Source organism: Nycticebus coucang, chromosome 5 (genome assembly GCF_027406575.1).
Source record: "Nycticebus coucang isolate mNycCou1 chromosome 5, mNycCou1.pri, whole genome shotgun sequence".
In the NCBI taxonomy this organism is placed as follows: domain Eukaryota; kingdom Metazoa; phylum Chordata; class Mammalia; order Primates; family Lorisidae; genus Nycticebus; species Nycticebus coucang.
This window is the reverse complement of record NC_069784.1, coordinates 39,719,221-39,852,434: the sequence shown is the minus strand read 5'-3', so window position 1 is coordinate 39,852,434 and position 133,214 is coordinate 39,719,221. Positions and strand designations below refer to the sequence as shown.

Genomic DNA, 133,214 nt, shown 5'->3' with positions numbered 1-133,214 from the left:
TAATTAATTAATTAAAAAAAAAAGCACCACGTGAGTTGTAACTATCTTAATGTATTTACTTATTTATTTTAGCTAAGCCCTGAAACCTTTCATTAGTTAATTTAGTTTCTGACAATAGCTTCCTCAATATCATCACGCAGTTCTTTGTCCCTTAAAACCATGCGTTAAAAATGTTATTCCACTGAAAATCTCTCCTGTTTAAATATCAAAATGTGATGTGTGTCAGAATGCCACAAAACATCTTGTGAGGATAAAATAAAATCAAGATGGAAGCTGAGTTAGAGATGACCTGATTCCCCACCTCAGGAATGACCCAGAGTCACACAGCCCTGCTGCTCAGTGACTCATTGGTATTAGAATTGAAATCCCGAGTAAATGACCACAAGGAGAAAAACAGGAGAGGCATGAGGGATCCTGGGTGGGGAAGAGCACAGTGACACTCAGCCCTGATTGATGGTGGGTCACCAAGCAGAGAGTGAGAGGCTAAGAGACCATCAGCCGGCTAGTGGTCACTGAGTAGTGAGGTCAAAGTAGCAGAGCCCATAGATGTGACCTTTGGAAAGGGCTGGAGGAGGGCCCAGAGGTGAGACCTCCCTGCAAAAGCGTCTGGGAGGCCGTGATCAAAGCAAAAAAATCAAGTTTCCTATTTTCATGCTAGTAATTAGCTGCCAATGAATTATAAATACTTGGATTTTGTCTTCCAGATAAAAACACCACCTTCCAGGTAGGGCTGCTGATGACACAGGCTCTTCCAATTCCCAGATGAGACCTAGACTCAGCCAAAGTGTTTCCACTTCAACCATCACCCTTCAGCAGCAGCAGCCAGGTGTCGGGCATGTGTGGACACTGGTGTCCTAGGCCTAGGAGCTCTTGGTGGGGTCTGTGCGCCAAGTAGACCTGTATTCGGGGGGAGGAGGCCTGGAGCAGATACACACTCCCCAACACTCAGAAATTCCAGGCAGAATGAAGACGTGGAGAAATAAAACAATCATCCGAGCACAGAAGGCAAAGCCCCTGGCAACTGGCTTTCTATGAGTGGAGTGGTGAGGCCTGGAGGCCAGGGCTGCTGTGGCCCACACGGACCAGCATTGTCCAGCACTTTCTGGACACCATGAGGCCTTGAAGCTGGGGTCCAAGGATGGAGAAGTTATAGGCATTGGGAAGTCAGTGGGCTTCTGGAAACTGGCTATTTCAATGGATTCTCTTTTTATCAGATTCCCCTTGCAGCATCTCCTCCATGTGCTTTGAACGTCCCTCATTGTGGCCCCACAGTGTCACAATTGTGGGTCAGCTCAATAACCTTCCCAAGGCTGGCAATCATTTGGGGTGTTCTCTGTCCCTGGCCTGAAATTCTGCTCTTGTCCACCTCCAAACAGGATCGGATACAGAGGGGTAAGTTCACTGAGCCCTTATACATAAAGCACACCAATCCTGAGCCCACAGGACTTGTTTGTGCCCCACAATTATAAGAAGTCCACACCCAGATCCTCCTCACCCACATGCCTTTTCCCCAAGGCCTGTGTGGCGGCTGCACACAGCTGCCTGCTTCTGGTTCAGGGCTGTCATGGGCTGATGGATTTCAGGGATGAGCATGATGACGCTGGTCTCATTATTGGCCAGCGTGATGGTCATAAGGCATATGGTCAGGCAGACAGCCACAAGGATGTCGTCAACCTCTGCCTGCCCATTCATCTTGGACCCCAGACATAGATGACCACGGCTACTCGTTCTTTCACCAGGTGTTCCTGGATCGAATCTTGTTCTACCGCACAAGTAATAAAGTGGGCTTTGGCCCCGTTCACTAGGCTATGATGCTTACCCACATCACCCTTTAAGGTTTGGTTTTCATGGAAGTGTTTCACCACAGAATGGATTACTAAATTATTTGACTTCATGCTCCCTAAGTAAAGATTAGAGTGCCGTAGCATCACAGCTCACAGCAACCTCCAACTCTTCTGCTTAAGTGATTCTCTTGCCTCAGCCTCCCAAGTAGCTGGGACTACAGGTGCCCACCACAACTCCCGGATATTTTCTTGTTGCAGTTGTCATTATTGTTTAGGTGGCCCGAGCTGGGTTTGAACCTGCCAGCCTCCGTGTATGTGGCTGGTGCCGTAACCACTGTGCTACGGGCACTGAGCCTGAAAATTATTTCTTTTTTTTTTTGTAGAGACAGAGTTTCACTTTATTGCCCTCGGTAGAGTGCCGTGGCATCACACAGCTCACAGCAACCTCCAACTCTTGGGCTTAGGCGATTCTCCTGCCTCAGCCTCCCGAGTAGCTGGGACTACAGGCGCCCGCCACAACACCCGGCTATTTTTTTGTTGCAGTTTGGCCGGGGCTGGGTTTGAACCCGCCACCCTCGGTATATGGGGCCGGCGCCCTACTCACTGAGCCACAGGCACCGCCCTGAAGATTATTTCTTGAGATTTTCCACCTATCATCTTCTCAAGGCTTTCCTGAGCTGCATTTATAATATCCTCGGCCTTTCTAGTAGGTTCCAGAGGAGAAGGGAAGCTAGAGCCATCTGTCTTGCTTCCCATTCATCAAGACAGGAGAGTGAAAGGATGGTGGAATAATATGCTTAAGATCAAGCTGCAGGATAAAGACTGCTGGGACTTCCCCAGGCTTCCCTCTTGGCTTTAGTCGTGGCCCGGATAACTTCTGGCTCCGGGGAAGCGGTCACATTATACTTCATATAAACTTTCCCTCTGGCAGGCTCTTTTCTTGGCGTCCCTTGGCGAATTCCTACTTCGCACCATGGCTACCTCCATCCCACCCAGTGGTGCTCCAGCTGCTGGCCTACCTGCCCGCAGCTATTGCCCAGACCTTCCCTGTGAGCCAAGCCCAGCTGCGGGTCTGATGTATTCCTTATTTACTTACCATTCTATTCCATAGATACCCTTCCATATTAGGACTATATCCATTTAATACAGCGGTTCTCAACCTGTGGGTCACGACCCACAGGAACTGTATTAAAGGGCCGCGGCATTAGGAAGGTTGAGAAAACTACAGACCAATATCTCTGGTGAACCTAGACACACTGATTTAATACTTAGGAAAAAAGTTTAAAAAAATTTTTTTAAAGAAACAAGACAAATGAATAAGTTCTCGTCTATTCCTCCCCCCACTTACAGAGGGGCTGTAAAAATTTCCCCTTTTGTCTGTTTTCACACAGGTCTCCCATGGACAGTCTACCAGCCAAATGCCATGTTTACCTAGAGGCTTGGGGCTACCTGAACTATTTGTGCTTTTCTGAAAGGACAGAAATGCTCTAATCTCTCTAGAAATCTCCACAGTTGTGAACTACCTAGAGGTCTTATTTGATAGAATGTGTCCCATTTTTGGTGTAGCTATAAAACAAGAAGAAAAAGTGGTGGTGCAGCTGTAGGAAAAGATGAACATTTGTTGCATCAATCACTAAAAATGTGTCAACAGGAAAGAACAGTTTTAACAACTATGATAAGATAGTGAGACTACAAAAGTCAGTTATCGCTGAGAATAACATGACTATCATCTGCATTTTAGATTCAGGAGCAAAACACAATTATATCCAACCCACAGACCAGCAACTGCTACCAGGAAGTGTCTCTTATGCGGTGTTTGCAGAATCCTTGTCATTTAAGTTCCATCCTTTAAAAAATAAATGACTAGGATATCATTATACCAAACCCAGAAAAAGAAATTATAAGGAGAGAAAACTACAGACCAATATCTCTGGTGAACCTAGACACAAAAATCCTCAACAGAATATTAGAAAATCAAATCCAACAATATATTTTAAACAAGAATAAAACCCCATGCCCAAGTGGGGTTTATCCGGTGAATGCAAAGGCTTATTCCATATTCGACAATGAATATGTAACCCCCATATTTGTCATTTGAAGAAAAAAAACCCACAGCAATACATGTATACAAAGCATTTGACTTTTACTGTTAATGTGATTCATTAATAAAAAAAGCATTTGAAAAATTTGACATCTTATTTGTGATTTTAAAAATGAAATAAAAGGTATGCAGTTTGGAAAAGAAGATATAAAACTGTCTCTGTTCACATATGACATTGTTTATGTAGAAAAGTCCAAAGGTCTCACATACAGGCACACACACACACACACACACACACACAACTGAATGTATTAAGGTTGTAGGAGGTAAGGTCAACATGTGAAAATTACTCATATTTCTATATACTAGCAATAAAAATTTGAAACCAAAATTCAAAAAACCAATAGCATTGATTTTTATTTTATATAAATAATTTATATAAATCTCTTAAAAATGACCCAGGATCTGTATACTGAAAAGTACAAAACATTGAAGAGAGAAATTAAAGAAGACTTAAATAAATTGAAAGTCATACCATTATCAGGGTTTGAAAAACTCCATAAGAGTATAAATTCTCTTCTCTATAAATTGATAAATTTAACTGAATGCTAATCAAAACTCTAATAGGTTGTGGTAGACATAGACAAGCTGATTCTAGAGTTTAGAGAGAAAGGCAAAAGAACTAGAATAGCTAAAACAATTCTGAAGAAAAAGAATAAAGTTGGATGAATCACACTACCTGATTTTAAGAGTCACTACAAAGCTACAGTAATCAGAACATTATGGTCTTAAGAAACAGAAGAAACACTAGATCAATGAAACAGAATAGTATGAAAATAGACACACACAAACATGGCTAATTTATGTTTTACAAAGGTGCAAAGACAATTCACAAGAGAAAGGATAGTCTTTTTAAAAAAATTGTGTTGGAACAATTGGACATCCATATGTGGAAAAACAAACCTCAATCTAAACCTTACGAAATTTAATTCAGAATAGATCATGGATTTAAATGTAAAACATATAGCTACAAAACTTTTAGAAAAAAACAGGAGACAATCTTAATGACCTGGAATTGGGCAAAAAGTTCTAAGACATGATAAGAAAAGCATGACCCATCTAGGAAAAATATGGATACACTGGACTTTATCAAAATTTAAAAAACTGCTGTAAAATACACAATTAAGAGGAATGAAAAGCTACAGACTGGAAGAAAATATTTGCAAATCACATAAAAACATAAGGACTTGAATGGAAATATGTAAAGAACTCTTAAAACTTGGCAATGAGAAAGTAAACACCCCAGTCAAAAAAATGAGTAAAAGATTTAGACACTTTACCAAAAAGGATATACAAAGCAATAAGAATGTCCAGTATCATTAGCCATTAGGAATACAAATTAAAACTTCTGTAAGATACCACGACGCATGTTAGAATGGCTACAGTGAAAATATTGGCAATACAAAGTACTTGGATCCTTTCCTACCCTGGGACTCTCATACATTGCTAGTGGGAATGCAAAATGGTACAGCCACTCTGGAAAAGTCTGACAATTTCTTGTAAAATGAAACATAAATTACCGTATGACCCAGCAATTGCACTGATAGGTAATTGCCCCAGAGAAATAAAACTAGATGTTCATATAAAAACCTGTACAAGAATATTTATAGCAGGTCTGTTCATGATTGCCAAAAATTGAAACAATCCAAATGTCTTTCAACGAGTTAAATGGATAAACTGTAGTTCATCCACAGAATGCATTAAAAAGGAATAAACTATTGATATGTGGAATAACTTTGATGAATCTCAAAGGCATGCTGAGTGAAAGAAGCCAGTCTTAAAAAGTTGCAAACTATGTGATTCCACTTATGTGACATTCTTCAGTAATGAAGACCAGATCAGTGTTTGGCAAGGGTTAGAGGTAGGGAGAAGGAGTGTGATTACAAATAGATGGTATGAGGGAGCTTTGGGAGTGATGGAACTATTCTACAGCCTGATTATGGCAGTAGTCACACAAATCTACACCTGTGTTAAAAGTTTATCATCCTCCCCGCCCCCCACAGGTCAATTTAACTTTACATTAAATATTTTAAAAATAGACTACTTTTTAAAGTAGTTTTAGGTTCACAGGGATTTATCATATACCCACTACCCCCACACAGGCATAGCCTCCCCACCATGAACATCCCTCACCAGGGTGGTAGGTTTGTTCCAACCGATGAAACCTACATTAGCACAGCACCCACAGACCAGTTTTCATTAAGGTGCATGCAGGGTGTGTATTGTGTAGGTTTTCACAAATGTGCAGTGACACGTATTCACCGTTACAGTACCATACGGAGTAGTTTCATTGCCCTAAAAATCCTCTGTGCTTTGCCAATTCATCACTCCCACCCCCATGACCCTTGGCAGCCACAGATCATTTTTTTGTCTCCATTATTTTGCCTTTTCCAGAATGTCACATAAGTATGTAGCCTTTCTAGATTTCCTTCCTTCCTTCCTTCCTTCCTTCCTTCCTTCCTTCCTTCCTTCCTTCCTTCCTTCCTTCCTTCCTTCCTTCCTTCCTTCTTTCCTTCCTTCCTTTCTTCTTTACAGAGTTTCACTATGTCACCCTTGGTAGAGTGCCGTGGTATCACAGTTCACAGCATCCTTAAACTCTTGGGCTCAAGCAATTCTCTTGCTTCCCAAGTAGCTGGGACTACAGGTGCCTGCCACAATGCCCGGCTATTTTTGTTGCAGTTGTCATTGTTGGTTAGCTGGCCCGAGCTAAGTTCGAATCTGCCAAGGTTGGTGTATGTGGCTGGCGCCATAACCATTGTGCTACGGGCACCAAGCCGGCTCACTTTATTTAGAAATAGGCACTTAAGAGTCCCCTAGATCAGTGATTTTTCAGCTAGGGTGCTGCGACACACTGGTGGCTGTGACAGGATCTTAGGTGTGTCATGAAAATTTTAAAGATAATTAATTAAATTATTTTTTAAAAATACTCTTTTTTTTTTAATCACCATAATTTAAGTGAGCTGCGGGAAGTTGACCTATAGGTTCAAGTGTGCAGTGAGATAAAAAAGGCTGAAAAACACTGCTCTGTATCTTTTCATGGCTTGATAGCTCATTTCTTTTTAGCACTGAATAATATTCCATTGTTCAGACGTGCCACATTTTATCCATTCATCTAAGTATATCGTGGCATCCAGATTTTGGCAACTCTGAATAAAGCTTCTATAAACATTCGTGTGTGGGTTTTGGTGTGGATATGTTTTTCAATCCTTTGCATAAATACCAAGGAGCACAATTGCTGGATCATATGGTAAGAGTTTGTTTAGTTTTGTAAAAAAAAAAACCCTAACTATCTTCTGAAGTGCCTGTACCATTTCGCATTCGCACAAGCAATGAATGAGGGCTCCTCCTGATCCACATCCTCCCCGGTGTTTGGTGTTGTCTATTTTCTGGATTTTGGCTATTCTAGAGAGTGTATAGTAATCTCACTACTGTTTTAGTCTGAACTTCCCTCATGACATGTAACATTGGGCATTTTTTATATGCTTATTTGCCATCTATATATCTTCTTTGATGAAAAGACTATACAGGTCTTTGGCCTATTCTAAAAATTAGGTTGTTTTCTTTCTTTTTTTTTTTTTTTTTGCAGATTTTGGCTGGGGCTGGGTTTGAACCCGCCACCTCCAGCATATGGGACCGGCGCCCTACTCCTTGAGCCACAGGCGCCGCCCTAGGTTGTTTTCTTATTCTGTTTTAAATTTTTTTTTGTATATTTTATTCTATTTTATTTATTTATATAGAGTCTCACTTTGTTGCCCTTGCTACCAAGTTGTGGCATCACAGCTCACAGCAACCTCAAACTCTTGGGCTCAAGCGATCTTGCTTCAGTTTTTCATTTTTAGTAGAGATGAGGTCTCACTCTTGGTCAAGCTCGTCTCGTACTTGTGAGCTCAAGCGATCCTCCTGCCTCAGCCTCCCATAGTGCTAGATTACAGGTGTGAGCCACTACGCCCAGCATTTTTGTATATTTTGGATAGCATTTCTTTATCAAATCTGTCATTTGCAAATATTTTTTCCTAGTGTGTGACTTATTTTCTTATGCTCTTTTTTTCTGATTTTTTATTGTGGTAAAATACACATAATATACATTTATTGCCTTAACCATTTTTTTTTTTTTTTTTTTTTGTAGAGACAGAGTCTCACTTTATCACCCTTGGTAGAGTGCCGTGGCGTCACACAGCTCACAGCAACCTCCAACTCCTAGGCTTAGGTGATTCTCTTGCCTCAGCCTCCCAAGTAGCTGGGATTACAGGCGCCCGCCACAACGCCCGGCTATTTTTTTGTTGCAGTTTGGCCGGGGCCGGGTTTGAACCCACCACCCTCGGCATGTGGGGCCGGCGCCCTACCCGCTGAGCCACAGGCGCCGCCCTGCCTTAACCATTTTTAATGTACAATTCAGTGGTATTAAATACATTCATAATACATTCAAATACATTATGAATGTATTTAATACATTGTATTTAATTTAATTTAATTGTATTTAAATACAATGTATTTAATACATCCATCACCATAATGCTTCATCTTGCAAAAACTGAATCACTATACCCATTAAACAATAACTCCCCATGTTCCCCTTCCCCACCCTTTTCCAGCCATGATTCTATTTTCTGTCTCTATGAGTTCAACTATTCTAATTACCATTATATATATATTCACAGTGTTTGTCTCTCTGTAACTGGCTTATTTCACTTAGCATAATATCTTCAAAGTTCATTTATGTTGTAGCATATGCCAGAATGTCCTTCCTTTTAAAAACTGAATAATATTCCATTTTATGGCTATCCCACATTTTGCTTATCCATTTGTCTGTTGATGGATACATGGGTTGCACCTTAGCCCACTTAGTGTTGCTATAAAGGACTACCTGAGGCTGGATACTTTATTAAAAAAAAAAAAAAAGAGGTTTATTTGTCTCTTGGTTCTGTAGACTGTATGAGAAGCATGGTACCAGCATCTGAATTTGGTGAGGGTCTCAAACTGTCTCCACTCGTGGCAGAAGGTGAAAGGACACTGGTGTGTGCGGCGATCACATGGTGAGAGCGTGGAAGCAAGAGCAAGGGAGGTTCTAGGCTCCTTTTAACAACCTGCTCTTGGGGAAACTAATAGAGTGGAGCTCATTACCTTGAGGATGACACAAAGCCATCAGTTAGCCATCAGCCATGACCTAAACGTGTCCCACTAGGCCTCACATCCAACATTGTGGATCAAATTTCAACATGAAGCTTAGAGGCTCAAATATCCAAATGATATCAGGTTGCTAAAGGTAAGGAACAGAGTGTAAGGAATAATACAATTTTTTTTTGGGGGGGGGTTTAAATACAGAGTCTCACTCTGTTGTCCCAGGATAGAGTGCCCTGGCATCACAGCTCATAGCAAACTCAAACTCCTGGTCTCAAGTGATCCTCTTGCCTCAGCTTCCTGAGTAGCTGATAGGTTCCTGCTACAATTCCCAGCTAGCTTTTCTATTTTTATTAGAAAAGGGGTCTTGCTCTTGCTTAGGCTGGTCTCAAACTCCAGAATTCAAGCAATCCATCCACCTGGGCCTCCCAGAGTATTAGGATTACAGGCATAACCCATTGTGTCCAGCCAATACAATTTTTCTAAATGTTTGCAAGATAGCTCTACTTGGTTACTGTTGACACATCCAAGTCAACATATTCAGAATCACTTTAATTTACCTTGCCTCCTCTGTCCTTGACTGTTGGAATGGTGCCACCTTTTTGTCAGTCGCCTATGCTTAAAACGTTGGGTCATCTTTGAGCACTCTCTATATTCAAAAGTTTGTCAGTTGCCTTGTCATGTCTATTACACAGCCACAATTTAGCTGTATGACCATTTTTCCTTCTCCTTTCCTCCCCTAGTGAATCATCACTTGTCATTTCCCTACCTTAAGAGTCAGCTTTGGAGTCAGATGAATCTGAGATGAAATCTTACCTTTGCCATTTATAGCTGTTGACCTTGGTTAAAATAAACTTAACTTTGAACCTCAGGCATTGCTGTAGTTTAAATATTTGTCTCCTCCAAACCTCGTGTTGAAACTTAATATTCAATGGCACAGTATTAAAGAGGTAGAACCTTTAAGAGGTAATTGGATAATGAAAACTCTACCCTCATAGATCGATTAATCTATTCATGGGTTAATGAATTAAAGGGTTAATAGATGGTGGGCAGCAATGGCTCAGGCCTGTAATTCTATCACTGTAAGACAGGAGGATCCCTTGAGCTCAGGAGTTTGATTCCAGTCTGAGACCCCATCTCTACTAAAAATAGAAAAATTAGCTAGATATTGTGAAGGGCACCTGTACTCCTAGCCAATATGGAGGCTGAGGAGTAACTGAGATAATGCCAGGAAGGCTATGTTAACCATTGTGATGAAAATGTGTCAAATGGTCTATGAAGCGAGTATATGATGCCCCATGATCATATCAACATATACAGTTATGATTTAATAAAAATAAATAAATAAATAAATAAAAAGAAACCAAGAGTTTGAGGATGCTGTCAGCTAGGCTGACACCATAGCACTCTAGCCTGGACAACAGAGTGAGACTCTGTCTCAAAAAAGGGGGTGTGTGTGTTAATGGATTAATAGGCTATTGTGGTGGAACTGGTAGCTTTATAAGAAGAGAAAGAGTCTCCTGAGACTAGCACATTAGCACAGTCCACCCCTTTGCATGTGACACCCTGCACTGTGGGAAGACTCTGTAGGGAGTCCCCCTAGCAAAAAGACTCCCACCAGATGACCTAGGACTTCTCAGCCTCCATAATTATAAAAAATAGGCTCAGCACCCATAACGCAGTGGTTACAGCGCCAGCCACATACACCGTGGGTGGCGGGTTTGAACCCAGCCTGGGCCAAGGAAACAACTGCAACAACAACAACAACAAAAAATAGTCAGGCATTGTAGTGGGCACCTGTAGTCCAAGCTATTTTGGGTGGCTGAGGCAAGAGAATCACTTAAGCCCAAGAGTTGGAGGTTGCTGTGAGCTGTGATGCCATGGCACTCTGCCGAGGGTAACAGCTTGAGACTCTGTCTCAAAAAAATTTTCTTTTCTTTAGAAATTACCTACTTTTCAGATATTCTGTTATAAATAAAACAAAACAGACTAACACAGGCATCATCTGCAAAACTGAGGTAATAATACTACTCAACGTATAGGGTGATTTGTGAGAACTGGAAAACACCATCGACCAGGCCCTGAATCTTAACCACATTGTCTATCACTTTTCATTAAATGAGGCAATGTATGTAATGATTTTGGTGCTGGGTGCATAGTAAGCACTCAATCATTGCTGGCTGCTTCGTATAATCATTCTTTATTACAGTCCAATTTAGGCACTACTGGCAAATGAGTTTTCATAATGAGCACTTTTGTTTATGTCCATCATTTGCTCAAGATCCTTCTTTGATTCCTGCTTGCCTGTTGAAATAAATCCAAATTCCTTTGCCAAATGTTTAAAGCTCTACTTGATCAGTTTCCTCCTTCTTTTCAGGTTTTACCTCCTGAATTTCACTACTCACTGTATCCTGTACCCACCCCATGGTTTTCTCTCGTTGTTCAGACCGTTCCCTCTCCCTGGAATGCCCTTCCTCCTCCAATTTTTCTCAGGAAATACTTACTGAGTAAATACATGGTGTCCTCCAGAAAAGCTCTCGTAAAGAAGCCAGTTCCCATCCCTGCCATATGCCCCTCTTGTGGTGGAGACCTACAGGGCTGATTATGTTGTTTCCGGAAAACTCTATGCTGGAGAGGAGTTTGAAGAAGCCACACCCTCACCACAGTTCCCCAACCCCTCTCAAATACTGATGCCACATAATATTGATGCCAAGAGGTGGCATAGCTAAACTCCTCTTGTTCAAATTAACCTCTCAATTCAAGGCATATGTATTTTTTTTTCTTTTTCTTTTTTTTTTTTTTTTTATTGTTGGGGATTCATTGAGGGTACAATAAGCCAGCTACACTGATTGCAATTGTTAGGTAAAGTCCCTCTTGCAATCATGTCTTGCCCCCATAAAGTGTGACACATACTAAGGCCCCACCCCCCTCCCTCCATCCCTCTTTCTGCTTCCCCCCCCATAACCTTAATTGTCATTAATTGTCCTCATATCAAGATTGAGTACATAGGATTCATGCTTCTCCATTCTTGTGATGCTTTACTAAGAATAATGTCTTCCACTTCCATCCAGGTTAATATGAAGGATGTAAAGTCTCCATTTTTTTTAATGGCTGAATAGTATTCCATGGTATACATATACCACAGCTTGTTAATCCATTCCTGGGTTGGTGGGCATTTAGGCTGTTTCCACATTTTGGCGATTGTAAATTGAGCTGCAATAAACAGTCTAGTACAAGTGTCCTTATGATAAAAGGATTTCTTTCCTTCTGCGTAGATGCCCAGTAATGGGATTGCAGGATCGAATAGGAGGTCTAGGTTGAGTGCTTTGAGGTTTCTCCATACTTCCTTCCAGAAAGGTTGTACTAGTTTGCAGTCCCACCAGCAGTGTAAAAGTGTTCCCTTCTCTCCACATCCACGCCAGCATCTGCAGTTTTGAGATTTTGTGATGTGGGCCATTCTCACTGGGGTTAGATGATATCTCAGGGATGTTTTGATTTGCATTTCTCTAATATATAGAGATGATGAACATTTTTTCATGTGTTTGTTAGCCATTTGTCTATTGTCTTTAGAGAAAGTTCTATTCATGTCTCTTGCCCATTGATATAAGGGATTGTTGGCTTTTTTCATGTGGATTAATTTGAGTTCTCTATAGATCCTGGTTATCAAGCTTTTGTCTGATTGAAAATATGCAAATATCTTTTCCCATTGTGTGGGTTGTCTCTTTGCTTTGGTTATTGTCTCCTTAGCTGTACAGAAGCTTTTCAGTTTAATGAAGTCCCATTTGTTTACTTTTGTTGTTGTTGCAATTGCCATGGCAGTCTTCTTCATGAAGTCTTCCCCCAGGCCAATATCTTCCAGTGTTTTTCCTATGCTTTCTTGGAGGATTTTTATTGTTTCATGCCTTAAATTTAAGTCCTTTATCCATCTTGAATCAATTTTTGTGAGTGGGGAAAGGTGTGGGTCCAGTTTCAGTCTTTTACATGTAGACATCCAATTCTCCCAACACCATTTATTGAATAGGGAGTCTTTCCCCCAAGGTAAGTTCTTGTTTGCTTTATCGAAGATTAGGTGGTTGTAAGATGTTAGTTCATTTCTTGGTGTTCAATTCGATTCCAAGTGTCTATGTCTCTGTTTTTGTGCCAGTACCATGCTGTCTTGAGCACTATGGCTTTGTAGTACAGACTAAAATCTGGTATGCTGATGCCCCCAGCTTTATTTTTGTTACTAAGAACTGCCTTAGCTATACAGGGTTTTTTCCAGTTCCATACAAAATGCAGAATCATTTTTTCCAAATCTTGAAAGTATGATGTAGGTACTTTGATAGGAATGGCATTGAATAGGTAGATTGCTTTGGGAAGCATAGACATTTTAACAATGTTGATTCTTCCCATCCATGAGCATGGTATGTTCTTCCATTTGTTAATATCCTCTGCTATTTCCTTTCTGAGGAGTTCATAGTTTTCTTTATAGAGGTCCTTCACCTCCTTCGTTAGGTATATTCCTAGGTATTTCATTTTCTTTGAAACTGTGGTGAAGGGAGTTGTGTCCTTAATTAGCTTCTCATCTTGACTGTTATTGGTGTATACAAAGGCTACTGACTTGTGGACATTGATTTTATATCCTGAAACATTACTGTATTTTTTGATGACTTCTAGGAGTCTTGTGGTTGAGTCTTTGGGGTTCTCTAAGTATAAGATCATGTCGTCAGCAAAGAGGGAGAGTTTGACCTCCTCTGCTCCCATTTGGATTCCCTTTATTTCCTTGTCTTGCCTAATTGTATTGGCTAGAACTTCCAGCACTATGTTGAATAGTAAAGGTGACAGAGGACAACCTTGTCTGGTTCCAGTTCTAAGAGGAAAAGCTTTCAGTTTTATTCCATTCAGTAAAATATTGGCTGTGGGTTTGTCATGGATAGCTTCAATCAGTTTTAGAAATGTGCCACCTATGCCTATACTCTTCAGTGTTCTAATTAGAAAAGGATGCTGGATTTTATCAAATGCTTTTTCTGCATCTATTGAGAGGATCATGTGATCTTTATTTTTGCCTCTGTTAATATGGTGGATAACGTTTATGGACTTGCGTATGTTAAACCAGCCTTGCATCCCTGGGATGAAGCCTACTTGATCATGATGAATGACTTTTTTGATGATAAGCTGTAATCTATTGGCTAGGATTTTGTTGAGAATTTTTCCATCTATATTCATGAGTGAGATTGGTCTGAAATTCTCCTTTTTGTTTGGGTCTTTTCCTGGTTTTGGTATCAGGGTGATGTTTGCTTCATAGAATGTGTTGGGGAAGATTCCTTCTTCCTCAGTTTTTTGGAATAATTTCTGCAGTACAGGAATAAGCTCTTCCTTGAAGGTTTGATAGAATTCTGGAGTGAAGCCATCTGGACCAGGGCATTTTTTAGTTGGAAGCTTTTTTATTGTTTCTTTGATCTCAGTGCTTGAAATTGGTCTGTTTAGGAGGTCTATTTCTTCCTGGCTAAGTCTAGGGAGAGGGTGTGATTCCAAATATCGATCCATTTCCTTCACATTGTCAAATTTCTGGGCATAGAGTTTCTGGTAGTATTCAGAGATGATCTCTTGTATCTCTGTGGGATCAGTTGTTATTTCCCCTTTATCGTTTCTGATTGAGGTTACTAGAGATTTTACTTTTCTATTTCTAGTTAGTCTGGCCAATGGTTTATCTATTTTATTTATTTTTTTCAAAAAACCAACTCCTTGTTTCATTAATTTTCTGAATGATTCTTTTGTTTTCAATTTCATTGATCTCTGATTTGATTTTGGATATTTCTTTTCTTCTACTGAGTTTAGGCTTAGATTATTCTTCTTTTTCCAATTCCATAAGATCTCTTGTGAGATTGTTGATGTGCTCTCTTTCTGTTTTTCGAGTGTAGGCATCTAAAGTGATGAATTTTCCTCTCAAAACTGCTTTTGCAGTATCCCACAGGTTTTGGTAGCTTGTGTCTTCATTGTTGTTATGCTCAAGGAAGTTAATGATTTCCTGTTTTATTTCTTCCTGCACCCATCTGTTATTCAACAGAAGATTGTTTAATTTCTATGCCTTTGGGTGGGGTCAAGCATTTTTGTTAGAGTTGAGTTCCACCTTTAGTGCCTTATGGTCTGAGAAGATACAAGGTAAAATTGCAATTCTTTTGATTCTGTTGATATTTGTTTTGTGTCCCAGGATATGATCAATTTTGGAGAATGTTCCATGGGGTGATGAGAAGAATGTATATTCTTTATCTTTGGGGTGGAGTGTTCTATATGCGTCTATCAAGCATAGTTGTTCTAGGGTCTCATTTAAATCTCTTATATCTTTGTTTAATTTCTGTTTAGAGGATCTGTCCAGCTCTGTAAGAGGTGTGTTAAAGTCCCCTGTTATTATGGTATTATCAGATATCATATTGCTCAGACTGAGTAAGGTCTGCTTCAAGAATCTGGGAACATTTAAATTGGGTGCATAAATATTTAGAATTGAAATGTCTTCTTGTTGTAGTTTTCCCTTGACCAATATAAAGTGACCATCTTTGTCTTTTTTGACTTTAGTTGCTTTAAATCCACATGTATCTGAAAATAAGATTGCAACTCCTCTTTTCTTCTGAATTCCATTTGCCTGAAAAATTGTCTTCCAACCCTTGACTCGGAGCTTTAATTTGTCTTTTGAAGCCAGGTGTGTTTCTTGCAGACAGCAAATGGATGGCTTGTGTTTTTTAATCCAGTCAGCCAATCTATGTCTCTTCAGTGGGGAATTCAAGCCATTAACATTTATGGAGATAATTGATAAGTGTGGTAGTATTCTATTCATCTTATTTGGTGAGAGTCCATTGCTTAGTTTTATCTTTTGCATCAGTGTGGAGGTTAGGTTCTGTCCTTTGATTTCTGAGTTCTTACTTTGCTGCTGATACATTGTGGTGGTCAGTGTGCAGAACAGGTTGAAGTATTTCCTGTAGAGCTGGTCTTGTTGTGGCGAATTTTCTCAATGTTTGTATATCCGTAAATGATTTGATTTCTCCGTCAATTTTGAAGCTTAGCTTAGCAGGGTACAGAATTCTGGGCTGAAAATTGTTCTGTTTAAGTAGATTAAAGGTAGATGACCATTGTCTTCTTGCTTGGAAAGTTTCATTAGAGAAGTCTGCGGTCACTCTGATGGATTTGCCCCTGTAGGTCAACTGGCGCTTACTCCTGGCAGCTTGCAGAATCTTTTCTTTTGTCTTGACTTTGGACAGGTTCATCACAATGTGTCTTGGAGAAGCTCGGTTAGAGTTGAGGCGACCTGGGGTCCGATATCCCTCTGAAAGCAATGTGTCAGAATCTTTGGTGATGTTTGGGAAATTTTCTTTTATAATATTCTCTAGTATGGCTTCCATTCCTCTGGGGCATTCTTCTTCCCCTTCTGGAATTCCTATAACTCGTATGTTGGAACGCTTCATAAAGTCCCATAATTCTGACAGTGAATGTTCTGCTTTCTCTCTCTTCTTTTCTGCCTCTTTTACTATCTGAGTTATCTCAAAAACTTTGTCTTCTACCTCTGAAATTCTTTCTTCTGCATGGTCTAACCTGTTGCTGATACTTTCCATTGCATCTTTAAGTTCCCTGATTGACTGTTTCATTTCCTTCAGCTCTGCTATATCCTTTTTATATTCTTCATATCGTTCATCTCTGATTTGATTCTGTTTTTGGATTTCCTTTTGGTTATTTTCCACTTTATTAGCAGTTTCCTTCATTGTTTCCATCATTTCTTTCATTGTTTTCAACATGTGTATTCTAAATTCCCTTTCTGTCATTCCTAACATTTCTGTATAGGTGGAATCCTCTGCAGTAGCTACCTCATGGTCCCTTGGCGGGGTTGTTCTGGACTGGTTCTTCATGTTGCCTGGAGTTTTCTGCTGATTCTTCCTCATGAGTGATTTCTTTTATCTGTTTCCTTGCCCTAATTTTCCTTTCACTTCCTCTTGCTCTTTAAGTTCTTGTGCCTGTGGACTAAGGGTTACAGGACCAGAAGGGTGAAAAGGTTGAAGAGCAAAAAAGGGATGAAAGAAAAGAGGACCGAGTGATAAGAAAAAAAAGAAAGATAGAGAAAGGAGAGGGGGTGGGTAAAAGGAATATTGACAAAAAGAAGAGAGGCACAGAAAGAGGGAGACAGGGCAATATAGGTGTACAGTAGGGTACTTTGACACAACCTTAAAAAACCCCACCTTCTGGGGGTGCCCAGTTGGGTGGTTCCCTTGAGGTCAGCAGCTCTTTGCTAACCTGATCAGACACAGTACCCCACCTCCACCAAGTAGAGAGGAAAGACAACAATGCTATAAATCAAACCAAAACAAGCAAACAGAAGACTTTACGGGGATAAAATTGGGTGAAAAACCAAATGATAGCGGTAGAAACACTAGCAAAAATGAAGTTGTAGTTATTAAAAAAGGCAGCAATGGGAAATTATAATTAAACTAGAAAAATTGAGAAAGAAAAAGGGATCTGTATGGAAAAGATTGAAATTAAAAAACAAAAGAACATCAACAACGTCAAAATAAACAAACAAACAAAAAACAACCAAACAAGAAAAAAAGAAAAAAATACACAACCAAAAACAAAGCAGTTTGTATATGTTATTGAATATTGTCTGGGCAACACGTGGTCTTCTGGGGTATAAGATGTTAGTCACAGTTCTGATACGACTGGAGGCTGCTGATTTCTCAAACCCCAGCAGGTAGACACCCTAAATCTCTCTTCAGCCCACTTAAAAGGCACTTTGAACTTGTAAACTTGCTGAGCAGAAGCTTTCCCAGCCTTCTCGCTGGAATCGCTGCTGAAGTGGCTATCCACTTACCCAGTGTGCCAAAACCAGTCTCACTCTGCCCCTGAGGGTTAGGGCTGCAAGGCGGCTCAGACCCCACCCTTAGGCTACTTGGTTGCTGGGTTACCGGCTCCCACCCGTTTCTAGCTCTGGGACCCTGAGGGCGGAGCTTGCTGGGGCAGATCACTGACAATGGTTCTGTGTGACTCACTGCCAAACACTATTAGCTCCGTCTGGCTCAGTGGCTCAGACTGGGGCCCTAGACAATAGCCAAAGTTCTCCGCACTCCCGCTCAGGCCTTCCCCAAGGCAGTTCAACTCAGTGCCAAGTCCAAGGACATCAAAACAGTTCACAGGTAAGGCCTTTCTGGTTTGCAGTCTCGCTGCTACTGAACTTACAGTTGCGGGCGGGTTTAGACGGATTGAACACACGCGACCACTTGCCGGTTTTCCACTGTTTTAGTCCTCCTCTTGGGGTCCAGAAGTCTCTCGCTGACTCCCTGTATCCTCATAGGAGTGATGATAGGCAGTTCCTACCAGCCAGAGATGCCTGGAGTCCTATCTCCCCAGACTCACGGTGCCCAGATGCAAGGAAGCTGTTACTCGGCTGCCATCTTGCTCCGCCTCCCCAGGCATATGTATTGAATAATTGCTAAGAGCTCTGCAACTTGCTGCAAACCATGGGGGTCAGAGCACATTTAAGACCATCTGGCCTGGCTTGGCACCTGTAGCTCAGCGGCTAGGGCACTGGCCACATACACTGGGGCTGACGGGTTTGAACCCAGCCCAGGCCTGCCAAACAACAATGACAACAACAACAACAAAAAAAAAATAGCCAGGCATTGTGGTGGGCACCTGTAGTCCCAGCTATTCAGGAGGCTGAGACAAGAGCATCGCTTACGCCCAAGAGTTTGAGGTTGCTGTGAGCTGTGACACCACAGCACTCTACCAAGGGCAACATAGTGAGACTCTGTCTCAAAAAAAAAAAAAAAAAATCTGGCTGGAGGAGGGAAGAATTGTGCAACATTGACAAATAAGGCGTGGGAATTCAGAATTGGGTTCTAAATTTGTTCTCTTGTTGAACAGAAGTCTTTGACCAGGATGACCAGGATGACCAGGATGAGCCTGTGCACTGGAGAAGGGGTTAAAGAGGCTGCAACTAGTCGAAGCTTTGCAGCAGCCCTGCCTGGGATGCATCTCTGGGTCCACAAGCTTGGAGAATGTATGGTATGCTAAGGCAAACATCTGATGTGGGCTAGGGAAATACAAACCAATGAAATTATTTATTTATGTGATAAGGCAGGCCCAGGGCAGTCCCGTAAAAGGCAGCTGCTTCCTTAAAACCACTGTAACTTTCTGCTGCTAAAGGTATGCGTGTGGGCAAAGGTTTTTTCCACAAGGACCAACTCCCATGCCCAGTGTAGTCCATCGGACTAGCACAAGCTCAGTCACTTGAAACGCTAAAACATCTGTAATGACAGTAAGAGAAATAAACACAGGGAGAGGATGAGCCGGCACATGAAGCCTTGAATTTTACTCAGTATCTCAGTCCAGCTCACCTTACTGTCTAGGCTCTGATAGGTCCCTACTCTGGGTTTTATTCCCAGAATGTCCTAGGTTCACAGTTATTCAGAATAAGGTACATGGTAAGCCTGTAGCACAGGCTTTGAAATCGATGGATTTGGGTTTGAACCCAGCTCAAACACTTAGTAACTCTGTGACCTTAGAATCACGAGTTGTGCTCAGAGTTTCAGTCTCCTCACTTTGACCATTGGGGGGTGATGCTTCTGATGTTGAAGTTTGTTGTAGAATTAATGAAGTGATATGTGTGGAGGGCCTGGCACAGTAGGTGCTCAATATTTGATGGTTATAATCACTATGGTAATTACTAGGGGTTCCCCCACACTCTGGTTCATGCCCTAACTATCTCCTCCAAAACCACCCAAACTCTAAATCGAACAGCTCTCTCTTTCTCTGTATTCATCTTAAACCTCCTTTTTTTGTTTTTATTGCTTTAAAATTATTATTTTTTATTTTTTTGTTGTAAATTGACAATTGACAATTTATAATTGCATATGCTTACAGGGTACAAAATGATGTTACGATTTTTTTATTAAGTCATTTGTACATAGATCATAAATACATTTATGCCATTATGGGATTCAAGGTGTTGGTGTTCATCTTACAGCTCTTAATAACAATAAATGTAAGTAATGGTAATAGGCACAGCACAGGAACGATCATGGCAGTGATCTGTAGAGGGACTTGCCACCTCCTGTCTCTAGTCCTAACCATTCCTGGTTTACAGCACAGGAAACTGGAGCTCAGAGAAGAGAAGGGACTTGCCCAAAGGAGCAGAGCTGGAACTAGAACTCAGGCCTTCTCCCTCAAAGCATATGCTCTTTTTCTTTAACCACCTCTTCTCCTCTGGGAAGGGAAGTCTCTCTTTTCTGGACACAATGACCAGATATACTAGCTATCCCTTAACAATTTTCAGATCTGTTCTGATAGTCTGCCTCTGTCACGGCAATTCTTTTCATTCATTCCCTCTGCAAATGCTTACTGAGTGTATCTTTTCTTATCCATCCCTGTCTTATTGTTTTGGGGTTTTTTTTGGCACTTTAATACCTTTGAGGATATCCCATAGACCATGCCAAGTAAAAATAGCACATCTAAAACTACATTTCTATTTTACCACATTCTCTTGGGAAAGAAGCTCTAATTCAAACCATAATACATCAGAATTGGGCAATGTCTCCATAATCAGCAATATCCTAGCGAAATGAAGAAGATGAGACTTTGACCATAATATTACAAAATGAATTATTGATTATATTTTAACTGCCTGTTTTTTGACCACTGTTACCCTCTATAGCATTGACAATGGTACAGGACAAATTCCACCTAACAATTACACTACTCTCCCCCCACACATCATATGTTGGACCTGTTAAAATGTCATACTCACCAAGTGAAAGCATGTTCAGTAAGAAGTCCTCCAAAGTAAGTCAGTTTAATATATGATAAAGCTGGCCTTTTACATCAGGGATAACTGTGTGGCTATTTGGGAAAAATATAAAATAAGACCCTAACTATATGTCTTTACACTAAACTGAAACTCACATGAATCAAATATTTAAACTTTGAAAAATGAAATCCCAGAAGCACTAGAAGAAAACATAGGTTCTTGTTTTGGTTTATTTGCTTTTTTCATAATCTCAGAGGAGGAAAGGGCTGAAGCCATCATCGATAAATTCAGTCACATAAAAGTCAAACATTTCTGCAAGGCTAAACAGAAAACAAACAAACATAAATGCTTAAATTCAAATAACAAACTGCAGGAGAGGGGATAGCTGAAGCTTATAATACAGCAAAAGGATGATTGTATATGTATTACTACAATTGCGTATGCTTCTATCTGTATTTATATCTATCATTCCCTCCAGAGTTGCTGGCATCCACCTGCCCTCCCAGGACCTTAGTGTCTGCTGAATAGAGTGCTATGGCCACTGCCCTCATTGCCTTATCCCCGACATCACTGCCTGTCTTATCTTCTCCCAGGATGAAGGCTGGGTTGTACTATGGCCAAATCTGGGAGAGATGATGCTCTCTTCTTTTGGATTCAGATGCAACCTATGCCATCGGACATGGGACCATCAGCTGTGTTTGGTGAGACGATCCAGACTGCAGGGTAACTAATGCCCTGTGGGGCAAATGTCGAGCTATGAGAGACTGTAGGTGGGAGGGGACTAACAGATAAAAAGCTCTCCTCCCGGTTCCCACCACCCTCATACCTGACCGTCACGTAGCTTGTTTCCTGGTGAAGCTACGGTCAGTTTAATAACATGCCTCCGTGTTTTTTGCTTTCCTTCCTTTTCAGCCTCCATTCTATTTTCCCCTTCACTCTTGCTGTCTGGGGACTGTGCTCCTCCAATAAGACGTTAGCATATGAGCTTTGCTTCAGCCTCTGTTTCCCAGGGAAATACTATAAGACAATATGAAAAAGACTGCCAACCAAATAAAAAACTGGGCAGATATGAATAGTTTACCCAAAAGGAACTATACAATGTTCGTGACTTTGAAAGCATGAAAAAAAAATCCAATTTCATCATAGTAAGAAACACAAAATAAAATTATAGTAGCATGTAGGTTTTTACTTGTCAAATTGAATAGATAACATGCTGTGTCAGCAAGGGTGTGGAAAAACAGATACTGTCCTTGCTGGTGTAAATATACATTGATATAACTTCTATGGTAATTAATATAGCAAAATCTTTAAAAATTAAAAAATGTGCATACTCTTTAGTCCAGCTTTTATGCTCATTATTTATGAAAAGACTGGCAATAATCTAGTGCCCATCAATTAAAGACTGGCTCTGAAAACTGTGGTACAATCATACATGGACATTTATGCAGCTATTCAAAAAAAAAAAGAGTTTTTTTTTTTTTTTTGAGACAGAGTCTCACTATGTGACCCTCGGTAGAGTGCTGTGGCGTCACAGCCCTCAGCAACCTCAAACTCCTGGGTTTAAGTGATTCCTTTGCCTCAGCCTCCCAAGTAGCTGGGACTGCAGACGCCTACCACAATGCCGGCTAAAATAAAGAGATTTTTTAAACATGTGCTGATATGTAAAGATCTGCAATTTATATTAAGTAAAAATATCCCTAGAAATACACATAGGAAACTGATAATAGCAATTGTCTCTAGGATTGGGCAGACTTACTTTGTGTCTTTTATATCTTGTGAACTTGGTACCATGGATTATTATCTATTTTTTATCAACTTTATTAAGAAATGATTTATATATAGTTAGATCACATCCATTTAAAATGTGCAATGCAATGCGTTTTAAAAACCATATGCACTTATGAAACTACCACCACAGTCAGGACACAGAACACTGATAACATCCCCAAAAGATTCCTCCTGCCCTTTGCTGTCCATCTCTCTCTCAGCCCTGGCCCCTGGCAACCACTGGTCTTCTTGCTGTCATCGGAGATTAGTTTACATTTTATATACATGGAATCATACGGTATGTATTTTTTCTATCTGACCTTTGCACTCTGTATAACGATTTTGAGATTCATTTGTGTTGTTATGTGTATCCATAGTTCATTCCTGAATGGTGTTCTATTATATGTATTTATAGATTTGGACTACATGAACAAGTCTGTTACGAGCATTTATGTGTAAGTACTGTACTTCAATAGAAATGTTTTGTGGAAACACTTGGGAGTGGAATGTGGCTAGATTGTATGATAGGTGCATGTTAACTTTTGAAAACTTGCCAATTTTCCAAAGTTATTGTAGCATTTTCCATTCCCACCTATAAGAATCCCAGTTGTCCCAATCTTGCCAATACCTGCCACGGTTGGCCTTTTTAATTTTATAGTCAATGTGTATTTAACTAGTTTTAAAGATACATTTAAAATAAGAACATAAATAAATAGATAATTACTTGTAGCCTCTGCCCCCAAGTCTGTAAATAATTCTACAAAAAAAGTTGAGTGTTGAAATTTTGAGAAGGGAGGTATATGAGTTTTCTATTGCCAGTTACAAATTACCTCCAAATTAGCTGCTTAAAACAACAACCCTTTTTTATCTCATGGTATCTGTGGATCAGGACTCCTGGTGTGGCTTTGCTGGATGCTCTGCTCAGCCTTACAAGGCAGCAATCAAGATTTCCTCCAGGCTACATTCTTTTAGGGAGCTCAGGTCCTTGTCCAGCTCATGCGGCTGTTAGCAGAATTCAGTGTCTGCTGTTATAAAACCAGGGTGCCAATTTTCTCATGACTGTCATCTGGAGCCTGCTTGCAGCTTCTGGAGGTCACCCCAATTTCCTGGCATGGGACTCTCACAACTTCAAGACTAGCAAGAGAATCTCATTCGTATGAAAGTGTGGGTGATTATATATCGGTTTCATAATAGTACTGAGTACATTGGATACTTTTTCTTCCATTCTTGAGATACTTTACTAAGAAGAATATGTTTCAGCTCCGTCCATATAGACATAAAGATGTAAAGTCTCCATCTTTTTTATGGCTGCATAAAATTACATGGTGATTTAATAAAAAAAAAAATTTTTTTTAAAAAGAGAATCTCTCTCTAGTCCCCAAAGACAGAGTCTCATATAATGTAACATACCATAATTCATTATCAATAACCATATGTCAATCTATCCCATCATCTTTGTCATTTCTCTATTGGATAGACACCAGTAACAGATCCTGCCCATTCTCAAAGAGAACAAGGCTGTGGCTCTTTGAAGAGTAATCCTAGGGGGTGTCTTCCACAGGCAGCACACTGTGTCAAACTTGGGCAGTAGTTCCTGAATTTGAATGTATATAAGAATCACCTGGGGGGACCTGTTAATAGTTATGATTCCTGGGCCCTATCCCCTCAGTAAGGCTGAGGCGGGCCCAGGAATTTGTTTTGAGAGCCAGTAGTTAATATCTCAGATGTGTCTGAGGCAGGTAGTCCCCAGGACACAGGCAGAAACACTGTCAAGGAGGTTACTTCAGGGCTTTGAAGAGGTGCACTCTTGGACCTGAGCTTGCCTTTTGCCAATAAGCAAACAAGATTTACCAATACCATCTTCTCTTCTTGAAGACCAAAGGAGAGGGCAAGATACTATTTATCAACAGACTCCTATAAAGGCAAAGTCCACGGCACGGGACACAGAAGTCTAAGAGGCAGAAAACCCTCTAGGAGAAAGTGATCCACTAGCATATAGTCAAAGGCGAGGTAAATGAAGCGAAGTAAAACCAGCCGGTACGGTGATGCTTAGGAAAGTTCAAATTATGGGTCTACCACTTATTGACAAGTCACAAACTTCCCTGAACCTCAAAGTCTGCAAAATGAGGATAATACCCAGTTACCAGGTTTGTTATCCTATATAAATGAGACATTGGAGGCAAAAACAAATAGGCCTAGCTTCAAATATCTGTCAAATCCTATCTAAAAAACTACCAGCGTCTCAAAAAGAACTCAAGATTGTCGAAATATTCTGTCACAGAGTTAATGCTGTTCCTCCATAGAGACCAGTTAAAGAAGACAGGAAAATTAAAAATGATGCAATAAAGATAAATGTTAAGTGACAGTGAAAGATCACATAAGTATACAAACATCACTGATTCTATATGTCAAGGAGGTAACTTCCTTATAAGGAAAAAGTAAGTTTAAGGACTAAGTTAAAAAAAAGAAATATAACTTTTCATTACCTATAAAAACAATAATCAAAACCACAAGACTTTTTTTAACAAGACTAGAACAATGGGTGAATCCTAAGTTCTCTCATGAATATATAAAAAACATGGCATTGGGCGGCGCCTGTGGCTCAGTCGGTAAGGCGCCAGCCCCATATACTGAGGGTGGCGGGTGCAAACCCGGCCCCGGCTGAACTGCAACCAAAAAATAGCTGGGCGTTGTGGCGGGTGCCTATAGTCCCAGCTACTCGGGAGGCTGAGGCAAGAGAATCTCTTAAGCCCAGGAGTTGGAGGTTGCTGTGAGCTGTGTGATGCCATGGCACTCTACCCGAGGGCCATAAAGTGAGATTCTGTCTCTACAAAAAACAAACAAACAAAAAAAAACATGGTATCAAATAAAGTAGATTTTATAAATTACAAATATGAAAGGTGGTATCATACATTGAACAATGAATGTTTAATAATTCTCAAGTTTTAGGTTCCAAATAATGTAATAATAAAAGCTGTTCAAAATTAAAGAGAAAAATGAGAATATAATTGCATTCAGACTTCTTGGCACTTCATTAGCTAATTTTCGTTTTCAAAAGAGAGAAAATGGGGAAACTTAAATCGTGAATTTCAAAAGAAAAGCAATTTTAGGCAAATAGTTTTATTTTTAATAGTTGTTCAAAACACAGCCAAGAAAGTTTAATATTTATTCCTCATTAAATCTTTGCAATTCAATGTGGAGATTTTTATTCTCAAATGGGAAGAGCAATGTACTTATTCTGAAGAACCAGTGTCACAGTTAATGGAGATGTATGACAGATCTTCTCCTCAAAAATAGAACAGAAGGTTCACCCACGGCCCTTTTTTTGCAATGGTATTAGAAATGTTGGCAATAACTGTTTGGGAAAGACATAAAAATATAAGGATAAAAAATACTATTCCAATTGACATAATTATATACCTGAATGTTCCAAGAATAGCATCCCCTAAATTACTATAAATAATAAATGAGTTCAGCAAAGATTGTGCCAAAAGAAACCTACATAGAACAATTTCATTTCTATCTGTCAGTGAAATATAGCTGCACATTAATAAAAACATAAAATAAAAAAAGATTCCATTCACGACCACGAACCAAAAATAATTTGCTTGAGGGTTTTCCTTAAGCCACAAGATTTATTCCAAGAAAATTATTAAACCATGGCAGGAAAAATAAAAGAGGATGTGAAAAAATGGACAGATACACCAGATCATTACTGGAAAAAAAAATCCAATAAATATGCTTCAAAGTTAATAGATTTCATGCAGTACTAGTTTAAGGCCTTACAGAATAATTATAGAAGCAGAATAGTTGATAGCAGTCTTACAAAATAAGACAAAACAGGAAAAAGTTAGGACTCTGTCACAAGATTTAAAATGTGTTATAGAAAACACATTAATCCCATGATCATATCAATGTACACAGCTATGATTTAATAAAAAAAGAAAAAAGAAAGAAAACACATTAATCCAAACTTTTCTCTGCACCACAGCCAGAGTGGCCCCCATAAATTAAGCCAGACCCTGTCTTTTCTTTGTGCAAAACCATCCAAAGGCTCTGATCTCCCTCTAAGTCAGCGGTTCTCAACCTGTGGGTCACGACCCCTTTGTAATGATGAAAATACATTGCGGCATTAGGAAGGTTGAGAACCACTGCTCTAAGTAAACACCACAGTCCTTACAATGCACAAGCTGCCCTTGAAAGAGCTGCCCCACCCTTCTCTGTCTGATTACCTCTGTTCTGTCCCTCACTCATTCTGCTGCAGCTGCCTGGGCCTCTTGCTATACCTTGACCACATTAGGTACCTTGCTGGTCTTGGAACTTGATGTTTCTCTGTGCTCTTGGTTCTGTCTACCTGGAATCTCCCTCTCCCCCCGTATTTGCATGCTCATCCTCCACCTCCCTCAGGGTTGGCTCAAATGGCGTCTTCTCAGGCAGATCCTCCTTAAACTTCCCAGTGAAATGTTCAATGTTTTACCCCCATGCCAGGCTCCTTGCCACTCTTTCTTACCTTAGTTATTATTTTTCCATCTGTTATCTATTTTTTAAGTTGTCTCCTCCACTATCAGAATGATAGCTCTATAAGGGTGGGGTTGTTTGTTTTGTTCACAGCTGTACCCTTAGCACCTATAACAGTGCCTGGCAGATACTAAGTGTTGAATGAATAAATAAAATAGAACCTACATTTCCAATAGTTGTTCTATTTTATAAACTTAATTTACAACAAAGCAGAAACACCACAACAATGAAGAAAGAGTCACTGCTTGCTAATTGCTTGGGTAATGGATAATACAAAGGAATTTAACATCTTAGAGGAATACATCACATCATTTTTAATAACACATTTCAGATGGATTAGAGTAAAACCTATACTAGTAGCATTTTTTATTTTTTAATTTTATTTATTGATTTGAAGACAGAGTCTGACTCTGTCACTATGGGTAGAATGTCATGGTGTCATAGCTCACAGCAGCCTCAAACTATTGGGCTTAAGCAATCCTCTTACCTCAGTCTCCCAAGTAACTGTAACTACAGGCATCCGCTGGCTAATTTTCTAAATTTAGTATAGGAGTGGTTTTGCTCTTGCTTAGGCTGGTCTCCTGACCCCGAGTGATCCACCCTCCTCGGCCTCCCAAAGTGCTAGGATCATAGGTGTGAGCCACTGTGCCTGGCCAATGATATTTTTTTTAATGTTTATTTCACATTTGAAAAGATCATAGATGCCTAAGAAATAAAAAAATTATTAAGGACAAAAGAGAGATATAAATATATAAAGATTATTTTGATATTTACAATAGTTACATATAAAATAAAGCTGTAGAAATAAAAGATGCGTGAAAAAATATAATTCTTAGAAGCTTATCCCCAAACAGGAAAGAAGTGATGATACAAATATATAGTTTGTGTCTGGATTCCCCTCTGTGAGTTGCCAAAGGGGATGACTAGTCTATGCCCAAATAAAAAGGAAGAACAATCATCACGTAGAAAAATATGAAGCCTTGAAAGCAAAAAAGAGAAGCGTATTTAAACAATTGCGATGTATCATTTTAGAACTATCCCACTAGTCAGAATCGAATAAAAATGATAACCCCTTTGTTAACAGAACTATGGGGAAACAGGTCCTTATTCATATGTTTCTGGTGCCAATATGAGTTTGTGCAATCTCTCAAACAGACAGTCAAACGATACGTATCAAATACCATAAAAGTGTTCATATCTTTTGGACTGTTTATTCCACTTAGGAAACTTATCTACAAGGAAGAAAATAAGCCAAAAATCAAGCAAACAACAACAACAAAAAAATCAATCTGTTTAGAAAAGTCAAAAGATGGAAATGATCCAAGCACCAAATAATAGAGAAAGTTCTAAGCAAACTTTCTATAATAATATGTTGGACCATTAAAAATGATAATGTAGGGACTTTTCTTTTACCATGAAGGAATTTAATGCTAACACAGGAGAGTTGCCGTCTGAGATGTTGAATTTGACGTGTGAACTTTCTGTAACAAAACCAAGAAAGGTCACCCTTGGAATTCGAATTTTAATCTCTGGAACAATGCACTGTCCAGAACTTGTTGTACAAGGTGAAGAATTGCCTTACACAGGTTATGCCAACTCTCCAGACCGAAAAATCTGTGAAACTTCCTGGTGAGTCTTAAGGCTTGAAGTTAGGATTTAATTTCACATAATGGACACTATTCACTCTGCCTCATGGACACAGTTGTCCTGTAATAAGTGGAAGAGAGGAGGATACCCAGGTAGCAGCAAAAGTTTCAGGAGCTGAGCTCTGGACTCGAGACAGTGGCTCATGCCTGTAGTCCCAGTACTTGGGAGGCCAAGGCAGGTGGATTACCTGAGCTCACAGGTTTGAGGCCAGCCTGAGACAGAGTGAGACCCCGTCTCTAAAAAAATAGCTGGGTGTTGTGGCGGGTGCCTATAGTCCCAACCACTTAGAAGGGTGAAGCAAGAGGATCACTTGAACCCAAGAGCTTGAGGCTGCTGTGAGGTAAGACGCCATGGCACTCTACCAAGGGTGACCAAGTGAGACTCTGTCTAAAAAAAAAAAAAAAAGAAGCTGATCCCTGCCTCTTCAGGGCCTGTGGAGGAAACAATAAGCCATCTCAGGGACTATAAGTTCCTGGAAACCAGAGAACTTCACAGGGAATACTGGGCCAGCGAGATGCCCTCAGTGGCTGCAGGAGTGGCAGAACTTGGGGTGGGAAATGCCAGAGAAAGAGTGCTAGGGAAGTGTTAGGGAATCTTGTCTGGACTCAGCGCCTTCTGCATAGGCTACAAGATGCATAAAAACCCTACATAAGACATAGGGGAAGATGGAGAGCAGCTACAATTTATTTATCCAACTCATAATCCAGGTAAATGGGAAGATGAGCTATTTGCCAGACTGCCTGACTTTGAATTCTAACTCTACCATTCATTAGCCATGTGACTTAGAGCAAGTCACTTAAGTTTGCTGTGGCTCAGTTTCCCCCTGGAAAAATGCAGCATGACAAGAGCGCCTCCCTCTTAGAGGTGCTCTGAGTGTTAGATGCAACAAAGCAGTAGAAGCCCCTGCATTGGAACTCTCCCTGTTAGCGCTTGTCATTATTATGCACCCAGGGTATCTTGCCCACGCAGCCAAGAGCCTAGGAGATCAGCCTAGAGAATCAGAAAAGGCTGACTCAGGTCAGAGCATCAGAAATTTTAAGCCAAGAGTTACTGAACCCATTGAGATTTCACATGGACTCATTTGTTGTTGTTGTTGATGATACTGATTTAGAAGGAGGAAGAAGGAAAAACTTCCAGGCGTTCATACTGGGGAAGCTGGGTTTGTACAAGGAGGTTGGATACTCTCAGCCTTTAAGCCCTACATGGGCTGCCAGACAGGCTCTCCCCTCGCAGGAGGCTGTCTGATGATCAGCCTGAGACCCTGGCTGGAGGCAGTTCCCCTTGAATTGTTTCTAGTAAGGCAGGACTGATCCCGTACACAGTCATGGGACCACTGGGCACTAGACCAGGCAGACCCCACTCGTGTGAGAGGCAGATCTAGGAACACATCCAAGAATTTAGGAAACAGATTTTTTTCCTTCCTGCTGATAGCCTGCCCATTGGGTGAGAGTGAGTTGTGCCAGAATTAAATCCTGATGCATGTACATTGTAATTAAAATTTTGACTGACTGGAAAGCTCTGGCACCCCCGCACCAGCGGCCGCCAACCTGCTCATCTCCAGCCACTGCCGCTGGGACACCTCGATGCTGAAGAGCAGAGTTCCAGAGGAAGTCTGAGGAAGACATAACCTTGTGCCTGACTGACCACCAATCTCTGGCCTTGTTAACCTCTCAGGGTCTGAGACGCTGACCTTCTCTGCTCAGCTAAAGGTTCTGAGGATTCCACTTTCTCTCATTCCACCCAGCTGAGTAAACCTAGGGTGTTGTTACACCTTGGAAAAGTGAGGACAGGCAGTCAAGGCACAGCCAGAGCAAGAGCCCTCAAGTCCCAAACAGGAGTGAATCTGGAACCATCAGGGAACATGAGTGAATTTTGGCACAAACTGGGCTGCTGCGTGGTGGGGAACCCCAGCCGCAGAAGAAGAGAAGACGAATTGACCAGACCATGACTGAAGAACCAATGAATTTTGTCCACCTGACTCACATTGGTTCTGGGGAGATGGGAGCTAGAGATGGACTTGTGATGACAGGTGCAGTTCAGGAGCAGATGAGGTCCAGGGGAAACCGAGACAAGCCTTGGAGCAATTCTAGGGATTTGTAGCTCCAACAGAAAATGGTTTTGATGTCTTGAAGCTCCCAGTCTTTGTCCAGCCTAGATGAAATGCCGCCCTCACCAGATGCCTCCTAGAACCAGTGACCCAAGGGCCCCTCTTTGTCCCTATCAGCCTAACAGTGCCTCAGAAGGCTTAGGGGGCTGGACTCCCCCTACTCCCTCTGGCTGTATCCCCTCCTAGAGATGGGGTTGAGGCAGCAGGACTGACCCAGTGACTACTAGTTGGCCAGAGATGCTCAGCTGAAGTCCTGGACACCTCAGACCTAAAATAGGAGTTCTTTGGGAACCTGGAATGAGTTCCCTTCTCCTGAATGATGGTCTGAGTTCCCCTTGTTTTTAACCTGGAACTCTTAAATAGGGTAGGTAGGCGAGATAACCAAAGCTGATGCCAGCTTTGCCAAGAAACTCTCTCTCTCCCTGCCTTTCTCTTTCCTTTGGGAATGGATTAAAGCAGATGTTGGGGGTGAGGGGCGACTGCTGCCTAGTCTACTTTTTAGATTTCAGAACTTAAGCTCATAGCCCTTCAGTCTGGCTGCCAATATCAGGGTATTTGTCTACTTAGGCCTCTAATCCTGTATTTCTGTGGTATTACTAGCTTCCTAGCAACTTTGAGTTAATTAAAAATTTGAGTTCTCTTAATTACTTCCATTTCCTTCTACTGCTATTCCTTCTGCCTTGAACCCCATCCCTGTTAGGAACCTGATTGTTTCCCACTGAGTAAGAGTTAACCCGCTGACATTCCATTTATGTCTTGGGGGACCTGGTCTGCCTTCTGCCACCCTCCCTGATGGCCCAGGCAATAGGAGAAAGAGGGGGAAACCCAGAATGCAACAAAACTAGGTTATATTTCAAGGTAGACTTCTGACGGTGAGGACAGGAGGGACGGTGAGATACGTGAGTTGAAAATGGTCACTTTTAAGTTTAAGGATCTTATGACCCTTACAGCATGGGAACAGGGAGAGGCTGTAGGTTTCCCATTCCAGATACTTGTGACATTTTTGGATGTATAATTCTATGTCATAAAGTGCTGTTTTGTGCATTATAGCCAACCCGAGTAACGACAACCAAAAATGTCTCCAGATGTTACCAAATGTCACTTAAGGGCAAAATCACCTCCAGTTGAGACTCATAGCTCTAGAATCGAATATATATTTCTCTTAAGTGATTTCTAGCCCACGTCCTATCTTTGTCCCATTATTCATCTTAAACCTGAACCAGGGATAAATTAGGACCCCATGTAAATTAGGCTCAATAGGGCTGCCCATCATTTCCAAATAATTCTTTATTCAGCGTGTTGTTTGTGCTTGTATGGTGCCATGTCTTTGTGATGGACGTGTACTATACTTCTCCATTCTTGTCCCCTTGAGGAGGGGTTCCTGCCGTGAACAGGGTAGGATTGGGGAAAGGGGAGAGAAAAACGGTAGAGACACCTCAGCTTATCCTCCTTGAGATAAGTTCTATTTCTGTGTCCTAGCTCTAAAACCAGATACCAATAAGACTCAGGGAGTTTTGTCTGAAAACCAGGTCCCACTGCCCACGTGGCTGGAAAGTCTACTGTAGATGGGAAAGCAACATAGGAGCAGGAGGAAAGTCTGTAAGCACTTTCACTTTTCTCAGGTGTTTTTATTCTGGTCCTTTCATTGCAGGGTAAAATTAGGAAGGCAGAATAAGAGAAGGGAGCTTAGGCGGCGCCTGTGGCTCAGGGAGTAGGGTGCCAGTCCCATATGCCGTAGGTGGCGGGTTCAAACCCAGCCCTGGCCAAAAAAAAAAAGACAGGGGAGCTCTTGCTCAGAGATGGGGCTGTGGGGTCTCCCAGCTCTGCAGCCGGAAGCTTATGTTTTATGGTAGTGGGGTCGGGAATGTCGGAACTGGTTTCCACTCTGCTGATCCACCATCCATCTGGTTTGCTCCTACCTGGAGAACAGTGGCTGAGGTTCTAAGTTTTTTAGGTTTCAGTGCATTTTCTACACTTTTCCAAGATTGGTTGTAGAATTATATTCCCAATTTACTCTCAGTTTTAGTCAAGCTAGTCGCTATGATCAGCAACCCGAGTGTTAGTTAACAGGGCAGAGTGGAAAGGTTGCCGACTCCTGGAATCTTTGGTCACCATGATCTTCAGCCTCATTCTAATACCTATTGTTTGGACCTGGTCTTCTGTTTAATTTTTGGTGCTTTAGCTACTTTCTCTGATGTGTATGCTGTCATCACTTTAAAAATAAAGTGATGGGAATGGGTTTGAGAGTCTTAATTTGTATCAAAAAACGGTTGGCTTTTAAATACATTTTTCAAATAAAAACATTTAAGCAAAAAAAATTTTTTTTGACTGAGGCCAGCAGATGGGCAGACACTGAGTGAAGGGGGCTGGAAGAGAGGAAGAAAACTCTCAGAGGCTGCAGGGGTGGCAGGCCTTGGGGGTGGGAAAGGCCTGTCTCTAGGGCAGTGGTTCTCAACCTTCCTAATGCCTCTAGCCTTTAATACAGTTCCTGTGGGTTGCAACCCACAGGTTGAGAACCGCTGCTCTAGGCATTTTAAGGAAGCTTTTCTGGGCCACGTATTCTGTAACTTTTACCTTTATGTCACCAACAGAATTTTGCTAAAGGCTGATATTTATGGCTAGGCATAGTGGCTCACACCTGTAATCCTAGCACTTTGGCATGCCTACATGGGAGGATTGCTTGAGGCCTAGAGTTCAAGACCAGTCTGAGCAGCACAGCAAGACCCTCATATCCACAGGGAGAAAAAATATATAGAAAAATTAGGTGGGCGTGGTGGTGCGCACCTGTAGTCCCAGCTACTTGGAAGGCTGAGGCATGAGGATTGCTTGAGCCCAGAAGTTTAAGGTTGCTGTAAGCTGTAATGATATCACTGCCATGGACAACAGAGTAAGACTTTGTCTCAAAAAAAGAAAAGACTGAAATTTAATTTACAGCTTTTTTTTTTTTTAAGTTAGTTTTAGATTTCTTTGGAATATTGTACTGGGATGGCCCGTAAGGCAGAGGCAATAGAAATCCATATATAAGGGATGGCTTATTTGTATAGTAATTATGAATTAGGAACCTACTGTATGTGACGAGCCATGATAGGAGGTGAGACTATGGAGTTAGTAGATTAGCTATAGACCTGTCCTCGTGTTGTTCACAGTCTACTGGAGATGCACACAAATACATAAATAAAAGGTAAATTGTAAGTGTAGTGAAAATTGTGATAGGCTGAGTTTGTCTCCCAAAGGTATCCAGATCCTACCTCTTGTAATCTGTGAATGTCATTAATGTCTTCCCCATGGTGTAACCACAGGCGTCCTTATGAAAGGAAGACCAAAGGAGCTTTGACCACAGACAGAAAAGTGATGTGACTATGGAAGCAGCAACGGGAGTGGCGTGCTTGGAGGAAGAGGGCACACACCCAGGAATACAGGAGGCCTCTAGAAGTTGAAGAAGGTCAAGGAAACAGATTCCCCTTCAGAGCCTCTGGAAGGAAGCAGCCCTGCTTACACCTTGACTTTGGTGCATTGACACTGATTTCAGACGTTGGACCTCCAGCTGTAAGAGAATAAATCTGTGTTGTTTTAAGCCAGTAAGTTTGTGGTAACTTATTACAGCAGCGACAGGAAATGAGTTTAGTGCAATATGAGGCGTGGGCTAGAATGGGTGCCCTGACAATCGCCCTACTGACAGGCAGTGCATACGGGCATCAGACGGGAATTCACAGAGGCGAAGAGGCGATACCACTGACTCTTTCACTCTTGCAGTTGGCAAGGATTGTTAAGGACACCTTTTTTTTTTTTGAGGATATAAAAATGTAGGTTTATTTTATATTAGAGAAAGGAAAGAGTGGGAGGAAGAGATGAGAAAGAGAGAAGGGAGCAGAGAGAGGGGCGTGAGAGAAGGACAGGTGCAGGGAGAGAGAAAAGGAGGAAGAGAATGGCGGCGCACCGAAGGAAGGAAGAAGGCCAGCCTGTTAAGGCCATCTCATCTAGCACCTGCAGTGGGGAGAAGTGGAGGGCTTGTCCGGAGTCATGGACATTCATTAATTGAGCAAATGTTTACTGGACGTCTTCCCTGAACCAGCTCCTGTGTTAGTTTAGATGAAGCTATGAAAATGATGAAGGGAGAGTTCATGCCCTCAAAGAACTGATGGTACAAGTGGGGCGACTTGACACAAAAGTGAATTGTTATCACTTGGGACCTGTTATTTACCCTCTTTGGCCTCAGGTCCTCCTGGGTAAATAATAAGAGATATTTCACCCGATGCTATAAAGACAAAGTGATAAATGTATGCATAATTGTCACCTATAAAGCATTATAAAAATAAAAGGTATTATTGTAATTAGGTCTAAGAAAAATAAGACAAGAAAAATGAATAGCTTCAAGGCATATGAGAAAGAGATAAATGGCACATTAGAAGTTCGGGTGGAATGAAGAGATGAACTGTCAGCTAGGGCAATCAGGAAAGCTTTCTAGAGCGCTGATTCTTCAGCAGGTTGTGGTGGGACAGGAAACAGAGGTCTCAAGTGAAAAGAGGAGGAAGAACAGTGCAAGATGTGGATGTGAGTGGCTGGAGAGGAGGTTAAACGGTAGGTTGTGCCCCAACTATGGAGGGGTTACCTGCACTGACCTTGAGTCTGTGGATGATGAGGAATGACAGTGGTGTGGAGGTTGGCACCTTCACAAGGCTGAATCCCAGCCTTTCCATAAGCCCTTCCCAATCCTCAGATTACTCCCTTGGCTTCCCTGCCTCCACCACCTCGCCCAGCTCCCCGCGGAGGTGTCCAGAGCAGAACCCAGGTTGTGTGGCTCCAATCAGAGCTCCTTCCCCCGTCAGTGCTGTTTCAACACTGATGCACAGAGTTAGGAGATGGACCTCACTTGCCTGCCTTTTTTTTTAAGAAATGCTGTTCAATCTCCCATAAAGCATTTTATAGGGAAAAAAATGCTGTTCAAGTAAAAAAAAAAAAGAGAGAGAGAGAAAGAGAAAATTGCTCATTGTCAAACCGTGCAAAGGATGAAGAGAATAGTCTCCAGGAGAGATGATGTGTCATTGAAAGCCAAAAAGCCAAATGCTGTTTAAAGTATGTTCTATTTGGAACGCGGCTGATATTCGCATATCAAATTACATGGTGTTGAAAATTCGGTGGAGAATGTTTGCACTGCAACAAAAGCCCTGGTTTGGTTCCTGGTTTAAAAAAAGAGAGAGAGAAATAATTGGTCTGGAAGTTGTATCTGTTTTCTCTTTCTGTTTTTCTTTCAGCTCCTCAGAGGTCAGCTGGGTATGTTCTGTATGCCTGTCTGTGGCTGGGTGGCAGGATTTATGAATGGAGTTCCAGTCTAGTGAGGAAGAGATATCAGACAAAATTCCATCAGCATTTGAACTTTTAAACCAAAGAGTTACAACTTTTCAGGGAGGTCCTAAAGCCCATTTTAAATCTCCTCTGTGTATTCCTCATTATTTGCTAGAAGGACTCTTTCTGACTCTCTTGCTCCTTTTCCTGTCTCTGTCTCTCCCTCCCCCATCCCTTTTCCTCTAGACAAAGATGGTCTTTTATTGCATACCTCCCAGGACAGTCAAGATTTCAAATATTTTGGCTCACAATCCTTACGTAAGAATGTACTAGAAATGCAAATATTTTGACAACCAAGCAATAGCTTCTGCAATACCTCTGTATCCCTCAAATAATAAAAACAGCGAATTGGCTTGGCGCCTGTGGCTCAAGCGGCTAAGGCGCCAGCCACGTACACCTGAGCTAGAGGGTTTGAATCCATCCAGGTCTGCCAAACGCCTGGCAACCAAAAAATAGCTGGGTGTTGCAGCAATGACGGCTGCAACCAAAAAATAGCCGGCGTTGTGGCGGGTGCCTGTAGTCCCAGCTACTTGGGAGGCAGAGGCAGGAGAATCGCTTTAGCCCAGGAGTTGGAGGTTGCTGTGAGCTGTGATGCCACAGCACTCTACCCAGGGTGACAGCTTGAGGCTCTGTCTCAAAAAATAAAATAAAATAAATAAAAACAGCAAACATTTGCCTAATGCTGTTTCCCACTTTAGAGGTAAATATTATACTATTATTATTCCCAGTTTACATATGATAAAACTGAGGCTCAGAGAGGTTAAATGATTTTTCCAGAGTCATCTTGATCAGATCTTGGAGCCCAGAAAATATAGTCCCCAAAGAAACCAAAGAAAGTGGTTTCTTTCCTCCAGGCCTTGTCTGAAAGCTTTGTACATGTACTCACAAAATGTATATGTTGGCTCGGCACCTGTAGCTCAGCAGTCAGGGCGATAGCCACATACACCAGGGCTGGCAGGTTAGAACCGGCCTGGGCCCGCCAAACAACAATGACAACTACAACCAAAAAATAGCCGGGCATTGTGGTGGGCGCCTATAGTCCCAGTTACTTGGGAGGCTGAGGCAAGAGAATCGTGTGAGTCCAAGAGTTTGAAGTTGCTGTGAGCTGTGACACCACGGCACTCTACCAAGGGCAACATAGTGACACTCTGTCTCAAAAAAAAAAAAAAAAGTAAAAATAAAAGAGTAAAAAGTTATCTACAAAAGAGTGTAATGACATGGGAAAATGTTCATGATTATAACATTAAGTAAGAAAATCAGTACAAAACTGTACATATTTAGGGTGGCCATAAAATTCGTGTACAATTTAAAATAGCGTAGAGGAGGACATATGGCAGAAGGAGGGAGGGCATGAGGCGGGATCACCTAACGTGCACCTTGTGAGGGTGTACAACACGTCTCCTGGGCGAGGGGCTCCTCTACCAATGGAACTTTACCCTGGAAATGAGAACAATGTTACCTGAAAATAGTACCTTCATATTAATTTGAATTAAAAAAATACCAAATTATTTATATAAGAAAATGAAAAAAATAAAAGAGGGTGCAATTAGTGTACAATTTACAGACACCCTGAATATTATGATATCAACTGTATAAAAAATAAACAATTCTGGAAGGAAATACAACAGAATTCTGACAGTGGTTAGCTCTGAATGGTGAGGGTAAGAGTGAGTTTCATATTCTTACACTTTTCTGTATTTTCCTATTTGTCTATAATCAGCTCATGCTAACTTTATAGAAAGGAAACCATTTAAATAAATCATCCACTTAAAGGAAAACAAGAAGACCATGGAAAAGACCAGTTGACTGAAGATTTACCATAGTGACCTGTGGTCTCCCCAAGAGCTGAGCTGCTTGGGTGGAATTTGTGTATGTGATAGCGTTGCTGCAATCAGATAGTGTGTATGTGAGGATGTATTTAATGAGTACTTATGAATGAGGGAACAAAAAATGTCTCTCCTCATTACAACTTAAATGGTCGATGGATTTTGGAGAAAATTGGTTCCAGAAAAGATGAGAGTGTCGGAGTTGGAAAGGAGCCTCAGAGGTCCTAAAATCCAGTTTCCTTTTCTTGTGGATCAATATTTGATGCCTACTTTGTTCAGGATGTTGCACTAGGTTCATATAGATCAGCAAGGAAAAGCAGGTTAAGATCAGAAATGGCAATCTATGTCTTCCTCTGACCAGGTCAAACCTGTAGTCTGGCCCTGCTGTCCTGGCAGGGGGACCCTCAGGCATGCCTCCCATGGTGAGCTGCTCCACAGGTCCAGCCCTACTGGTGGTACTTGTGATTGTCCCATTGTCTTTGCTGCAGAAAGGATCATGCCTTTGTGGTCATGTGGGTGAGGTCTCGTGGTAAGTGATTTGGAAGAGGGCACAGGACAGTGAGACTAGGCTTTTGGAAGACTCAAGTTCACTGGCCAGGCCAGCTGAGCCAAGCAGTCTGCTCTCCTGGACTTTCTGATGAACTATTCTCCACTCTTGCCAGGCCCCTGTGACCAGCAGACCAGCTTTTGTGACCAAAATGATTATTCAGATTGATCAAATAACCAGTGACCAACCAGTAACTGACTAGCAATTTGTTCTGTGGTCACACTGTTTTGTATTTTAGATCTATCAGCAAGGCAATATTTTGTGGTCCTGTGGATGGACTTCAGAAAAATCGCAGAACATGTCAGAAATAGAAGTTTTGGCAGGGCAAGGTGGCTCACGCTTGTAATCTTAACACTCTGGGAGGCCAAGATGGGTGTATTGCTTGAGCTCAGGAGTTTGAGACCAGCCTAAGCAAAGTCAGATCCTTATCTCTGCTAAAAATAGAAAAAACTAGCCGGGCATTGTGGTGGGCACCTGTAGTCCCAGCTTTGGGAGGCAGAGGCAAGAGGATGGCTTGAACCTGAGAGTTTGAGGTTGTCATGAGCTATGATGTCAGCACTCTACCTAGGGCGACAGAGTGAAACTCTGTCTAAAAAAAAAAAAGAAAGAAAGAAATAGAGGTTTTATAAAAGCAATATAAACATATTATTAAGATTGCAAAATACATAAAGAATTTTTTAAATCACCCATAATTCTAACTGCCCTAGTAATAGCTTCCCTTAACACAACTGTTTTTCCTTTCAATTAATGATTCTTTCTAATCTTTTCTCAATGTGTAAATGCATATATTTGGGACACTTTATGTATTTTTGATTCCTATTTATTTGACACTATATGATAAGCATTTCCCCATATCAATCAATATTCTTTGAAAACTGATCGTTTTCTATGGAATAGAATAGAGAACCTAGAGATGAACCCAGCCACATATCACCATTTGATCTTTGATAAACCAAACAGGAACATGCGCTGGGGAAAAGAATCCCTATTTAGTAAATGGTGCTGGGAGAACTGGTTAGCCACATGTAGAAGACTAAAACTGGATGCACACCTCTCTCCATTGACAAAAATTGACTCTCGCTGGATAAAAGATTTAAATTGCAGCCTCAAATGTCAATAATTACTTCATTATTACATGAAATAATAAAAATTCTGGAAAAGAGTGTGGGGAAAACGCTTGAGAAAATTGGCCTGGGAAAAGATTTTATGAAGAAGACCCCTTGGCAATTGCAGCAACACCAAAAATAAATCAATGAGATATGATCAAGCTAAAAAGCTTCTGCACAGCTAAGGGTACTGTAACTAAAGCAAACAGACAGTCATCAGAATGGGAGAAGATATTTGCATGCTATAAATCTGACAAAGGAGTGATAACTAGAATCTATAGAGAACTCCGATTATTCAACAAGACAAGAGTCAACAACCCCATTTATAAGTGGGCAAGAGACTTGAAGAGAATTTCTGAAGGTGGCAGATGAACAGTCAACAAACACATGGGAAAAAGCTCTTCATCCCTAATCATCAGAGAAATGCAAATCAAAACTACTCTGAGATATCACCTAATTCCAGTGAGATTAGCTACGTCATAAAATCCCAAATCTGCAGATGCTGACATGGATGTGCAGAGAAGGGAACATTTTTGTACTACTGGAGGGACTGAAAACTAATACAACCTCTGTGAAAAGAAGTATAGAGATCTCAATGAACTAAAAGTGGACCTTCCATTTGACCCTGTAATTCCATTACTAGGCATCTACCCAGAGGAAAAAAAATCTTTTTACCCAAGAACATTTGCACTAGAATGTTTATCACAGCTCAATTCACAATTGCCAAGATGTGGAATCAACCCAAGTGCCCATCAGCCCATGAATGGATTAAGAAACTGGTATATGTATACCATAGAGTACTATTTGGTCATAAGAAAAGCTGGAGACTTCACATCTTTTGTATTTACCTGGATGGAGCTGAAACACATTCTTCTTAGTAAAGTATCACAAGAATGGGGGAAAACGTATCCAATATACTCAATACTAATATGAAACCTACCTATAAACAACTGCATGCCCACATGAAAAAAAAAAAAAACCCACAAGTATAGTCTAGTGAGGGGGAGGGGACAGGAGAAAGAGGACAAGGGACAGGAGGGAGGGTGATTGGTGAGATCTCATCTTACGTGCACAGCATGAGGGTGTTCAGCACTCCCCCTGGGTGAAGGGCTCAACTACAACTTGAGCTTTACCTTAGAAATGAAAACACTGTAACCTAAACATTTGTATTCTCATAGCAATCTGAAATAAAAAATTAAAAAACGAAAAAGAAAACTGATCAGTATGATTGCATAAATTCCACTAGAGTGATGAACTGTCATTACGTAACTATTCTCCTCGTATCAGACATTTAAGCTATTTCCAAGGTTAAAAGATAAAAATGTCATGAGGAAAAAACGAGAAAACCAGTCCTATATACCCCCTGATCGAAGTATACAACAGCAGCTATGAAGTATTCTTGTCAAAAAATAGAATGAGAATCTGATTAAGTCTCTAGATCTAACTCCCATTTTGCAGGAAATACTTGTGACAAGGGAACACGTCGATGACACTTTGAGGCTGCAATCAGCAAAATCCAGATTCTGGGAACTTGTACAGGACAAATGAACCAGTTTTTCCAGCAGATAAACTGGTGGGAGAAAGAGACGAGGGAAGAGGAACCGATGTGCAAAAAGAGGCTTAGGAACATATCAACGAATTGCAATGTATGAGTGATATTTGGGTCCATAATCCAACAAACTCTTAAAAAATACTTGAGACGATGACAGAAGTTGAAACGCTAACTGAGATCCTTGATGACATTAAGACGTTATTAACATTTTCAAAAGTGATAAGAGGATTGTGGATATGTTTTCAAAAATGTATCTTTATCATTTAAGGATACATACTGAAATTTTTATTATACCTTTGAAAGGGTATATGTGGAATTTGCTTCCACATAATGGGGAAGAGGCTGGGGACATAGTGTGGGGAATAGATGGGTCAGGATTGGCTGTAATTGTTGAAGCTGAGTTTTGAGTACATGGGGTTTCGTTTTGCTATCTCTTTAGTTTGGTACATGTTTGCTATTGTGCATAATTGAAAGTTAGGAAAAGAAATAAAGGACAAGTAAACCAACATCTCTGAGGGCGTGTGCTGAGCTGAGCTCTGGAGGAAAGAACCCTGAGTAAAATAGACATCATTTTAGTCCCAGCTCTCACAGCTGTGTGTCATTGGTCTGCTCACCTAACCTCTCTGAGCCTCAGAGCCCTCAATTCTAAAAGTGATTATATAAACCCTGCCTCCCAAGGTGGTTGTGAGGAGGAAACATAATACAGTACTATCTGGGAAAGTGCTCAAAAATTAAAGAACACTACATATATTTTTTTTCTTCAGTTTTTGGCCGGGGCTGGGTTTGAACCCACCACCTCTGGTTTATGGGGCTGGTGCCCTACTCCTTTGAGCCACAGGAGCTGCTCTAGATATTTCCTTTTAAAATATGTGTAGCACGTAGTGTAGAGGGACAAGGAGGATGTATGTATATGTCCCTCCTCATCGAGAAGTTAATACTCCCCATTTTCCCCTGACTGCCAGAGAGGGAGAGTTTCATAGAAAAATACTATGGTGTACCATTTAAATGCCCTTGCATTTTTTTTATTAGATGTATTTTGAGTTGTTTTCCTCATGGTTTTCCTAGTGGTTTCCCTGGAGAATATCATTAACATCTCAGCTGATAACAATCTAGTTCAAATTAATGCCAACTTAATTTTGATGGTACACAAAAACTTGGCTCCTATTTGGTTCTGTTCCTCCCTCTCCCCTATGCTGCTACTATCACAAGTCACATCCTTATATAACTGTTGCTAATTAACCTAGATTTACAATTATTACTTTATGAATCTGAAAAATAAAATACAATCAGTCCTTATCTTAAACATTGTTATTGTTATTAAATCTTAAGCCTCTTTAATTTTGTGAAGGTAAAAAGCAGAAACCAAATAAACACATGTACATGTATAGAGAAAATTAAAAAATAATAAAATAAAAATAAAATAAAATCGGTCATTCCTTCCTTCCTGGTTCGTCTTGCACTTTTGTGATATGGGGCAGAGCCTCGGACCCGTCAGCACCTTCTGAGGATCCTAGAACCACCTCCATGATGGAAAAGGACCAGGAGCTGGAGAGAAAATTCTCTGGATTGAAGGCCTCAATGGCTGAAGGTAAGAGGAAGACGGCCCTGGAAATGGTCCAGTCAGCTAGAACAGGTAGACACTGGGTGACATTTGTAGCGCAAGACAAGCACCATACCCTAGGGAATTCTCTGTGTTACATGACCACAAAGAACCCAGAAGCGGAATTGTGGTTACACTGCAACCCATCCTTTAGAGAGCAACATTAATTTTTACATCAGACTTGAGGTGCTCTTCCAGCTGTGAAGCCTTTCGGAGAGGCCTGAACGAGCTCATGAATGTCTGCCGACATGTGCTCGACAAGTCTAAGGCCAACGTAAAGGACACTAAGGACCAAAAAGCAAGCAGAAACAAATCTACAGTCTAGGTCCTTATGCAGTGTACAAAGAGGACTGTCCTCTCCAGGCAATTCTCCGCCCGATCGTGCAGGAATTAGAAGTGTGTGATCACAGCATGCTCTGTCCTTCAGAAAGGTGTGGTTCTAGATATCGACCCATTATAGGTGTTGGAATCCCTGTAAGAAACTCCATATTCTAATAAATTCACTCTTTTGTTTAAAAAAAAAAAGGAAAAGTACATTTATGCTGTCTTTAATATTTACCTGGATAGTTACCGTTACTGGGGTTCTTTGTTTCTTTACGCAAATTCAAGTTACTCTGTTGTATTTTCATTGCAGCCTGCTTAGTGACAAACTCTCTCAGCTTTTGTTGATTTGGCAGTATCTTAGTTCCACTTTCATTTTTGAAGGATAGTTTTGCTGCATTTAGAATTTTTTTTTTTGGAGACAGGGTCTTTCTCTGTCACACAGGGGAGAGCAACTTGGTGTCATCATAACTCATTGCAACCTCAAATTCCCGGGCTTGATCAAGCCTCCTGCCTCAGTCTTATGAGTAGCTGAGACTACTGGCATCACCACCCAGGCCTGGCAGATTTTTTTTATTTTTAGTAGAGACAGGGTCTTGCTCTTACTCAGGCTAATCTCAAACTCCTGACCTCAAGAGATCCTCCTGCCTCGGCCTCCCAAACTGCTAGGATTACAGGTGTGTGCCACCATGCTTGGCCTGGAATTCTTGAGTGACCGTTCTTTTTTTTCTTATAGCCTCTCTGGCTTTCTGAAGAAAAATCAGCTGTTAATTTTATTGAGAATTCTTTGCACTAGATAAGTCACTTTTGCTGCTTTCAACAGTCTTTGTCTTTCAAAAGTTTGTGTGTCTAGGTGTGATCTCTTGAAGTTTATCCTACTTAGAGTATGTTGTGTTTCTTAGATGTGTAGATTAACATTTCTCACCAAATTTGGAAAATTTTCGAACATAATTTTCTCAAATATTCTCTTCACTGCTTTCTCGCTCTCTTCTCCTCCTTGGACTCCCATTTTACGTAGGTTGGTATGCTTAATGGTGTCCCACAGGTCTCTGTGGCTCTCTTCACGTCTCTTCATTCTTCATTGTTTCCGTTCCTCACACTGGATAATTTCAATCTATTTACCTTCAAGTTCACTGACGCCTTCTTCTGGCTATTCAATTCTGCTTTTGAACCTCTCTAGCGAAAATTCTCACTTCAGTTATTATACTTTTCAATTCCAGAATTTCTATTTGGTTCTCTCTCTCTCTCTTTTAAATAATTTCTCCTTAGAAGGGTACAGGTGAAACTTACTAAATGTAGAATATAAATGTCTGAACACAATAACTAAGAAAATGCCATGAAGGCTATGTTAACCAGTTCGATGAAAATATATAAAACCAGCACATTGTACCCCATGATTGCATTATTGTACACAGCTATGATTTAATAAAAAAATAATAATTTCTCACCTTTATTGATAGCCTCTATTTGGTGAGACACCATTCTCATATTTTCTTTTGGTTCTTTAGACATGTTTTCCTTTAGACTTTGAATTTAAAATACCTGATTTAGAGTCTTTGTCTAGTAAAACCAATGTCTGGGGTCCCTCAAAACTAAGTTTACTCTTTTCTATTCTTGTATCTTTTATGTGCCTTGTAAATTTTTTGATGTTGAAAAATGAAATATTTAAAATAATATAACATGGCAGCTCTGGAAATCAGACTTCTTTTTTTTTTTTTTTGAGACAGAGTGTCACTTTGTTGCTCTTGGTAAAGTGCTGTGGCATCACAGCTCACAGAAACCTCAAACTCTTGGGCTTAAGCAGTTCTCTTGCCTCAGCCTCCCAAGCAGCTGGGTCTACAGGTGCCTGACATAACGCCCAGCTATTTTTAGAGATGAGGTCCGGCTCTTGCTCAGGCTGGTCTCGAACCTGCAAGCTCAGGCAATCCACCCACCCTGGCCTCCCAGAGTGCTAAGATTACAGGCATAAGCCACCATGCTCAGCCGGAAATCAGATTTCTAAGCCCTCCCCAGGATTTGCCGTTGTTGTTGCTGTAAAACAATATTCAGGACTTGGGCCAAATTATCTTCAAGTCTAAAGCTCTTTGGGAGAGTACATAGATAATCATAGAGGGCTTCCTGCAGGTGGGCACAGAGCTCATTTCAGGATGACCAACATGGATTGAGCACCCCATAGTGTACTCTAATAATGAGGCCTCTTTGAGGCTCCCCCAAATATCACAGGTACCGCAAGGGCTGTGCTTCCACCTCTGAGGCTCTCCTGCCCCCAGACTTTGGCTTTTCTTCCTAGAATCACTAGAGCACATTAAGCCTGCAGATATCACACGCAGTGGTCTTTGTCCAGCCTTTCCCATCCAACCCCAGCCCAGGCGTGGACAGCCTCCCCTGGAGATCTGGCTGGGTGTAGGGAAGAAAAATAATAGCCTTTTCATTCAAGAAGGTCATGATCAAGTAAAATAAGAATGATGCCAAAGCCTGTTGTAGTTGAAGTGATCAGTGCCCAGATGTCACCTGGGCCAATAATTAACCAGGGACTTGGAAGGTGTCCAAAGGGAGAGTGGGGAGAAAACACATGGCTCACAGAGGACCTTAGCCAAAGGAAACTTGAGGGAGGGGCTAGAGGTCAAGGGAGGCCCTTCCCGGAGGCCCTTCCCAGAGGCCCAGGCAGTGGGCACAACACCCACCGGTCCCTCTTCCTTTGATAGTGAATTTAGACTTAGCAGCAAAGCTGTGAGAACAGGGGTCTGTCACAGGCATCTCTTGCCCAGGTCCAGACTACATAGTCCTTTTGAAGGGAAGAAGAAGGAGGATGCTAGGGTCCTGGGAACCGTCAAAGTCCGCCAGGCTGGCACAAGCCGTCTGTTTGTGCAAGAACCATCTGTTAAATGCCTGCTAGAGTGTGATGTTGTGACAGAGTGTGGTTCTTGAAAACAGTCAGACCTGGCTTCAAATCCAGGCTTTGCTACTTACCAGCTGCTGTGACCTCATCCATGTTATTAAATTTCTCTAAGTCTTAGTCTCTACATCTGTAGAAGGGGATATTAGCACCTAGCTCATAGGGCTGCTGTAGATGGAATGAGATTTCATTCTTATAGCGTGCCTCACACATACCAGGTAATTTGTAAATAGCTTCCCATTCAATCTTGTTGGCAGCCTTGGATAAGGAGGAGGAACAGACTGTGCCTCACTGCTTGTCACCCTTCTGTGGCCTTCTCTGCCTTAACCTTTCTGCATCCCTGGGTCAAGTCCCTGTTGTGTATTTTCCTACCTCTATTAACACTTTATGACTAGGTATGTATTTGTGTAATTATTGACCTGATGTCTGTCTCCTTCATTGTCTTCAGTATCTAGTAATTAATGGAAAAATACACGAGTGAACAAGGACGAAGCTCTGGATTTCATGGACCTCACTAGGTACACACACATGAAGAGACTAAACACAGGGTGGCCAGAGGCAGGTGTCCAGGACCTCAGAGCAGGACTCCTTTGTACCAGAGAGGATGGAGTTCAACCTTGGATTCTGCCCCAGCCCTCCTCCAGGAATTCACCCACCAACATTCCAACCCGGCCTCCTCTACCACCCCAATCCATAACCTCTTCTGACTCACAGTCACCCAGTTGTGAAGCTGAGTCAGTGTAAACTTTAGACAGTGCCAGAGGGAGCAAGCCATGGGCTTTCCTGTGGTCCCACACCAGATTCTCGGTCACACAGCCATAGCCTCTGCAGGGGGAGGGAGTGAGCTCTCTGTGGTCCAAAGGCTTTACCCTGGGGCTTTCCAGGCTGATGTGGCTCACCTTGCTCCTTCAGCAGTCTTAGCATCCAAGGTAGCAGGACCAGTCACCCTCCTCCCCCTCCTAGAAACTGAAGAGGGAAACCAAAGGAGGAAAGTGCTGCTTTGGCAGAGGGGACCTTTGCTGGGCCTTTCCTCTTGCAAACATGGCCTCTTCTCCCCAGGGCTGCCTGCTCACAGCCCGCCTCAAATGACTTTATGTCTTGTTCAAGGGGTCTTAGGATGCTCACCCAAGGCCTGCCCAGACTCCAGTATTTCAACCAACTCCTTCCTTGCCACAGCCCGCAGTCTGCATGAGGTTAACCTCAGGCTTCTAACTGGTTGCCTCTGATTCACTTTCCTGCCTCTGGCCGGATAGTGGTTTGGGGTTTGTCTGGATCCTTCTGCTTATATACTCCAAGCCAGCGTTCCTGACCCTGCCTGCTAACCGGCACCCAAAGCACCCAGGGCCACTTTCCACTCCAGTCCCCTACCTGGGCTCTCCCTTCAGCCAGAAATCCTTGAGCTACCAGAGATTGGAATCCTCCTTCCTGCAGCGAGCACTCAGCTCTGCCACCTTCTGCTGAGAACAGCCAGGCCCCGGCAGCACTGCAGAGGGGAGCTGGGCAGTCAGACCGGCTGGCGGGGGCTGCGTCAGAACACTCTTTATTTGGGAGCAGAACTTTGGAGCTCACAGGTGCTTTGGGGTTTATCACTTCATTTGAACTTCTGTCCAGGTATAGCTTGTTTGAAATTGTAAACTAGTTCTACAAATGAGGAGAAATCGGAGACTCAGGAAAGTTACTTAACCAAGGTGGAACAATAAGAGGCGATAAGAGATTCAATTCAACGTTCATTGTAGCTCAGTTCACAACTGCTAAGATGTGGGATCAACCCAAGTGCCCATCAACTCATGAATGGATTAATAAACTGTGGTATATGTATACCATGGAATAATACTATTTAGCTTTATAAAAAGATGGAAACTTTACATCTTTTGTATTAACCTAGATAGAGCTGGAGAACACTCTCTTTAGTAAAGTACCACAGAATGGAAAAGCAAGTATCCAAAATTAGTAATACTAATCCATACTAGTATTAAATACTAATCCATACTAGTATTAGTACTCAATACTAATATGAAACCAATAGATAAACAATTACACACCTACAAGAGGAAAACACAATTAAATTCAAGGGGTGAAGAGGATGAAGAGAAAGGGGAGGGGGGGAAGGGGACCGGTGTGCTCTCACCTGATGGGCCAATGTAAGGGTATATGGCACACCCCCTGGGGAAGGGCTTAACTACATCTGGAATTTTACCTAATAAATGCAAGCAGCGTAACCTAATCATTTGTACCCTCATATTAATCTGAAATTAAAAAATAAAATAAAGTCTACAGGTGACACTTCAAAACAAAACAAAACAAAAAACAACAAGAAAGAGAGATTCAAGCCAAGAACCTAAGTTCTCTTGCTCTGGATGCAAAGTGAACATTGCTCTATGGCAGTGTTTTTCACCTTTCATATCTCACGGCACACTTGACCTGTAGTTAAACTTCCCCAGCACACTTAAATTATGTTGATCAAAAAAAAAAAAAAAAGTAAAAAAGGAATATGCTTACTGTGCTTTGAACTTCTTTTGAAAATAATTTAATTAATGATCTTTAAAAGTATTTGCAGCATACCTAAGATCCTCTCTCTCATGGCTACCAATTGACTGCTGCATATAGGTATGATGCTTCCTCAACAGCCTCGACAGCATATGAGGCTTAGGAAAAGGCCTGCTGAGATTCTCCTGGAGCTTCTGGAAAGGCAGGTTTACCGGGCAAGGGCCTTGGTGTTTTTGTTTTGTTTTGTTTTGCTTTGGCTCCCTCATCTTTAGATTCTTCCTTAAAAGCTTTAAAATATACATTCTGTTCACCATAATCCAGTGATCAGATGACGTCCTAAGCTCACCCCATCTACATCAGAAGCCAGGGAGACCCTCTGCCAAAAACACTTCCTCTGCTTGGCCACTGAACTATAGTTATTAGGTATTCATTCCATTGGCGAATACCGGTAAGGTCCCCAGAAAAGGCCCTCATTAAATCTGGTCAGAATTTGCATTGTCGTGCTTCTGTTCATGCTTTCAGTGTTGATCTTTTGAGACACAATTATTGAGCACCTACTGTGTACCAGATACCTCGGGCACTGGGAAGTAAGGAGGGATATAGCACAGTCCATGGTCTGGTGGGACCGACAAACAAATAAACAGGCTCTAAGGATGGAGGACAAAGGAACTAAGGCTGGGTGAGTCTCAGGGGCCTGTACCAGGCTGGGAAGGCTTTTCAGAAAAGGAGACTTTTTATCCATTTGGGCCAGGAAAAATGCAATGTAATTTAAGTTTCTTTAAAATCTTTTCTGAGGAGCTTTTGATAGAAGGGGAAGAGCTCACTTAAGGGAAATGACGAGGGACAGAATGGTAGCAGTCTAAGGGCACAGAAAGGGATGGCTGAGACACCTGAGCACTTAGTTCCTGGCCAAGTTTGTTTAGTGCCAGTCCTGGCTCTGTAACTTTGGTCCCCTAAGTCCCAGGGGACTTTTGGGGGACTTTTGGGCAGTGCTATCCAGTAGAATTTCCTCAGTGGTGCAAATGTTGGATTCCTACGCTGTCCAACATGGTGGTACAAGCCTTTGAAATGTGGCTAGTACATTTGAGGGACTGAATGTTTGCTTTTGTTACATTTTATTAATTTCAACTTAAATAGCCACCCTATCTGACAGTCTCCAGGAGCTTCTTACCCTGGATCCCATTTGAATCACTAGAGATGTCTTTTAAAAATTCCGATGCCTGGTGCCTGAGCCTTCAGATTTTGATTTTGTTAATCTAGGGTAGGGCTCAGGAATCAGTTTCTTTCTTTTCTTTCCTTTCCTTCCTTTCTCTCTCTCTCTCTTTCTTTCTTTTTTCAACAACCATGTGATTCTCAGGTAAGCCAGGGCTGGGAACCATGGGTCCAAAACATTGTCCGCCACACCCTCAGGGATAGGGAGGCCGCTCTTGCCATAGCTTTGCCCAGAATGTGTGTTTTGGGTTAGCTGGGCCTTTACTTGCTCCAGCCTGCCCTAACAGGTCTCTCCCCATGGAAAGCCACATCCTTGGGGCTTCCTCTCCATGTCCATGTCCAGTAGGAAGGTCAGGCCCTAAGGCCCTCACACGGACTACTGACTCCCACTGCTTGTCCTGCCCACTTCCAGGCCTAGAGACGGCACTTGTTCACCTTACAGCCCTGCCTTAGTCCAATTCCCTCTGCCCTGGACAGCAAGGTTCAGCAGTCAAGACGCCTCATCTCATCCTTGCAGGCCTCTCACCTTGGACAGAGCCCAACCAGCCATTTTCCCAGGCTGGGCGGAGCAGGGGCCAGTGGCCAGGCCTGAGGTTTGGCTGCTTTCTACCCAGTTTCCTCCTAAACAGATATGCAGATGAATGTGTTTGGGACAGCGATAATACAGGAGGTTTTGCTAACGAGACTGAAACTTGGAGAGAACCCTCCTTCCCCAGTCTCCGGGATAAAGCTTTCTGTGCTGGGGCTTAACCAGACTGCTGCCCCAACCCCTTTTGCCACCCACACCCAAAAGCAACTCTGCCCAGGAGTCACATGGCAGTTTATGCACTTCTTTTATTATTAAATATATAAGCAGCTTCCTATTTTTTAAATAGATATTTAAATGACTTTATATAAAATAATTCACCATTTCCAAGTATAAAAACAAAATCTCACAGTACGTGAGCCAATACTCTTTCTCAGCTTCCTCAGAGAACAGAAGGGCTTCCTGTGCAGGTAGCCTGGGGAGACATCCAGAGGTGGCTCTGGGGCTCCCCCTGCTCTGATGTCACCAAGTGCCCACAAAGAAGTTCTGCAATGGGTTGGCTTTGCTTTTTTGACCTGTAAAATACTATATGTTTAGGGGAGAAGGGTTGGGGAGGAATGCCTTTTTTTTGGTTTTGTTTTTCCTTCCATTTTCAAATATATGTTCTCTAGCATCAAATAGAGTCTGTGACTAGAAGGACTAGCTCCACATCAAAATCTCCACTGCCCTTTCCTCAGCTGCCAGCATCAGGACAGGACAGATGGGGCCAGTGGACCCTCACTTCTTGGGCTGGAGGTGAAAAGGTCATGGGCCCAGAGACCAGGTAAGGCAGAGTGTCTCAGTGGAGGGCACAGGGTGGCAGGAGAGGAGGGACACAGCAGCAGAAAGGGACAAGGGGCAACTGACAGCCCTGTCACCCATTGCTCAGGCTTCAGAGCAATTGGAAGGAAGCCAAAGCCTGGACCTCTTGGCCCCTCTCCAGGCCCCTCTCCCTGGCCTGGTCAGACGTGGTAGCAGTGGGAAGCCAGGGGGGTGAGATGTGGAAGGTATCATTGCCAACTGGGGTCAGGGAGAAAGAAGGGTGAGAAGATGGGAGCTGGGCACCACGCAGATGGGCTCCTGACAGGAACAACCTGCTCAGCCCTAGGACCTGCTGGCAGCAGGGAAAGGAGACTGGGTTGCGGGTTCTGGGGACTCAGACACTTCCCAACCTTAGGGGCATACCCATATTTCAAAGACCCATTTTCAGTCAGAGCTCACCCTGCAGCTTCCTGCCCTGCCCTTCCCCCACCATGTCCCCCACTAGTACGTCCCTCGCGGGAAGTGCAGGATGCAGAAACCTGGGCACACAACACAGCCTAAAGACCGGCTCTGGCTGGCAGCCCGGGAAGTTCTCCCACCCCACTCCACCCCGGGGAGTCAAAGGGCAGGTCAGGAGAAGGTCAAGGCTGAGGGCTTCCTCAGCTGCCGGGTGAGGCCAGCTCAGTGCCGGAAGCTAGAGAGAGGCTGGAGGGTAAGTGGACGGACGAATGCTTGCTCCCAGCATGGACGGGGCAGGCCGTTCAGCAGGCAGGTTCAGTGTTCACAGTGCAATGGCTTCCTTCATGAGGGGAGCCTCTCCCTGGCCTCTTGGAGAAGCTCTGGCTGGAGGGATACAGGGTGGAGGCCAGGGTTTGGTCCTCTTCTTGGCATCATGGGCAGGTCAGGCAGGTCCAGCCTCCCCTTTACTCCAGGCAACTGGCAGAGAGCACTGAGGTGAGCAGAGGGTGTAGACCTCCTTCTGGCTGTCAGTGCAGACCGAGGCCCAGAGGCCTCCTCTTCTCGTTTCTCGGGCTGCATGCCTTTACAGGAAATCAGGCTGACGCCGTCCCACCCTGAGAATCTCAGGCTCCTCCCTCTGGAGACAGGTCCCTGCTTGTCCACACCGGGATCCTGTGGCACCAGGTGGGCCCTCTGGCACAGGGCTCTTCCACTCCTCAACGCCCACCCTGCTCTCTGACGTGCCCAGGTGCTGATGTGGAGGGGAGTGAGAGGCGGTGTAGCCCCTGAGGGGAGAGGATCCTGAGCTGGACTTGCCAGACTTTCTAAAGCACATGGGGGCCTCCAGGGCCCACAATAAATAGTGGCAGTGTGGAGGGCAGCCTCCGGCCCTCTCTCAGTCTGTCGAGGGTCTGAGGGTGGAGGCAGAGTGACCCGCCTGGCTGCTCTGGTCCAGTCCTGGCAGCAGGAGCTCTGGTGGTAGGCAGACCACATTCCAGGAGGATGGTGGGGGAGGGGTAGTTGTGAACACCCCCATAATGTCTCCTCCCATGGAGAGACTGTCCTGTGTGCCCAGCTGTAGGGGAGAGAAGGAAAGGCTGTCAGCTGAGTGGGAGTGCAGTGAGTGTCACTGAGGACACAGGCCTGGGAGGTGAGTGTTCCTGTGGGCTGCTGCAACACTGCAGGCAGCACTTCCTCCCATCCCTTCCCTTGCCTTCCCAGCCACCCAGACACCGCAGAGGGACCAAGAGGTTTCCCTGGCACCAGTCCAAGCCTCTGGCCAGACTGGCCTCACCTCCCCCCTCCTCCTAGGTAACGAGGGACCTCAGCAGGAGGTAATGGGGGATATCTTGACGGTCTGAGCAGGGGTTGTTGCTCAAGCAGAGGGATCTGACAAGGAGGGAAGGGGACACTTGAGTGTCCTTTAGACCCTGCCCCAGGCAAGGCCATCTCACTGGAGTGATTCTTGCTAACCCTAGCAAAGAAGAATTTTTCATTTCCACCTTCACACCACTCATCAGAGAGGGTCATCACAGAAGAGATAATTGAAGAGGAAGAACTTGGACTGGGGAGGAAAAGTCTAGAGGCAGTACTGGGACAAGGAAACTCCCACCCTGCCATTTGGCATGCTAATCCCAAAGCAACCCGGCCTCCTCCTGGATGGGCCAAAAGACTTGCCTCCTGCATTATCCATGGGAGTCAGGGCCCTGCCCTCTACCCCCACCCTATCCTTGTCCCCTTGCCCAGCATCCTCAGGACGCTTTGTTCCCAGAGCAGAAATCCCCTGGACTCCATCCAATGGTTTGACTTTGGCCCCTGTGTGGGGCCTCCCTCCCTAACATCCATAGGCCCTACTGGCAAAGGCTGTCATGGGTCAGGAGGGAAGATGGGACCACAACCTCTGGCTCCCAGCCCGTTCCCATGCTCTGGAGGGGAAAGAAGGGGAACCATGAACTGGACACTAGCCATTCTGGGTACAGCCAGGCCACAGTTCCTGCCAGGGCCCAGGAGGGAAGAAAGAGCAAGTGGGCAAGTTCTAGCCTACTGCTCCTATCTCTTAGTTCCTTGGGGTCGCCATGCTGGTGTCTGAGTTTCCTGTGGCTCTGAGTCCTCTCAGTCTTGACCTCTGGATGGCCCTCTCTCCTTTCTCTCATCAGAGCAGCAATCAGTCTAAGGGCTATCGCTCAGTCTCTCAGGAGCTCATGGTGCCTGGCTTAGGGACCACATTAGGGCTGGACCCACTGGGTCAAGTGGGTCTGGATGTAACCCCCTCTCTAAGTAGACTCTTGAGGGGAGGAAGAGGAAACCTCAGGATGGGCCTGAGAACAAGCAAGCATGGAAAGGAGAGTGGGAGAGCAGAGGGATGGGGCAGAGAGATGCCAAGACCATGGTAGTGGGTGGGGACCTGATGACCAGGGGGAGGGTGGAGTAGCACTGAGCCACTGTTCCTGAGGGGGACTGGGCCATTTTACCACCCTGCCAATGACCCAGCTGACTCATTAGCCCATCTTAGCCCGCCCTACAACAAGGAGGACTCCATGATTCCAGATGTGTTCTTACTGTTCTTTCCTAAATAGGTTGCCCTGGTTTTGAGCATTTGCCAGATCCTTCCCCCTCTCTGGGAGGAGCCCAGACCTGTCACTTCACACATGGGAAGTCCCTAAGGCACTTGTCTGAATTTGGTAAGGGGTGTGACTGGGAACTTAAATGGATCACCCCAGTTAGTTGGCCAACCAGTCAATCGGCAAATCAGGCAGGCAACCTGCCAGCTAGTCAATTAGCCAATCAGCTCACCAATTAACAACTAGCCAATTAGGCAGTTACCAGCTAGTTGATTTGTTAGAGTCTAACAAATAGCTGGTTGGCCGGTCAACAGCTGGTTGATTAATTAGCTGGTTAACTGGTCAGCCAGAGGCTGGTCAGTTAGAGACGGCAGCCAGGGTCATTTGGTGAGTCAGCCTTGAAGCTAGTTAGTCAACATTTATTTAATTTTTGGCAAGTAGGTGGAGAGGCCCTCTCTGTAGTAGAACGCAGGATGAAAAAAGTAAAGCAAAAAAGTGGGAGACAGTCCCTGCCCTCAAGGGGCTTACAGTCTGCTTAGGGGTGTGGAATGTACATGTACATATAAAATAAGATTTCAAAATATATGAAAACAACATCCAAATAAGTGCGAATCAATATAGTATTAACCAAATACAAAAGAGCAGAGGGGTATGAACTAAAGGAACAGCAATGGGGAAGGCCTCCTCGTGGACTGATTGCAGGCTTGTACAGGAGGGAGGAAGGTATGGGCCAGCTGGGGTGAGGAGTAATAAGGGTCACATCTGTCAACAGCATGGGCAAGGACAACAGAAAGACACTACTCAGTGTGCAGGAGACACGGTTGGAAGGACTATGAGGATTTAAACAACTTCAGTAGGCTCTAGGAAAGGGCAGAACCCAACAAGGTTGAGTTTCACAAGGTAGATATAAACTCCTGCACTTTGGTTAAAAAAGTTAAGTTGTCCAAGTATAGGACAGAGAAGGTCTGGCTTTACAGGGGTTTATGGGAAATGGAACTAGGGATTTTAACAGACCACAAGCTCAACATATGACAACAATATGATGCGATTGTTAAAAAAACTAATGCAATCTCTCAATCTGCACGAATAGAAGAATACTGTCCAGATCAAGGAAGGTAACAGTCCCACTGTACTCTGAGCTGGTCAGACAACATCTGGAGTACTGTGTCCAGGGCTGGGCGCCACATTTTCAGAGGGACATTGACAAACGAGTGTGTCCAGGATGGTGAGGGGTCTGAAAACCATATCATATAAGGAATGTTTGAGGGACTTGGCCACACTTAGCTTAGAGAATTCTTAAAGGGGACATGGACAACTGCCTTTAAATATCTAAGGGCTGTCCTGAGACTAGGAGGGAGGATCAGCATGGAAGGGGCAGGGAGGCCAGTTTTTCCTCACATGAGGGAGGCCTTTCTCCCAGCATCACCTGCAGATGGCATGGGTTGTGGCTAGACAGGGAGCTGGCCTAGAGTTGTGAGAATGTGACAGGAAGCTGGCTGGCTCCCTGTAGGGGACATAGCGGCGGCGGGGTGTCGGGTGGGGGTGGGATTTTAGGGTGAGACATTGGACCAAAGGACCTCTGAGACCCCTTCCAAGAATAAGATTCTGTAGCATCAGGAGTCTGCAAAGCAGGGAGGCAGAAATTACCCTTGGTGGGGAGCAAATGAGGGAGCAATCTGGCAAGCAGCGGTTGCTGAGGGCCTTGGAAGCCAAGCTAAGAATGTTGGGTTTAGAGAGTCAGCAGAGCTACCGAGAATTCTCCAGGAGGTTTAAGACCTTATAAAAGCCATACTTTATCTGAGGAAGAGGATTTTGATTGCTGTGGGATTAAAGGTGGCAGCAAGACAAGAAACCCAGTGCAGAGGTAGTAATTCCTGGCCTCGGCTGGGGCAGAGGGAATGAAGGATGGGGGAGGCCTGAGGACCCAGGAAGGAGAGGGCTGGCTGGCTGGACCTGCTGATGCATGGATGGGGAGCAGGAGGGGAGGGAGTCAAGTGTGGGGGCTTCAGGGGAGGTGGTGTCACCAACAGGTGGGGTGATTGGAAAAGGGTATAGCTCATTTTAAGGGGTAGAGAGAGATCAAAATCAGACTTACCTTAGAATTCCCTCTATACAGGCAGTTCCACTTGTCTGTCCTCATCCTGGGTCAGGGGACTGCAAGCAGAGCACAGAACCCACATCACATGTCAGCAGAAGCAGGGGAGGGAGGGATCGCCTAAGTTCACCCCCAAGCCCTGCAAATATTCCAGCCGTCTCAGGTTGAGAAGACCCACAAGAGCCTAACTCTAGGAAGATCTCAGGAAAAGGCCCAGATACCTAGGAAAGAAGAGAGGCCCTTTCTCCTTTCCAGCCCCATTTTCTCAGAGCAAGTGGGAAAAAACACCCCCCAGTCAATCTAAAAGGGAAAGAGATCCCAAGCCAGGCCCCAGGGCCTCCCAGAGCCTCACCCTGAGCTCTCACCTGCCCTCTGGCTGCTCCAAGGGAGAATCTACTGTCTGAGGCTCTTGATGGTTCTGGGGACAAGAAAGAACAGCTCACTGAGGGGAGGAGAGAGGACAGTGGCCCCCATCCCTGGGCGGAGCTGCCTCCGGTATTAATGAGAAAGGCGCAAGAGACCTCCCCGTCCCAGCTACCCAGAAGTGGGGATCAACCAGAGGCCTGGGGGAGATTTGTGAGGCCCCTCTACCGGCCATGCCCCTCCGCTCCCCGGGTTCCATGCAGCCTGTCCCCTGAGCTGTCTCCTGCAGGCCTTCATACCCCAGGCTCCACAGAGCCCCCAGCATATGCCCCTGCCCTGACCTATTCACACGGCATCACTCTCCTCTTCTGTCTCCCTCCCAATTGGCTGTCTTCCTACTGTCAACCCAAGAATATTCTATTTTTTTTTTTTGAGACAGAGTCTCACTATGTTGCCCTTGGTAGAGTGCTGTGGTATCACAGCTCATGGCAACCTCAAACTCTTGAGCTTAAGCAATTCTCTTGCCTTGGCCTCCCAAGTAACTGGGACTACAGGCGCCCACCACAACACCCAGCTATTTTTTGTTGCAGTTGTCGTTTTAGCTGGCCTGGGCTGGGTTCGAACTCACCACCCTCAGTATATGTGGCTAGTGCTGTAACCACTATGTACGGGCACCCAGCCAGCCCAAGAATATTCTCTCCCACTCTCTTCTGCTCCTGCCCTTCCCAGTGATCTCACAGCCATCTGATTTCTGAAGCAACTCTCCATTTCAGCTTCCCACCCACTGGCTCAGGCTGTTCCTCTCTTGCAGCATCTGAAGAACCCAGGCCAAGCCCCAGTGGTCATCCAACCCGCACCCTGCCAGGCTCTGCCCCTGCCAGCTGCCTTCTGCTCCCTCACTGGGCTCTTCTTACCCGCCGCCTCCGCCTGTAGAACAGGAGGCCACCGACAGCCAGCAAAACCAGGATGATGCTGGGCACCAGCAGGCGGAAGGCAAACCCGCGGAGTTGGGGGCTGGAGGATCCCACGGGCTGCCTCTCACTGCCTGTGTCAGTCAAAGGAACGGAGTTAAAACGGGCCAGGGGCCAGGCCGCCCTCTCACTTGCTCCTCCTCCTTCCAGCTCTGTGGGGCTCCTCCGGTCCCTGGTGCTCCTCCTGCCCTCCAGGCCCCCATGGGGAAGCACACTGTCCCCAAAGTGGGTTCCAGGAAGCCTTGGCTGAGAAGGGAGCATGGAGAGGCTGCTGAGGCCTTGGTGTCGCAGAGATGAGGTCCTGGGGGATCTCAGTTCCTCTGGGTTTTCAGGTAGGGCAGATGAACCATCTGTCTTCTCAGGGGTGTGATTCCAGGCCCAGGTGTGCCTCACAGGGCTCGCTTTGGGCAAGGTGGTACCATCTACACCTGCCGGCTGTTGGTCCTTGGTGGATGCAGGGAGTGGAGAAGGTGCTGAGAGGTCGCTGGGTCTGGCAGTCTCTGCCTGAACGCTGTGCCCTTCTGGCCTAGAGGCGGGAGGACCCTCACCATCCTCTCCAGAAGCCTCTTCTAGGGCCCAGTTAAGGCCCAGCACAGAGTCAAGAATGTCTTCTGTTCCAGAGGTGGAGGTCCCGACAGAGGGCTGAGACTGTGGTGGATCACCAGAGGTGCTGTCCTGGACGCCTGGGGTCTCTGGCAACTCAAGGCTCTGACAGGTGCTCCTGGGTGGTCTCTGCTTGGCACTGCCTGGGTCCACTGTGCGGAGGGGCTTCTCAGTGGGCAAGAGAGAGTTGCCCTCTGTCCCCTTAGAGTCAGCCCAACTCAAGCCAGCCATAGGGGCCATGGAAGGGGCGAGGGGCTGGTGAGGGGAGACAGAGGCCAGGTCACTGCTAGGGGTGGCTTTGGGGTACAGGCAGTTGCAATCAGGCTTGGTCACCATATCTGAAAGAACCACAGAGAGAGGACAAGAGAAAGATGGGGGGGAGATAGAGTCACCAGCCTTTAGCATAGCTTTCCCAGAGAGGGTTGAGAGGGGGATATGAGTCTGGGGTCCCCTCATCTCCTAAGGCAGACTTGGAGCTGAGACGAGGACAGGACTAGGGGTCATGACACAGGGCTCAAGCAGGGAGGGACAATATGCAGGTGTCACAGGCAGAGCACAAAGAGCAGGGTTTAGATGCACACTGGGGGTGGGGTGAAAGATGACCGACAACAGCCTGTGGGAGGTTCCAGCTGGCCAGAGGTCAGGCCAGGAGAGGGAGTACTGACCTCTTGGCTAACACAAGACACTCTCAAGCCCCAAAGATACTGGTTTCATGCACAGCCAGGAGCCACACAGCCACAGCCATAGCCACAGGCAGGAAAAGGCTGGGGCTGGAAGGCGGCCAAGGCTTGGGGCCTTGGGAATGAGAAGCAATGAGACTGAAATTGGCCATTGGCAGTTGCAGGACCTCAGCCTCTGCCTTGGGGAGCTAAGTTGAATGTAGGCAGGCACGTGTGGCACAGGACGCAGAGACGAGGACACGCAGGATGCACATGTATGCAGCTGAGCCAGCACTGGGAGTTTCAATGATGCTCAGACTTCGATTCCAGCCTTTTCCTTTGAGGGGATACCCATAGCAGTCCTGGGGACTTCTCAAGCCAGGGTATCCGGGTGATTCGCAGCAGGGCTCCTGGAGCAAGGGCCCTGACTCCCAGATGGACATTTGTTCTCTCCACGGAACACCCCACACGCTTAGCCAGCCTGCAGGGAAAGCCTCCAGATCTACAAGGCTCCTTGAGAGGGGCTCTTTTCCACTTCCTAATCCCATGGGCACCAGCACAACCCCTCCACATGCAGATATATGTAGGTGTGCATGCACACACATGTCAAAAAAGACATGTGCCTAGGACACATGAAGCCACATATGTACACAGAACAAGCACATCCACACACATAGGAACACAAGTAGCAGCCAGGCTGCCTCCCACGAGGTCCCCCCAGGTCTGTAACTTACCTCCTGATCTCTGTTCTGTGACCCTCCACCCCACCTCCACCCCCACCCACTTGCTGGCCCTGTGGTGCTTACCTTGGCTGGAGCATTTAGCAAAGTTGTTGCTGCAGTTCTTGCTGAAAATGTTCCAGTCCTTTGTAAGGAGATTCTTTGTCTCATTAAAAACATTCTTGATCTTCTCTAGCAACTGTAGAGGTGTCTCATTGAAAGTTCGTACACAGCCCTAGAAGCAGAGCAGGGCCCCCTTTGGTGAGCATGACCATTGGCCCCCTGTCTCTAGCTCGTTTGTCAAGTTCCCTTGGCCTTTCTTACATCGCTCTTCTTTTCTCCTTTTACCTCTTTCCTCCCCTCTCCTCTGGCTTGCAGGCGACTCAGTCCTGAGATTGTGAATGGAACCACTTTTTCATTTATTCATGGAACCACTCAACACCTATTCATGTACCAGGCTCTGGTAATTACCTGGAATCATGCAATAAACAAGAAAGAGGTGATTCCTGCCCCTGTTGGACATTGAGGCCAGCAATAGATTCACTGGCACTAAGCGCGTTGTGACAAGTGCAGTGGGTCCTATGATGAAGTACTGAGGGATCTCATGGTGAAAGAGAGCTAAATAAGGGTCCAGGAAGAATTTCCCCCCAAGGAACCAACTAAAAGATGAGTAAGAGTTAACCAGGAAAGGAGGTGGGATTAGAGAGAGCTGTGCAGACAGCAAGAACAGACTGCAAAGTTCCTAAGGCGGAAAGGGGTGTCAGATGTCAAAAGACAAAGAGAACACTGGAGTGGCCACAGGACTGCCATCTAGACAGCAAGTGATGAGAGATGTAACTGGGCCACATCCTGCAGGGCTCTGAGGGTCATGTCAAGGACTTTTGATTTTTATCCATAAAGCAAAAGGGAAACATCTGAAGAGTTGCTGGGGAGGGTGGTGGTGGCACAACACTTGAATTTTAGAAAAATCACCTTGATGTGGAATGGAACAGGGCAGGCTGCTGGGATGTGGGCCACTCACCAGCACTGGTGTCTCTTGGAAGGGGGGCTAAGGATGCTCCAGTCCTATCTGTGGAGTCGAGGCCCAGGCTCCCCACAGCCCCTGAGCTCTGAGAGCCTTCACCCCCACCTAAGTTTCCTCTCACCTCTCCAGCTGTTCCTTCTCAGTCTCCTTACCCAGCTCCTCTCTCCTCCTCCTCATGTCCAAATGCTGCCATTCCTCAGGGCTCAGCCCCAGGCCCACCTCTCCTTTCACACCAGCCTCATAGCTTCATCTGGAATCTACTTGCCAGTGACCTCCAAATACCAAGTTTTTCCTTAAACTTAGCTGCACAGGGAAGAACTCTGGGCTTAACTAGTCTGTGACGTCCTTGACACCATTGCTGCATCCCCCTGTCCTGTGCATAGTAGGCCCTTAATAAATGTTTACCAGATAAATGTATGAATGAGGAGACCTGGGCTCAGCTCCCGTGCTCAGCGGCTAGATGACAATGATCAAATGAATTATCTAGTCTGGGCTCATTTCTTCACTTGTAAATTCAAAACAGTAACCCCTGCCTCCCTCTCCCCCAGGGTTATTGTAGAAAAGGTGAGCTGGCTCTCCCTTGACTCTCCCTTCTGTCTCCCTCACATCTCACCTCATGCTCCATAGAGAAAACAGGAATCCTCAAGACAGAAGGCCCTGATGGCCAGCTGTCTCAACAGAGAAGGTGCCTTCCCTCTCCGGAGCTCAGGAGACTCTGGCTGGCTCCTCTAGCTTTAGGGAGCCTTGTGGAGCCTCAAGCTTCGCACACGTTTGACGAGTGCCTCCCCAACTGGGTCCCAGCACCTCATATCACAATCATGAGTAGGGTGGTTTTTAAAACGCAGATCCTCAGGCCTACTCTCAGACCCGTGAATCAGACTCTGATTCACTAGGAGTGCGTCCTGGGAATACGCATTTTAAACAATCTCTCCAAGTGATTCTTAGAAACTTTAACTTTGGAAAACCACAGACTTAATACCCCTTTTATTAAAAATTTCCCCCAGTTGCACATTCTGTCTAGCAACATCGTTCTTCTTCTGCCCACTTTTGCAGCCAAGTTCCTCCACAACGTTGTCTCCACTTCCTCCCTTTCTAGTCAGCCCTATGGGATGCCTGTGACATATCGCTAAATCCAATGAACAAATTTCCATTTGTTAAGGGTTAAGCCCTTACCTCACTTAACTTCTTCTTTTTTTTTTTTATTGTTGGGGATTCATTGAGGGTACAATAAGCCAGTTACACTGATTGCAATTGTTAGGTAAAGTCCCTCTTGCAATCATGTCTTGCCCCCATAAAGTGTGACACATACTAAGGCCCCACCCCCCTCCCTCCATCCCTCTTTCTGCTTCCCCCCCCATAACCTTAATTGTCATTAATTGTCCTCATATCAAAATTGAGTACATAGGATTCATGCTTCTCCATTCTTGTGATGCTTTACTAAGAATAATGTCTTCCACTTCCATCCAGGTTAATACGAAGGATGTAAAGTCTCCATTTTTTTTAATGGCTGAATAGTATTCCATGGTATACATATACCACAGCTTGTTAATCCATTCCTGGGTTGGTGGGCATTCTGATGAAGTTGACTACTCTTTCCATCCTGATCCCAGTGACTCAACTCAGGACTCTTCTGGTCTTCCTCCCACCTTTAACCTGCCCCTGGCCAGGTCCCCTGTCCTCTGATTGCCATCTAAATGCTGGGTTCCTGGGCCTGCTTCTCTTCTCATGGTGGACAGTGCTATCCAGGCCGTGGCTTCACAGATGACCACCATGCCCATACTTCTTATATCTGTACACTGCAAGTCCCATTCGAGGCCTGTACATTCACCACCTGCTCCACATCTCCACTTGGCCATTTCACAAGCATCTCAAGTCCACTGTGCTTCCTGCTCTGCCCCCAAACCTGCTCTACCCACCGAGTGTCCTCATTTCACCATCACTGAAATGAGTTCCTCACATCCAGTGTGCATACCAAGTCCTGGTGGTTCTGACCCTCACCCACTGAAACACATCCACTTGCCTCCACCTTCTCTGTACTACCCTGGGCCACACCAGCAATATCTCTGGCCTGGACTTGTGCCTCCTGCTGGTTTCCCAGCCTCCATCTCTACCTCTATGGTCTGTTCTCCACACAACAAACTGAGCAGTCTCAATGATGAGATTACACACGCTTTGGCCATGCCAACCACCCTCGGGTCCCTGAATGTGTACCTCTCTGTTTAGCGTAGGGCTTTTAGCATAGCATTCCCTGTTCTGGAACATTATTCTGATCTTATTGCTTTCTAACACTTACCTTTGGGACTCAAATTAATATTTTTTTACTAAGAAGCCTTCCATGTCTCTGCTTCCCCGACCCATTTAAGCTCGAACTCCCCATTGCTCTCTCCCTCACCTTCCGGTCATCTATTCCCTGGCTTATTCTTTTCCAGTGTGGTTACTGTCATCCTTCAAGCTGCATGTTTTACTTATGTATTTTGTTAACTGTCTCACCACTCCTAACACCGCCCACCCCAAAGTCAGCTCCATGAATGTGGAGATTTTTGTCTGTTTTGATCACAGCTATTTCCTGGTGTCCTGGTGTATCCTCGTACACAATGGGCACTCAATAACAATATTAACTATAGTAACAGGCACTCAATAACTATACTGACTGAATGAATAGTCCTGCGGTTATGTAATTATATTCACTTGTGTCATTGTTTATTTAACAGCAATCAACCTCACACAACTCCAAGCTCCATGGGATGGAAACCATGTATTTTTTGCCTACAATGACATTGTTGAGGCCCGGCACTGTGCCTGTTACATGGTAGATAAGGACTTTGTAAAGGTTGGTGGGATGATAAATGAATGAGAGAATGGGTAAGCAAGATGTGAGGTGAAACAAGTGAACAGATTCTGCACATGTGTTTGGGGGGGTAGCACCTCCATGGCTGTCCTCTGCCCCAACTCTGTGCTCCCAGTCCCAGGGCCCTCTACCTTGTCATGCTCTTCATAATCCTTGGTGAAGCAGCTCTTCAGCCTCAAAGAAAGTTCCTGCAGCTGCACAATCGCATTGGCACTGGGGGTATTGTCTTTGAAGCGCATGGTGTCATCCATTATGTCTTGTACCAAGAGAAATGCCTTCTTAAGGTAGCACACCGGATCTTTCTGAAAAAGGGGAACCTGGAGCTTATGGCCTAGCAGCTGTGGCCCAGGAACTTAGGCTCTGTGCTGGGTGCCTCCCACCCCAGGCAGATAAGGGGCTGCAGCCTGCTCCCCCCCTGCCCCCGGAGAAGGGGACACATCACTCCAGTAGCAAGGAGTATGCTGCCCTCAGCTTGTCTTTCTTATTCTCTCTCTGGGATGGAACACTACTGTAGTTTGGGCTACAATGAAAGCAATGTGGCTTCTGATTAGAGAGATGTCTGGATTTTTTTGATATCTCTCAAGGCTTTAATCAGGATAGACGTGCATAGGGAAGGTGGGCCCCAGGGAACCCCTTCTTATTTCTCTCTTACTCTCGGCTTGCTTCCACGGCAGTCCTTTATCATATGGCTCCTTCAAAGCCTCCAAGACATAAGGGTACTGATGACTATCTCATGCTGCTTAGCTCTGTATCTCTAGTACTTGGTCCAGCAAGTTCCTAGTAAATGCATGAGACTGAGTGAGTGAGTGAGTGAATGAAACACTGGAGTTATTCTTTGGACCATGAAGTAGTCTCCAGTTCTGATAGCGGTGTGCATGGGTTCTGTGTGTGGAAACTCAGGGACAAGAGCAACTTCTGGGCATCACAAGAATTTTGTGTGAGACACAAAGATGACTAGATGTGGAATAAGGGTGAGGTGGGGCAGTCGGAAAGGCATCAGGAAGAGCGTGTGCAAAGACATGGAGGCAGGAAGAAGCAGGGACTACAGGATGGTGAACAGGGCTGAGTGGTGGGAACAGGAGCTTGTAAAATCACCAGGCCAGACAACCAGAGCTTTCTCCTGGAGTGATGAGTGCCCCCACAGGTTTTGGGATGGAAAGTGAAGGCAGCAGTTTGGGGTTGCAGAAAACTCCCCCTAGTGGCAATGAGGGGTACCCTGAAAACAGGAAGGCCAGTCAGGAAGCTCCTGAAATTGTCCAAGCAACATGGGGGTGGGGGGATGGGGAGGAAAATAGAGGGGACAGAATGTGTGCACTTGGTGGCTGGCTGGCTGTGTCTGGGTAGGAGGAATGTGCCTGGTGAATGCGAGTGCCATCCTTAAGCAAAATATATGACCTGGAAGAAGTATTGGTTTGCCTTAGGCCCTAGTGCCAATTTGCCTAGGTTTAAATTGGGCGTCTACCACTTACTGGTTATGCTCCCTTAACTCTCTGCAGATAATAAACAATATTTATGTACTGGGTAGTGGTATTGTCAGGATCAAATTAGAAAAGTGCCTGGCACTTACAAACACTTGACATGTACTAGACCAGGAGAAGGGAATAGCAGGGGACTTGAGCCCTGGACCCTGCCTAGCCCTGGACCCCTACACTCCAGACTTGAGCATGCAGGGATCCTCACCCTGTCCAGCTCTGGGAGTTCTGTTGCTTTCATGCTCCCACATGCACCCCACCCTGGGAGGTGTTTACGGGCTGGTACATGGGCCCTGTAAACAGCCATCACTCACCAACTGCTCCTGGTCTACAAATTCAAAGGCAATTTGGCACGAGGTCTCCATCTGACTATCAATCTGTAAAAGAGAGAAGGCCAGTGGTTGAAATGTCAGTTACTTGATCTGTAGATGTCAGATCAGAATGCATCAGGATGGGGACCTGAGTTTCTAAATGGACTGGGGTTTGAACTTCATTCACCTCCCCGCAGTCATACCTGGAAAGGCAGAGGCAAGGCTAGCAGAAAACCTGTGCCTTCCACATGCCCGAGGGAGGGATGCAGAAGAACAAGAATTTTCCTCTTTCCTTCTTTCACCCTATGAAATCTGACAAATGCCAGTTTGTTATAAGGAAGAACTATCTATAGAAGAATATAGGGTATAATCTTCCCTGGCAGGTAGCAACCACTCTGTCATAGCAGGAATTCAAGCAGAGAATGGACAAACTCTGGGGACTCAGAATCTGTAGGGGCTGAGGCTAAATGCCCTTAAGCCCCCTTTTATCTCCTGAGCAGTAGTCCTGTGATTTAAACCTCGGAGGATGCTGGGGCTCTCGGTCTGCCTTGGATTGCTACAGCAGCTACATGCAGGAGAAGCAGTATAGGAGAAAGAGAGGCAGAACGCCCAGCCTACAGGCCCCAAGCTCAGGGCCTGGGAGCTGGCCCTAGCCAGTGTGCCCCGCCCTGCCTAGTTGGCCAGAGGGACGGTAAATTCTCTGTGAGCAGAACAGCAGCCATGATGGCAACCTGATTCTGCCTGGCTGGACCATGTTTCCAAGTATCGATGACTCCATGGGCCTGATTAAAATGAAACACAGGTTCCTTCATGGCCCAAATGAACAGGCCATCCCAGCCTTGGAGCATGGGCAAAAGCCAGGAAGGCTGGGAGTTAGGCAAGAGCCTTTCCTCCAAATCTGGGTGGGGCTCTGGTGCCAGGTGGACAGCACGTCTGGGAGCCCAGAAGCTGGAGGCATTATCTGGACACATCAGGCAGACTGGGCTAGCTTCCCAGAAGAGGTATCCACCAAGGGGCAGTGGGCCTCAGAAGCCCTTTCAGAGTCCTCAGTAGACATTCTTGGCCTATTGTTTACCCAGGCAAGCAGCTGTAAGATTGTAAACTCACCTGTTCACTGCATGTAGGGGAGTCAGAGAGAGCTTTAGGATTGAGGAGACCAGAGGTCCTAAAGTGGGGAAGGTCAGTGAGGGTAGCATTAAGGGAGCCATTTTCTGTACATCCCTACTTCCCTGGCTGCAACCTCTCTCTTTGACCTTGTCCCAGGGCTCCTTCTTAGTTTTCCCAGGAAAAAAAGCAGAATCAAGCATGGCTGTGCACTCACCAGCTGCTGCAGAGACTGCAGGTGTCCATTCCCAATCATGTGGCTACAGTGCTCCGACACCCCTGCGGTAACACTCCCTCTCACCAGGAGACAGACCAACAGCAGGCGTCCCAGCCATGTCTGCGACAGAGAGGGTGTTATTTCTCCCCAGCTCTCTCTCTCCCCAGTTATCCCCAGTGCCCTGCTGAGAGCAGAAAAACAAAGACCTTATACTAGCTAGGTACCTGTGATGCTGCCAGCTCTGCCCCTCAACCCAGGATGCAGCATTCCCTAAATCCAGATTTTCCAGGACTTCCTAACAGGCAACACACAACCTTGCTCTCTCTTTATAACAATTCAAATGTTATCGTCTCCAAGAAGCCTTCCCAGATTAACCTAATATTATACACTATTATTACTGAACTAACAATGACACAGATGGTGTACATTCCAGTCTAAGTCCTAATTACACAGGATATTCCTTAAAGATTGGATTTACATACTACCCATTTTTCTGTCCCTGCAATATCAACATTGAGCCAAGCACCTTTTGAACTGCCCTCAAGTTCACGTTCATGCACCATGTATCAGACTGCAAGACAAAGACAGCCCAGACTTTCCTCCTACCTGGTTCCATGCAAGTCTGGCTCTGCCACTGGAAAAACTCTGAGTCCTAACTCAGTTTCACTGGGAACTCATCCCATGCTAGACACCCCTTGGAGCCCTGAGTGTATTTCAAAAGGAGCCCAACTGATTAATCAGAGGCACCAGTGCCAGCTCTGGGCTGTCCATCATGGGCACCTGCTCACTGGAGCCCCATCAGTTTCTGCATCCAGCTAACCAGCTCTCACCAGAGCAGGAACGTTTTCTGAGCTCTCTCTCATCTTTCAGCACCCACCTAGCCCAGCAGCTGCTCTGCCCACAGTGATGGGGCTGGCTCCCGGCATCCTGTCTTTCCACTTCCTTTCTCCCTCCCTCCTTCTCATCAAGGTCCCCTCATCCCTTCTCCTGGCCCTAGGTCTCCCCTTCTTCAACCAGAGGCAGAGGGACCCTTGGGCTGTGTTTTTTCCAGCTTGAGGTTGCTTCCCAAGAGCTCCTGAGCCTTTTGGAAGCTGATGCTCCCAGATTCAGGGAAATGCTGGCAGGGTAGGGTGAGGGCTGACACTTTCCTGGGCTCTGGGCTTTGCCTCAGTAATCCAGATAAGGAGACAAATACTGCAAAGAAGTAGCACATTGGAAAAACACAGGGAGGCATGAAGCAGCCCATAACAGCATGCTAATTTATATATAACTAATACTCCCAAATGCTTGCCAGTTCTGGATGGGCTACCAGGAAGGCTGCAGGGAGGAGAAGCTGAAGACAGGAGAGGGACAGGATGGCCCAATACTACTCAGCAGAGGGACAGTGAGGGTCCTGGCCTGATCTGAGGGAGGGAGAGTATGAAGGAAAGGGAGGTCAGTCATGGGGGGACATTTCAGGCTGCCTCGGGCAGGTGAGAAGGTAGCCTAGGTGGAAATAGGTGCCCCTGCCCTCAGGAACTTCAGGTTTAGGACCTATTGGAGGAAACTGGGCCATGCAGAAGGTGTCTCTGCCCGAGGCTGCTGGGTGGAGGCTCCAAGCCCCTGGGGTCAATGGTAAAGAGGAAAGGGCTGCTAGAGGAGGGATGCTCTGGAAGACAGCCTCCCCCACAGGCACTTCCAGGTACTGATGTTTGAGGACAGGGAAGAGAGGACAATGTTTAACCCCAAAGACTGCCTAGCTTCTGGCAAGACTTCAGGCATCAGTGGGGGTGAAGGTGGAGAAGCCATCCACCACATGGAAGGTTGACTTGAAGGTGGCCAACAGGGTATACCCCTGGGCCTGAGGCCCCACTTCTGCTCCAGAGAAGGAGGAGGACAGACATCCAAGGGTTAACACTCTAGCCCGCATCTGGCTGGGCAGGCTCTTTTCTTTCCTCCCACCCACTAGCCTCTGCCTGGGGAGAGCCTTAGGAAGGAATCTCTGCTGCAGGCTCAGAGATGCTGGGACACCTCAGCCCAGCTGTTCTGCCTCATCTGCCACCCAGACTGCTCCCCTGCATGAAGCCTCTGGAGCAATCTGGCAGGGACCGGACCCTTGGACTACACCTGTCTAAACACAGCCAGCCCCCTTTTCTTCCTCCCTTTTCCTCATGGTCTCACCTCCAATGTCTTAGCTTTGCCCTTCTCTCTTTCCCTTCTGAAGCAATCTCCTCTCTTTCACTTGGGCACTTTCTGCCCTGCAGATGTGCTCCTCACATCCTCTTGTCCCACCTGCAAGCCTCTCCTCTAATCCCCACTCACATTATTTTTCTGCTCCTTTCCCCCAGGTTTCTCCTCTCCTTTCCAGGAGCCACAGAAGCTACTGCCACAGTTGGGGCAGTAGCCCAGGCCTCTGTCACAGCTCTGCAACTCCAAACGCTCCTTCCACCTCCCTTGACCATTGTAAAGCCAGAATTTGCCCAACTGACTTAACTAAAATTTGCAAAAAAGGCAGCTCTGAAGACGATTCCCCCCGACCCCCAAATAGCCACTTAGCTCCCCAGCAGCTCCTGCCTATGGGCTGGAACAAGTAACGACTTGCCCATCTCCTCCCCTCTGCAGGCAGGTTGCCCGGCACCGGCCCTGGCATTTTATAAGCTGGATGACCCTGGAATTCTCTCCACCCAGAAGCACCCATTCCCCAGCAGGGTCTGGAAGCACGTGTGTGGCCAATGACCAAGATGCCTACTGCAAAAGGGACCACACTCGGCGCACAGCCACTCTGCCCATCCCTTGGATCAGAAGTGCCCAGGCTGACAGGAACCTCCACCTGTGGTTGTGAACCCCTCTCTCTTGCCTGCGGGTGGCTCAGTGTTTCCTTCCGTACAATGGGGTTAGCGGTCTTTACTTTCCCAGGGAAACGCTGCAACCCCAGGAGCAGCTGCTTGGCTGCCACCGGCCTCAGCGAAAGCGCCAGAGGCCCAGCCCGTGCGCAAAGGCGGTTAGGAAACGAGAGCCGAGCCGGTGGCCCCAGCAGGAACGCCTGGACAGGGCAGCTCGCCGCGCTCCGGCAGTCGGCTCCGAGGGGTCGCGCCGCCCGGCTCAGCTCCAGCCCGGCCCGGGCCCCAGGCTTACCGTGGGAGGGCAGCGCCCGGCGGCGCCCGGCGCGGTCATACGGGCAGCTGTGTCCCGACCGGGCGCGGCGGCCGCCCTCGCTGGCTCTACCGGTGGCCGCTACAGAATCGGCGCCCCGGCCGAGGCCGCGCCGCTGTCCCGGGATGCAGAGAGCGCGGTAGCAGCGCGGAGAGGACCCAGGCAAACTTTCACTTTCCCCGGGGCCGAGCTTCACTGGCCAACCCTCGGCAGAGCCTTTTAAGCTTGTAAGGCATGTGGTTTACTGGAATCACCCTGGACAGGCGCCAGACACACATACACACACACGCACTGACACAGACACAGACACACACACACACTCCGGAGGCCCACGGGGCCGCCTTCCCCGCCTCCCCTCCCCCAGCCCGCCGGCTGGTCCCCTACTGTTTTCCGCGCTCCGCTGCGAAGACTAGAGCAAAGGAACGCGGGCTCCACCGCGCCCCCACCCCGCCTTCCCCGCGCCCTCCGCGGACCCAGCCTTTCCTTCCGCGCCGATCTGGTGCTGTTACCCTCTTTCTAATACTCATCCCAAGGGACTTTCCCTGCAGGCCTGAAAATTCCCAAATCTGAGCAGGAAATGGGCTGGGAGCAGGGACAGGCACTGGCCAGTGGAGGGTAAATCTGAAGACCGGGCCTCCTCTCTTCCGCATGCCTGTAACCCCTCCTGGATCCTGAGTCAGCAGGTTTGCAGGCAGCCCCCTAGCAGCTAGCCTAGCCTCTAGTCCCAACCTGGGGGAAGGGTACAGGCAAGGAGGCCAGCTACCTGGCCAGAAGGGAGGGGCTGTGTCCTACGATGGCGACAGCTGGAAGGCTCTGCCCAGTGTACCAGGAGACACTCCTGCACTCTATCCACGGATGATGTCAATACTGGCTGATACCCGTGCTCCCCCACTGGCTGCAAAACCCAACTCAGATTGGAAAGGGCCCTGGGCCCTAGATTTCCCTGGATTCTTTTGGAAATGCATTTACTGAGTGATTAATCACATTTGTCTGTACAGGAGAATTCATCTAAATGAGTTCTAGTAGGATGTGTCTATTAATTCTAATGCCAACATCAGGAGATTTTTCTTTCTTCAAGTCATTATGATTCAATGTGTTTCCAGTGAGGATGCTCACTCCTCCTTACTGGGAAATACGGGATATGTGGCCCGGAAGAGGTATCTCTTACCACTTGCCCTATGCACCCCTTGCTCCAGCCCCAGCCAATAATCTTATACCTGAATGCTTTTGCTTAGGCTCATGTCCCTGTTTGGAATGCTCCTTTCTCCACTTGGCTATAAGGCTGAAATCACGTCTCATCTTCCACCAGTAAAGCCTCCAGCAATTCTCCAGGCAATTCAATGGGTCCTTTTCTTGTGTTCCCACTTCACTTCTCCAGGGTGGCCCTGGTAAGTTGTTTGTCACCCATGCATTCTCCACATTATTTTAAAAAGTGTTTAAGATGGTATTGATGGTTATGGTCTGTCCCCACCCCTGTTCTAAGACTTCCTCCTAGGTGGCACCCATATTCACTCACCTCTGCTTCAATGGTATTTAGCATATAATAGGTACCCAGTTAAAGGCAGTCAAATTGAATTGAATGAGGCTGTTAGAGAATAAGTTGTTCATTTGATAAATCTGCACTGTGGCCACTATATGCCAGGCACTGTGCTGGACCCTGGGGACACAATGATGAACATGCTGACATGAGCCCTGCTCTTCCAGATGGAAGCTAAGGAGAGTGGGATGGTAGTGTGTGCTCAGAGTGGGGAAGGAAGGGAGAAACAGACTAGCCAGGGGAAGCAGGTTGACAGTTCATTTCCTCCTTGGGGAATATTCTTTCAAGTGGTCCCTGTACTATAATGATAACATGTTGACACCACACTTCTTAAAACTGATAAATTAGAGGAAGTAGTGTGAGAAAGATAAACTTGCAGATTTACTGATAAGGGAGGCAAATTTTCCTTTCTCTTTCCTTCACCAACCCACCCCTGTTCCAGGCTCTCTTACACTGGTGTTAGAACATAGCTCTGCCTCTGGAAGAGAGCAGTCATCCTCTGTGTTAGCACAGGCTTGGGGGCCTCCCTCACCTAGCTGAAATTCTTTACATACCCAGGTTTAAACCTGACTCCTCTACTTACAAGCTATTTGACCTTGACAACTCTGTCCAGTTATTTGCTCCATGACCTTATACTATTCTCTCTCAGCCTCGGTGTCTAAAAAATGGGATGTTTGCATCTGCCTCTCTTGGAGATGTTATAAGGATTGAATGAGATAATGCCTGTAAAGTATTTAGCACGGAGTCTGAAGATAGTAAATGCTATCTTAAATTATCATCATCTATTCACTCATGTGAACCTCAAGCAATGACATAACAGTGGTGGGAGTGGACTTGGGAGTCCCGATGCCCATTGTAGTCCCAGCTGCGCCATTCATTTGCTGTGTAACTTTAGACACATCCCTTCACCTTCTGAACCTCTCTTTCCTCGTTTGTACAGACCTTCACCAAGGGGTGTTTGTGAGGTCAAATGTGCTGACATATGCGAGTCTCTAGGGCAGCGAACACATAGAGAAGGGGCTCAGTTATGAAAGAGCCCTTTGGAAGTGTGGGCTGTGGAGCTCTGGCAAGCTCTGATTGCATGGAGCTACAGAGAGATGGGCGAAGTCCTTGATGACCGTAACCCCCCACCTTGCAATTGGGGACTTGGGACTTGCAGTTGTCTCATCTCTGTTACCTTAAAAGGAGTGATCATGAGTCTACTTGACCCCAATCAAGTATTGCCACTAGACATGGGGATATGAAGACAGGAAGCGCTACAGCCTGAGGCTGCTGACCGGAGCAGCATCTCCTGTGCTTGCTCCTGCGCTGCGGCTGATTGGCTCCCACACTTCCCACACCTCTTCCCCTCCCCCCAGTCTGGCTGGCTGGCAAGTCCTGGCTGCATCTCAGGGCCAAGCCAGCAGGGTATTTAGTGCCTATCTGCATGTGGCTCCTTAGTACTTCACACCCACACAAACTGGGATGTGCCCATCCATGGCTAGGGAGTGATGGAACTACAGAACTATAGGATTTTTCTACCCCATGTTACCTCACCTGAAGTAATAAAGGGCCAGATAGGCTAAGCCACGTCCTCCAGAGTCACACATGAATTGGCACATTCCGAGGTGGGGACTTCAGGAATGAGTCTGGGCTGTACATCTCCCCCTTGTTAGAGGGGTAGCCATCCTCCCTGCTGACTACCGGTACAGTCATGTCCGGGGCCAAGTCCTAGGGGAGGCATGAAGAATTTGGAACCATCTGAGATTTGGGGTTTCAATGATTTCCTAATGTAGGGTCATCAAGAAAGCAGCCCTCAGCTGACCCTGGAGGAGGGTAGAAGGGAGCATGGGAGGGATACTACTTGCCAGAGGAATGACCCAAGGGAGGGAGAAGAGAGATTGAAACAAGGAAATGAAGATGGATGGTAGGAGGTGGGAGGGAAGCTTCATTTGCTGGTTGTAGAAATGTCATTTCCTTGAAATTATTTGACAGGCAATTTCCCCTTGAGATCTTTTCTAGGGAATTGACTTCTGTTACAAAGGACTTGCTGGCTTTTTTCCTTTCTTTCTCTTTCTTTTTTTCTCTTTCTCTATTTTTGCATTCCTTCCTCCCTCCCTCTTTCTTCCCCTTCTCCTTCTTTCCTCCCTCATTCCTTTCTTTCTTTCCTGCTTTTTTCTTTCCTACTTTCCTTCTTTCTTTCCTTTATCCCCCCTTTCATGCTTTATTTCTTTTTCCCTTGCTTTTCCCTGTCTCCCTCTCTTTTCCTCCCTTTGTTTCTTTCCCCCTTCCTTCCTTTCCACCTTCACTGTCTTTCTTTCTTCCACTCAGGTAGCCCTATGGCTCTTTAGGTGGTAGACACAGCAGCCTGCGATGTTTAGAGCTGCAGAGGAAATGGTGCTCTCCTGTCATAGTGCTGCAGAGAGCTCCGGAAGGTAGGAGCCCTGACTGACCAGGTTCAGCAATGGGCCATCGTAGCCCGGCCTACTCACCTAGGTCCTTTGCCCTGTCGACTATCCTTTTGATCATGTCATCGCCCATCTTCAAGGGGCAGGGACAGCATGAAGGGTAGAATCCTTGGACTGAGTGTCTCTGTCAGTTAAATGGGAATGGTGGCTCCCAGCCTTCTGACTCCCTAGGGCTGCTAGGAAGACATTGTGTTTGCTAAACTACCAAGAGCCAATATTTAATATTTTGGAAAACTACTGATATTTGTTGAGACCATCCCATTCCTTAGCTGGAGGAAAACCAGCTGTCCCTTTGCCCTCAAAGCTGGCTTCAGGGTTCATGCCACAAGGAGCTTTGCCCTGGAGGGCAGGCCCTGCCACCAGGCTGATCTGCATCAGTGCCCAGCTGCTTTCCCTTGCCCTGAGCTTTCTGCCACTGACAGGCCAGGCACTGTCTCCTGGACCTGGACAGGGCCATCTCACTTAAGTTGCTCTCATGAACTCCTCAGAGCTGATAAATCTAATCCAGAAATTAAGAAACAATTTATCCACAATGACGTTTGGCTTCCTGAATGCCCTCCCTACCCCCCTAAAGTCACAACTCCTTAGCTTACACCCTTCTAGAATGAAAGTTTCTAATTTTCATTGGAAAAAGAGAATCACGAAGAGGACACTAGGACATTTCTCCCACAAAGAGGGACTCAAGCAACACATCAAGCCCATTTCCTACCCTTGACCCAGTGTGACTTCAGAGCAAATGAGGCAGAGAATTACCTGAAAACAGAACGTTAGACCCTGTGCCATCTGTAGTCATCTATGGAAGAAAGAAATACTTTTTAGTGCCTGCTGCATGCTTGGCCTGTTCTGGTCCACACTCAATTGAATTGCATGCCCCTTGTCCCAGACCTGGGTGGCATGGCATCTGGTTGGTGGTGCCCATCTCGTATCAGCCAGGGACAAAGAAACCCTTTGTTTATCCCAGCTTGGCTTTTGATCTGTGCTTATGCCTGGGGCACATGGAAAAAAAGAAAAAGAAAAAAAAAAAAGAATCGCCTGCCCTCCCCTGCTCACAGATGGCCAGGAACAGAAACATCAAGGGACAACCTAACATGAGGCAATAAGAATGATGGTGGAGAAATGTCCCAATACCCCAGGGACCCAGAGTGGCTGGGCTTCTGAAATCACTTGAAGGAAATCAGAAATCTGGAGCATAAAAAAGACTGGGGATTGAAGAGATCAGCTGGGGTGACAGACCTCCCTACTGCACCTATGTGATTTAAGGCTATTCCTTGTCTCGGTTCTGAAGTTGGTTTGCTCAGTGCCAACTGGGAAGTCCAAGAGAATACTTGGACACTCCATAAGGGGCCAGGCTGGGCAGAGCTTGTGGAGGAATGTGAGTGGGGACAGAGCACCTTCCTAGGATTGCTCATGTGAGGGAGGAGAGGCATGGGTGACTACTAATCAGCAACCTAATCTCTGTGGCTGCCCTAAGGTTCAGGCCAGGGTTCCAGCCAAGCCCCAGGCCTTTCAGTAGTATGATTAATCTTCTTTTCATTGGCTGGTTTGGGAGCACTTCTTCCCCTGGGGTAGGAGGGATCACACCAGTCTCTTGGATGGAGTGTACAAGTAAGAGCATTAACTCTGCAGTTAAACTGCTTGGGCTAAAATCCCAGCTCTGCCTTTTGCCCTGTCCGTGATCTCGGGCAAGGTATTTCATCTTTCTATGCCTCAGTTTCCTCATCTGTAAAATGTAATTAGTAATGGCACCTTCCTCACAGGGTTGCTGTAAACATCAGTTGAGTTATAGGTGTAAAACACCTAGAACATTGCCTGGAATAAGGTAGGTACTGTGGAAGGAGTACAGCTATCATTATGAAATGGCTGGTGGAGCAGAGAGGGCATTGCACCTGTTGTCCAGTTAGCACCACCCAGGTTCCAATAAAGGCAGACTCCTGAGTGGCTGTGTAATCCCTCCTTCCTCAGGGAACAATAGAGGTGAGGGTGTCACATGGCCAAGGCTGGCTCCACTCAGGTAAGCTCCTTCCAGATTCTGTTGTGGGGAGAGCCCCTGTTCCAGGAATGGCAAGGATATAGAGTGGGGAATTAATTCTGGAGCTGAGAGGAGTAGACAGGGTCTGTGCTCCCAAATCTCTGAGTTGATGCCTAGAGTAGGATGCAGGGCTTCTCAGGAGACCCCTCCCTTCCCCTAACCACATTGGCCCATGTAACCCGCACCCACCAATCAGTCCCTTCACTAGAAAGGCCCCCCGCCTCCTGCCCACTCCCAGCGGGGTGCTGGCCCCCAGAGCAGCTGTGCACTCATCATGGAGCAACCTTTTTTCTCCTTACAGGGCAAGAGCCTGGGGAAGAGTCCAGGCAGGGCCATGACATGGCACAAGGACTCTTTGGGGTTGTTAGGTTAGAATTCTGCTCCTGGAATAAATTCCTTCTATGACACGTCAGTGTCCAGCTCTATGCTAGATGTCACTGAGGGACCAAAACTATATGTCCCCTTCCTCCTTGCCCTGGTATAGCAGAAGGAAGATAGGATTTGGCTTCAGCTCAAATCTTGTATATGTCATTTAGCAACAGGGAGCACTGGTACATCACTCGAACCCTCCACACCTCATCTATAAAATCGGGATTATCATAATTTTGGCCTCACGTGATTCAGGAAAGGATCCACTTAGAAATTTACTGTATACTACTCTATAACCTTGGAAGACTCATACCAATGTTGGCTATCATTAGTGAAGGACTTTGTGTTTGACATCAGAGAATCTACATTCTGCTACTTTCTAGTTATGAGACCTGGAGCAACACAGGAACATTTTTGAGCCTCAGCTTCCTTATCCATTTTTTAAAAATTTTTATTTATTTATTTATTGATTGCAGTTTTTGGCTGGGGCTGGGTTTGAACCCGCCACCTCAGGCATATGGGGCCAGCGCCCTATCCCTTTGAGCCACAAGCGCCACCTTCCTTATCCGTTTAGTAACAATCATACTACACTACTGGTCTCAGAGTGTAATAACAAGTCAGTACAGTTTATAACCAGCCCTCGTGGCAGAGTGGGTGCCAGTGACTCTTGCCTTCTATTATTCGTAGAAGTGACGGTAATGATATGATAGAAGGAACTCACTACAGGGCAAACCAGGCTCACACACGTCTTGTACTCCACTCAGCTGCAGCTCCCTGTGCTATAATCACTCAATAAATATTTGCTGATTGACTGAGGATGATCAATCCTGGACTCCAGTGCCAACGTTCCTTGAAAAGTTGGAAACTTCTCCCCCTCTCTGGCCCTGGGCCTTTTCTAGGAGAGAGGGAACAGCCTGGTGTAGAACCCCTCCCTTCATCCCCAGCTTAGATCAGATATTTGCTTTCCTTAAAGCTCATAAAGTACCATTTCATTAAATTGTGTTTTCACTTACGCAAAAAGAAGTGTCATGCCAAAGGTATTTTATTGTGAAAAAAACAGAAAACCATAGAAAATATATTTTTAGAACACATTAGAAATCATGTTCCAGCTCTCCCTTGAATTTTAAAAATAAAATCAAGGAGCATACGCCTAATTTTTTAAACCGACTTAAAAGAGGGTCTTCCTAGACCTGAGTTTGGGGATCCTAGACTATGGGCTCATGTCTTCTTTGATACTCTGCTCCCCTAAGGAATTTCACCCCTTCTTGTTAATGGGAGCCAGGACTTAGAGGAAGATTGGACAAGTTTCCGAAGGTTGCAGTCTCAGGGAGGAGGCAGGCTTGTAAACAAACTCGTCCCACATGGTGCAACAGCACTGGATAGGAGTTAGGAGGAGGTGCGTGGAGTGGGAAGAGAGCCAGGAGGGCTTCCAGGAGGAGGAGAGCCTGGAGCTGTGCTGGCAAAAAAAACTGCATGCAGTGCAATAGTGGGGAAGGAGCCCTCCAGAGAGAGGGAATAGCTTGCACAAAAGTCAGGAGGGGTACGAGCAGTCTAGCAGCCCTAGGGTAGTATAATCACTCAGGGATTATTGGAGCTAGGGAGGAAGACTAAAGGAAGTAGGAGAGAGGTCAGCCCAGCCATTCTTCAGGTGTCTGTGGGTCATGCACATGACATTTGACCTTACCTTGAGGACCCCTGATGAAGCTGGGGGGTGGATCAGAGCCATTCACTCAGTGAATGTTTTCCAAGCGTAGGGCACTGTCCTTAGATTCCTAAGATTTTGAGGGGACCCAGAGACACATAGATGGTACTGCATGGGTTCTTGTCCTCAGGAAATGCAACATCTAAGTGAGGAGATGGTGGAGTGCCAGAAACTAAGCAGGTTTATAAGCTAAAAGGAAGGAGTCCACCCAGGGAAAGCCTAAGGAGATGGAGAGACAGGCCACTGTAGGATCAGGGGACAAGGACATTGGGGGTAAGATCAAGGATGCAAGGGGGTGGTGGGTGGGGACAGGAGAGAAGTGATATTTTGCCTTTGAGGTTGAAGATGTAGGCTTGGCAGAAGGAAAGAGGCTCAGGAGACGAGGTGCTGTGGAGAGAGAAGTTCAGGTGATCGGGGAGGTGTCCAGGTGAGGAGAGAGGACGAAGGCCCAGGGAACATTCAGGGCGTCTTTCAACAAAAAAGACAGATGATTATTGGGCACTGAGCAGGGGACCAGTGACAGACAGGAACCAGCCTGCCTATGGTTCCCGCCCCCAGGAGCTCATGTCTCCTGTCCGATCTGCTCCCCTGTCCACCCTTCCCATGTCTTCTTGTTGGAATCTTCTTGTGGACATCTTTAGGGCATGTCTGAAATGTCCCCTCCTCGGGAACCCTCCCAACAGAAATGTTGCCTCCCTCCTGTGTCCCCAGGGTGCTTCGTTCTCTTGTGTTTGTGTCTCCCTTCTAAAGGAACATTCCTTACCCTTCCCTAGATGATGACAGCGGAGCCAGCTTTGATCTTTCACAGAATTATATTCACTAGGTGCTCAAAAAAGGTTTGTTGAATGAATGAGTGAGTGAGCCCAGGTCACTGCCCCTGACAGAAACATCCTATCCCCTCCTTTGTTTTCAAGCTGAGCTCCACTTTTCTAGCCCACTGTGGCCTAACCCAGGGCTGTCTGCTGGGTCACATGCATGTCATGGGTTCTCTATACTTGGGTGAGGTCATGGGTTCTGGCAGGATACCAGAGCCATGGTTGGAACTCCTATTGGAACCAGCCAGCCAGGTATGAGCAAAACCTGGGGGGCTTGTCCGGGCACCCCAAAGTCTCCAGAAACCTGAGTGCATATAGGATGACAGGGCATCAGTCAGGCCTTCCTCCCTCTCAGTCTGCCTTAGCCTTCCTGTAGCACAGGCACCCCATCAGTGGGCTCTGTGGCTCCACCCAGCCACTGTGTGAACATTGGCACTGTTGGCAGCCTTGTCCAATGCCAGGGTCTTCTTCAGGGTAGTGCCAATCTTTTACTCCAGACTCATCTTCCATTATACACCTTATGTCTCGCAAGAGTTGGATACACATCCACTGGAGAAGTCTTCTTGAATATTCACCCTGTGCCCGGGGGGGGGCAAGAAGAGGGTGGGGGGTCAGGCACATTTTTCAGGGGAAAAGATGGGTGCACCAAGGAAAGAAGAGAAGGGGCAGGAGGGGAGGATGCTGCAGGCAAAGGGAGCAGCAAGGACAGAGGGAAGAGGGCTTGGTACCGTGAGTGTGAGCACAGAGGGTTGGAGGGGAAGGCAGGCAGGGGCAGGGCCATGCAGGTGTCACTATTCCCCTGTCTCTACTTGTGGAAATAGACTTCTCCTGATGACACCTGTCAGCTGCCACGTCCTCCAAGAATTCCATTTCTCCAGCCTATTGGTCTCATCCTCCTCAGAACGCACTTTATATCCCTCTGATGACTCTTTTTCATGTTCTAGCTTCTTCTTGGCTTTTTCCTGTACCCACCCTTTTATCTCCACTAGACTACAGCAAGGATGTGGCATTTTAATATCCTGCACAAATATTTAGTGAGGACCTACTCTGGGCCAGGTCTTGGGTACTGGGATACAGCAGAGAATGAGATGGACAAAAAGAAATACCTAAGTCCTCTCCCAATGACCCTGTCCTTCTTTCAGGCTTCCCAGTGAGTCATAAGCAAGGAATCCGTGCAAAAGGAGGGTAGTCATCTGGTGCCACTTACTGTGTGACTTTTGGCAAGTGGCATAACCTCTCTGATGGGGAAAGAAGTCACTCTTCTTCCTTCCGGGTCTTGTCATGAGCAAATGTGATAAGAAATGTGAAAGTCTTGGTGAACATTCAAGAAGCCTCCAAAGGCCAGACGCTCAGGGCTGGAGAGGCCTTTCCACTGCCTTCCACTAGTACCAGCACCCTCCTTCCAGAACATGCTGTCAGACCAAGCCTCTCTACCTGGGTGCGGCTGACCAGCTCAGCTCAGCTCAGCTCACTGCCCCCTCCAGCTTGCCCCATCCTCCTCGCCAACCCCCAACCCCTTTTTTGGCATTTCTTATCAGCAAGGGAAAGCTTCTAGCTTTCTAGGAGGCTTCCTGTGTAGAGCTGTGGTTTTCAAGACTACAATTTATCCTCTAATTCTGGAGGACCTACTTCTTGGTTTTGCTAACCTCTGAGTTTAACTGTATCCAAATTCTAACATCAAAAGTTTGTATAGTTCTCTAACATGTTCAGTGAAGCCCCTAGAAGCCAGAGCATTTTTCTGTGGAACTACGTAAATAATAAAAATTTTGAAAATGATAATATGTTTAACGTTAAATTACCCTTTCCTGTGTGGAATAGGGGATGACCAGATCCTTCATTCTCTTGCAGATAAGCCGTAGCAACAATCAACAGTTTAAGAAAAATGTTGGGACCTCAGGTCTTAAGTGGAGAATATTCTACACTCCATCTTCAGATTGCAGGAGGTTGTGAGACTTTGTTTATGTTTAGGGGTGGGGCTCCTGCTCTAAGGAACAGAATTTGGAGTTGGGCTGACCCTCACAGACAATGGCCTGCGTCCTAGGGATGCTGCTGGGTTCCCAGCCACTCTGGGCTTGTTATTTCCCCTCCTCCTTTCCTCTTTCCTGTGCTGCCCTTCGGATGCCAATGGCTAGCCAGAGGCGCCTTCTCTCCTCCTGGTCATTCTCAGGACAGTAATGGAACATGGTAGCTAAGCAGGAACAAGGCCCAGAGTAAGACCATCTAGGTTCAAATCCAGCCTTTGTGCTTACAGCTGTGTAACCTCAGACAAGCTCTGTGCCTCAGTTGCCTTATTTGTAAGATGCTGATGACAATAGACCTGACCTCAATGGTGTTGGTAAGGATTAAATGAGTTAACACAGAAGTCACAAATCTTCTCTGTAAAGGGGCCATACAGTCAATATTATTAGTGCTTTGGCCATACCAGCCCTGTCTCAACTACTCGACTCTGCCATTGCATCACAAAAGCAGCCATAGATAACACATACACGATGGATGTGTGTTCCAATAACGTTTATTTATAAAAAGAGACAAGAAGCTAGATTTGCCTGAGACATAGTTCACTGATCCTTGAGTTAACTCATGAAAAAAGTGCTTGGAATGTAGCAAGCACATGCTTGACAAATGTTAGCCATTATTATTCATTCATGAATAAACTAAACATTTGAGCACCTACTCTGTGCCAGGCATGATTCTAGGTGTTGGAGAAACAACTGTGAACTACCCAGACAGGGTCCTGGTCTCGTGGAGCCTACATTCTGGACGGGGACACGAAAATAAATGTGGAAACAAGTACGAGAGAAGATACCTGGGGGTGGTGATGCTGTCTTGAAAGTGAAGCAGGGGCTATGACAGTGATGCTGGGTGATGCTGGGTGGGCTACATCAGAGGGGTGGTCAGGGACGGCCTCTTGAAAGGTGTGATGCTCAAGCCAAGACCAGCATGACAAGAAGGAGCCAGTTCTGTGACAACTGTGAGAACAGAATCAGGCAGGATGAGCCAGCTGTGGCTCCCGCTCCTGCCCTTAGCCCGACTCCCTGCCAGTGGAAGGATCTGCGGTGCTGGTGGGGTCAGGAGGAGGGGAAGTGAGGGGAGGACAGCAGAAAGGAAAATCCTGGTTCCCTGGGATCTTGCCACTCAGGGAGCTGCAGTGGTGGCTGTGGGAGAAGGAGCTTCTCCTTATCTTCTTGATCCTCATCCCCTCGCCAGGGCATAGTCCTTTTCTTTTTTCTTTTTGAAATTTAATTTTATGTTTTGTTTTGTTTTTAACCCAGTGTCCTAGTGCTTGAGCAGCAGAAGGGAAGCATCCTGCACCAAAGACATGACGCTAAGTGGGGGACAGCAGCCCTTTCCCTCTGCCTCTGTACTTAATGAGGAGTGGGACCACATGCCCTATTCGGCCAACAAAGGAGGGCCATAGCCCTTTTCTCAACGTCCCAACACTCAACACTGTCCCCTCCACCTCTCTTCCTACCACTGGCTCAAAGCCCTCAGACCAGGAAGGGAGACTTCTCTGCTCCTCACATCCATTTCTGCATCCCAGGCTTGCTACAGGGAATATTAAGTCAGAGATATCCCTTCTTGCCATCTAGAAGGTCAGTAGGAGGGTCTGGATCTGCTTCCTCCTGAACAGGGGGATAGGGGCCATACACAGGGAGTGGGGTGGGCTTTGCTGGAAATGCTCCCAGACACAGACCCTGGAACTGGAGGAGAATTATAGGCTGGCTTCCATTGTCCTCTGGTTCAATGGCTCCTAAGCTTTTTGTTGATGGAGAAAATGCCTTTGTGTGGGGTCCAAGTCCCCTCTCTTCCCTGCCCTCCAGCCCCAGTCTGCAGCCTTCTCTTATGGTTGAACATTCTGGCCTATGCTTGGTTCTGCATGATTGTCTAGCCCAGATACTAGACAACATAGGTGGTGTTGCTCTTCTAAGGAGAACAAATTCTTATCACTAACAACTTTTGGAGTTGGAGCCAGAGGTTACTACAGGGGCTTAACGCTTGCCAGCTTGCATGTCAGAGGGGAGGATTTCCTACCCGCCTCCTGGCCTCTAGCTTATATCCTTCTGGGGGTCTGTAGCCCTCTGTCCTTCCTTTAATTCTCACTTCTTTAAGAAGCCTTTTCAGACTTTGTCCCCAGGTCTGATGCCTTGCCTGGCTCCAGCATGCCCCTCAGAGCAGGAGTCTCAGAAGCACACTGGTTGATGGGCCCCCTGCTCCCACCTGCCTAGCAGCGGAGGCTGGAAGGGCGTCTCCTCTCTCCTTGTACCTCACATCTCCTCAGCTGGCTGTAAGAGGGCTGCCTGACTCACCAACAACCGGTGCTGTCAGGCTGGCTGTCATGTGGCACAGCGGGTCGCTAGCGGGTGGGTGTGTTCTCAGCCCATTCAGGAGGCCTGTCTCCCCACTCTTTGTTTCCCCTTGTTGCTGTCTTGGTGCCTAGGAAGACAGCCAGGGAAGGGAAAGTCTGACCTCTCTTCCTGTCAACAATGACTTTCTGCTTGGAGCTGACCCCTATGGGGTGAGTCAACAGGAAGGGCCATCTGCCTCTGCCCAGTGGAGGAGGAAGCCTGGGAGAAGAGCTCGCCTTCCACCTTCCACAGCCTGAGGCTCCAGCAGGCTTAGAATAGGCTCCCTGCCACCCCAAAGTGGGGGTGGTCTCCATATTCCTCCACTTTCCCCCTGCAGTTCAGCCTACAGGCCACTCCAGAGTGATGTTCTTAAACATGGCTGTGACTGTGTCTCCTTGATTATAATCCTCAAACGCTCCTCATTGCCTCTGGAATAAAGTCCAAATGCCTTCACTTGGCTCCGGCCTCCTTTCTGACCGTACCACCCTTCGCTCCCTCGTGTCCTTTGCTCCAGTCAGGCTGACATCCTTCACCCCTGGGGAGGACACAGGACAGACACATGGCCATCTGCATGCTTTTGCCTTTGTGGTGCCCCTTCTCCATCATTCCCCTCACTGGAATGCTTTTTCTTTCTAGATGCACCTATACGTTAAACCCCATTTCCATCCATCCATTAAAAAATGAAAATGTAATTTAAAAAAATAAAAATATTTATTGAGTACTTTCTTTGTGCCAAGCCCTGCACCATGAACTAACATTTCTTCTTCCGGAAAGCTGGACAAGCACTCATGGGTCTGCTGGGCTGGTGGAGCTAACGGACACATCCACAGGCCTTGCAATGCAGCCAGGTGACCTAGGGTGGTAAGGGAACACCTGGAAGGGACACCTCCCCAGCCCTGAGAAGATGGCTGAAGGAGGTAACACCTCTGCTGAATTCCTGAGGAGCAAGTAGGAGTTAGGTGGCCAAGGATACCTGGGCAGAAAGCAGGCAGGAAGGTCTTCTGACCAGAGGAGACAGAAAGTAGAAGGCCTGAGACAAGACGGTACACTCCAGGAACTGGAAGTTGGTCATAAAATCTGGAGTAGAGCCGGGTGCGGTGGCTCCCACCTATAATCCCAGGGCTCTGGGAGGCTGAGGTCAGGGTTCGAGACCAGCCTGAGCAAGAGCAAGACTTCATCTCTAAAAAAAAAAAACTAAAAACTATCTGGGCATTGTGGCAGGTGCCCATAGTCCTAGCTACTTGGGGGGCTGAAACAAGAGGCTCCTTTGAGCCCAGGAGTTTGTGGTGGCTGTAAGCTATGACACCATCACACTCTACTGAAGGCAACATAGTGAGATTCTGTCTCCAAAAAAAAAAAAAAAAAAATTGAAGTAGAGGTATCAGGGAGTGATGACAAGAGGCTAGGAGTTACCTCATGACCCTACACAGTTTGGGGTTCACCCTGAAAGTCCTGAGAAGCTGTTGGTTTATAGGAGAGGCTTGGGATGGACAGGTTTGCACCTGAGTGACCGGAGCATGAACCCCAGATTGGAGGAGGGCCAGCTGCACCCAGGGACCATTTACATGGTGGTGGTTTATGTGGTCTGGGTGAAGGCAGCAGTGGCTTGAGCCAAGTGATGCCCCCGCCCCTGGCCTACTCCAGCCACACCAGCCTTCTTGTTAGTCTTCTTTACAAGCTCTTCTCTCACCTCAGGGCCTTTGTGCTACTCTCTGTGACACTTTGCCACTTTCCTCCACCTAGACTGTCTCTCCTAGACAGTCACGAGGCTCGTGCATCCAAATAATTCAGGCTTCTGTCCAGAGCAGCTCCTTCCCCGCATTACTCTCTGTTTACCCTGCTTTAGTTTGCATCTTGGCTTTTGTTACTTCCCAACATTATATCATAAAGGGGTGTGTGTGTGTATACATGTTTGTGTTTATCTCCACCACTGGAGTGTGACCTCCCTCAGGGGAGAGAGTCAGTCTGTCTGGTTCACCTTCACATAGAAGGTGTCCCAGGCGTGCCCAGAGTGGACAGCCAGTATGTGCTGGTGTCTGGATGCACCGGGGATGTCTGACTCAGCAGGGAGCGTGAGAGCTGCACCTGGAGAAGGGAGCAAAAGGGTGGGAGTGGCACGGCAGTCAGAGCAGGAGGAGAAGGGGCAGGGACAAACCTGGGAGCTGCAACACCTATGCTGAGCTCAGGCGGGGAAGCAGAACCCCCAGAGGAGAGGAGAAAGAACGGCCAGGGAATGGACCATGAACTCATTCCTTGGACAGGGGCCCCACGTAGTGGAGTGAGTGCCCAGGTGTCTAGGGAGTGGAGATTCCCAACAGGAAGGGGTGACTGTGACTAGGAGCATCACACGACCTCTGAGAGGGCAAGTCTGCAAAGGCCCCTTGGGCTAGTCCGCTGCTGGCAGCCCCTGGGACTGCAGAGACAGACTCCAGACACAGGGGAGAGAAAACCTGCAGAGGGGTGGAGCAGAGGTGGGCGGGAGCTAGATGCATGTGCCAGGCACTGCGGTGACAACTGGGAGTGAGGGGGAGCAGCCTCCGTGGAAAATCACCACAGCCTCCCAATTGCTCTCCTGGCCCCACTTTGGCAGCAAATACTCCATTCAGAGTGTTCTTTTAAAAGCATAGATCAGATCATGTCACTCCCCTGCTCAAAACCATTACTGAGAATAAAACCCAAACTCCCGAAAGTGATTAACAAAGACCCCAGGAGATACAACCCTGCCTTGTCCTCTCACACTGCCCCCTGCTCACACCACTCCAGCCACTTGGCTGCTTGCTGGCCCTTGAGAAAGCTGGCCCCCACCCCAGAACGCTGGCACTGGCTGCTTCCCCTGCCTGGAAGACCCACCCCCAGATTGCCCCCAGCCCTCCCCCTGCCCACATTTAGCTGGCATCCTCCATTTATAGAGGAATAAACCCAGGTTTGGAGCAGGCGAGTAACTTGCCCATAGATGGAGCCAGAGCTGATTGGGGCCACAGCCAGTGAACAGAGACCAGACAGCAGCTCTTCTCACCCACAGTGGGGGACCTCCTACCTAGAGGAACAAACACAGGCCAGGCCTCTGCCTTCTTCCAAGACAGTGAGGAGAAGGAAGATTTCCTAGGAGCCCTGAACCTGGGGTGAGGGAGGCTGCCTGGGCTTCTACTCAGGCCTGAAGAGCGGTTGGGCCACGTGAGAGACCTGAGCACTTTCAAAGGGACACCTTGGATCCCAACAGCCTGCTTCTATCTTCAGGGGATAAGTAGGGACTTGCCTCAGGATGAGGGAAGGGGGTGGGCCTTGCTAAGGAAGCCCTGACCCTTTGGAAGCTTCTCCACTTCAGTGCCTTTCCCAAGCTGCTGGGAATTCCCCACTTCCTGGTAGGAACCTATAGAGCCCGGGGTGGGGGGTGGGGGGGATTTTCCTCAGCCCTGGAATTCAGGACACTTTCCAGATTTTATCATCTGGTCTTCAGCCTCTGCCTACCAACTTTTCCCTGACACACACAAATTGGAAGGGCGAGCCTCTCTAGGCTCCTCACGTCCCATCTAGCTCAGGAGCAAACAATTTCTCCTCACATCTCCCCAGAAGCCACCTGTCAGCTGTTTGGGGCTGTGCTTAGGGAACAGGTCCTCTCTGTTTTCTCTTTCTTGTGGGTGACTTGATAGCTGACACCACAACTGCTGATCCTGCAGCCTCCAAAGCCAAGATAGGCGCGACATCTCAGCACGCCTCTATGGAGTCCCAGTGAGTCACACCAGTCCCATCCCTGTAGTTCCGGACCCTGTCTCCGCTTGCTGGAAGAGTCCCCTCCTTGCCCCACCCCCAGTTGTATGTAGGCGAGAGTCATGGACTACAAAGCGCTAGGCTGGGAGGTCTTGTTCAGCCAGCCTGCCCAAGGGAGCCCAGCTGGGGCGATCGTTGACCTGCTAGTATCTGGGGTCTAGACAGCAGTCACATCAGTCACATGAATTATGAGCACTTGTCTGGTCTGAGACATATCCCAGGCCAACTGTTTGCTCATGGGTCCCCAGAGCACCTGCTACTTCTGAGAAACTCTCCCTTAATTCATTTCAGCAAATGCTGACTCTGCCAAGGTCTTGGTACAAGGCATTGAAAGGGAGAAGAATCAGAGAATGAAGAAGACACAGCTCCTGCCTTCCAGGAACCTAGAGACTCATCCTCACAGTAACCGTGTGCTGTGTTTTGAGTCATGATAGGCTCTGGACTGAGGCACAGAGACTCAGAAACAAGCAGGACATTTCTCTGAATTCAGGGAACCTAGACTGTAGCTGGGGAGAGAAACCAGTAACTCCATACCTGGTGTAAATAACCCAAAAAGCCAGATAGCTCCTCTCTCCAGCTTTCGCTTAGATGTCATCTTCCTCCCTCCCCCTATCTGGATGGGTGTTATTCACTCACCGCAGTGTGCGCCCCTACGCTCTGGAATCGCCTGGCTGCCTGGCAGCAGCCCCGCCAGACGCCAGCACCGTGAAGGCAGGGCCTGGCCTTCCATCCCTATGTCCTCAGTATCTCACATAACTAAATGTATCTGTAGATGAGTTTTATGTGAATGACTTGTAAACAGCGAACTACGGCATAAAGCTGATAACGCATATACGTAGGGATGCTGATTAATTCCGAATGATGGAGATCACAAAAGGCACCAGAGGGAAGGTCTGAGCCCTACCAGATGCACAGGCTCTGACAGGCAGAGAAACAGGAGGAGGGCACCCTGGGCTGAGGGGCCAGCAGACACAAAGGCCCAGGCTTAGGAAAGTATTTGGCTTATTACAGCGAACATAAAAAACCCAGAGGGGGCTGGCATGTGGTGCACAGAGAGAACAGTAGATGTGGGTGGCAAGGGACACAGGACTGGGCCAGAGGAGTCTAGAATCCCATGCTAAGGAGTTTGGTCTTTGACACAGAAATCCTCTGAGAAAGTGTGGGGACAAGAGTCACCCAAACTGACCAGCATTTTAAAGAGATAAAATGGCTGTGTGAAGGGCATATGTGGGGAGTGTAGTGCTAGGAGCGTCCTCTCCTTGGTCTCCGGTCCCTGGGAAGAGGGAGCTGGGGAAAGGTGGGGGGTGGAGGACAGAAATCAGTTAGGAAGCAATTGTAATATTAGGAGAAAGATGACAATAGCATGAGTCAGAAGAGGGACAGTTGGAATAGGAAGAAAGAGGCAGAATTAGTGACCAATTGGATATGGGAAGTGAGACTCTGATTGTCTACCGAGTGACTGAGAGAAGCCTGGAGAAGGAGCAGGCTCCAGGGCGATGGAAGAAGGGGTGTATCTCTCACCAGCACAGGAGTGTCAGGGACTCCTAGAGGATCTGTCCGGGAAGAGGAAGAATCTTAGGAGATTTTCTTAGTCTGGATGCATCTGGATAACAAGCTATGCAAGGACTCAGGGGAATCCACTGTGTTCCAAGCTTACAGAAGTGACAAAATCTCTTTCCACTAAGGAAATGTCTCATAGATTCCTCCCAGTTTCAGCCACCACCTCCCCTCTTCCCATCCACCCATAGCAGCCACGTGGCTGATAAACAGAGAGCCGTTGCCAGGAGAGGTAAGATGCGTGGAGCGCAGAGGGAGGCTGCCGTCATCGGGGATGATCTCGTGTCTGTGAGAGTGCTGCCGCCCACACCCTCGCCCCTTAGTTGCTCTGTCTCCCCATCTCTGCCAACCTGCTGACCCACTGTGTCCTGGCTACTAGCTCCCGACACCACTCCCTGGACTTAGCACCCAAGAACTCCCCCATCTCCTGAATTACTAATTCTGACACCCTTCTCTATCCTTTCAGCTTGTCTACGCAATTGCTTTGTCTACACATGTCCTCTGGCCCTGTCAGGGGCACCTGTCCACTGACCCCTCTGTTTCTGTCTATCCAGGAGGCCCCTTCTTCCTTCTTCCTCTCCCTCCTTCCTCACAGCTCAGCTGCTGTAGCTCAGAATTTTATTCATTCTCCCTTATAACACAAATTCCCCTCTGTGCATCACTTGGCAAAACCCCACATGTAGATGAAGCAGTTGTCCTTTTCCTCTGATGTGCACCTATGTGACTGGTGATTTCTGAAGGAGAAGGCCCTTCTGGCAAGCTGATAAGATCCACCATCACTGGAGCCACCAGGTTTGACAAGGTCCTGGGTGCAGCCCACTGTGCTTTCCCTGGTCAGCTTCTACTCAACTCCTGGCACAGCCACTTTTTAAGACCTTGTCTCTGTCAACCTTCAACATATATGCTCCCATTCCTAATTCTCAGCAGGTGATATTCCTTCTCCCATTCAAGATAAAGCCAGAGCCTGAGGAATCTCTCAACATCCTGCTTCCCTCCTACCAACCCGCCTGTCACCTTCCTCTCTGCTCCGCCTCCTGGGGTGGTGATAGACCTCTGTCCTTCTAGCCAATCCCACCATTTATCTTCTGGATCCCAACCCTTGCTGCCATCTCAGGGGCAGTGCCTGTCTCTCTTTTCCTTCACCTTCAGCTTTCCCTGTCTGTCCACATCTCCCCACCTAACATTTAAACAAGTTCAAGTCTCTAGTATTAAATCAAGCCCTCCCTTGGTCCTACCTCATCCTCCAACTACCACACTCTCCTTTCTAGGAAAACATCTCAAACACCTCCCATTTACTCCTCAACTCACTGTGATGTATTTTTTTATCCATCACAAGCTATAAATAAACTGCCATTACCAAAACCACTAAATGACCTCCATACATTCAGGGGACGCTTTTAGCCCTTGCATGTTTGATTTTTCCACTGTGGGTCACTTCTCCTTTTTACTTCCCCATTTTTCCTCCACTACCCCAACTTTAAATATTGGAATTAATGAGACTCTGTCCTAGGCCCACCTCCTATACCCCTGGATCTTCAAGTGCTGCTCCATGGTCTATGCTACAAGTGCCCACAATCTGTCTAGACCTCTCTCCTGAGCTTCGGATCCATGTATCCAATTGCCTATTGAGGTGTCAGATTTAACAGATAAAAACACCAGATGCCCAGTTAAATTTGAATTTCTAATAACCAATAAATTATGTTTTGGTATGAATATGCCCTGTGTAACATTTAGAGTATATTTATACTAAATAATTGTTTGTTGTTTACCTGAAATTCAGATTTATCTGGGCATCCTTATTTGATCAGAGAATGCTGCACGACTCGACACCTGGATTTGAGGCCCCACAAGCAGCCGCCCTCGATATACCCACATTTGAATGTCCCCAGACACAAAGGCAAACATCTGCTGGGTTATACAAGTGAAAAAGCAAACTTGTCCTAGATGCCTCTGTCCTTCCTTGGCTCTCGAATCCTGCTAAATATCTCTAAAATCTGACCACTTCTCCCCAGTGACAGCCATCGTCCTAATCAAGGCCACTCCATCTTTTACCTGCCACTACAACCTGACTCATCTCTAATATGTGTTGCCACGTAATAGCCCAAGTGATTTTACTTAAACTCGCATTTTATCATGGCTCTCAGTGGTTTACATTCTAAAATATAAAGTCCTTACCATGGCCCCAGTGCCCAGCATGACGTGGCCCCTCCTGCCTCTCCGTCCTGGTTCCGGGCCACGCTTCTCCTTTCCTCAACACACTACAGCCACGCTGAGCTTCTTTCAGTTCCTCGAAAGTGCTGTGTCGGCTGTTGCCTTCTCTCCTCCCACAGGCTGTTCCCTCTGCCTGGAATGCTCCACGCCTCCCTATTTTCCGCTTAGCTCTTGAGAATCCTTCAGGTCTCAGCCCCTGTCCTTTGCTCCCCCCAATCCTCTGCTTCCTTTGTGAGCATTTGTCATTCTCTAAGGACCTGGTCCATCCCTGGTTCTCTGTTAGACTGTGAGCTCCATGAGAACAGGACCATGCCTATCTTCTCCATAGTATCCTGAGTCCCTAACGTAGTCCCTGCTACAGACGAAGAACTCACTTAATATTTCAGGGATGAAAAGAGTATCCTTTCTCCCCATTCAGCCCTGGAGGTTTCCTCTTATCTTCCCATGAGCTCTCAGCACATAGCATTGGCCAGAACAGGAATATTTCCATGTGAATTTAGAATTTACATGCTATGGTATGCCCAGGTGGGTTATCCAAATCCTGTATGTCAATAGGAGAGAGCAGAAGGGCAAGTAGCCAGAGATAGGAGGGAGGGCCGGAAGCCTCCTAAGGGGTAATGGGAGGCCTGGGGTGGGAGTGTGGGGGTGAACAGAGCTGAAAATACAGCAACAAAGGCAGCTTTGTCTCCAGGCCTGGCTACTGAAGTGTGGCCTCCAGCATGGCTCTCCCAAGTCCCATGGAAAACCTCTCAAAATTGGATGTGTTAAGCTTGGCGATTGTGGAGGGTGTCCAGGTGCACCTATTGAGCAGACTATTGCAAACGAGGGCCTAGAATTAAGGGACTGAACAGGGCTGACTCTGAACTGGGAGTCACCAAGCCCATGGCCATCAAAGCTACATGAGTGGTGCAAGTCCCAAGGGAGACCATAGGGATAACCAAGGAGAAGTTGCCAGTGATAGAACTTTGGGGACACCTGGTTTAAAGGGTTTACAAAGAGTCAACTAAACAAGAAGTGGAGAGAGGAACTAGAGCCATAGAGGGAGAACCGTGAAGGTGCAAAGGCCGGAAGCCAAGGGGTAACTTTTAAAGAAGCAAAAGTTGAGCAACAGAGTCAGCTGCCCCAGAGAGGATGAGCTCTGAGAAGTGGCTACTTCAGGCCTGGAAAATAGGACGTCACTAATGACCTTAGAGAGAAAATTTAGCTCATCTTTCTGGTTCCAGCTCTTTTTACCTTCCCTCTGATGGCCCCACCGTGGGCAGGGACAATGCTGTCCCCTCATGCATTTCTACAAAGGGAAGAACTATTTCTGATTTGAAACATGGTCAGAAAGAGGGAGAAGACCAATACCATTTAAGCGAGGTCATGGTGTCTATGTCCAATCTCCAGAATTGGGGCCTACGTGCTGAGGAAGGAGGGAACACAGCCCCTTTATTTGGCTTACTGTCTAATGAGGGTGTCCAGGCACTGTTGAGGTTCAGCTCTGCCCCTGCACAGAGCAGGGACCTTCCTGACTGTCTCCCTTTACTCTGAGTAGGCTCCTGAGGCTGTGTCCTTCTCTGTGCCCCGTCTTCTACCACCTGCTCTTCTACCTGGAGTTCGCCACCCACTTCTCCCTGCTCTGACCCCCAGAACCTGCTTGCAAAGAGGACCACATTCTCCCCAGCTTTCCACTTCATTCTACCCCCCAGGACAAGTCTACAACAGATTTTATTTACATCTCCTCCAGGGAAAAGAGCAGCAGAAGTCCACCCTAGGTGGGGAGTTAGGAAGCACATCTATTCGAAGCTCAAGCAACTACGTATGGGCTGCATACTCCCAGGCTGTGTTCGTGATCCACCCTGGGAGCCTCAGGGGGCTTTGCCCTCATGGACTTTGCCTTTACCCTCCTGTTCCTGAGGGTAAGACCTTCTTCTCTTCTTCATCCCATCTCAGCTATGGAGACCCTTCAAATGGCTGCCTCATCCCCATCAGGTATTCTATCCCTTGGCGTCCTCAGACCTGGGGAATTCCCATTCTATACAGCTTTAGAGTCTTCAGGAATAGCCCACTAGAAGCATTTTCTCCAAAAAGGACACAGAATAGATTCATCTTTCATAAAAAAAATTTCACAAATATCATTTTATCATGACACTCCCATGCTCAGAAATCTTTGGTGGCTCCCTGTGCCCTGGAAGATGGTGGGACTCTTCACTGGTGCTTTACCCCCTCAGGGCAGGCTCGGGGGTGGGGGGATAAGAGAGAGATGGCACTGGGGAGGGCACTGGTTTCTCTGCCCCAGAGGCTCCATGAATTTGGGTGTGCCCTGTTCCAAAATGCCCCTAACCCTGCCCAGTGCTTCTGGCACAGAAGGAACGGGGTTAGCATGAGGAGGAAGGTGTCTTGGGTAAAGAATGAACTCAGAAAATCTCCCATACTGCCTTGGCTTCTATGTGGTCTACTCCAGACTCCTTGGGATTAGGTATAAACTCAACAGCTGTGGATTCAAGGCTCTTCTGAACGTCTTCCCCAACCCGTTGCCCAGGGGTCAGGAAGTTTGAGCTCCAACACTCTTCTGATGACTCCCATATACCTTGAACAAATACTTTCTTCTCTAGACTCAGACTTCTTAAATTAACATGAGGGAACTAGATCCTGTGGTCCATTCCAGTTCTGCCATTCTATAACTTGACGAGTTTGCCTTTCCTCCCCTCTCTTCCATGGTACAAATCCTCTACTCCAGCCCAATCCATTTTCTTTTTTTCTTTCTCTTTTTTTTTTTTTTTTGAGACAGAGTCTCAAACTGTCACCCTGGTTAGACTACCATGACATCATAGCTCATAGCAACCTCCAACTCTTAGGCTCAAGAGATCCTCTTGCCTCAGTTTTTCTATTTGTAGTAGAGACAGGGTCTTGCTTTTGCTCAAGCTGGTATTGAACTCATGAGCTCAAGCAACCCATCGGCCTCAGCCTCCCAGAGTGCAAGGACTACAGGCGTGAGCCACCGCACCCCACCTGATCCATTTTCTTATGCCTTCTGAACATGATAAACCAGAATAAACAAAAGACTTATTCCAGGCTGGGCAAGGTGGCTCATGCCTGTAATCCTAGCACTCTAGGAGGCCGAGACGAGTGGATTGCCTTAGTTCAGGAATTTGAGACCAGACTGAGCAAAAGCAGACTCTGTCTCTAAAAATAGGCTTTATGGTGGGTGCCTGTAGTCCCAGCTACTCAGGAAGCTGAGGCAAGAGAATCACTTCAGCCCAAGACTTTCAGGTTGCTATGAGCTATGATGCCACAGCCCTCTACCAAGGGCAATAAAGTGAGATTCTGTCTAAATAAATAAATACAAAAGAATAATTCTTGTCAACTTTGATTGGTGATGGCTGCATTGAGGAGTCCGTACTCAGAGTTAGTGGGAAATGGTGCTTCAATCAATTAACAATGTCTGCCATGGGCAGAGATAGAATAGTGGTGTCTTGGGTGCCATATATTTGCCTATGCTCTTTCAGCCTTCCACTTTTTGACTTAAGCAATCTCCTCTTCCCAGAATGCACTTTATTCTTCTCCACCAAATTCTTTCAAGGCCCAGATTCTTCAAGAAGTTGGGGGATCTTTCAGCCCTCAGAAGCTTCTTCCTCCCCTGAGCTTTTTATTTTTTATTTTGTATTACTATTATTATTTTATTGTTGGGGATTCATTGAGGATCCAAAGAACCAGGTTACATTGATTTCATTTGTTAGGTAAAGTCCCTCCTATAATTGTGTCACACACTGTGACCCCCCCAAACCTCCCTCCCTCCTTCCCACTCTCTGCCCTATTTTATTATTTTTTTAATAAGACATAAGGTGCAGGTATTAACCCTCTGAACTTTTTAAAACTAATGACTTTCAAGCGATATTTGGTTTGTTTCTGGTTTTTAGAGCTGCTATAAACAAACAAAACAAATGATAAATAAAACCAAAAAGATAATTCTCCTGGGTTCGATAAACACTGCACCCAGGCTCCCTTGTGCGGTTAAGCTTGTTGGGTAGGGTTCTGTGTCCTCTCTCTATTGTGACTGTGTAGGTAGCAAGGCCTGGCTTATACCACTTTGTCTCCTTCTGATATTGCCCAGTGCTAGGCTCAAGGCAGGTACTCAGAAGGGTTCACTGAGTGGAAAATTTGTTTTTTACAACAGAAAGACCAGAGAGTCATAATCTGGCCTGAAGGGACTGACAGGATGCCCAAGAGGGGCAGATCCGATGGGTTTAGTCAGCTGGGAGACCTGGAGACAGTTTCCCTAGAAGTCAGTTTCAAAATCAGCGAAGGGCGTTGGGTGAAAGGAGGTGGGGAAGTTCCAGCTGTGGCGAAAGTGTGAAGGCTCAGAAGTGGGAAGCAAAGAATGTGCTCTGGACAAGTAACCAAGAGTAAGTCTAATCCTTTCTCTTCCTCCTGCAGGAGGCCATTTGTTTGCACTTCACCAAATGGCTCAGTTTTTTCCTGCCTGTGTGCCATCTTTCCCCAGCGTGTGTGTCCCGGCCTGAACACTGATAATCAGCCCATCAATCAATAAACTTAAGATGCCCTTAACTTAAACTTAAGGTGCCCTAGGCTTGGTGGCCAGCAGTGAGAGAGCCCTGAGAGCTGTAAAAACAGGATCGGAGTTGGAATGTTGCCTCACAGAGGCCTGATTTAGTAGGACATTGCTCCCTAGCTTATATTGCGGGCCCTGCTGTGCAGGGGACTCTGTATGGGCTGGGTGGGAGGAGGTTGCTGAAGGAAAGACCAAAAATAAAGATGCCAGATGTTTAGGCACAGTGGATAAGATCCCTCCCCACCCCACCCCGATTGAGTTTGCTCACCTATAGTCTGCTACTTAAACAACCTTAAGAAGGGGATTTGTCCTTGCTAGGTCACTCTCCCCTACTATTTTGTAGGCCCCCAAAAGGTAGACACTGGCTCATATTTCTGGTGTCTGCCTCCCCCACTCTATTCCAGGATCCTAGCACCACCTTGGGCTCATGGGAAGGTTGGACTGATTAATTGACTGAATGGGGATGAGGAGGGATTAATTAATCTTAGAAGGAAGGCCTCTGAGGAAAGTCTGCCTGCTCCCCATGGGCCTGCAAACACCTTTGCAGCACCCTCTGCCAGCCCATGGCCTCCTGTGCCTGATCCTGCCCCTGCTGGCTCTAGGCTGGACTTTCCTCCTCCAGCCGCTGGGGAGACATCACTGGCCTGAAGTTCTGAGGATTTCAGTTGGCTCTGAGGAGGGGCTGCTCCAAGGCCAATCTGAATGAATTTGGCCACCTCCCTGTTTTACAAGTCCCATTCCTAAGCTGGAGCCTGCAAATATCTCTCGTCTTCCTGCACAACTCCTGGCTCTGATCCCTTAGAGGTAAAAAAAAGTCTGAAAGGTCCTAGTTTATTTCTCTATGAGGCCTTCACATACCTCCTCCTTCACTGAGTAAGGACCCCGGGCATGGATGGACAGCAGACAGAGAAAAGCAAAGAAGGGCCTCTGCTTTCCTGTAGTTCCAAATCCACCAGGATGACAAGAACTCGAGGTTCATTGCGAAACCCTTCGAGGCAACGCTTGCTTGATAAGCACCACATGTGTAGAGGGAATTCATCTCAGCCCAGCCTAGGTTCAACTGGATGGGTGGGGGTCTAGGAGGGACACATAAACATAGTGAAAAGAGCATTCTTCCAAGAGCAGGGGGAGCCAGATCAGCTGCTTACCAGCTGTGTGACTTTGGCTAAGTCACCTAACCTCTCTGGATTCAGGTTGTTTATCCACATGCTGGCGCTCCCTGACATTCTAGGATTCTGATGGAGCATGGCACAGCACTGCAGGCTACCTACTAGAGAGCTTTGAGACTAGAGGCAGAGGCCCAGGCCAGCAGAGATGGGTGTGGGGCCTGTGACCCTAAGCTCAGCATCCCTGGGGTCACACTAGAACTGCATCCTCAAGTCTGGAGATCAGGTGCCCCAGGCCTGGCGTTTACTTCACCCCGTCCTGTTTCCCAAGTACTATGGGCAGAACCCTAGCTGGGGTGTGGGGAGGAGGGTGGCTGCAAGAGCCACATCAGTACCAACCAGAGCAAACAAAGATGAACTGTTTTCCCCAGCTCCAGGGTGTTTATTTGCAAACACAGTATTTGCATCGCCACTGTTCTCCACCTCCCAGGCCAACAGAGGCCGTCTGTGCGCCTGCCCTCCCCCACCCCCAACCACCCCCAACCCCGGGCCACTCAGGCTCCATCTCTGGCCTCCACCAGGGCTTGCTGCACTGCAAATCCCCAGCCTTCCGTGGTGGCACCCATACATGGAATCTGAGCATGGTCAGCATGCAGACGAGGGGTGTGGTCAGCAGTGGTTTAGGAGGGAATTGAGAAGCGGGATGCTCAGGCTTCGGGGCACGGTGAGCAAAGAAGGCAAGTGCCTGTCACACACAGATGCCTGACTGCCTGCAGCTCAGCATCCCCACCCCCCATGCCACATCTCAGGGCCAAGGCTCAGAGATGGCCCTGGTCACCACCCATTAGTGCTGGGAACTTAGGGCTCCAAGCACCTCTGAACTGATCTCTTGAGACTCTGAAGCCCTGAGCCCAGAACAGCAAACCTCCCCGAGGTGTTTATAACGTCAGGGACAGGTTCTATGCTGAGCATCCCTCAGCGAGGTCACACAGGGACAACCCCTTTCTAGCAGTCCCTTCTTCTGGAATCAACACTGCCTGATTAGCCCTCATCGTGCAGCAGCTACGCTTGGGAGGAGCAGCTCATCAGTCCCCTGTCACGGAGGAGGAATGACAGGAGACACTGAGTAGGGATGCAGGGGCCTGCGCAGCAGGGGGATGCTCAGGGGATGGGGCCCAGCAACAGGACCAGTGAAGACACCCAGTCCCCTGTTGCTGAATGTGAGCCCTGGGAGACAGGTCCCCAGCTTTGAAGCAGTGTCTTGGGGTGGGCTGGGGACAGAGTGGGTCTCAGAATATTGGGGGAATAGACCCCATTCAGCTGCCAGACCACCCCTGAGGAGAGGAATGCCCTTTCCTTGCCCACATGCCCACTCCTTGTCTGCCTTCAGCCCCTCAAAATGAGGAAGTCAGAAAAATTCCAAAGATATGTGAGTAGAGCTCTGCCTCCCTTCCCATCCCAAGACATCAACCACGCTGCAGCCCTCCCTACATCCCAGGCCTGGCTCCAGAGAGGACGAGGCCTTTGGTAAAAAGCAGACTGTGGGCCCAAAGGTCCTCGGGAGCTTGAGTTGTGGGTGCTGGAGACCTCAAAGGCCTTGGGCCTTGGGAAATCAGCTGTGTCGCCTCTTAAACTCTCTAAACCTCTCTGAATTTCAGTTTCATCCTGATCCCACAGCTGTGAGAATTAAAGCAGACAGTGGGTGTGAGAGCTCCAGGCATAGAGCAAGTTTAAATACTATTTAAAGCCTCCCTCCATTGTGACTTGAGCAGGTGGCAGGGCTGCTATGGCCAACTCCTCGGCACAACTTACCTCAGAACCCGGAAGTCCACTTAGGGACTCACTGCCCCATGGGGCTCATTGCTAAGTTGGACCCCAGAAGCCTACTCAGGAGCTCCCATTGGGCTCATTGCCAAGTTGGCTCCTAGCAGACTGGTGCTGAAACTTTGGGCTGGAGCCAGGTCTTGGGTAGGCACCATCAGGCATTGATATGTTGAAGAAGAGCCTCCATTGGCTTGGCACCTGTGGCTCAGTGGCTAGGGCGCCAGCCACCTACACCAGAGCTGGCAGGTTCAAACCCAATCTGGGCCTGCCAAACAACAATAACAACTACAACCAAAGAATAGCTGGGTGTTGTGGCTGGTACCTATAGTCCCAGCTACTTGGGAGGCTGAGGCAAGAGAATCACTTAAGCCCAAGAGTCTGAGGTTGCTATGAACTGTGATGTCTACCCAGGGGGACATAGTGAGACTCCACCTCAAAAAAAAAAAAAAAGAGCCTGCATGTCTTTCTTGTGCAGCCTTAAAAGGAGGTTCAGGAACACCCTGGGCTGAATTAATGGTGTTCAGACCCCTGAAACCATGCTATTTGTGGGATGTTCACCCTTCCAATCTGCCCTCCCTACACACAGGCATGTGTACACATAAGCCTTGCCCTCAGATCTGAGTAATCTTTGATCCCATGTGTTTTGCCTATAAACTGGGACTATGGTGGTCCAGAAGAGCCCCCCAAATCCCGAGGGTGGTAGAGCAGCACCCAGCTTGGGTGCCGTGGTAGGGGGAGCTGTCTGGCTGTGCTTATAAGAGTTCCAGACTTGTATGGCAACAGCTGCTGAGGCTCTCAGTGTTCTCCACCACCTGTCCCTCCCTGACTCATAGCCCACCTCCTGCCCAAGGCCTCTGAGGAAGTCTCCAAACATCCTACTCCTGGTCACCCCTCTAATTTCAGATACCCAAATAAGGAGTTTTAAAGTGTGTCTGTGAGAAGCCTTGGGAGTTGTAAAACATGAGGCCTTGGAAGCTTTGTAGCTTTGAGGCAGCTCGATACAGGGGGAAAGGGAGAGAAGCCCAAGTCCAGGGTCAGGTGAGGCACAGGGACTGGGCTCCTGAGTCCTGGGGACAGGATGTGTACCTCTTCCTGGTGGGGTCAGACCAGGCTGGAGCATCTGACCTCTACCACGTACATTCTGGGTAACCATGGTCAGCTAGTTACCCTCTCTGGGCTGAAGCAACAGATTCTTGCCTTGCAGGGCTGTGGACTTTATAGCATCAGGGTACAAAGAGGTTGACATAGGCCTAGGAACAGATTCTGTGGTCAGTAGCTAGAACAGCACACATAATCTAAGCTAATGGCAACTCCGTCCTGTCAGCAGCTCAGGCCAAAAGCCATGGAGTCGTCCTTGATTCTTCTTTCTTAACATGCATCACCAGACCTATTAAATCCTGTCATCTCGCCCTATGTCCAGCCTTCTACCCCGGTCCAGGCCACCATCATTCCTCACCTGGGTCATGGCTGCAGCTTCCCAGCATGTCTCCCAACAGCCCCTCAGTCTTTCCTCAGCACAGCAGAGGGATCAAACCCTCCATGGCTCCCTGTTTCATTCACCCAAGTCTGTACAATAACCAGAAAGGCTGCTGGTGATCTCCCCCTGCCCTCACCTCTCTGACCTCTGCTCCCATTCTTCCTCCAGCCTCCTGTCCCGGCCTTGCTGACCTCCTGCTCAGCACATAGCACATATCACCTGACTCCCACGACTCAGTCTCGTCTTCCCCAGAGGCCTGCCTTGACCGCTGCAGTTAATACCACTCCCAGATCCCCTTACCTCTACCTCACTCTACAGTCCTTCCCCCACAGTACTTAGCACCCTCTAGCATCTCTAGTAACTCACTGATTTCATCTCTGTTTTGTTCCCCGATGTATCCTAGGCACGTAGAACTCAGAAAATATTTGTTGTGTGAATAACAGACTCTCACAGCAACCCTATGAGGTAGTTAAGGCAACATACTTTTCTTAGTGATAGTTTTTCCCCGGTTAATCTCTGATTCTCTCCAAGCATCTGGGGTCAGGGTCATATAAGGAACTGGCTCCCCAGTTGACTTGGCCCCCTCCCCTTTGTGATCCTACACGGGGGGTGCTGACCCCCTTAAACACTCAGGCACATGCAGTTGCAAACCCATTCCTTTGGCTCCCCTCTGCACAGCTGAGGCCAACTGGAGCTGAGTTTTTACTACTTCCTACTAAGTGAGAAAATTAGGGAAATTAATACAGAGAACACAAGAATTGTAAAAACTGGCTTATGAAGTGCAGGTTTCTGACTCAGTGCTCACAGTGAGCAGGCTCTGTCTTGTTTCTAGTATTTTCTTAGGTGGCTGTATTCTTGCCTCAGGGCCTGGCGCCACTCTCTGGGTGCCTGGCTTGTGTGCCCTCCTGTCTGGGTCTCAACCTCCCACCTGCTATCTGCCTCCCACCTTCTCCCTCCTGTCCCTGCAGCTAGAAACCTTACCCTGCTGTTTCCTAGTCTTGACCTAGAGAAGGTCACTTCTCTGGGGCAGATTCCTCTTCTGTAAAATGAGAAAGATAATAATACCTTGGTTCAGAAGTTACTGGTGGGGAGGTAGGGATGAAATAATGGGTGTAATGGGCTCTGGGAACTTTCAAACCTTACACAAACCTAAGGAAAACGGGAGGTATGCAGGTGAAGTCAGGACCTGCCCCAGAGCAGGGAATCTGATGCAGCAAGATCAGGACCCCTTTGTTTGGGGTCTTGCATCTGATCACAGACAAAGGAGTTTTGCTATGAGTTAACAGTGACCTTTTGTTCTCCCACCTACCTGGTTATAGATGAGACAGAAACTGAGGGAGCTGGAACACGGAGGGAAACTAAGGCCCAAGTGGGGCCATGTTTGGAGGTACCACCACATCTGGTACAAGATCCTCCAGGAACTGCCAGGTGCACTGGTATGCACTTCTAGTCCCAGCTACTTGGGAAGCTGACAGAAGGATCATGTGAGCCCAGGAGATACAGCAGAGAACAAGTTGGACAGGGCTCCTGCCCTCGTGGGGCACAGCACCTGCGGGCAAGGCAGATATTAAGCAAGTACACTCACATATTATTATCAACCACACAGTAAGGACTTGGAAAGTGAAGCATGGAGTGCCATGACAGTGTGCAACGGGGGCCTTGACTTTGTGGAGGGGATGTTAAGATGGCTTTCCTGAGGAGGAATTGTTTGAGTGAGAACCAGTGGCAAGACACTTATTTCTACCAAGTCAAAATGGGACTCCCCACAAGACCCCCATCCCCAGGAAGCTGGACAGAGTGTGGCCCCTAGGGTAGGAGATAAGACCCAGCAGGGATGGAGCAGGGAGGCCCTGAGGGGTGCAGCCTGGGCTCCTGCTCAGGCACAGGGAGGGCTTCACTCTAGTCCTTCTGACCCTCCCCATCCCCCAGCACACCCAAAAGTTCCTGGCTGCTCAGCCACCCATGGACGCAGAGGGGCAGGGCCCCATGACCTCATTGTAATAGCCTCCTACAGCCTTGCCAGCAGGAGGAGAAAACAAATACTGAAAAGCCACCCCCACCCCACCCCCACACGTCCTCCCCGTGCCTGCTCAGGAAGACTCAGGGTGCTGCTGCAGGCTCCAGCCTCAGGCTGCAGGCAGCTGCCCTACTCAGGAGGCCTGAATGGAATTCAAAAGTACTTACTTTTCACTGAAAAATTCCAGAGATTGCTCAACATTCCTTTAACCCCAGGAGCTGGGGTTTGGCAGAAGATTCTGACAGCCGGCAGGAATGAGAGCCTGTGGACCTGCCCGTCTCTGGACTGTCAAGGCATAGCCTCTCTATCCTGCTCCTTGGGGGCAGAGGGAGGGAGGCACGGGGCTTTCCCAGGGGCACTGATGGGGGAGGGGATTCTGATGGAGCGAGAAGGAGTTTGCACAATGCTCAGGCTTCTGTAGAGAAGAAATGATGCTCCTGCCCTAATGAGAGCTGCCATGTTCCCAAGAGGGTCTGAGGCTGGGGCTGCAAATTCTTGGGCTCTGGGGTGAAGATTATTTCCCAGCTCTCAGGAGCCATGGGAGCAGCTCACTGAGATGACTTCCTGTGGCTATTAGGGAGATAAGCTCCCTCTTCCCAGCTCTCTGTGGGAGGAGCCTGGCTCAAATGCCCCCTCTTCCAGGCAGTCCTCTTCTAAGAAGTCCGCTTCCTGCCTGGATTGAAATCTATCTTTTGCATCTTTTTGTAGTTCATGATGATCAGGTTTTCATGCACCTGTGTGAGATATGCTTCCTTCAGACTTGTCATGATATTGGCACATTACCCATCTGATGTAACAAAAAAAAGTCCATTTTTTCCTCTCCTCTGATAAGGCATTTATCAGATTATATCTCATCTCATGGTTGCTTCTAGAAATGTCTGCTCTCCCCTACCAAGGGAGAAAGAGAAGGCATAATCTTTTTGCTTTATATCTGTATAATTCTTTAGGGTCCTGCTGGCACAGAGATGTGGATGCCAAGATGTTCACCACAGCGTCACTTACAACAGGGGAAATGGCAAGCTATCTAAATGTTTAAGAATAGGGGTTTGATTCAAGAACTTAGAATGTACCAATATATCAGAATGCTCAGCAGCCATCAGCTATTACATTTACAAAATTATTTAAAAATATAGCAGAATATTAAAGTCAACAAACTTCCATCACACAGATGGAACTTTTTAGTGTTTGGCTTACTTATTTTTACTATGTAGATATACAAATACAGTAAAATCCCACTAGAACATGATCTGTGTGGAGATAAAAATTAAATTGTGTTAAGTATGAGGTTGTATTGTTATGAAAATAATGGAAAACAGCATTTGGAGCAGGGCCGGGGATCTATATTGTCACAAAAAGCATAATATGGAGATGTTGAAAATCATACCACACTCTGTAGACTGAACTGAAGAAAGTCCCAAATGGCCATGAGGCTGTCACTTCCTAATCTTACCCACCTGATCCTCAGGAGTAAAGAACAGTGATCGGTTTGAGAATGAAGAATAGGTTTAGTCATTTAAAGCTATGGATTATATTAATTTTGAATAATTATCAAATTTTACACACTTTTTTTTTTTTTTTTTGTAGAGACAGAGTCTCACTTTATGGCCCTCAGTAGAGTGCTGTGGCCTCACATAGCTCACAGCAACCTCCAACTCCTGGGCTTAAGCGATTCCCTTGCCTCAGCCTCCCGAGTAGCTGGGACTACAGGCACCCACCACAATGCCCGGCTATTTTTTGGTTGCAGTTTGGCCGGGGCCGGGTTTGAACCCGCCACCCTCGGCATATGGGGCCAGCGCCTTACTGACTGAGCCACAGGCACTGCCCAAATTTTACACACATTTTTAATGAAATGAGAATCATACTGTATATATGTTTCATATCCTTTCTTATATTTAATGTGGTTTTTAAGCAACATTCCATTCCATTATATATTATTTTGGCTGGGCACAGTGGCTCATGCCTGTAATCCTAGAACTCTGGGAGGCCAAGACAGGTAGATTGCTTGAGCTCAAGAGTTCAAGACCAACCTGAGCAAGAGCAAGACCCCATCTTTATTAAAAATAGAAAAAAATAGCCAGGCATGTGGTGCACACCTATAGTCCCAGCTACTTGGGAGACGGAGGCAAGAAGATCACTTGAGCCCAAAAATTTGAGGTTGCTGTGAGCTATGACAACCCCATGATACTTACAGGGCAATAGAGTGAGACTCTGTCTCAGAAAAATAAAATAAATAAATGTTATTTTAAAACATATTATTGCAATGTCCTCATTTAAAAAAAAATCTTTGTTCTTATCTTTGATTTCCCCTCCTCCTTATTCATAAGGTACAATTACTAGGCAAAAGATATAAATATCATTAAGAGCATTGAAATACATTTCCAAATTTCCCACCAGGAAAGTTGTACCAATTTATATTCAGCAGCCAGTGAGAGTGTCGCCCACAGCCCTGTCAATGGGTGGGCTTACCATTGTTAAATGAGGCCCTTCCAGCAACACCCATAAGTGGAGCAAGTTGACACTCACCCAGGTGAATCAGAAAGGATGCTGTTGATTGTGTTTCCTGAAAGTGAAATAAGGGACCATAACACAGTCTGTCTCAAAACTTTCATAGTGACCGACTGATAGGGAAGGCATTAGCTGAGAAAAGGAAAAGAGAAAGAGGATTGGGATCAGGAGAACAGAAATTTGGTTTAGGAATATTGCACATGTAAAACAAACAAACAAAACCACAGAAGATCCTATAGATAAATAAGCAAAAAATATTTCCCCAAAGAAAACAAGCAAAACATTAAAGAAGAACGAAATATTAATCTTACCAATCCATTAACTAAGCTTCATCGGCTGAAAATAATAGAATTTAAATTTTTACAAGTTTGGTTAAGGGGGGCGGATTTAGGGGAGCTTCACTAAAACCCAGAACAGAGAGACAGCCAGGAAGAAATTCTTACACAATGACAAGACTCACTCTGCCTGTCACCTTTGTTTCTCTCCATGGGTCAACCGTGTTCTCTCTCAGGCTGGCATTATCAACAAGACAGAAGAGAGTTTATGACTCACCTCTCACAACTTCACCTCCATTGAGCAAAAATCTGCTGTCTCTAGTCTCAAGGTCAAAACTCTCAGAGAAGGGCTCTGATTGACCCAACCTGGTCAATCAACTGATGCCTGGGAGTGAGCTATTGTGATTGGTCACCTTAGGTCAAGTATCCTTCCCTGAGCTAATAAACAGCATCTGGAACATGATTTGGGAGAGAATGGGCATACATATGAATCATGTGGTTACAGCTGGCACAGACGCTGTTCAGAAGGGAGTGCTTTTCTGGACACACCAAATAATGGAGATCACTGGATTCCCTGTGTGTCCATGTACTTTTTTCCTCTATATAAATAATGCCCCTAATGTCCTCGGTTATTGTAATGCAACCATCCCCCATCTCAGTGGTATGCAATTCAAAATCTTTTCCAGCTATTTCATCTAGCTCCAAGTTCAGACTTTACTATATCTTTTTACTGAAGATTTTACTGAAATCTTCCCCCCCCCCGATAGCTGTTAAGATTTTCTTGTTATAAAAAAAAAAAAAAGATTTTCTTGTTATTCTTGATGTTCTGCAGATTTAGAAAAGCATGTATTTTTTTTTTTTTTAAAGACAGAGTCTCACTCTGTTGCCTAGGCTACAGTACCATGGTGTCAGCCTAGCTCACAGCAACCCTAAACTCTTGGGTTTAAGTGATCCTCCTGTCTCAGCTCCCCAGGTAGCTAGAATTTCAGGTGCCTGCTACAAGGCCAGACTGATTTTTTCTATTTTTAGTAAAAAATCTGCATCACTTTTGCTCAGGCTGGTCTCTTACTCCTGAGCTCAAGTTATCCTCCCCCCTCAGCCTCCCAGAGTGCTAGGATTACAGGCATGAACCAGTGCACCAGGCTTAGAAAACCATGTATAGATGTGAATTGATTATGAATTCTGCTCAGCATTGAATGGGCACTTTCTGTCTGAGGATTCTGGAGGTTTTGTTTTTTTTTTTGTAGAGACAGAGTCTCACTTTATGGCCCTCGGTAGAGTGCCGTGGCGTCACACAGCTCACAGCAACCTCCAACTCCTGGGCTTAAGCGATTCTCTTGCCTCAGCCTCCCGAGTAGCTGGGACTACAGGCGCCCGCCACAACGCCCGGCTATTTTTTGGTTGCAGTTCAGCCGGGGCCGGGTTTGAACCCGCCACCCTCGGTATATGGGGCCGGTGCCTTACCAACTGAGCCACAGGCACCGCCCGGGTTTTTTGTTTTTTGAGACAGAGTCTCCTTCTGCCATCCTGACTAGAGGAGTCATAGCTCACAACCTCAAATTCCTGGACTCAAGCAATCCTCCAGCCTCAGCCTCCCAAGTAGCTGGGACTACATGAACCTGCCACCATGCCTGGCTATTTTTTCTATTTTTAGTAGGCTAGTCTCAAACTCCAGACCTCAAGTGAGCCTCCCTGCTTCCCAGAGAGCTAGGATTACAGGTGTAAGTCACCACACCCCGGCCGGCCTCTGAAGAATTCTTGATCATTATCTCTTCAGCCTTATTCACTAGGTGCTCTAATCCTTTCCTTTTACCCTCCTCTTAGAACTTCTCAAAACTTTTCCCAGTTTGCATAATTGACCTTTCAGGATTTTTTTTTTAAATCTCCTGTGTGTGCTCTGCATGAATTTCTCAGCTCCATCTTCCAAAGCACTAATTATTTATTCAACTGTGTTTGATCTGGAGCTTTCCCATATGTTTAAATACTGGATTTTTCATTTCCAGAGTTTCTAATTGTTCCTCTTTCATAACCCCTCACTCTTACTCATTTCTTCCCTTATTCTTTGAGGATTCTAAACATGCTTATTTTACAATCTTGCTCTACTATTTTCTTTTCCTCTGAAGGGAGTTCAACTCCTGCTGATTGCTTTTGTTGCAGTCTTTCTTCACATTAGTTTTCCTGTTTCTTACCTGTGGAAATGCTTATCTTCTTTTGAAATATGGCAGCGTCATTCTCTCTTTTTCCTTGGAGGGGCAGCTCAGAGTGGTGGTCAAGAGCTCAGGTTCTGGAACCAGACTGCCAAGGCTCAGATCTTGGCTCCACAACTGAGCTACATAGCTTTGAGCAGGCTTCTTTGTCTCTCTGAGCCTCATTTTTCTCATCAGTAAACTGGGGACAATACCTAATAGGGCTTTAGGGAGAGTTGAATCAGCTAATGCATATACAGCACATAGACGATGCCTAGATCATAGTGAGTATTTAATACATGTTAGACAGTATTTCTACCTAGTGGAGACAATGAGTGAGTTTGGTCTGTATGGAAATAGTAATAGAAGCATTAACCTAGAGGTCCATTGGATGCTGAGTCCATGACCAGGGTTCCTGTGTGTGTCCATTCTTTCTAGTCAAGTCGTCCCATAATCTTGGCCTCATTGGTCATTCGATTACTGCAATCACCAACCACCTCCATCCAACTTAATGTATCATGCTGGTAGGAAACAGGGTAACTATTACAAATGCTACTATTTGAATGGGGTGAACACTACTCCAATTTTTAAACTACAACCAGCTGGATGAGGATGGTGAGGTCAGTGCTGTGGCTAGTAAATATCACTGCATCTTTGGCAAGGAGTGAGCTCTCTGGCTGGCCCGTCTCACTCCCAGGTTTTGCCTATTGGGAACATTTCCTTCACTAATGAGCATGGCAGTAGAGAGGATTCTCCTACTTGGGGCCATATTGCCTCACAAATGACTTCCTGTTGATCTAGGCACCTGAGGATTGTCTCAGGACCAAGTTTCCCAAACTTGTTGATGGATAGAAATCTCCTGGGGAATTTGGTGAAAATATAGATCTCCATCACAATTTAAATCCACTAAATCTCCTGGGGAGGTTATTGAAAACTGCATTTTAAACAATCTTCTCAAGTGATTTTTATCAGGAAAGTCTAGAAAATAACCGCCTTTGTGGTCCAGTAACCACACACCCCAGTTTGGTAGACTTTGGCTTTATTTAGCACTTAAACCCTTAAAACTCTAATCAACTACCTGTGAGCTTCATTTTGTGGGTCTCCGTTGGCCAATAAGCAAACCCAGAAATGTTGTAAGGCATGAGGGCGGGACTGGACCCTGTGCAAGTGGCTCCAGCCTCTTAGCAGCACCTCTGGAGGCCCTGCCAATCCTCAAAGGCTGAGCAGGAAACAATGGGGAGGGAGGCGGGGCCTCTCTGCCATGCGGGGTTGTCCTGGTGCCACTGGGACCTTTTCATTACACTGATGCGGTGGAGAGAGGTTGATAATTCCTTGTTGGGCCAAGAGTGCACAGCATAGTGTGCGGCTGGTTACAATCCTCCCTGACTATCACCATTCCCATTCCCCGGACTCTATGACTCCCTAATCAATGCAAAATGTTTCATGTGGGAAGAGAATTGAGTATTTGCTTTTCAGCAAAGGCCATGACTTGATTGTTTGGGACTGCTGGCTATTAACAGAAAGACCTTTCTTCAAGCCTATTTGTGAGTCCACTAGCTCCTTGAATGTTTGCTTCTTTGGGGTCTTCTTTTTCTCTCACAGCATCCTACTAAAGGCTGCAAGAAATCGCTGACACATTCTATTATCCTGGTACTTCCATACCAAGTCTCCTAAAGTATAAGTCTGAATAGTGCATGATCTGAGTCCCAGGAGACACTTGAGAATAGTCTAACCAATTGCCTTGCTAACATAAAATAGGGAATGTAATTTCTCCAGCCTCAAATCTGGGGATGCTCATGGCCACCACCTCCCTCCCTAACCAATTTTGATCCAGCCATTTGGAGCTCATCAATTTCCACATCATAGTTCAAGTTCCCATTTCTGTATGAAGAATTTTTGTCTTCTTTTTTTTCTAAAAACAATGATCACCTTCAGGGTCCATATTAAGAATCTGTTAGCAGTAAAGTGACAAAAACACAACTCGAACTCCTTTTGGCAAAAGACACATTTATTGAAAGAGCCAGCACAGCTGACCCCAGTGACTGAGGGTGACCCACCTCTGACCCTTGCTCTCCTCTGCTCATCAGCGTCGTTTTCTCACTCAGGGTTGATGCAGATGGCAGAAATATGACTTTGGCAGCTGCTGTGACTCACCTCTCCCCTTGTACCAACAGAAGAAGTTGGGGCTTATTTTCCCTAATTCTAAAATTTTTAATTACAAAGAAAGACTCTGAGTGGCTTAGTTTGGCTCAGTTACCCGGCTCTGTTTTGGACCACATGTTTAGGAGGAGGTGAAGGAGCATTTCCCAGAAGAAGGGTGTTTTTGGGAGGATGGGCAGAGGGAGGGTGATTGGTGGGATTACACTTGCGGTGCATCTTACAAGGATACATGTGAAACTTAGTAAATGTAGAATATAATTGTCTTAACACAATAACTAAGAAAATGCCAGGAAGGCTTTGTCAACCAGTGTGATGAAAATGTGTCAAACTGTGTATAAAACCAGTGTATGGTGCCCTATGATCGCATTAATGTACACAGCTATCATTTAATAATAAAAAAAAAAAGAAGAAGAAAAAGGGTGTTTTCTGGGTAGACAGAACAATAGATACTCTTTGCCCTAAAGTAGAAGAAATACAAATTAAAATGACAATTAAATACCACTGAAACAAAATGGAATGAAATAAAAATATCCAGCGCTGGTGCATTTTTTTTCAATTGCTGTGGTAACGAATTACGGCACATTTGGTGTCTTAAAACAACACAAATTTATTCTCTTACAGTTGTACAGTCAGAAGTCTGATGGGTCTCACTGGGCTAAGTGTTGGCAAAGCTGTGCTCCCTTCTGGGGACTTTTGAGGAGAATGCATTTCCTGGTGTTTTCCAGCTTGTAGAAGTCTTCCTCCATCTGAGCCATTCTAGTAGGGCTGTCTCTGATTCTCCTTGGGCTCCCTCTTGCACTTTTGAGGACCTTTGTGCTTTTATTGGGACCATCTAGGTCAGTGGTTCTCAACATTCCTAACGCTGCGACCCTTTAATACAGTTCCTGTGGGTTATGACCCACAGGTTGAGAACCACTGATCTAGGTAATCCAGCATAATCTCCCTATCTCAAGGTCAGTTGATTGGTGATCCTAAGACCCCTTTGCCACAGAAGGTAACCTATTCATAGGTTTTAGAGATTAAGACATGGATGTCTTCTAGTCAATTGTTCTGTCTACCATAACTGGTAAGAGTGTATCTTCTGGTAAAGATGTAAAACTTGGAAAGCAAGTTGGCAGTTTGGTAAAATAGGTCTTAAACTGTTCATATTTGTTCATCTAACAATTCTAATAATCCACCCTAAAAAAATATAATTCTAAATGTGCAGTGGTGATTTATACACTAAAACATTAATCACTTTACTTATAGCACCAAAAAATTGGAAAATATCTTAATGTCTAGTGAAAGTAAGGCTAAGTACACTGTATTATAACCATGTAAGAAAATATTATATTGACAGTAAAAAATTGTGAGACGCTTTTGGTGAAACGAAATCATGTGTATGCCCCAATGCTACATAAAAGTAAAAGATCTCTACTTTCTAATTTTGTTATGAATCCAAAATAGTTCTAAGAAAATAAATGCTATTTTTTTTAAAAAGGATATGAAACAATCATAAATACAATATGACCTCAAGTATATAAATATAAGATTTTCAAAAATATCTGGAGAGGAAATGTGGACAGTAGTTACCTATGGGTGGTGGGATTATTTGTAAGTGATTATTTTCTTCTATATGTACTTCTTTATTCATTTTTAAATTGGCCCTTAGGGGCCCAGAATTGTGTTGATCATAATCCTTATTTCATGACACACTCTCATTAATGTAGGCATGGCAACTTCTATTTATTTATTTGGTTAGTTTGCTAGTTATTTTAATAATGAAATAAGGACCCACAAACATAACACTCAAAACAAAAGGATCCCTAACCTCATGGTCACTCCCATTCCATCCCCCACATGCCCCCTCGACAACTCTCCCTATTCAAGACAACCATGATCTTAATCCCGTGTTTCTTTGCTTTGCTTTCCTTTTTATATAGTTTTATTGCATCTATTGCGGAACTGCTAGTCCTTTGCAAAGTCCTCTGCCTTCATTTTTTCCTGAGAATCCTGTGAGAAGGGCAAGGAAGGGGAAGAAGGGTTTTTACTGGAAGAAATTCTTCCACACTCAAGCAGGGAGTGTTGATACACATATAATAGTAGCTGACAAATGCCATTTTAACTATTTATTCCTCAATCTATCTAGGCTCATTCCAGTAAAATCAACACATGGTTCAGAAGTTGCAATTCAGCCCCTGAATGTATGGAGTCAAATCCTATACTCCCAGTGAAGGGAGGTTTTCGGGGGCCTGACTTTTCATGTGGGACCTAGGCCTTCCTTGAGGGGACAGACATTTTCCTTGGTCTCACTCTCTGGTCTGTGTTAAGATGGTGCCGGGCTATTTCTGCCTCCTGGGACACAGTTGACACACCTGGGGTACCAATGGATAAGTTAAGGGCTCTGGTCCCAGCTTCCTTGAGGTCCTATTAATTCCAGGGCCCCAAGATTGACTTTTGTGTTTGGGGATTTCGTTTTTAATCTCTTAAGCACCTGGTAATTATTTCATCAAGATCCCCTTTATGAGCATCAGCTATATGTTTTGTGGCCAGTAGCTCTTAACCAAGGACACCTATCAAAATCACCTGAAAATCTTTTTTAAACTACAGATGCCTAGGATCAACCCCAGCCCAGGAAATTCTGTAAGTCTGGAATCAGGAATGGGGAAGCATTCCCCTGGACACCTGATATGCACCTTGGGTTAAGAACCACAGCTTCAGACAATGCAGACACTGGCCAAGGCCCACACCTGCCTTGCTCTTCACCAAATGCAATTACCTGGCTTTTAGCCCTGCATTTTAGGAGGCAGTGTCCATCCGTGTTTTCTCTTGCCCACCAGCCGATTAGCATTGACCTTCTGATGGTCAGGAAAATAATCAGCTGTCCTTGAGAGGGGCTGGCATTGGCTGTTTTCAGTTCTGAGCCATCATGGTCTCTTTAGATGGTTCTTTCTCTTTGTCTCTTCATCATTGTGCAGAAGGGACCTGTTCACTCAAGGAAAGTAGATTTCAACAGGTTGGGAAATTTGTATGAGTTAAAAACTTTAAAGGAGGCTATGGCTAAAAAGATAAGAATTCCAAGAAATAAAATTCTCATTATACAATCACAAATCAACCAAGGAAACGTGCTGGGCCCCTCCGTCTCCCTTCTTTCCTATGCCTCATTCCCCTCCAAGTTCTGTCCAACGGAAATTCTAAATTCGTCTTGCTCCTCTTCTCATTCCCAATTAACCCACTCTTGGTTTTTCACCTGGACTGTAGTATCAGTTCCCAAATGGCCTCCTCATATCTACTCTGGCCCCTTTCAAGAGTTCCAACACACGGTAACCAGAATGAGTGCTTCAAAATACAAATCTGATTGTATTCCCACCATCCCTGTCCTACCTCCACAAGCCTAAAACCACTTAACGACTTCCTGTGCTTTGGGGGGGAAAAAAAGCCACTTTCACAGCCTACCAGATTGTGCAGAGTCTGGGCCCAGCTCCACCTCCCTTTACTCCTCCCACAATGGCTTCCTTCAGTCCCGCAAGTCACCAAGTTCTTTCCGCCTTTACATGAGCTAGTCATCTCCTGGAAGTCTCCTTCTCTTCTCCTCCTTCCCTTTCCTTAATTAATTGACCCTTTTTTAGAGCAGGCATTCGGAAATTGAAGATCAAGAGATCTTTCAGGGCAGTAAATTCTCTTTAGAAAATTATTTGGAGAAATTACTTTGGCACAGCAAAATTTAGGGCAAAGTACAGAGAGCTCCCATGTATCCTGTCCCACCTCCACCCCTACCCCTATACCCACAGCCTCTTCCACCCTCCACATCCTGAACCAGTGAAGTATATTCATTAGAACTGATGAACCAACATTGACACATCATTGTTACTCAAAGTCCATAGTTTACATTGTGGTTCATTCTTTGTGTTGCTTATTCTGTGGGTGTTGACAAATGTTTAATGATAGATAGTCTATGTATAAGATACCTAATAGTAGCATAGAGAATTATTTCACTGCCCTAAAAGATCCCTTGATCTTCATTTCCCTAATGCCTGTGCTTATTAGTTATCTGTGTTCCTTCTTTGGTGAGGGGTCTGTTCAGATCTTTTGCCCATTGGGTCGTTTCCTTCCTCCTTTTTGACCTCAGTAAATCCTTCCTACTCACCATTTAGATCTCAGTGATCCCTTCTTTGCCTTTTTAACTAGATTTAAGAAAGAAAAAGAAAAGCTCTTCATAAACTCTTAGAATCTTAGAGTACTACGTGTCTCTTCTTCACAGTTATTATAGCTGCAATTTTATATTTATTCAGGCAATTATTTGAATAGTGTCTGTTTCCTTGTGTTTGTAAGTGCAGGCACCATATCTGATTTTGTTCAGGTTTATTGGTAGTGCTTGAGTGCTTTGGCTAACACATAGGAGGCATTCCACAAATATTTATGAACAATGAATAGTTAGTAACCTCATTGAGAAGTAAGGTGCGCTGGGACAGGAGGGGTCATCTGAAGAAACAACCTGGAATACAGAGTGAGTTCAGAATTCCAATGAGCACGTGCAACAGCGGAGGGAGCAGAAGGCCAAAAACAAATGCCAAAAGCAGGGCAAGCCCAGAGACCCCGTCGGAATACTAACATGTAAAAGGAGCTGAGGCTTACACAAATGACACAAACCACAGCAATACGGCTTTAGAAAATTATGTGGAGCAAGAGACACAAGGAACAGCTAAGCCCCACGCTTAGTGGAGGAGGTGACATTTTTAACGCATCATGTTATTCTACTTCAAGAAGAGCCATTCTCAAACCAGAAAGTGTAAAGCCAAATTCCAGAAGAAGAACGTCAAGCTCCAGATCAGGGAAGAGGCAAGGGGAGCATCTGGCTTCAGACAAGTCTTATCAGAACATGGGGATGTGAGTGCAGAGCTACTACTGTCCATGATTCCTGAAAAATTTGGGAAAGGAGCCAATAGCCAGGGAAGTGTGAAATGTTTGTCAGTTTTCAGATAGAAAGAATGTGCAAATGGGGTAAATTTAATGACCTCTGACTTCTAAACTTGACATAAATTCATGACGAGATTTGTAATGTCGTGCCTAGAAAGTGGGATTTTTATATCTTTCTGCCTCAATAAACTGCCATTTAAAAGTTGCCAGCTAGCAGGATGAGGCGGCCAACCTTCTTGCAGGAAGCCTTTGTTCCTAGAGCAATCACGTGAATGGTCGCCTTCAGTTATGTAAATGTAGGCAGCTAGGCACCCATTATCCTGAGGATATAACTGGGCCTTTTTTCCCTGATCTGTGGCTTGACAAAGGCATGTCTCCATATTTCTTGGTATGAAAAGCTGGTGCTAAAACAATTGGTGAAGTTTATACAGGGGCAAGGAGCCCCGTGGAAGAAGAAGGACCAGAACCACTCCCTTCACTTTTGAGGCTAAATATCATTATTATAGATCACTGACGAGCTGAAATGGTTTCACCGGCAATGACAAGCTCCCACTCCCAAACCAAGTGAGAAGAGAAGATGTGAAAAGGTGACTTGACTGTCCTCTGGCATGGCACTGTGTGTGGCTGAGGCTGAAGCACCCGCCCAGCGCAGCTGCCCCAGTAGAGGGGGGTCTGTGTGCAGCATAACACTGGGGAGGAAGAGAGCTGGGCTACTGGCAGCAGGAGCTTCTGGTTTCAGCAGGGATGCAGATGGTGGTGGCAGAGACAGCACACCCAGCTTCCCTCAGCAAGGAGATGGAGGCTTTTGCTTATTTGATGTGCTGGGCTGAATCGTGTCCCCTCAAAATCCACATTCACCTGGAACTTCAGAATGTGACCATACTTGGAAATAAGTTCTTTATAGGTGTAAGTAGTTAAGATGAAGTCTTCTTGGATTGGGGTGGTCCCTACATCTAATATGACTGGTATCCTTTTAAGAAGAGAGGAAGACACACAGGGAGGAAGGCCAGGTGACCGCGGAGGCAGAGACTGGAGTGATGCAGCTACCACTCAAGGAATGCTAAGGATTGTCAGGAGGAGCAGGGAAGAGGTACCAGGAAACAGACTTCAGGGGGGACCAACAAAACTACTGCAAGAGATTAAATTTCTGTTGTTTTAAGCCACTGAATTTGTGGCTTAAATTATAGCAGCTTTGGAAATAATTGATTTGGGTATGTTGGGATTCAAGAGGTTAATCTGGAACATAAGATATCAGGAGAATCTTTTTTTTTTTTTTTTTTTGAGACAGAGTCTCACTTTGTCGCCCTCGGTAGAGTGCTGTGGCATCACAGCTCATAGCAACCTCAAACTCTTGGGCTTAAGCAATTCTCTTGCCTCAGCCTCCCAAGTAGCTGGGACTACAGGCACCTGTCACAAGGCCTGGTTATTTTTTTGTTGTAGTTGTCATTGTTTTTTGGCAGGCTCAGGCCAGGTTCGAACCCTCCAGCTCTGGTATATGTGGCCAGCACCTGAGCCACTGAGCTACAAGGGCCAAGCCTGTGTTTTTTGTTTTTGAAACAGAGTCTCACTTTGTTGCCCTCAGTAGAGTGCTGTGGTGTTATAGCTCACAGCAACCTCAAACTCTTGGGCTCAAGTGATTCTCTGGCCTCAGCCTCCCAAGTAGCTGGGACTACAGGCACCTGCCACAACACTCGGCTATTTTTAGAGACAAGGTCTCGCTCCGACTCAAGCTGGTCTTGAACCTGTGAGCTCAGGCAATCCACCCGCCTCGGCCTCCCAGAGTGCTCAGATTACAGGCATGAACCACCTCGCCTGGCCATATTATGAGAATCTTATTTGAATCCTAAACTGGTAAGGCAAGTTACACCAGTGGCAGATTATTAAACAGATGTCTTCTCTGAGCTGACAAATGAAAAAAATGCTGAGATGAAATCTTGTAATATTTTTGTGACTAAGAAAGACATGGGTTAGACAACAGTACAAGTTGAGGCTTTCGGGCAGTTTAACACTTAGTTGGATGGACTGACTGATGCTGGCCCATGGGAAGACTGATGTCCCTGTCCTTAAGAGTCTTGGATAAGACTTTGAATATGTTCTTATCAAAAGCATGAGTACTACAAAGTGGCTAAGAATAACTAATGTGATAGATAACAGATCCCACAATCAAATTGATCAAGATGAACCATAAGCCCCAAGATGAAATTTTATGGGGAGAAATATAACGCTAAGCCTTCGGCTTCAAAAAGTCACTTGCAAGAATGAACTGGAGAGCTGGATTGAGACAACTCAGTAGTGTCTTCTTGGTCTCCTCCATTCTGGGACAGTTCCTCCATCTTCTAAAAAGCATTTCAAGAGTAAATATGACAAACCAGAAAAAGTCCAGAATGGCAAAGGTCTGGAAAGCAAGCACCTTGCAGCAACTTTGTTTGAACGGTGCCGTTGGCCTGGAGAGGAGAAATCTTAAAGGGATGCATTATTTGTCTTCAACACTAAAGAACCCTCATGCAGCAAGCAGATGGGGTAAATTTATTCTGTATTGCTCCAGGGGATGGAAGTAGAATTACTGTATTCTTTAGACTCGGTAATTCTATAGGTGGATTTGCCATTAGGATGAGTTCCTCTTGGTACTATGCAGAACATTCTATCAGTTAGAACTGACTAACCAGACCTGGTACTGCGTCGACCTGGATCGGAGCAGATAGAGCTGAGCAGCAAGAAGCTAGGCAGAGGCAGGTGGGGGTGGGGGGCAGGAGCAGGGCTAGACGGGGCAGAGGGCCAGGGCCCGCCTGACCTAGAGATGTCTGACTCAGGGAAGAGAGCAGAGTGGACAGACTTGAGTGGCAGATGCAGTGGAGAGGTGGCCAGGCAGCAGAGACAGGATACCTCCCTGGAACAGGTTTGCTGCCAATGTCTATTAATAAGCAACTTGAGGCATTACCTGCAGCCCTACCCCAGGGTAGTCTTTCCAGTTTGGCCACTCTTACAAGAGCTCTAACCTATCATGAGAGGGAGGGTGATCTGAAGGGGTGGAAATTGCCTCTAGTCTGGGAGTTCTGTGCTGGGAGCAGAAGCACAGTGACACCTCTTGGGGGTAGTGGGGCATGCCGAAGGTGGAAAGGAACCAAATCTTTGGCATGACTCCAGTCTGGGCAGTGTTTGTACCCTACTTGAAGGTTTGGGCAGGATCCTTCAAAGTGAAGCTATCAATCGGAAATGCAAGTCATCGCTGAAAAACAAAGCCAGCTAACTAACAGCAAGGGACAACAATGAGCTAAGTCCTAAGTAAAGATCTTAGATACAGTTCAATTTTCAAATCCAATTGATAGTTGAGATTTCCTGCCAGGTAAGTCCAGCAAACATTTAGCTCACTAAAGGCGTCGTGGCTGTGTGGTTACTGTGGTCTCATCCATCTGCCTGCCCACAGATTCACACTCTGTTGTCCATCCTGCCATCAGTCCGCCTGCTATCTGCTCCTCCAGCCACCCTCTCATACCTTCTCCATCAGGCAAACATTGATTTATTTAGCTTCTACTATGTGTCAGGCTCTGTGTTGAATATGGGAAGCATAATAATGAAAAAACTTCATTCTTGCCTTCAAGGTGCTAATTAGGTGGGGCAATGGGGGCAACAAAACAATGAAGCTGTCACAGTGAAACCCAGACTTAAGCTATGGAAGTTTAGCTCTCCATATAAAACTTACCCAACTAGGGCGGTGCCTGTAGCTCAGTGAGTAGGGTGCCAGCCCCATTTACTGAGGGTGGCAGGTTCGAACCTGGCCCCGACCAAACTGCAACAAAAAATAGCTGGGTGTTGTGGCAGGCGCCTGTAGCCCCAGCTACTCGGGAGGCTGAGGCAAGAGAATCGACAAAGCCCAAGAGTTGGAGGTTGCTGTGAGCTGTGATGCCACAGCACTCTACCGAGGGTGACAAAGTGAGACTCTGTATCTAAAAAAAAAAAAAAAACTTACCCAACTGAGCTATTTCTATAGATAATTTATAAGCTACTCAAATGTCCACAAGCAGGGTCTGGATCTTATGAGACTCATGAGAAATTCTTGGAATTGTAATCACTGACGAGCTGAAATGGTTTCACCAGCAATGACAAGCTCCCACTCCCAAACCAAGTGAGAAGAGAAGATGTGAAAAGGTGACTTGACTGTCCTCTGGTCCTACTGGTGGTGAAGCCACCAAGAGCCACCAAGGAAGAAAATTATCAGGAAGGAAGGAGACTGAAAAGAGGTGACTTGACTATCATCCCCTGCCCCAGCTGCCCTAACAGGATGGCTGTGTGTAGGAGCCCAAGAGTCGAGCTTTCTTGGCTGAATGTGACGCGGGAGCATGGGAATATTCTCTGTGCAGAGGTCGAGGTCGTCAGTGCCCTTGCTGCAGTGAGTTGGGTGGGACTGCCTGTGTCAATGGCTATGGTCGCTGAAGGACCTGAGGAGCAGCCACTGCTTTGTCACTCACTGGCCACCTGATTTGGCTCTGGCTCCCCACCGTAAATTGGGGACATTATAATTCCCTTATGAACAGAGTTCTTTTTTTTTTTTTTTAGCGACAGAGTGTCACTGTACCGCCCTCGGGTAGAGTGCCGTGGCGTCACACGGATCACAGCAACCTCTACTCTTGGGCTTATGCGATTCTCTTGCCTCAGCCTCCCCAGCAGCTGGGACTACAGGCACCCACCACAACACTCGGCTATTTTTTTGTTGCACTTTGGCCGGGGCTGGGTTTGAACCCGCCACCCTCGGCATATGGGGCCGGCGCCCTACTCACTGAGCCACTGGCGCCGCCCTATCAACAGAGTTCTTTAAGAGGCCCAAACGCTAAAATGAGAGGATATATGGGAAAGCTGTCTCTAAACTAGAACAAGAACATTTTTCAGGAGCCAGCTCTGGCTAGCATTTTCCCATCCTTAGATGGGTATTTAAGCATCATGTCCTAATAATTTGCACTTTGACCTTAGGTAAGAGAAACTGTTGACAGAATCTTAAAACGTTAGTTGTTCTGCTCTACTTTGAAAGTAGCATTTTTTCAAATTTTTTAGCCTAATGTTTGGAGCCTAACTTTGCTATAAAATGCAGTAACAGAATGTATCTCAAAAGGTCATCATAAAAATCAAATAAGATATTAAGTGTCTATCTAAAGGCAAGCTAGGCATGAGAAATCAGTTTCTGCTCTTTCCCCCCTCAGTTCTTTATGAGTAAATGCGCAGTAGGTACTCAGAAATAGCTCAGCTGCAGCTAACATGTATTAAGCACTTACTTTAAGTCAGGCAGTGCCTTACCTGATTTTGAATGTTAACTCATTTAATCTCCACAATAGTCCCATGGAATGTATATGGATACTGTTTCCCTTTTACAGAAGGAAACAGAAGTACAGAGAAGTTAAGTAACTTGCCTAAGACCACAGATGCTGGCCACATCCACTGTGGCTGGGGGGTTCGAACCCAACCTGGGTCTGCCAAACAACAATGACAACAACAACAAAAATAGCAGGGTGTTATGGCAGGTGCCTGTAGTCCCAGTTACTTAGGAGGCTGAGGCAAGAGAATCGCTTAAGCCTGAGAGTTTGAGGTTACTCTGACCTGTGACACCATGGCACTCTACCGAGGGCGACATAATGAGACGCTGTCTCAAAAAAAAAAGCCAACGTGTGAAAACTTATACTTTTCACTCCCAGAGCCCTTATAGTGGTGGAGACACAAATACAGTCCCAACTCAGCTTGAAAGTGACTAATGGTTATGAGACATAGGCTACCTCCAATTTGTGTGAAACTTTGGCCAGATGGGGCTTAGTTCCATCTGATTTTCTCTGCCTGCCTTTCCTTCCTTCCTTCCTTCTTTTTCTCTCTCTCTCTCTCTTTCTTTGACTGAGTCTAAATCTGGGGCATTGGACCAGCTCACAGCTATTTCAAATTCCTAAGTGCCAGTCATCCTCCTGACCCAGTTTCCCGAGCAGATGCCCACCACGCCTAGCTAATTTTTTTTTTTTTTTACTAGAGATGGGGGTCTTGCCCTCCTCAGGCTGGCCTCGAACTCCTGAACTCCAGCAATCCTCCCTCTGCAGCCTCCCAGAGTGCTAGGACTACAGGCATGAGCCACCACACCCAGCCTTTCTCCGCCTTTCTAAATCATTTCAGCAATATGTTTTAGGCTGTTTGTCTCCCTTGATTTGTTTACACAGCTTACCTCAAATGAGAGGTAATTTGATCTTTTACACTTTAATGCAGCTAAATGTCACATGCCAGAGAGAAAGAAACAAGATTACATAATACTATGTATCCCAAGTGAAGAGTAGCCTGGATCCTCTTTGGAGTAGTGTGACTAGAAACTAACACTTTGCCCCTGAAAGGCACAGGGCAAAATAAGAAGCTCCCATACCAAAGAAGCCTGGAAATGATACACGGTGGCCCCAGAATGAAACAGAAAGAAAAGTCGTTTGGTACCAAGGTGAAGGATGCCAGGAAGGAAAGACATATAAGCAGCTGGGAAACAGGGGTTACCATGGCAACCCACAATGCTGGAGAGTGTGGCAAGAAACACAAGGGAAGGGGGAGCCTCGGCAAGGACGCAGGGTGGGCAGGGTTTTACTTGGAGGGCACTGCCTGGCTCTATGTCTAGTGTGACAGATGGGAAGGATCTGGATTATCATCAAAACAGATGAACTATGCCCCACATTTGTGCACTGGGCTTATACCCGCTTAACATGAGGGATGCACAGATAAACAAAGGTCCCATGTGCCCTCAGGACACATCTCCTGGGTTGCCATCTTCTGGGTCACAGCAGGCATGTGACTGCCTTGCTGTGTAACGATGGCTTCTATGGACATAGCTAAGCACAGAGGATGCAGGTCCAGGCACAGAGAAGAGTATATCTGAGCTACAACTTGGAGCATAATGTGGTGTTTTCCAGGTGGATGGCACTGAAGTGTCGTCATTCCTGGCAGATGAAACTTCACTTTCACAGACACAGGAATCCGAGCTAGTTTGGCGTGTATGGAAAGTGTGAGGTTGGGTAGAATTGGAGGGGAAGTCCTGTGTAGGAACGTGGGATGGTGGGATGGAGTGAGTAGGGGAGGGAGATGATCGGGAGGGGAAGGAGGGAAGGCAGAGTCAGATCCCAGGTTTGTTTATCCTGAATGCCCCACTCTGACAGTTTCACCTAACTTTCCCTTCAGGGGTGCCATGCCCCCAGGGCAGTACTTTTCAATATTTTTCAAGCCACAACTTATTAACAGGTAACAATCAATTTAGCGTCTGAAAACTAAAAAAAAAAATTTTTAATAATGAAATGGACTAGAAAAGTGCCTCTCCAAAGATCTGTGGTGGATCTGCTTTCTTTTTAAAATTTTTTAGTTCTAATCTGTCACGAACTGACTGATACTTGTACAAAATACAATAAAACAAATAAAAATTAGACAATAAAAGAAAGTCATGCCCTTAGATGTCACAGTAAGGTCAAATTGCGGTAAGTGTCTAAAACACTTTGATTTTTTAAACATTTTTATTGAGATGATAATTTGCCCACCTAAGGTATGTGATTCAATGGTGCTTAGTATATGAGGTCTGACAATTAAGTTCATGAACTCACCCTAGAAAAAGTGCTACATACCTCATTGCTGAGTATCACTGTGGTCACCTTTGAAGTGCTCCCCTTGAAGCTATGCATTGATACTAGTGGCTAGCCTACCCTTCAAAGCAATTTTGGAATACTTTTTCTGGAATGGTCATCAAAGCTGTCCTTGTATTACCTTTGATGTCCTGAATGTCCTCAATATATCTTCCTTTCAGTATTTTCTTTATCTCTGGGTAAAGAAAAATGTCACCAGGAGCCATATCAGGTGAGTAGGGAGGGTGTTCCAGTACAGTTATTTGTTTACTGGGTAAAAACGTCCTCACAGACAGTGCTGTGTGAGCTGGTGCATTGTCATGATGCAAGAGCCATGAGTTGTTGGCCAAGATTTTCATTTAAAATTTTTCTGTTTCTCTATTGATGTTTACTTTGTCTGCTATGCTTCTCATAGTCAATTAATGATTACAAGGCACAATTCAATGAATTTTTGCAATGTTTTCATCAGTGCTGCTCATTACTGGCCACCTTGACCTCTCTTCATCAGTGTCACTTTCTCTCCCCTCAGAAAAACATTTAATCCGTTTGCACACTGCCTTTTCTTCATGGCATTATCCCCATAAACTTGGACTAATATGTCCCTGATTTCATTTCCACTCTTGCAAGTTTAACAAGAAATTTAATGTTTGTTCATTGCTCTAATTCCAGCTCTGACATTCTCATTATGGCACACAAAAGCACACAACAACAGCAACAACAACAACAAAGAACAACACTCAGCAAGACACTGCCACATGTCAACATGAACACAGCTGGGAGACACAGATATACCAAGGTTATGAAACTTTACTGAGTTGTTTGTACAGTGCTGCCAATGTAAGTGCATGGTGGCAGGTTCAAGAACTTAATTCGTAGAGTGGTGCAACTTTCACCATAATGAATTTTAGAACATTTAGCACATAGACCATCTCTCCTAAAACAAACTTCTACCCATTCATTAGCAGGTAATTTCCATTTCTCTCAGACCTCCATTACTCCAGCCCTAGGCAACTGCTAATCTACTTTCTATCCCTACAGATTTTTCTATTATGGACATTTCATACAAAATGGAATCATAAATATGTGGTCTTTTGTGACTGGCTTCTTTAGCATGTTTCAAGGTTCATCAGTACTTCATTTATTTTCATTGCCAAATAATATTCTGCTGTATGGATATGCCACACATTGTTTATTTATTCACCAGTTGATGAACATTTGAGTTGTTTCCAACTGGAGCGATTAAGAATAATGCTACTGGGCAGCTCCTGTGGCTCAGTGGGTAGGACGCCAGCCCCATATACCGAGGGTGGTGGGTTCAAACCTGGCCCCGGCCAAATCGCAACAAAAAAATAGCCGGGCATTGTGGTGAGCACCTGTAGTCCCAGCTACTCGGGAGGCCGAGGCAAGAGAATTGCCTAAGCCCAAGAGCTGGAGGTTGCTGTGAGCTGTGATGCCACAGCACTCCACCGAGGATGACAAGGTGAGACTCTGTCTCCAAGAAAAAAAAAGAATAATGCTGCTGGCCTACCACAGTGGCTCACACCTATAATCTGAGCACTCTGAGAGGCCATGGAGGGAGGATCCTTTGAGGTCAGGAGTTTGAGACCAACCTGAGCAACAGCAAGACCCTGCCTACAATTTGTATTTGTAAAAATGGAAAAATTATCCAGGCAGAGGCCTATATTTACAGCTACTCAGAGGCTAAGGCAGGCAGATTACTTGAACCCAGGTGTTTGAGGCTGCTGTGAGCTAGGCCGATGCCATATACTCTAACCTAGGCAACAGGAGACTCTGTCTCAAAAAATAAAATAAAATAAGAAACATTCCTATACAAGGTTTTGTGTGGACATTCATTCTCATTTCTCTTGGGTATGCTCCTAGGAGTGGAATTGCTGGGTCATACGATATCTCTATGCTTTGTTTTTGGAGGAACTTCAGCCCTTCCGCAGCAGCAGTGTATGAGGGTTTCAATTTCTCCACATTCACCACCACTTATTATTATCTGCCTTTTTAAATTATAGCCCCTCTACTGGGTGTGAAGTAGTATCCCACTATAATTTCGGTTTGCATTTCCCTAATGGATAATGATTAATATCTTTTCATGTGTAAAGCACTTACTCTTAATTTCTGCACACATTTCCTGCCTGGTTAGTGATAATCAGTTTAGAAACCACACTTTAAGTAGCACTGGACTGGAATATATGAATATATCACTTGGGGGGGAGTTAAATGATATTTCACAGAACTTTTGCTTCAGCCACATACATGTGTTTACATGTTCAGGATTACAATGTGAAGTGTATTTGTATTTCTCACTTTTTGTAAACCTCTGGCCTGAAGCTTTCCTGACATCCATCCTCACCTGAGTAGAAAAGGCCATCCTTAAAGAGGGACATTGTCCTTCTGGACATACATATGGCAGAAACTGGTCTCATGGCAAAGTGCCACTGTCTGAGCTCTGAGAAAATCTGACTAGAAGCTCAAAAGTATGAAGGTAATAAAAAAGGGTTTAAGTCACAAACTATTTTAATTAATAAAATAGACTAGCTGTTGTAAACCCAGGAAAAACATTTCAAAATAAAAAAAAAAAATTCATTGCATTTCAACACTCCATTGACTGGATAAAAGTTTTAAAACCTGACAGATCATGAAAATATGATTACTGGGGCAGTGCCTGTGTCTCAGTGGTAAGGCGCCAGCCCCATATACCGAGGGTGGTGGGTTCAAACCCGGCCCCGGCCAAACTGCAACAAAAAAATAGCTGGGCGTTGTGGTGGGTGCCTATAGTCCAAGCTACTCCAGAGGCTGAGCCAAGAGAATCACCTAAGCCCGGGAGTTGGAGGTTGCTGTGAGCTGTGACACCACAGTACTCTACCAAGGGTGACAAAGTAAGACTCTGTCTCTAAAAAAAGAAAAAAGAAACAAAGAAAGAAAATAGGATTGCTTAAAAGAGTTGATTTGCTCTAAGGCTACCCAAGGGCATCTTATGCCTGGTTTACCCTTGCTGGGGTGTATGTACACACCATACATCAATGTGTGCCCATATCTTTATGTACACGCATGCAAATGTCTTTGCTTTAAAAGATGATGCTACTCACCTACTTTCATGGAAACGTTATTCAGAGATAGAAGCAGCCCAAATGTGCATTGAAGTGGGAACGGATAAAGAAAAGGTGCTACATTCATGCAATGATTATTATTCAGTCTTTTTAAAAAGAGGAAATCAGGTCAAACACTACAACATGGATGAACCTCGAAGATATTACGCTAAGTAAAATAAGCCGGTTACAAGAAGACCAATACTGTGTTTGTCTTAGACGATGTATCTAAAGAGGTCACACTCATAGAAACAGAAGGTAGAATGGTAGTTGCCAGGGAGGATGGGGAGAAAGAAACGGGAAGTCATTATTCAATGAGTATAGAGTCTCATTTTTGCAAGGTGAAGAATTCCTAGAGCTCTATTGTACAATGTGAATATACTTAACACCAATGAATGGAGTACTTAAAAATGGCTAAGTTTCATGTTATTTCATGTTATATGTATTTAAAAGAAAACTGAATTTTTTAAAAAAGATGATGCTAGTTGGAAACCACACCATTTAATCGACAGAAATTGAGAGCTGGATTTGACAGGAGCGGATATAAATCCCCAATCTTCTCTTCAGAACTGCACAATTCAGGTAGGCCGTATCACCCCTTGAAGCTTGGGTAAGGGCTATGAAGCAGCTGGTTCTTCCTGCCATCAGGAGGGCCAGCTGGGAGTAAAGTGCCTGGCAGGAATTCAGTTCTGTGAGCAGCCTGCAGCCCCTTCCCATTACACTCCTGTCTGTCTGTCTGTCTGTCTGTCTCTCTGTCCATCCTCTGGTCTCGGGGAGATAGTTTGCAGATCTGTAGTGGCACGCCTGGAGCTTCCTGTACAATCACAGGGAGCCCTGCTCTGAGGGACAGCCTCCCTGACACCTAAGGCTCCTGAAAAGGACTTCTGCTCCTTGAGAAATTTTCTGTAGCTCCAGGGATATAGCCTCAGTGGTCCGCAGGAGGGTTTTGTACTAGCTCAAGCCTGGCTTCTGTCCTTCTAGGAGGCAGGCTGGAGACAGGCTGTGGGGTTTTAGGTATGTTTCTGGAGAACAGGGACTTTCTGTGCCCAAGAAAACTCCCCAGACAGTCAAGTCTGCAGTTCTTGGCCCAAGCCTTTGTCCTCTCATAAAATATACACATTCCTGAGATCATACTAATCATTACAATTAAATAACTTTACAGTTTCCTAAGAGTTTTCACATACAGATTATTCATCCAAGTTTATCACAGACAGTAAGGCAGGGTTATGATCTCTTCTTTTAACTGGCGAGATTTAAATGAACTCTTACTGTACACTAGGCAGTGTTTTAGGCTCTTCCTTCCAAATTATTTTCCTTCATTTAGTAAGCAGACCTAGGAGGACTAGGAGCCAGGTCTTCCATGGGGTTCTTTTTTTTTTTGAGGCAGAGTCTCATTCTGTTGCCTTAGCTAGAGTACTGTGGCATCAAACTAGTTCATAGCAACCTCAGTCTCCTAGGTTCAAGTGATCCTCTTGCCTCAACCTTTCAAGTAGCTGGGACAACAGGCACCTGCCACAACACCTGGCTCATTTTTCTATTTTTAGTAGAGATGGGATCTTGATCTTGCTCAGTCTGGTCTTGAACTCCTGATCAATCCTCATACCTTGGCCTCCCAGAGTGCTAGGATTACAGGCATGTTCCTTCTAGAGCACCTCAGCTGCCTTCTGAGTCATTTTTACTTTAGTGTAAATCATCAGGTCCCTTTCAGAGAGTAGGTTATTCTGGGGGAAAGAGCACAGCAGAAGGTACCTAAAAGTGTCAGGGCCACCAAACAGGTGGCAGAGCAAGGGCGCTTTCAAGAATGAGAACCCAGGACCACAGTGATCTTAACTCTAGGCCAGGCTGCCCTGCTTGAACTTCTTGGACTTCTTGAACTTCTTCTCTCTCTGTTCAGACCCTCCATCTCTGACATAGTGGGCAAGGCCACTGGCTTGGGAGGCAGACAGATCTGAGTTCAGTTAGTCTCTGCTAAGTCTCAGCTTCCCCACCAATACTCGGGGGTAATAAGTGTCTAAGCCTTATGTGGTTGCGAGGAGTCAGAGAAATTTCATACATAAAGTTCTCAGTGCCACTCCTACACATGGTAAGACTTAATAAATGCTGTTGCGGCTGCGTAGGTCCTTTCTTCCATGGCTGAGACAACTCTTACCTCCAATCCCACCACCCATCCTTCTCTATTCCTTCTTTTCTCACCCAGTCCTGCTCTAGCCAAGCCTTCACCCTTGAAAAAGCCACAGGGAATTGCATTAAACCCAGAGAGATAACTGGGACAGGAAAGGAGTGAGGCAGAAACAGTGTTCTATCACCTCCTCACGGAGGGCAGGCTGACCTCTGGGCCTGGCCTCAGGGACCAAACCCAAACTCTCTCCTTCCTGTTTACTCCACCAGCATCCCTGGCATTTAACTTGGCCCAAGTGAGAGGAGCTGCGGTTCAGCCTCTGTCCTCAGGAGCAGCAAAGGCCCTGGGCTGGGACAGTCACTGGTCCAAGTTCCACTAGGCTATCCCATCCTGTAGACAGGCTCAGGGCAGAGATGACTCAGAGCTGGCCAGTGGGGCAAGGCTTGGGGGGCTCACGTCACCCAAAGAGCATTGTGTACCACCTCAGTCCGACGGGCAGCCTCCTGTTAGTGCTGCTGGTGACATCCCAGGGGACATTATCGCAGTGTCCCATCCTCCTTGGGATTTTCTCATCCTATGGGGGAATGCCATACCACAGCTGCTTCACTGTCTTTCTTGAGGAGATACCTTAACTCACATCCCATCCAAATTTAGGTCTCTTGGGCCAGACTGCAAAGATGGTGTCCTGCTATGGAGATGGCGTAATACAATGGAAAGACCATGGGCTTTGGAGCCAACAGATTTGTATTCAAGCCCCAGTCATACTATCTACTAAAAGTTCCTTAACGCCTTGCAACTTCAGTTTCCTCACACCTACAGTTGGTTCACAACCTCATACTCTATAAGGTTTCAGGAGGGGTTAAATGAGGCAACTTGCAAAAGCAACATGCTGTACATATAAAAGCTACTGGATAAATGCTGTTTCCTCTCACTTCTTTTGGAAGGAGGGGCATAAGCCACAGCTTGGTTAATCAGCCAATGAGTTCCCTGTTCCTTTCGTAGTGCTTTCTGGTGCCCTAGAAATTATTAGAAAGAGGAGGAAATGTTGCTTCTACCCTGGAAAAATACCCAAATGGCAAAGGAAATCGTAAGAAACACACTCTACTAACAAACCAAGATGGTGCCATCTGTGCCTCCCTGGGTCCTACAGAGGTTGGGTGACCACCATGGTCTGACCAGCATGAGTACAGGAGTTCCTTTTTGATAAGAAGTGGAGGCTACTGCAAGGGGGATGGAATGAAAACCTGGCCTGCTGAACCTGGGACTCTAGAGGGCCCATAAGAATGTGAGTATCGGGCGGCGCCTGTGGCTCAGTGAATAGGGCGCCGGCCCCATATTCTGAGGGTGACGGGTTCAAACCCAGCCCTGACCAAACTGCAACAAAAAATAGCCGGGCATTATGGTGGGTGCCTGTAGTCCCATCTACTTGGGAGGCTGAGGCAAGAGAATCACCAAAGCCCAAGAGCTGGAGGTTGCTTTGAGCTGTGATGTCATAGCACTCTACTAGGGTGACAAAATGAGACTCTGTCACAGACACACACACACACACACAAAATGTGAGTATGAAGTAACCTAGGTAACCAATGACCAATAGAAAGAGACAATCAATGACCAATAGAAAAGGTCAATATAGCCTGGAGGTGCTATAAAAGAAAAGCCAGTGAAAGACTTGCAACCAATTTTAAATAGAGAATTTATACCCCTGCAGGGCCTTTGCGTCTCAGTTTCTCTCCCCTTTTCTCCTCCATGATACAGACCCACTTCCAACTCTCTTTGGAAGTGCTCTAAATTTTCTTTGTTCTTCCTAAATAAAATCTCTCTTGGTTATTCCCCCTCCCCAAAGAAAGAAGTAGAGGCTGCAATATTTGTTTGGGGGCACTCTGTCCTTTTGTTCAGGAAAAACTCCTCAGATGGGCCTTTTAATTACAAAAGTGTAAATCAAAGGCCCTCTCTTACAATAGAGCTGGGATTTGAAGATTTTGGGTGTTTCTGTGGAAGGCAGAACTGCCCTCCACAAACCAGGCTTCTGTGGACAAAAAACATTCTGACAAGGGAAGGTAGGCGCTTCTGAAGGGCAATGTCTCTTTCCACTTGACCCCTAGACTGAGTCCCTGTTGTTAGTGGCAGAAGGGCCAAAAACTAATGACCACTTTGTAAGAGACTTCCTAAGACTCTGGGCACAGCTGCTAAGGGACACAGGTGACAAAGTGAGGTACCAAGTGAAACGCCAGCACCTCTGATGGCTGTTACGACTGTATCTTCTCCTCCTGATATACTTGTAAGAAGGAGCTGAAGTTGTTGATGACAAAGTGGCTAAGGAAACAGACACAGCAGCCCGACTGCCTGGGTCTTGGGCAAGCCACCAAGTGTCCCAGAGCCTCGGTTTCCTTGTCTACAAAATGAGGGAAATAATAATGGAAGAGAACTGGGTAATTCATATAGAGCACTTAGGACAGGACTAGGCACGGGTTATGTTAGTTGCTATTTTTTAGCTTCCTAAAAAGTCCTCTGATTTATATTTCAGTGAATTCTTCTGGGTTTTCTAGGTATGCGATTATATTATCAGTGAATAATAAAACATTTGCCAGTTCTTTTACCCGTAATCCAACCTCCTATTTCTATTTCCTGCTTTATCTCCTTGGCTATGATATAGGCTTTTTGGGGTCCATTGCAATGGGCGTGTTGAATTTTTTTTTTTTTTTTTTTGTAGAGACAGGGTCTCACTTTATGGCCCTCGGTAGAGTGCCGTGGCCTCACACAGCTCACAGCAACCTCCAACTCCTGGGCTTAAGCGATTCTCTTGCCTCAGCCTCCCGAGTAGGGCGTGTTGAATTTTTGAGCAGTTAAAGGAAAGACGGATATAACATGAGAGTGGCCAAAAGCAAAGCGATGGTGAAGAAGCTGTCACAGTCATTTAGTGTGAGTCAGAAACAGCTTGGCCAGGGATAATGCCCTAAAAACAGAAAGGACGGGCTCCATGTAAGACACGCCTTAGAACAAGAGTTGACTGCACTTGGTAATGACACCGATCAATTGATACCGTGGAAACAATTCCAATTTATTCATCTGAAAAGGAGAATATGAAGGGGAAAATGTCACAATCGCAGTTAATGATTCGTTCCGAAACCACAGATTCAGAAGAAGTTTGCAAATACTTTCATATCTACTGTATCTCTACCGCTTGACACAAATTGGCTATTCACCAAATACTTTGCAATTGGTTGATGTTTGCGAAAGTGTTTCTAGTTTACAGAGCCACTTTGTGTATTTGGCCTTATTTGGTACTCAAAAAAATTCCTGATGCAGATTTAGCTGAAGCACTGGATGTGACACATTGTAATCCAGTAACTAAACACGTGGCTCTGGAGACTGCCTGGGCGGCGCCTGTGGCTCAAAGAGGTAGGGCGCCGGCCTCATATGCCTGAGGTGGCGGGTTCAAACCCAGCCCTGGCCAAAAACTGCAAAAACAAACAAAAAAAAAAGCAGGCACTGACACTTAATAGCTATGTGACCTTTGTCAACTCACATTACCTGTCTGTGCCTGAGTTTCTGTGTCTATAAAATTGAGGTAATATTAGGATTCCCGCCATGGGGTTGTGTAGCAGTAGGGCAAATAACTAGAAGGGTTAGTGTAGTTATGACTATCTAGGAAACACACAGCTTGCCAAGTTCTCTTCCTCACCTGACCTTGGATGCTCACATACTCGTACCACGTTACCTTGCAACCCACACTGCAGTTACGCCAGAGGCTGTCCTGTTTCCTGTGTACCTGGTGACCCTGTTGCAACCTTGAGACCCTGTTTCAGTCAGGATAGTGCTGCTCCCCTGGGGGTAGGGGGATGAACATGGCTGAGTTGCCCTGTGGCCCTGGAGGTGTGGTATGAGCTCAGTTCCCCATGTCCTGGGGATCTCTGGCCCCCTTTGAGTAAGGCAGCTGCATAATTTAGGGTGCTGTCAAATAGCCCAGGGCAGGAGGCAAAAACCAGGCTTTCACTGGGAAACCAGGATGTGTGATTGCTTGACGTTCAAGAGATCTTTTTTTCCCCACACCACAGTCTAGATCTCGTGCAGCTCAGTAGCCTGACCCTTACCGTCTGCCCTGCCTACAGCAGGCAGCTCTTCTATCACACACCGATACATTCGAAGAGGACTTCTCAACAGATTCTGCTTGGGGGCCTGTTTTCCTCAGTCACCCACTGAGATGTGCACGGAGCAAGAAAAACAATGAAGAGAAGGCAGAGGTCAGTGAGCACAGGCTGGGTGAGGCAGAAGTTTGGAGGTACAATCTGAAGGGGTGTCTGTGAGGTGGGACGGGGTGTGGCAGGGGAGGGACAGAACAGCGCCCGTACGTGTGGAACAGATGCAGAAACGGCCAGTCCCTTGGCAGGGCTGGGAATAGCTGTTTGACAGTGGTGGAAAATCCCAACCTAAGGCAAGGATTCCATTCAACAACTATTTACGGCACCTACTCAGTGCAAAGGAGAGGGCCAGACTGAGTCACTGGCACAGCCCTGTGTTGGCACCGCCGTGTTGCTGACCAGAGGGACCTCCAAGGCCCCTGATGCAGACAAAGGGCTTGGAGAGGACACAGGAGCCAGGCCGAGAGCCTCAGCCCTGTAGGGACCAGACCACTGCAGTCAGCTGGGACCTCACCTTCTGGCAAAGAACTGCTTTGTCACAAACAGTGGGGACACTGACCAGTCTGAGCCAGGGTGATGGCTGAGTTTGGAGGGTTCTGAATCTGCTGCTGTAAGATAGCAGGTGGTGGGCAGGCCTGAAAAGAGGCAGCCACAGGCACCAGGAGTTAAAAAGTCCTTCCTTCCCTCCAGCCCTTGGCTCCTCAGGCAGACCCAAAGATGAAGATGCTGAGACCAGGGGGCGTGGGTTGGTGGGACAAAGGACAGGGAGCTCTGCCTCCCTCACTTTTCTGTTTTTCACTAGATCCTTTTCTCCACATCCTCATGGCCTGACCGTGTCACCAACTGACTCCTCCCTCACCCACCTGCTACCCGTGGTTCTGTTTTGCCACAGGGTCCTGTCCCACCATGGGTCCACTGGCCCTACCCTCTCATGCCTCACCATCCATCTCAAGGCTTGAGTCAGGCTTCAAACCCTTGTCTCCAAACTCTCCATAGCAGACCCCAACACCTTGGCAGGTGGTCAGTAGCTGGTCCCAAGCAAAGTGACCCCACAAGTGGTAGGGGAAAGGTTAAAAAACTTCCCCCTCTGCTGACAGTGAGAGCAGGAAGTGGTGCCCTAAAAGTCAATGCAGAAGTGGCTGCACAAAGGTGCTACCCCAATGATGCCTCAAGTTTGCAGAGCTATTTACTGCTTGCAAAGCACTGCCAGATCCAATACCTCCAGAAACCCCAGAGTCATAGTGATCCCCATTGCACATGAGGAAACTGAGGCTTGCAGATGTTAAATGACCCGCCCAAACTCAGGAGATGCTAAGTAGTAGAAGTGGGCTTGAAGCCAGGCCTGCCTGATTCTAGACCCCATGCTCTTTACTCTCGAGTGAGATCCTCTCTCCCTCTTTCACCCAGCACCAAGTCAACTGGCAAACCCTATAAAGGCCATGCTGTCCTCCCCATCTAGGCAGCCACCTGCTTTTTTTTGAGACAGAGTCTCACTCTGTTGCCCATGGTAGAGTGCTGTGGCATCACAGCTCACAGCAACCTCAAACTCCTGGGCTAAAGCGATTCTCTTGCCTCAGCCTCCCAAGTAGCTGGGACTATAGGCACCGACTGCCTCATTGCCTGGCTATTTTCTTCCTTTATTATTTTTTTTATAACTAATCAACATTTATTTTTCACTAAGACTTTATCTTGAGGACATAACTGTTACCACCCCCCACCCCATCCTGAAGACAGGTTAGTACAGTGAATGTTATAAAGCAGGTATGAATAGTCTGAAGGATTGGAACCAATATCAGCTAACAAAGAACAACTTTCATCTAAATCATCATAAAAGTGTTTAAGCAAAAGAAAAAAAAAAAGAGTAGGGACAATGGGGGTTTCAAATCAAACAAGAGCCTCACATTTCATCTACTATCTTCAATCGTGGCTAGAGTGTAACAAAATGGAAATAGGATTACTATAATACAAAACTTCCACGACAGAACGCTGTACACACCTGTGTTCCACGCCCACCCTCACCTCCCTGTTGTTTCCGACTCAATTATTTCCCAGCCTGTTGAGCCTGCCAATGAAGGAGCACGTAGATCTTTTCTTTAATCCAGCCTTTGTTATAAGGCTGGTATGTCTGGGTATCAGCTTGGTAAAACAGATAGCTGAAGTCTGCCAGGTCATCAATAAAATCAAACAACTGACTGATACCATATGTGATAGAGGGACTGTTGGGATTTATTCTCTTCAGATAGATGTTCTTCATACATTTTACAAACGCCTGGCATGCACTCATTCACAGATGCACAGTCAGCCTAAGTTCTGCCTTTTGGCCTTGGAGTAGGCTGTACCAGCAAAATGGTGTGAGACAGGGCGCCAAACTCTCTTCGCTACAGCTCTGATGTCAGCTGTTTTTTTTGTTATTGTTGTCATTGTTGTTTAGCAGGCCAGGGCAGGGTTTGAACCCACCAGCCCAGGGTGCATGTGGCTGGTGCCCTAACCACTGAGCTATGGCACCAAGCCTGGCCACCTGCTTATTTACATCATGGCACCCATGACATTCTGCAGGTCTTTAATCTTCATATATCCCATTGCCTGGTACTGGGATGCCACTTGTTGGCATCTTTGCCTGGAATGTCCTTTCCCATTCTCTCCTGCAGTCAATCAGTACTCTTTAAGAAATGTCACCTCCCTCTGTGAAGCCTTCCCTGTCACCATCCAGCTGAGCCAAGGCCCCTCTAGGTACCCCCACATCTCTCTCTCTCTCTCTCTGACCCTGGAGTTCTGCATGCTATGACATTGATCTGCTAAATGGCCATTAACCACTTGTGTATCAGCACTACACCCCGGGCCCCAGAGCTCTGCTCCTCTTTTCCCCTCAGTGGCTGTTTTTTGAATGAATGAATGAATGCAGTCC

At 46.0% G+C, this 133,214-nt stretch overlaps 1 protein-coding gene, 1 long non-coding RNA gene, 1 other non-coding gene and 5 pseudogenes across 5 annotated transcripts; 5 read left to right on the top strand and 3 right to left on the bottom strand.

The window, feature by feature from the left end:
• Positions 1 to 18,907: 18,907 nt before the first annotated feature.
• LOC128586477 (uncharacterized) lies at positions 18,908 to 34,351 on the top strand. The gene is made up of 4 exons (XR_008380240.1): positions 18,908 to 19,026; positions 21,361 to 21,468; positions 22,950 to 22,989; positions 34,106 to 34,351. It is a non-coding gene; the product is annotated as an uncharacterized LOC128586477 (long non-coding RNA).
• LOC128586476 (CDC42 small effector protein 1-like) lies at positions 30,561 to 31,013 on the top strand (annotated as a pseudogene).
• An 8,356-nt stretch (positions 34,352 to 42,707) lies between the features above and the next one.
• Positions 42,708 to 43,105, top strand: LOC128585450 (DNA-directed RNA polymerases I and III subunit RPAC2-like; annotated as a pseudogene).
• Positions 43,106 to 50,512: 7,407 nt separating this feature from the next.
• CSF1 (colony stimulating factor 1) lies at positions 50,513 to 69,923 on the bottom strand. Of its 3 annotated transcripts, none has more exons than XM_053591851.1 (9): positions 69,544 to 69,923; positions 66,430 to 66,549; positions 65,112 to 65,174; positions 63,457 to 63,627; positions 59,541 to 59,688; positions 57,416 to 58,413; positions 56,504 to 56,556; positions 56,139 to 56,197; positions 50,513 to 52,557 (listed from the first exon to the last, which is right to left on the bottom strand). In XM_053591851.1, the coding sequence occupies exons 1-8, from the start codon at positions 69,580 to 69,582 to the stop codon at positions 56,152 to 56,154; spliced, it is 1,638 nt and encodes a 545-aa protein (XP_053447826.1). In that variant the 5' UTR covers positions 69,583 to 69,923; the 3' UTR covers positions 50,513 to 52,557; positions 56,139 to 56,151. The 3 variants fall into 3 exon arrangements, with proteins under 3 accessions (XP_053447826.1, XP_053447829.1, XP_053447827.1); XM_053591854.1 differs by having other exon boundaries at positions 57,416 to 57,546; XM_053591852.1 differs by lacking the exon at positions 50,513 to 52,557 and adding an exon at positions 55,024 to 55,277.
• A 4,497-nt stretch (positions 69,924 to 74,420) lies between these two features.
• On the top strand, positions 74,421 to 74,544 carry LOC128587055 (uncharacterized; annotated as a pseudogene).
• A 7,185-nt stretch (positions 74,545 to 81,729) lies between these two features.
• LOC128587020 (small nucleolar RNA SNORA57) lies at positions 81,730 to 81,871 on the bottom strand. The gene has a single exon (XR_008380454.1). It is a non-coding gene; the product is annotated as a small nucleolar RNA SNORA57 (small nucleolar RNA).
• Positions 81,872 to 102,017: 20,146 nt separating this feature from the next.
• On the top strand, positions 102,018 to 102,114 carry LOC128587083 (uncharacterized; annotated as a pseudogene).
• Positions 102,115 to 132,350: 30,236 nt separating this feature from the next.
• The window catches only part of LOC128585449 (enhancer of rudimentary homolog), a 4,676-nt pseudogene continuing 3,812 nt past the window's right edge, over positions 132,351 to 133,214 (bottom strand).

What these genes read in the sequence shown, in the direction of transcription:
- CSF1 (XM_053591851.1), bottom strand. Translation starts at nt 69,582, where the DNA reads ATGACCGCGCCGGGCGCCGCCGGGCGCTGCCCTCCCACG. An exon ending in CCGGGCGCTGCCCTCCCACG is followed by an intron (nt 66,550 to 69,543) that starts GTAAGCCTGGGG and finishes TCTCTGTCGCAG; the next exon opens with ACATGGCTGGGACGCCTGCT. An exon ending in TTGGAGCAGCCAGAGGGCAG is followed by an intron (nt 56,198 to 56,503) that starts GTGAGAGCTCAG and finishes CTCTGCTTGCAG; the next exon opens with TCCCCTGACCCAGGATGAGG.